The sequence below is a fragment of the Callospermophilus lateralis genome, chromosome 6, assembly GCF_048772815.1.
Source record: "Callospermophilus lateralis isolate mCalLat2 chromosome 6, mCalLat2.hap1, whole genome shotgun sequence".
In the NCBI taxonomy this organism is placed as follows: Eukaryota; Metazoa; Chordata; class Mammalia; order Rodentia; family Sciuridae; genus Callospermophilus; species Callospermophilus lateralis.
Genome location: NC_135310.1, coordinates 63,823,761 through 63,967,939, shown reverse-complemented (window position 1 = coordinate 63,967,939; position 144,179 = coordinate 63,823,761). Strand labels below are relative to the sequence as shown.

At 36.1% G+C, this 144,179-nt stretch overlaps 1 non-coding gene and 2 pseudogenes across 1 annotated transcript; 2 read left to right on the top strand and 1 right to left on the bottom strand.

Annotated features, from left to right (window-relative positions):
• Positions 1-47,612: 47,612 nt before the first annotated feature.
• LOC143401880 (histone deacetylase 1 pseudogene) lies at positions 47,613-122,219 on the bottom strand (annotated as a pseudogene).
• On the top strand, positions 63,174-63,281 carry LOC143402723 (U6 spliceosomal RNA). The gene has a single exon (XR_013091784.1). It is a non-coding gene; the product is annotated as a U6 spliceosomal RNA (small nuclear RNA).
• Positions 122,220-132,012: 9,793 nt separating the features above from the next.
• Positions 132,013-132,107, top strand: LOC143402740 (U6 spliceosomal RNA; annotated as a pseudogene).
• The last annotated feature ends 12,072 nt before the right edge of the window (positions 132,108-144,179 follow it).

Sequence of the window (144,179 nt, the reverse complement as noted above, 5' to 3'; positions counted from 1 at the left end):
CTTCCTTCCTTCCTTTCACTTTTTCACAATGGTTACCACCAGCTGCTGAAGGGCACTTTTCCCTCCTGTTGTCACTCATGTCTATCACCACATTTCTTGGTGTGGTTCCTGAATTTATCAATCACTCAAACAATTTCTATTAACCTAAGTTTCCCCAGAAGTATATAAAACATATAAGTATTGTTTTTATTGGATGTGATTACATGATTATGTTTCTAATCCTGCCCTGGATTGTAATGCATTTTGATTTGCTTGCATATACCAACCTGATTGCTGCAGTAGCTTTATGTCTTGCTATCATCTTTCTTCTTTCCTTTTTGGAATGTAGAATATTTTAGTTCTGGAAGATGCTAATGTGACCAAAAGTACATTAGGAGAAACACACACACACACACACACACTTCAATCTAAAGTGATGGCATCAAGAGGAATTCAGCATATCACGAAGGACCTCATGCACACAAGATGTGGAGCATATCCCTTGGTCAGAATTTCTAAATACTAAGTAGCAATGAATGGGAGAAATAAATCAAATGGAAAGGTAGCTGGAATAATAAACAGTGATGATGCTTTATACTCACATTCTGCAAAGTAAGATGTAAAAGTGATCCTAGCTTTTGTGAGCTATTACTAAGTAAAGAACTTTCTAGCTCTTCTAACGAGAGAGAGAGAGAGAGAGAGAGAGAGAGAGAGAGAGAGAGAGAGAGGAAAATAATGGAATAAAATAGCTTCCTTTCTGTGAGTCCCTCGTATTAGTTGTTAGTAAAACAAACTGCTATGTATCATCTGTTTAGTGACAGAAAAAAAAAAAAAATATATATATATATATATATATTGAGATCAAAGATAATCAAGGTACACCTGGTTATTATTTGTAAAGACTTAACAGTAAGTTTTTAATGATTAATTTATCTGCCACATAACGCTTTAATAGATCATGCAAAACATCAAGGGAGGAATGTGGTACTGCATTTCTAAAGCCTCCTTCTCGGTCCCTGAATGATAATAGGCATGGAAGCCCTCATTAGTCTTGTTAGAGGATGGTTCCTGGAGGAATCTCTATGTGTTACCTTTTAGAAGGAAGGTCAAGGAAGCTACCCCCTGGGACTTCCCTGCAGGATACAACTAACACAAGCATAAACTGTATGGAAATGGCTAAATTATCTTTACTGAGACCTTGGTCTTTCGCATCAATCAAGTCCTTCTGAACTAGTAAAACAGATAAGCACCCTGCTGGCAAAAGTGTTACTATCCTTACGATTGTCATGACTGGCACTACAAATTTAACAATAAACAGGCCATTATTTGTCTTACTTCTTTAAAAAACAAAATAAGTGTGCAGAAAGACATATAGTTGCAAGGACAATTCATTTTAATGGGGAGCAGGAGGAAAAAAAAAGAATTGCTAAGTGGATTCTGTGTTATTCTCTCAATCCCTTCTTAAAAGAACCTTTATCCAGGAATCCAGTTGTAACTGCTATTAGAGCACATGGGGAAGGTAATGTGAATCTGAGGAGCAAAAACAAAGCAAGCCCAGACCCCATGGCTGCCATGTGGGAGGGGGCGGGCAGATTTATCCACCATCACGTCTCAGCTTCCTGAGAGTGGAGCCCGTGTCAATGCCTCATCCTGACACCTAACTCATGGGGGAATTATAAGTCATCAATACCAATGACTGTAAAACACTTTGTAAATAAAAATGGCTTAGAAGTTCCAATTAACAACAGAAAGTAACCCTCTGGGATGTACCAGAGAGAAATAACTACAGCCATAAATAAGCAATGGTGAGTTTAGGTTCACTTCTTATTTCAATGCCATTAAAAAACGGACCTCCTTCCCATCTTCAGTCTGAAGATGTGGCTGTGATTTCTCTTCTCATCTCTACTACAAAATGTCATACTTACGAGTGGGAGGCTTGAGGAAACAGGTTCGAGCTTTCCCTGCTATTTTAATATGAGTCCTTATAGAGAGATTTATGTGTTCCAATCTCTCTTCATGTGAAATGACAACAACTAACATAGCCAATTGGATGACTGCCACAGAGGTGCAGTAAAGAGGATCTTAGCAACAGGCCCAAGAAGTAGCTGCAGGGTAAACTCTTACTGCATTTTCCCATTAGCCCCACTTTAGAACTTTTGAAAGCCCACACAGTGGATTATAAAGGTGACCCAGGAAGTGTCCACTGCACCTACAGCATGTTCCAGGCACTGCACCTGTCACTTCCAATATATGTTACTTGTACCTGTGAAGAAACAGAGGTTTGGGGAACAATTTGATCTGAGTAAAGTAAGATTAAATTAATAGCCATATTTTATTTAAATATGCTGGAATTTTTCTAAGTGCATCATAAGTATCCATTATGATTACTCAGAATAACATTATGAAGGTGGTACATTTATTATCCACATTTTAAGATGAAGAAATTCCATGAGTGAGTGGTTGAATAACTTGCTCAAGGTCACAGAGAGCTGAACCTTGAACCTTGGCAGCTAAAATCCAGACCCCAAGCTCTTCATGTTTCAACCTGGGAAAAGAGCCTGAGCTTCTGGCTCCACACTTGGTGTCTAGGGTCTCTGCTTGATTACAAAAAAATAAAAAAATAAATAAGATAAGACAGAGCAGTTCATCCTCCTCTGCTCACATGCCTGAACAATGACAGACAGGCAAACAGCTATGGGGTGATAGGAGTCACAGGAATGTGCAAAACAGTTGGGAAATGTAAATAAGGGAGCAGACAGGGCCTTGAAGAGCCTCTAAAACAGGATAATGAGTTGTGGTTTCCATTTCTTTATCTAATCAATGTGCCTGTTTTATCACAGTTATTCTTGTAACTTTTGTCATAAGCATGTGCAGCTTTCTACAGGGAATAATTTCAAACACAAATTAGCACCATTCCTTAGCTCCTGCTAAGACTATAGCAAGATTAGGGTCCCTGACAGTAAAATTTGGGTTGCCAGAGCTGATCAAAAATCGGGAGACTCTCCAGGGGATTCCGTTGTCTCTTGGAATGGGCCTTAACCTTTGGACATCTGAGGGCACCTTTACCTGGCTGATGAATTTGCCGTGGAGTCCAGGCACTCACTATGCTGCCCTGGAATGGGAGGTCAGTGCTCCCTCTACCTTGCAAGGTCCAAGCTCTAGGGCAAACATCAACTCCCATCTTGGAGAAAGCCCACTCCCAGGGAGAGCAATTTGGGGTAAGAAGGGGTGATGGGAAAGATGGATTTGCCAGTTTTTTTCCTGGTGACCAGAATAAAATGTGAAGTTGTTATCATCATTGTCATTTAGCATGATTTCAGAATTCAAACTTTCTGACTTCCCTGCCATTCACCAAGCCAAAAATCAGATTATCTCAAAGTAGATAGAAAAAGATATTTAAAAATGTTAGAAGAAGAAGAAAAAAAAAAACAATGATAGGATAGCCAAATTAATTTGGGAAATACTGAGCTAAATAATGTTAAATAGGCCACTTTACTGCTGGACTTTTCAGAGCCTTTATTATGTGTTGTAAATGTCCCACAAAATGACAGAATCAATGAAACATTTCCCAGCCTCATGTCTATCCATGAAATCCGTCTTTTGCCAAAGCATCACTTGGGGCTAGTGACCAGTGAAGCATATTAGGGCAGTGTTATTCTAAACAGTCATCCAGGAACACCTATCAACAGATGCACCAACTCCCTCAGGAGAATTAAAAAATGGGTTAACAAATATAAACTCTATTGTTTTCAACAACAAACCTCTCTAATTTCAAAAACTGATGTTAGTGATTATGTAACTGAACACAATGGATTAATACCTAGGTGAAAGTATAATGCCGGAAATAAGAGTGGAGAGAGGTTTATTATTTGCAGCAAGTAAAGAGTGATTTGTACTGATTTTCACTGGAGTGATTTGTACAACATTGTTCTGCTTGAACAAAGGAAGTGTGGACATTTTATTGGTGATCTACACATACTTATATAGGAAAGCCATGGTAGGGGCAGGCACATTTTTGAGCATGTTCAGGAAAAATAGCGGACACAAATGTTTCTAGGCAGAGAATTTAGTGTTACAGTGAAAAAAGTTTACTTTAGGTCACCTAAAAGAATGAATCAAAGTGTCTTGGTGACCTTGGCTGGTTCCTGGTAAATTTCTCAAAGAGTTTTAGCTGAAACAAAAGAAAGAATAAATTTGAAGGTATGTTGACAGTTTTTTAAAGAGGCAGCAGCTTTCTCTCCTGAAAGTGGAGAGTTTGTTCCAAATGTCCCTGCCTAGCTTAGTGACTGGCAATGACATTTTACATCAATAGCATAATGTCGGCCTGCCTCGCCAGAAGCACCAAAGAGTTTCACATGGATGAATAAATGTCTGTGAGATCACTTGCAACTAAATGGGACCCATCTCTAAACAATATAAAATGCACACCTGTCACTGCCATTCTTTTGAGTAACCACAGTTTATAAATTTACACACCATGAAAAGCTTAATTTATGTTCATATGGTGTGAAAATTGCAAGAAAAACTTCAAATTAATTACCTTTTTTCAAACAAAGCAATCGAAATTTATCACAGACAGGGAATTTGTTCACATACCCTAAAGCTTCTGGAAATACAATCGTGAAATATGAGTTAGGAAAAGTGACTCAAGCCCTAACACATCCTCAAGGTGTAGGGGCAAATTTTCTGGCTATGACTTCAGTCTGCCGTCCTGTGGCTTAGGGGCTAGTGACCAGTAGAGCACATTAGGGCAGTGTTATTGGGGCTAGTCATCCAGTCATCTCTTCCCAGCTTCAGGCAGACTTAACAATATGATCCTTATTTCTGGGTATACTAAGAAATTACCAGGATCTACATGATCTGCCAGCTTTCCAAATAGGAAGCTGAGCAGTTAGTTCATCTCTAGTTTGCTTTGCAACCCAGCAGGGGACACCAGTTTAACCACATCTTGGAATTCATTTGGAATGAATGGGAGTGAGGGGTGCTCCTGGAATGAAGTCTTCCTTTTCTTTTCTTTTTTTTTCCCTAGGAATTATCATTTTGTTTCACATAGAAATAAGCTGATTAGTATGTAGAAAAGCAACAGTCCCTTGATTTCCACAAATGTGTTTTGATTTTTTATTCTGGGCTTCAAGGTCTTCCTGCATATGTTTAACCACAGCCTATGGAACTACAGGTACATTTACTGGGTGGGAGGGGTGCTCCTCCTTGAAATCCTGCTTACATTTGCATGTGAAAAGGAAGAAATGCTTTTGAGTAATTAGTCATCTGAAATTCTGCACCATGAGGAAAAAATTTGCTTTTGAGATATTTATGGAGAGAAAAAAATCCATATGGACAGTGAATACACTATTGATGCTTTGTGGGGAAGGGTTGGGAATATAGCATGTTATGCTGAATTTCATCCAAACAATGGTAAAAGTAATGTTTCCACTTTCTTATAAATAATAGCTAAATAGAAAATGGGCATAAAGTTTTTTTCACAACTTAATTTTCTTACATTAATTTCTATGATCATAAAAAGCCCTTTCCTTTTGACCTGATATTTTCATGCCATATTGAAGAAACTTGTGATCAATATGTATTGATTTGATCACTAATTGCATTAATTTTGCTTTAGAAATTAGAAAGGCTCTAATGAGAATGTGTAGTCACTTCAAGATAGTACATTACGGGCAGGCTAATTTAGCTGGACTCTGTGCATCAGATTATTTCATTATGAGCCATCAATTACCATACAAACGAATGAGATAAATAGCCTTTTCTAAGTAGATTTACATTTTAGAATTCATCTATAAATTTCAAGAGCTTAAGTTAATTTATATCCTAACATCATATTTAATATACAAATAGTTCAATCATGAATGCATTAGCTACATAAACCCTCTGGTCTTTCTTATTATGCTTTGAACATTTGAAACAATCGTTTTTTTTATATTTGCTCAGACTGTATTTAAACTCTTTAAAACATTGAAAATAAAATTTTTTCTTAAAAATTTCCATACCATTGCTTAGCAACTGGTACAAATAAAAACAAGAGATGAGGAGGTTATGTTGTTCAAGATTTATAAAATCATAGGAATATGAAATAGTCAAACCAATTTTGAAATTGACTGCAGATGCTGATGTAACATCCCCAGAAAAAAAGGGGCCGGAGAGGCTTTTAAATTCTGTAAGTATATTTCCACTGTTTCTAAAAACCTATCTGTACAATTGAGGAAAGAAAAAGACTCCAGAAGGACATGTCTCTACTATAAGATTTTGCCTAATTTGTTCTTTGGTAACTTGGGGATAGAAAAAACTGTGATAAATGTGACCAGAAGACCAAAGTGAAGAAAATTTTAAGGACCCTTCTTCACAAGGGTTATCGTGAAGAAAATCGAGGTATTAAAATAAAATTCATGTAACATTTTGCAAATGAATATTTGAAAGCTCATTCTATTCTCAGAAAGTATATTGACACACATTAAAGAAAGAACTAACACACACTTCATATGACCTGTGAAGTTCTGGAGTGGTAGTGATAATGAAGATACTGTCTAGTATCTTGCTGTCTAGTGTTTCATGATAACATTATGAACACACAATCCTGGCACTAATTCCTGGAGTTATTTTTCTTATACACTTATGAGTTTTAAAACCTTTTAAAATGGTTAAATTTAGACCCCCATTCATTATCTTGTTCACTGATATAAGACCTGTGGCAAGATGATAAAAAAAAAATACATGGATTGTGAATGTATTACCCAATTTAGGATTAGAGCATACTTCACAAGTAAAGAATATTAGAGGGAATGGCACAGTTGACTGGCTGGCCAGAGAACAGCTAGCCCGTTGGCACCCAATATGCTGTCTTGAATCTGCACCTGCAAAGCAATGTGGACTCTCCAGTCCCAATACAGACCTTCTGAATCCAAATTTGACTTTAATATGATACCCAAGACTTTCATGTATGCATTAGAGTTTGAGAAGACTGGTCTAGTCTTTCATTATTCTTTTATAAACAGCACCTAAAACAAGAAATGTTTCAGAGTGTGATCCAAGGTGGTGAAAATTGACTATTGTATTCTTTTGAGGCTTAAGGCTATGGTGGTGAAAGTATGGTGCTAAATAGATCTCAGTAATGAACCAGATAGGTGAGAGGCATGGCTAACTGTGTTGACAACTGGGTGTTGGCTGAAGCAGCAACCTTGGGAATCCCTCACCATAGTTACAAAGAGCATGTTTCAGAGTGTGTTGGTGAATGAGTACAGTGTAGCACCACTCCAAGCATAATCATTCTGAATTCCCATTCCTCAGAGTCTTTAAGCTGTCCAATCGAAAAATAACTGTCAGTATCCATCCACCCTGACCCACTTTATCCACCAAAAATTCAAAATAAGGGAGAATTGTCATATCCTCAATTTACCTATTCACAGAACAAAGTACGAAAGTCAAATGTCAGATATTTGTCAATATTTCACCACATAGAAATTAAAACAGCAAAGAGAGGTAATAAGTGGAGGAATTTTTAGTGTGGCTATCTGCAGCTGAGTATGTATATAAGGCAAGTAAACAGTGGCTGCGTATAGACACAGCTGAGAGCACTTAATTAGTGACAATTACAACATTGTTCTAAGCTGCCTGCAACCTTGCTCTTTCCCTTTAGATAAACTCATTTAAGTAAATACAATGTCAAGAAAATGGACAAGCCCTTTGACTTGTTAGAGCACCATGAAAGCAGTGTATTCTTCTATCAATTAAATGTGCTTCTTTTAAGTGGAGTTATTAAGGGGAATTAGATTGAACATTTACCAAAAAAAAAAAAAAAAAATTCATACAGCATTTCACACATTATTTGTATTAGTTCTTTAATGCAGAATGTACCCCCACTAGTCTTTTCATTTAAAATTATACTAATTATCACACATCAATCTTGTAGTTATTGACATTTAGAAAATACCTAGAAATATGATTTGAGTAGTTTTCTAGCTTACTGATGTAGTGCTGATATATGGCTCAGTGATAGAGCATTTACTGCATTTGTGAGAGCAGTACTGGAAAAAAATAAATTGAACTCACTGATGTAAAGTATTTTTATAGGAATAAACAATTTGAAAACTATGCTAACTGCTTATGCTAAGTGAGAATGGTGTCCAGAAGATATTTTTTTCTGGAATACTGTGAATTCAGTGTATACTACCAAGACACATGCCAAACTAAGATCTGGCTCATGCAGATATGATTTCATCTAAAGATAATAAGAGGCTGCATGTGCCTTTACACACAAGACAGCATGTGTGCCTGGCCAGAGCAGAAGAGATATGTTGAAAAATAATATCAGCAGTTTGGCAAGTAAATGTGTGGGCAGAAAAGAGTATTCAAACAACCTGGAAACAGGGAAGCACTATTTTCACAAAAAACATTTTGCTAACTCATAAGCTTTATGAAGAAAGTTCAAATGTTAGCAAAAGGATAGCCAAAATGTGTGTGTGTGTGTGTGTGTGTGTGTGTGTGTGTGTGTGTAGAGCTGTATATAGATGTATGTACCTACACATGCATATCAGCTATTAGCATGATATTTAGATGTAAGAGAATGTTAAATATGTAATTGTAAAAGAAACCATGATAGAAAAGAGGCATATCAAAATCATCATAAGTAATTATCTTTAAAAAATATCTTTAAGTGGGCTGAGGATATAGCTCAGTTGATAGGGTGCTTGCCTCATATACACAAGGCCATGGGTTCAATTCCCAGCATCACAAATAAACCAAAAAAACTACCTTTAAAAACTATACTTTTTCCATTCTTCTACTTCTGACAGTCTAAATTAGTAAAAAGTCTATTCTCAAGTGACCTAGAGAGGCTGTAATAATCTTTTATAACTCTGCAATCCATGTTCCATGCTTTATAATAGCAAAAAAAAAAAAAAGTTAAAAATTTCCAATTCCACGATTTCCCAGCAACTTGCCCATAATTCTGTCATTTAAAGATAAAGATATCTCAGCAAAAGTGAGACACTAAGCAACTCAGCTAGACCCTGTCTCTAAATAAAAATACAAAATAGGACTGGGGATGTGACTCAGTGGTTGACTGCCCCTATGTTCAATCCCAGAACTCCTTCAATACAAAAGATAAAGATATATGTGTGTTTACTATTCTCATATTGGGATTGGATTCAGGATTTGGATTGGGATGGGAGGATCCATTTTTTCTCATCTAGTCACCTGGTCTTATCCAATTCTTTTATTCTTAGCTATTTTTTATTTTCTGGTATTGGAGATTTAACCGAGGGGTGCTTTGTTACTAGGCTATATCCTTTGCCTTTTTAATTTTATTTTATTTTTAATTGTGAGCCAGGATCTTACTAAGTTGCTTAAGACCTCGCTTAATTGCTGAGGCTAGTCTTGAATTTGTGATCCACTTGTCTCAGCCTCCTGGGTCCCTGAGTCACCGAGGTTACAGGCAGGTGCCATTCCTCCCAATCTCATCTGGTTCATCAGAGACAATGGTACACAAAGGACTAACTCACACTGGCCCCTCATTGAAGTATTTTAGCTAACTGCACTAATCACTCTCAATCAATCCACCAAAATTCATCAGTTCCTTATTTTGCTCTTAGCTAGACATTTAATCTTTAGTTATATAAAGATTTTTCAAAATAAAATGTCTGGTTATCTGTTAAAGCACTTTAGAAATCTGCCCTTGGATTTCTTCATTATTCTTAAAAAACATATGCACGTATTACATTCACTAAGGATGGTGTGTTGAATGACTGGGAGATTAGTGGAGCCAACTTTGAGTCTATGGGACTCTTCCCAAGTCAACTCTTCTTCATGCTGTCCCTCTGTCATGGTCCCACTGCTACCCTACTTTCTTCTCTTTTGTCCTCTGAGATACCTCTCACATGTATCTTTCTCTGTGCAATTTGTCTAGACTGGCCTCAGGCAGTGTTTGGTGTCCCCTGTTACAAACTAGTGCCTTTATACACCTAATTGATATCTCAGCATATTGGGTTCAGCCATTAAAGTTGATATGTCTTCACTTCTCTGTATTGGTATAACCTCTTGGCAGGACATTTTTTATTAAACCAATGAAGATGTTGTCTGAGGTCCTTCAAAGTCATACAGATATTTGAATCCTTTTAAATACCATTTTCGGATTGCTCATTGTGGTTGTGAAGAGTGTAGAAATGGACAGCATAACCATTTCCACACTCATCACAAGCTGCACATTTCTTCCAGCTGCACATGAGAGTTCGGTCTTATCTCTGTCCTAAGTCACATGTGGACATGGAGTGGATGAGGACCCTAAATCTTTGATATTCTGATCCCTTGATCTGTTTTGGAAAGGATGCTTAAAACCACATTTCAGGTTAACAGAATGAGACTCCATTTTCCTGGTATCACTGTTTTACATGACCAAATCATTTCATAAATCAGTGATTAAAGATGTAAGTGGTTTAGGGCATATTTCTTTTTTTAAATTTTATTTATTTATTTTTTTCCCTTTTTTTTATTGGTTGTTCAAAACATTACAAAGCTCTTGACATATCATATTTCATACATTAGATTCAAGTAGGTTATGAACACCCATTTTTACCCCAAATACAGATTGCAGAATCACATCGGTTACACATCCACATTTTTACATAATGCCATATTAGTAACTGTTGTATTCTGCTGCCTTTCCTATCCTCTACTATCCCGCCTCCCCTCCCCTCCCATCTTCTCTCTCTACCCCATCTACTGTAATTCATTTCTCTCCTTGTTTTTTTTTTCCGCATTCCCCTCACAACCTCTTATATGTAATTTTGTATAACAATGAGGGTCTCCTTCCATTTCCATGCATTTTCCCTTTTCTCTCCCTTTCCCTCCCACCTCTTGTCTCTGTTTAATGTTAATCTTTTCCTCCTGCTCTTCCTCCCTGCTCTGTTCTTAGTTGCTCTCATTATATCAAAGAAGACATTTGGCATTTGTTTTTTAGGGATTGGCTAGCTTCACTTATAGGGCATATTTCTTTGCTTAGCAATTTAGCAAACAATTTACTCTCCTTAAGCTATTTATTTATCTATCTATCTATCTATCTATCTATCTATCTATCTATCTATCTATCTATTTATTTATTTATTGTACTGGGAATTGAAGCCAGGGATGCTCTAAAACTAAGCTACATCCCAGCACCACTTCTTCTTCTTCTTCTTCCTCCTCCTCCTCCTCCTTCTCCTCCTCTTCTTTTTCTTCTTCTTTCTTTCTTTTTTTTTTTTTTTCTTTTTAGGTTTTATTTTTTAAGCCAGGATCTTGGTAAAAAGTTGCTTGGGCTTAGGGCCTCACTAAGTTGCCGAGGCTGGCCTCAAACTTGCAATTCTCCTGTCTCAGCCTCCTGAGTGACTGGGAAGCCATGTTTTTCTCACCTGTAAAATGAGGATAAATAACCGTGCCCTACTTCATTGAATTGTGTGTAATAAATGAGAAAATATCTATAAAACTTAGCACAGACTCTGACAAACAATATGTGCTTAATAAATGTTATTATATTATTATTTTTATTATCAAAAGAAATCCAAAGTTTATGACATATTTTGGGAAAAGTCTCAGATAAATACCTTTTCAATACCTTTTTCACTCAACAAACATTTATTCAAAGCTGAGTATGTAAGCCTTTAGTTATTTAACAAACCTGCTTTGAGCAAATACGTTATGCTAGATGACATAAAGAATAAGACATTGTTTCAGCCCTTAATGAGCTCATAATCAGAAAGGATAGTAGTAAGAGGAATACATAAAAACTGTCATACAAGGAAGAAAGAAAGAACACAGAACTATAATACCAACTTCTTCAGCCCTCTAGCCAGCAGGGTTCTCAAGAGACAAGGGCCAGGCATTTTCTTCTCTCATCGCACAGACACTTTTGATGCAACAATACTTCTTCTTTTGCCTTGCAGGACAGAGGGTGGCAACAGCAGCTCCCCAGCTCCCAGCCTTCTGGAAAGATGAGCAGAGCCACAAACATTGTGCTTATACTTCAACAGATATGTATCTCGTACTAATTAGATTTCTCAGAAAAATAAGATACATGTAAAATAGATCTGCTTATATCTGGGTGTTAGTCATCGAACTGGGAGAACAGAAAATGTTTGACCTACTTAAATAGTAAGTATATGAGTTAATTTGTTCTCCAACTATTTCCAAACTTCTTCTGTTTGAGTTGGCACAGGACCTCAGGTGACAAACGGGCACACATATGGACACGAAACAAATGTTCTGTTAGTGGTGATGACTCCCCCATGATCTCTCAGGGGAAAGAAGGTTGATGGGGTCAGTGTTTATTTTTATGTGACTAGATTTTAAAAATTCAATCAGAAGAATCATTTAGACTCAGGAGAGCAAGCCATAATAACTTTAAGCTGGAATTACACTGTTCTGCTGTCATATTAAGAAATGGACATTTTCTGAAATAAAGCCCTGCCACCAATTATAACCTTCAACTTACAATCAGCTTACAAAAAGAGGTGCTGCAAGTGAAGCTATGTTAACTATTCATTAACAGCATGATCTTGCTATTGGCGGAATTTGCTTATTTTTGACAAGCACCGAGGGTATTTCTCCAAGCTGCACATGAGAATTCTGATCTTGTCGTTGTCTTAAGTTACATGGAGACATGGAGCTGAGGAGGGCCCTGAATCTTTGGAACTCAGGCCCTTCACTTTTACAGTGAGGGTCTAGAATACCTGATGCCACCGCTCCATCATGGGTAGGACAGAGAATGATGCTTCCCTTTCAGGTTGTGTGATCTGTGCCCACTACTCACCTTCTTGCTGTGACTTAAACCATGTGAAAGCCCCTAGGGTCAAGTTAGAGCAGGGGAAACACTGTCCACTGTCAGTTTCACAGTCCTCACAACCAGCAGAGGGAGTGGAAGTGCACAGCAAGTTGACTTTAATGAAGTATAGAATCTTTTAAAATTCTACTCAACCAAAATAAAATCTGATGAGTGTATCTGGGTGAAGAAATGTGACATGCATGATATATTTAGTGGCTTTCTGTTAATATTTGGGCAAGATAAAAGCTATAAAAACCATGGTGACAATGGTTTATAACAATATATTTTGTGTTCTTGAAAATTGCTAAGAGATTTCAGGTGTTCACTTCACAAAAAATGCTAAGTATGTGAGGTCTGCAGATATTGGCTTGATTTAACCATTCACCCATATGGATATTTCAAAACAATACATTGTACATGATAAGCATATAGAATTTTCATTAATTAAAATTAAATAATTAAAAATTTAAAAACTGAAAAAAAAACTACAAAAGAAAAAAAGATAGAATCTATTCACGTTCAATATTCTACTATGTAAAGATAAAGGAGGAACTAAAAGACCCTATGATCTTGAACAGGGAGGGGAGGAGCTTGGGGTCCTGGCTAGGAGCAGAACTGAAGTCTCTCAGCTGGATCTCCACGGTATTTTTTCACTCATTCACAAGAAAGCAGATTTGGGAAAAGTCAAAGAGAATAATATTGCTTAAGCTTCTGAAGTTTTGTACAAGCTTCTAAATAGGGCAAAAGTGGAGTAACCAGTAATGGTCACTGCTACTCCCACATTGTCTCTTCCTTTCAGGTAAGGTGAACCTACCACCTGCTTCTTTCCCCGATCCTAGTGTGCTCCCCACTTCAGAGTGAAAGCTGGAGTCTTTAAAATGACCTGCAAGTCCCCAGGCCACTTGGCCTGCCTTCACCATTCTTACCTCCTTTTTCTACCACAGTTCCCCAGCCTGCTTGTCTTTGCTGAAATGCGTCAGGCATGATCACACCTCAACGCTTTTGAATTTGCTGTCCTCTCTGCCTTGAGCATTGCTTCCCCAGGTATCTGCATGGCTTACCCCTTCTGCTGCTGCTTTTCTCCCCAGTCTAAACTTTCTTTAATTGTAAACCATCCCCCTTCCACTTTCCCTCCTGCCTCATTTTTCTCCATCTAACATGCTACACAATACATATTACTACCTGTTTATTGACTTATGTAAATACAGGAATTTCTGTCATTGTGCTCACTGTTGTTGAATGAATAAACAAATCACTGAGTGAATGAAAAAAGTCAGAATGAGTTTTAAATTTAATTATATATGCAGCACTGGGAAAGAAAGAAAAGCAAGTTTCTGTCAATGATGGTAACAGTATGTACATATGAAGGTTCTTTTGGTCTTCCCTAAAAATAATTTTTCAATCAGTTGCTTCGAGATTGCTCTATTGCTATATCAAAGTTCTAATTATTTGGATCTGAGAGTGAGTGTGTTCATAATTTTATCATACTGCCACAAATACCAGTTCCTTGGTAAGATAATGCTTCAGACACCTCTTTCTACTGTAATGTCCAATTACCTCTCTTGGGGTCACACATTCCATTGCGGAAAGCTAACATTAGCTGATATATAATACTCATTCATAGTCTTTGCATGTTTGGTATGTGTGACCAAATGCCCTCTAATATGCTCCATACTAATATTATATGAATATTAGTGAATCATCTAGTATAAATTTCTATGGGGGCCTCTTAAGTAAATATGTATTTAGTTGGTTATGTTTTATGCATATTTAGAATTTGTTTGCATTATCTAACTTCACATGTATTATTTACCTGGTGGGAATATTTAGCTTTCTGCTGCTCTGTTTTTTTTCCCATGGATAAATTCACATATGTTTTATAATATGCGTAACATTTATCCACTTAACATCCTAATATCTGGTATATTTATCATTTTTATGAGGTACTTATCTACAGCAAGCCATTTACTTAATCACTTGCTTTTTGTTTGTTTGCTTTTGGCCTTTCCTCACTAAAGACAAGAATCTAAGGGGGGAGAACGGGGCGGGGGGCCGGGGGGAATGCATACAAGAGAGCTCAGAAACAAAGTGAACTCTAAAAAGAAAATTGTAGCAGACATTTTCTAAAGAAAAACTGTCAAAAATAAGCAAAACATATTTAGCTGTCAGGAAAATGTGAATCAAAACTACCTTGAGATTCTCTGTTACCCCATTCAAATGGCTATCATCAAGAAAACAAAAAAGAAAACAAAACAAAAACCCAAAACTCAGAAAACGCTGATGAGGGTTGGTGGCAGGGGGAGGCGGGAGGAATAGGAACACTTGCACAACATTGATTGGAATGTAAATTAGTACAGCCACTATGGAAATCATTGTGGAGGCCCCTCAGAAAACTAAAAATAGAACTACCCTTTGATCCTACTGTACCACTCCTCAGTATATACTAAAAAGAATGAAAATCAGCTTACTATAGAAATACCTGCATACCCATGTTTATTATAACATGACTCACAATAGCCAGACTATAGAACCAAGTCAATGGATGAATGGATAAAGAAAATGTGGCATATATACACAATGGCATTTTACTCAGTCATAAAGGAAAATTATTTATGGCATTTGCAGAAAAATGAATGAAATTAGAAATCATCATGTTAGGTGAAATACACCAGACTCAGAAAGACAAGTGTGCTTATTTTCTCCCGTATGTGGAATCTAGGATTAAAAAAAAAAAAATACAGCATAAAAGTAGAAGGGAGATGATTATTGAAGAGGAAAGGTACCAAGGGGAGGGAAGGGCAAAAGAGGAAAATAGGAGAGGTAGATGTGACCAAATTCTGTTCTATGAATACACAAATATGCTTCAATGGAACCCATCATTCTGTGTGATTATTATGCAATGATAAAAACATAAGCATAGCATAATTAATTTTTTGAAAGTTTCTTTGTTTCCTTCTTCATCTTATAAAAAGGTTTTTTTTTTGGATATTGGTTATATTAAAACCTTATTGCATAATCTGTATTATTTCATTCTCGATTTTAATTGAAGCAACTAGAATTGTTAAGCATTTTCTTTCCATTTTCACGTTTTGAAAACTCTGATCTTTTGTTTTAAAAAGTTTTATCTGGAGAACTAAAACTGGGAACAATTTAAAAGTCAACTGGGGTGGATGAATAATTTTGTTACATTTCCTGTTCAATCAGCAGCTCCTGGGAATGTAGAAATAATTGTATTTATTTGCCTTTCTTATGTGAGGCTAACATAGTTGACCTACCATACGCCATTACATCCAACTAGTTTGCTGGTTTGTTTGCAGACTATTTGATTATGTTCTTAATTTTTTTCATTAAAATCTTTATGAAGGCTAAGTGGCAATTTTATGTTGGAGAAATAAAGCAGTGAAAATCACTGTCATGTATCCATCTTCTAACAGAGTGCTTGGCAGGCCACTCTCTCTAGCACCATAGCTTCATGCGCCAAGACTTCCAACTAGAGTGGAAATCACTGAACAGGCACTTGGGGCAAGTATATGTGACTGCTGTTAAAACAGCAGAAGATTTTTATAACTGTTGAAGTCCAAAGAAAGTTATTCTTATCTTGCCTTATCTTAAAGACTTTGTCTTACAAGATATATATTTAGGGTTTTTAAACTTTTATTTTGAAATACCTATAGACTCATAAGAAGTTGTTAAAATAATATCAAGGATCTTGTTTCCCCTTCCCCAACTTCCTCCATGGAAAAATTCTGTATAACCATGGTTCTCTAATAGATTTCTTAATAGATTTTATTTTTAAGAACAATTTTAGGTTCACAGAAAAATTAAGAGGAAGGTATACAGATTTCCAATGTATGCTTTGCTCTTATGTATGCCTAGCTTCCCCTTTATCAACAGTCACCACCAGAATGATGTATTTGTTACAATTAATGAACCTACATGGACATGGTCATAATCATCTGAAGTCCACAGTTTACACTAAGGTTCATCCTTTGTGTTTCTCATTCTATGGGTCTGGATGATGTGTAATGATGGTGAACCCATCATAAGAATAGTTTCAATAACTTCACTGCTTTGCTCATTCATCCCTTTCCACTGCCTTGCTACCCTTGTCAACCCCTGATTTTTCACTGTCTCCATAATTTCTCCTTTTCCAGATGTTTTTTTTTAAAGCGAAGAGACTTTGATGGGTCTGTATTTTCTGAGGACAGATAAAGACAAAAATATCAAGCCCCACTGGTTCTTTGTGAGCCAGAAGCCAAGTACCACAATTCCTTGGGTGACTAAAATTTCAGCAGTAGTACTGTGTATTTCCATTTGCTTTACTTAAATGAAGTCAGCCTATAATTTGTCAGACCAGCAAAAGAGAAAAGCCGAAAGGTCTGAGTAGAAATGACTGCCTCCACCCCTGCTCCTGATATTTTTTTTTTCCTCTCCAAAAGCAGTATTTCTGGGAAGATGTCTGTGAGATTTTGATTTCTGGACTTTATCAACAGCATAAATTTGTTCATTTCTGGGCTCTCATCCTCACTGGCCTTTAGAATGGGCACCCCCAAAGCACCAAGAATGTCTGTCACATATGTGTCTATCATCTATTGTTTTGAATTTATGGCCAAGTGTTGTATAGCCCTTTCTCTCTTAAAATTGTTACTTTTTAAAATAAACATACTCCTTTTCTTTTTAATAGGATGGAGAAAGTTATTCTCTCTGAGAAGATGGAGTCTACCTTCTATGATGAACTGTTAGTGGAGAACATTAAACTGTTTTGAAAGTAACCTTGTCGTCCTCTTTTATTTATGTATGTATTTATTTTTCTTTGGGTCTGAGTCTAGGAACTTTTCTTTTTTCTTTTTTGGTGGTGTTGGATACCAGGGATTGAACTCAGAGGCACTCAACGACTGAGCCACATCCCCAGCCCTATTTTGTATTTTATTTAGAGATAGGGTCTCACTGAGTTGCTTAGCACCTCACTTTTGCTGAGGCTGACTTTGAACACGCGATCCTCCTGCCTCAGCCTCCTGAGCTGCTGGGATTATAAGCATGTAACACTGTGCCCAGCTAGGAACTTTTAATCTCCCTTTTTTGTAATAGTCTCTTGGTCTCATGTAATCCCCAGGCAGCTTACTCCTGGCTTAAGCATCAGACTTGGAAACAAAACTTGAGAGTGGAGGAATTAGAAGAAAATTATTTTCTCTCATCTACTTACTATGACTTCTAGGCATATTACGGATAGGACCCCAGGCTTCTAATCTCTACATGGTAAGTGTGGCCCTGTATTTGTTCTCGGAATTTCCAGTGGCACCTGCCCACCATGGCATCTGCTGGCCCAAGAAAATAGGTCATTGAGAAAGCAACAGGGAAGGGGCAGAAGAGGCTTCCCCAACCCTCCAAAATGTTATGCAGACTTGACAAGGAAAGAGAAAATCCTTCAGTATGTAGAATTTCAATCATTATCTGTGAGAATCTGCTTCAAAATAAAGTTCCACCCTATGAGAGTCACTTATCTCAGTTCAAAGGATAAAAATAATCTTTACTAAAAAAGTCAACTCCCTACACAATAGTTAGTACAAATGGTAATGGATGCATTAATTTGGTTGTGATAATCAATATACAATGTCAAATCATCATATTGTACTTATTGAATATATACAAACTCCTTTGTTATATTTTTAAATATTTCCTCAAGTACTTCTTTCAACTCTATCACATTTGAGTGATACCATTTACCCTTTCCTTCATTTTCTCTTTCTTTCCCATACGATTTCATGTTTAAGATGATTTTCCTCCCTTTCTATTCAGGCATTTCAATTTTAAAAGTCCTCCCATTCTCAGGTAGGGGAGCTGAAACTTTTTTGCTCATGAGGTACAAAATAGTAGGTGTTATGAACAACTTTCTGTTGTCATTTGCTTGGGAAATGCCAGCTCCATATCACTACTCTGTGAACCTGACAGCAATAGCAACTTAGAATGCTTCACATATTCATTCAGCACTTTACTGAGCACCTCCTGGGTGTCAGGCAGGAGCGGGGAGGCACTAAGGACACAGTGATGACAAAACAGTTTCACATGGTTGGGGGAAACTGCCAATCAGTCATTGAACAAACAGGCACAATACTCTCAAAAAGAAACTGGGATCATGAAGAAAATGAATCAGAATGATTCTAAAGAACATTTGGAACAGGAGAACTGAAGAGTCCTTTAGATACATGGAGACAAAAGGCCTATCTGAGGATGTAGGTCTGAGCTGAGTCCTTCATGACAAGGAAAAGCAGGGGCAAGATCGCCCTTGAGAGAGCGTGAGAAACTGGCTGCAGAGAACATTAAGAACCTGCCTCCTGCACAGCACCCACTTCCCCCAAGCAGAGACCCTGGAGTCTAGTCTCTGGTTGACAATTCCCGGAGCAGAAAAGTTTTAGTTTCTCTCTGTGACACTCTCCCAACTCTCCCTCACCCACATGGTGTGTGTGTGTGTGTGTGTGTGTGTGTGTGTGTGTAAATTAGGGGGACACTTCTGAGAGGTCAACACTTAAAGTAAACATAGATGAGAATAAGATAGAAGGACGTAACATAATTAAAGTGACCTTGTTTAGTTGACACTGTACTCCTACCTTAAATAGAGAGAAAAATGTTTCCATATACATTTATTATAAGCATTTATATAAATGCATTAAAAGCTGTAAGCTATCACAATTCTAATAACTAAGGCATGCTCTTGAGGACTATATTTGGATAACAGTGCAAATTCATGCATTAATAATTCAATAATTCCCCATTGTAAGCAACCATTCGGTTGATCTGCATAGGTGTATCTAGTAATTAAATGAAATAGTCCCATTTCCAGAAGCAAAACATAATTAATTGGTTAATTGCCTTCAAAATTTAGGCCTTATGGTTTATTTAAAAATCCCTAGAAAATGAATAGATACATGGTGAGGGTTCTAAAAGTTTCTTTTTCTTTCCTGAAAAATATTTCTATATCATTTTCCTTAGAATATTTAATTTAAAAAGACACTATTTTTTTCCCCTCTAAGCTTTGAATTAGGGGAAATAGAAAAATTATAAGATTTGGGGGAATTTCAACATTAGCCAAGAGGATTTTAAGGAGTGAACTAGGATAAGAGAGGAAGTGAGGGGTGAGTGAAGGGCTCAGGCCAAATGGGGCAGAAGAAAGAACCCAACAAGTTGTGACAAATCGAGGGAGAGCAGCTGCTGACCAGCCTCATGACCTTATTTATTACATGGGGAGGAAAGCCAGCCAATGATGCGAAAGGAGGAAAACCATATCCTCCCTCGGGGACAAGGTATAAAGATCAAGGGATCTGTGAACTCTTGCATGTCCCGCAATGCCGATGGTGATGATAATGGCCACAGCAGTCCCTAGAGTGTGACACCGAAGTGAAGGGGAGGAAACATATACCACCCGGAAACGGGCACTCTGTAGAGGTCGGAAAAATTTCATTTGATCTCCAGCTCTTTGGAAGGGAGACCCAAGCCTGCCCCAGACTGGAATTGTCTCCCATCACAATCCCTTGGATAGAGCAAAAATTAGGGAATGTCCATAGGATTTTCCTGAAAGTTCTTTGGATTAGGAAGTACTTAGGTGTCAACACTCCTGTGAAAACTCACTCTGTCCCTCTCTGAATTAAAATAAACAAGTAAAAAGCAGGGGAGTGAGCTGAGGCAGAGATCATTACCACCATGCAAAACTTATTCTGAGTAAAAGAAAATTTCCTTCATAACTCCACAAGATATCAGGGGAAAAGAATGTTTGATTTTCCACTTGCTCTTCTTGTTATCTTCTCCATCACTTTTTAATCATAAGTTAGTTATGAAATTGACCATATTTTATTGTGCTGTGGGTCCATTTGTCAGTTTGAATCAGTACTCTCTGGTATATGTCATCTCTCGGAGACCTAAAGATGTCAAGCAAGCCTTACACAGAAGATGAGGAAAGGCATGTGGAGAATTTGGGTTCCAGGACTCATGTTATTATTGTGTAGCTGAGGCACACACAGCACAAGATAGATCTGGGGATGGGGCTTCATTCTTTTAGGTTGTAAAGGAAAAAAAAAAAGTAATGGTGAAACTGGGTACAATTCTTCTCTTAGTTTGGAATCATATTACCTATAAAGCTGCTAAGTATGGGTGACAGGAAGCCACTCATGCACTGAATTGTAATGTGTAATGAGGATCCCACAAGTAGAGGCTCTGCAGACTGAAACCCTACTCACCTACTTTCGAAAGATGGTAAATGGCTGTCGAACAACTCTGGTGTCTGCAAGGTTTTTAGGACCTACAATACTACAGAAATGAAGAGTCTAAGAAAGGCCGTGACAGCCAGTATTAAATTGCTCCCAACAGCTGCCACTGACTCTCTCTGGGCAGAAGGTGTGAAAGCAAAGCTCACACGTTGGTTCCCTCAGCCAGCCTCCCTGAATGGCAGCAGTTGGCAGCAAGAGTCACTTTTACAAATGAAGTGACTCATACAGAATACAAATAGCCAGGAGAGGGAGGCCGTGACTCATCATCAGTATTTCTCAGTGCCCTTCTTTCCTTTCTCAGTGTAAACCATTTGGAAAAGTCTAGATGTTTTCTCAGTATGTACTAACTCACAAAAAAAGACACACAATTTATATTTCTCCTTGCATTATTCCATTGACTCTTATTTTTGGATGCTGGATTGCTGAAGCAATTGAACCTCGAAATAGAAAATGCCTTTTTTAAAAAAAAAAAAAAAAAAGCATAATTCTGTTTAAATACTAGTTCATTTCAATACTAGTCAAATGTTTCTGTGTTCCCTATGAGAACTTTGGTTAGAGAAGTCAGAAAACACTGATTTAATTTTAAGGTCACATGTTGGACATATGACCCTGAACAAGTCATTTTAGCCCATCTCTCTTTCTTTATTTGTAATATTAAAATAATCAGATCTTCTCTGATTACCTTAGAGGGGGCTTGTGGGTATCACATTGATAGTCTGTAGGAGATCACTTGTCATCAGTAAGATACTATTCACAGCAAGGGCTGGCAAAAGACAAGCAACAGAAAGAATTTGAAATTCAGAGTGAAAAAAAAAAAAGACCCCCCAAAATGGTGATAGGAGTAGAGGCAGGAGAGTATTAAAAAAAGGGACAGTTAAGTAAATTGGAAGGCAATGCAAAGGGTTTATGACAACTGATAGTCAAGCATAAGTGGCTTTATTTTCCTCTCATGTAAACCACTTGATTTCTCCCCAAAGCCTTCTGTAAAGTCTACTGCTTTCAAAGGGCCTTTCATTCATTCATGAATGTTGTGTGTGTGTGTGTGTGTGTTAGGTGTGTATGTTGTGCATGTGAGTCTGTGTGTATGTGTGTGAACGAGGAAAAAGAGTACATTGGATGAGACCAGTGTCAGTGAGATTGGAGGACATAAATTTAATGGAGGCAAAACATGAATGCCATAGGTGAACTGAGTGGCTGAGCCTAGCTGGAATCCAGCCAACACTTCAGCAGAAACCCTGGGGCCTGAGCCAGGCTTCTATTATACTCCTGGGGTTGAGAAGCCTCAGAAGCCCTCTGTTATTTGACAAAACTTCTCTTGCATTTAAAGCCTTGGTTATTAATGCTAATCTGTACAGAAATGTAGTGACTTGAAGACACATATTGTTACTCTTAAATCCTTTCCAGACCAAAACAAAACAAAACATTTCACCATTGTCATTTAGAAAGTTGTTTTTTATTTTTTCCTTTCGTTCAAAAGAGTTCTTTTTTTTTTTTTTGTCCTCTTTGTAATTGCTTCAATGTCTTCATGTTCCTTTTATTCCTCTTAAGATAGAAAATAAAGCTAGAGTTAAAATGTCAAACCAGGTCTAAAACTGAGTTCTTGAGGACTATTTCTCATTGCCTACATCTGTCTGTCTCTCATAAACAATAACAATGTTTATGAGAGCTTTGTATGTATTAAAATTGGGCTTATCTTCTCAATTCACGTGTAACTTTTAGTGCTTCTGATTATTAAATTTCTTCTAAGTTCAAATAATTATTTCTATAAAAATTAATTTTATAAAAATGAGTGTAAAACAATATGATTTTTGGTACCCTATCCATAGCAATGTTCCCCTACTACTTTCTCCATATCAACCACATAAGAAATTTCCGGGTAATTTGAGTCTCATTGCAACAAGCTCTCCAAAATCTTTCTAGAGACATGTAATGGGAAATATGGTTTGAAACAAGCATGCCATTGTCTGATGCTCAAAATCTATTTTGAAACCATAGATTTGGATATGAAGCAATTTGATTCCCTAACAGGTTTAAAGTCATAGTTAATTCCCTTAACACATCACATGCCTCAGAATTAAACAGTATGGAGACCTCATGATGATGTTATTGTTTAAATATGTATAATGGGACTTACAGATCTATAGAGGTGACCTTTAGGAGAGCCCCTTCCCTCTAGGCTGGCAGTGCTGTTGATTAGCTGCTTGAGCTTAGAAAAGCTGCCAATTAATGCCAAGGACCTGAGTGCCTAAAGAGGATTTGCAGCTGAAACTATCCTGATTCTGGCAGTGCCAGGCATGTGTCCTCTCAGAGCTTCTGCTGCCTGTGCTGTGTCCTCTAGAATTTTGGAAATGAACAGGGAAAGACTGGAGACGGGGGGAAAGGAGACTTGACTCAGATAATGACTATTACCTTCATTAATGTTTGGAAACTTTGCTAGCCCCTTTATTTAGGGATTCTTTCCATGACACCACTCCCCACTTGCCACCCCTTGACCCTGACATTTCTCTTTTGTGTTTGTTTACATACCCCTTTCCCCAATTCAAGTCATAAGACATTTAGAACAATACTATGGTTCTTCACTTCCAACAGACCTTCCACTTCATGCAATGAAACCTACTAGAACACCCTAACTCCAAAAGAAGTGATAATTTGGATTATTCAGAATGCCATCTTGATTTTTCCCATTTGCCTTTATTCTGGAATTGGATTCTTTCCTGAGCTGATGTTGGCTTGGAACCTTCTGCCTACCATGTAAGGTCATTTTCAAATCATGTTCTGTGATGTTGGAAATCAGTACACTTGTTTTCACAGGCAGGCTCCCAAATGTCCAAATCTTAATTTGGCTAAACTGTATCTGTTTAATAAATGCTTATTGATTTGTATTAAATTGAACTGAATGAGAAATGAGAGATCTGGTCTTTTACTTATTGTCACCATCTGTAAACTATTTCATCTATAACCAAAAGAAAGACAAAAAAGAGAAAACACATATTCGTTATTACTCTGCCCATTATTTGGGGGGTAAGACATTTATTAGTTCATTATTAACTTTATATTGCTCCCAAATTGAAAGACTTGAATCATAGTATATGAATACATTTAATTCTGCCAATAGAAATTAGTTAGGATAAAAGAAAACTCCATAACCCATAAACTCTGAAAACTTCTAATTATCAGTTCAAAGGATAATTTTGTGAAATTTAAAAGCATGAACAATATTAGTTTTGCTGCCCAGCTTTAATTCTTTTAGAGACATAAAAGAAAGAGGTCATACCCATAAAAATACTCTATTTATTTCTGAAACAATGAGAGAGAGGAGACTATATCATAAAAAAGTAGGGTACTGGATTCCGAGAGGAATGTAACTAGCACCCATGGGGTATGTGTGCTTGGAACAGGGTGGGGCAGTCTTCCTTTGAAAATATTCAGTGAAGTTTGCCAGAATATACCAGAGTAAGTATACAATTAGTAGGTAATATAACAATATGATGGCTTTTAAAAATTACAATAATTTCCATACTTTCAAGCCCTAGGAGAGAGATCACCATGTCTCCAGATGTTCTAGATCCTACCTTTCTGGCAAGTAGATTTTACCATGAGGGTCACCTGGCCTATTATCTCCTATCTCAGAGGCCCCATGAGTTTTTAGTGTGGCTTTCCTTGACACCACCTCTTCAGCAGCATCCGTTCTCTTTATGCTGTGACAGAACTCTTTGGCCCCTGTTGTTCTCCCATCTCTCCAGGAATGGTCCCAGAAACCCTGTTTCTCCATTGGGCACTATGCTTGGTGAGAACCAGGATCTTTCTGCACTCAGTGACAAAATTCTCTTGATCAAAAGAGAACATAGGCAGCCTTGAAGGATCTCAAAAGCTCCAACATTAAAGCCCTTTTACTTGAGTCATTCTTCCCATGGATTATATCAAACCATCTTTTTAGGAAATTTATACATTTTTCTGCAAGGGTTATATCAGAGGATCATTGCTTCATTCATTAATATATTATACAACATGGACTTAGACCCTACTATGTGTCAAGTCCTTGCTCACATCATTGGACAAGGCAGATGTGGCCCCTCTTCTAAAGTTTATTTTCTAGTAAGGGGAGCAAGGTAGGAAACAAATGAATACATTACTTGAAGCTGACTAGTGATATATGCAATGAAGGGAAGAAAACTACGTCTGATGGAGAGCAACCAGGGAGCAGACCTACAGGGTATCAACACATAGCTGGGGAAGCTCTCTTGAGTCCCACTTATGTGGAGGTGGGGAAAGGAGAAGTAACAGTGCACTTGCTCCTTGCCTTTGCACAACAGAATGTAGGTTAGTGTAACTGCAGAAAAATGGGAAATGAGGCAGAGAAGGGTGGTGGAAATTAGTTCAGAGCAGTTGGTCCAGATCAGACCTCACCGGGCCCAGGCTGGCCATGAAGAGTTTGGCTTTTCTCACACACTCTTGTGAAAGCAGGAAAAATATCCACTAAAATTAGTATGTTTATATCACAACACAATTTGAGAAGAGAGTTTGCCAATAGGCTAAACCCACAATGCATGGACTGAGCAATTAATTCCTTAGTAATTCTTAGAAAATGTATAAAGAAGAGTTCCAGGCACAGGTTAGCTGATGGTCGTATTCTTAAAAAATAAGGAAAAATAAAAATAAAATGACATCACTTTTACATACATTATTAGGGCAAAAGATAACAATTAATTGTTTTAGGTGTAAGTTTGTATGTATTAATCTGTGAAATAGTATAAGAAAGAATAATTCTATGAAATATGCCAAATGAAGTGAAGCTTTTCGTTTATTTAAATAATATCACTAAAAACACTATGCCAATATGTGATGGTAGGATGTATTCTAACCAGTAAAGCCCTAGGTTAAGCTATTTCCATGAAGGAGTAAGTCTGTGCTCTAAGAGAAAGGACATTTAAAAATAAAACATGTTATTGGGCAATTTTTTGTCCTATTAATTACTACTTCTGCCTATGTATGAATGCCTACATATAAATAATTCTCTCAACAATTTGGGATAATTGGGGAAAGGGATCTAAATTTTGAATTATTGTTTTCTCCATTACTTCATCACTATTAGGAAAGTCAACAAGTAATAATAAATATTCCCATGCACTCCAAGAACTTTCCTACAATATTAAACCAATGATGTTTAAAAGTAGCAATTTAATCCTTATGTTTCTGGTTAACTTATAATTAAATCAATTGTTGGGGTTATTTGATGTCCAAAATGTCTTACAAAATTTTTATAAGCTTCATTTCTTTGAAGCAAAAAGACCTTTTATTATCTAGAGCAAACCAAACTTAAAGGCCCATCTACTTTTGACAATAACAAAATAAGCAGACAACAACATGCAGCAATAAAAGCAAACATCATTCAACACCAGGATAAATGTGCTTCACTATTAAACACCCTCAAATTGTACAGCACACCACAAAAAGAGGCTGAATTATACACATGGGTAAGTCTCTAAGTTTTGACCTGGATCTGAATTTGCTGGTCAGTCGTCTTACCCACTGGGCAGGTAGGACATGGAGCAGAAACTTTAAAGGCACACAGTTACCATGACTCACCTAAGTCTAAACACCCAGAATTCCTACTTTCAGACTTGCTGTGATCACAGGCCACTAACAATAGGACTAAGACATTTAGTACAAAGAGATAAATTTGTATTTTCCCAGGTAGGTAGTAAAAATAGACTTCATTTTTCGTGTAAACTATGTGGAAGAAAGTAGGAAGTAGGGAGAATTTATTTCATGTATGCATAGGACTTAGTAGATGGGGACCTAACAAACCCTAAAATATAATAATATTCTTGTGATAAGTTTGTCAATGGGAAAAAAAGATTATAGCTTGGCCCAATTTGACTATTCCATATTGAAAGTATTTGCCATTCACTAGAGACCTAAAAATACTAGTTTTGAAAATTATTATAGAAAAAAATTCTTGTTGATTGCAGAAAATCAGAAGGTACAAATAAATTTAAAGAATAAATTCAGAGCACCTATATTTCTACCATTTTTAATTCATATTCATATATACACATAGACTTTTTCCCATATATATTTACAAATTAAAAATTTGTAATTTATATTAATAAATATATACAGGGTTAAATATATGTGTTAGACAATGGGATGTGATGCTATGACTCATATTCAAGAGGACTGCTGTTTAATGAGAAGACAGCTTACAAATCAATAATTGCCTCTGCACATCAAAATGAAGTCATGGGAATGATACATAGCACATTAAATGTTTTTTAATAATTTCATGAGTCCAAACTGATACTTTAGAAAGTTTCATTTTGTTTTGAGGTAGAAGAAAAGATTTTATTTAAGAAAGAGTCAAGTAATAAATGTAGCAAGAATCATAGAAACAGGAAATCATCATTATGCTAACACCATAACGGCAATTTTCCAGTTAGGCATCATCACTGGATGCTAGAATGATTGGATGAAAAGTTGTTAGGAGCATTAAATGGAGAAGCAGAGTTGAGAAACTATCTTACCAAATTATCAAATTTAACACCAAAAACAGTGGGAATAAAGCCAACACCGTGTGCCTTTGATGAAATACATGGAGGCATATGTAACAGAGTTGGCTTTCTGGAACCCCTCTGCCTCTGCAGGGCCTGGGGATGAAGTGGAGCCTCACAGAAGAGGCACTGGTGGTTGAGATTGGGGAGGGGACCTATCCAAGTGGAGCTGAAGCAAAAGTCTTATATTAAAACTCCTGGGTTCATGCAAACTTTCCCAGGAGTCCTGGTTCAGCCAGTGAAGACAAGAGCCAAAACACAGAGGTATTGTATTAGATCTTCTTACCCCTAAGCCTCATGGGGTAAAAGAGGTAGATGTCTGCACATGTAGTGGGTTGTGTTATTATATGAAACAAATCCTGAATTTAGGTAAACTGAGTTTTTATAAGAGGTAAAATCTATGCCTGTCCTTTTTCACAGAGGAAGACACTGATCTTTATCTCCCTAAAATATTAACTATACTTAACTATAATTTAGAATTAAGACATTTAGTGCCTATACTTGCAAGACATTCAGAAACTTGAAAGGCCCATAGAAAATTGTCACTTAATACTCTTTCCTCTAAGATAATACTAAGTAGCTATATATGGTATCTAATACTACGATATTTTTCAACATTGTTTTCAAATCATTTCTTAAACATGCCTCATCTTCCCCAAAAGATTATTAGCTTCATGGGAATCAATATCTTTTATTATTTCTATATTCTCTAGCATTGAATTCAGTGCTGTGTTCATAGTTGGTTCTTACAGAAAATTGCTCAGATAATGCTGATCACCCAAGAATATAAAAAAAACAAACATCAGGCTTGGCATTTTTCACCTGAAGTTTATTACCAAAAAAATTCAAGGACTCTGTCAATGATATGAACCAGACTTGTAAACACAGAAAAAAAAATTCGTCAAAATATGACACATTCAAATGCATCACACCTTAAATGCCTATGAGAAAACATGTGTTCTCTTAGTCAAATTAGCCAACAATATGTTTTTTTGTGTGTGTTCTGATCCACTTGTTTCTCTATAGTTCTCACTTAAGCCAGCAGTTGCTATTATTTGATTTCAAAATCATAAAATGACTTGTATCATTTTCATGTTGGGTGCTATATCACATCCCTGATCACCAAAATCTGATTACTAAGGACTCAACAATCCTGACCCTAATGCAAGTAAACATATAGAACATTTATATACTAGAATAAAAATTATAGACTGGAGATACAAGATTAAGATATTAACTAACCATTCATAAATACCTCACATTTAGGTCAAGATATTATTTTTTTTCAAATGGAAGCATATTTGAATAAAATCTATTGGACAAGAAGATTGGAATGAGTTTTTCTTAGATAACACAATTGTCATTCAATTATTTGTTATTTTCACAATAATGTATTGATCAATGACTATGTGCCAAAGGGGAGAGAGGGAGAGAAGAGAGAGAAGAGAAACGTTGTTTGTTCCAGAGTTTTTGTTCATTCTAAGTGAAAATAAAAATTTATATAAGGAAGCAATTGTGATATTTATGATAAGACCTAGAATAGAGGTATGAACAAAATTTTGTGATCTCAGTGAATGAAATAATTTTTTATACCCTGGGAGACTGACAACCTTTCTCTGAAATAGAGTGAGAAATTTGGATGTGAATGATGATGTACCAAAGCTATAATAAATGATAAGTACAGAATAGTATAGTCAAACAGTACAATGGAAAATATGTTAGAGAGGCCTGTAAAAATGAAGAACTGAAGGAAGTGGTCTTGTGAAGAAGTTTTATGAAGTGAGAAAAGACCTGTGCTATACTAGGAAGAAGAAAAAGTTCTGTCTGGGGGAATTCCACGTAAATGAGATTTCTGGGTTGACTTCTGTCACACAATGCCTATGGGACAATAAAATCAATTGAAAGTATGGAGATATTGATACACATTGTGTCCCAGCAATTTAGGAAACAATTTTCAACTTGCCACATGAAAATTCCAATAATCTTTTCAAATTGTGCCAAGACCCCGCAGGTTTTTTCACACTTGTATAAGTGGGTGGTGGGGTAAAATTGCCTGTGATGCAGCCAGCCAGTCCCTTTCCCTACATCATTATGGTACGGAAGGTGGGAGGTCAGCAATTAGTCTTTGGCATGGGCAAGAAGGGAATGCCTTGTAGAGAATTTTAAAAAAAAGATAATAATAAAGCTGGCCCAAAATAAAGCCGCTTTTTAAGCATTATTAGTACATAATTCTTAACAATATCAATCCCAAAACACTTTGAGTAATTATTGTGGTTGCTTGTTTACATTTTAATAATGTACATAAAAGTTCAAATGAGCACTTTCTATTGCTTACTCTTTAATAAACATTGTGTTTGATATGGAAGTTAACATAGAGTGTCCCCAGTTTTACAGACGTCAGATACACAATTGTGTTCAAAATCATTCATAACCAGAAGGAATCCATTGAGCTTGTGTAGGTTTTTCCTGTGACCCATAAGAAACCATAAATCTTCCATTTAAAGAGTATATATGAAATAAAAGCAATGAGTATGTGGAATTATCCTTTTTCTTCTTTTATTTTTATTGTAATGTTATAAATATGGTTAATTTGATGCAAAAAAATATTTGTAAACAGCTAACCTTAATCTTGAACAATGATCAGTGAGACAAGGAGCTTTAAAATTCTTCCTTGACTGACTCACAAAAAAATGTAAAATATGCCATTAACCACTATATAAAAAGAGGAATCAAATTTTAAAGAAAAAAATTCTTCATTGCCTGTGTTTGTTTTCTGGCCATTATTTATTTCACAGCTGTTACTGAAACGAGCTTTTTTACCTAGAGTAAAGGGAGTATGTAAGTGATCCCCTCTGGTATTGAAGATGCTGGGCGCATCATCACCTCCCCACAAACTTCTCTAGCAATGAGCTGATGCAGCTGCACACTAGGAAGGAGAAGCCGGAGATGCAAAGTTCAGTACTTCTCCAAACGTGGGTGTCTACAGACAACGTCTTGGTTTCCTACTACTCAGGTACCTAAAAGTGAGTGTGAATCGGGGGGGAATTCACAAGAATAAACAAGGTTTTAGTGGAAACTGAGTCTTAAAAATTTCAAAACCTTTAAAACTCCTTTCTTAAAATTCTCACATGTAAATATTTATAATTAAAAGAATTAAAAGAAGTTAAGATATTACTTTGAATATCTCTAGTTATTATGATAACTCAAGTTACATTTCATGATGATTTATAGGTGCATTTTATCACAGGAGAGAAATCAGAAATCTTTCGCATCAGTGAGAATGCTTGAGCCAGTCACTCATGTGAATTAACACATCACAGCAGAGAAGCAGACCCCCTAATGTAATAGATTGAAGACAAAAGGAGGAGAGACAAACTCCTGCACAGCCAGTTTCCTTTTATGCTCAGTGAAAGCAATCTAGGAAGAAGTTTAGAAGGCTGTGTGTTATACTTTTCCTTAGAACTTAAAACCTTCTTTTTAAAAATTGTAAAGATGTTTATTTTATCTTTTGTTGGTACATAATAGTGGGATTTCTTGTTACAAATTCATACGTGCATACAATTTAACAATATAATTTAATTCAAGTTCATTAATACTTTGATGGACAGGTTCTCATATTATCTATTTCTAGTCCTCTGAGCAGTCACTGAAGATTCTTAGTCAATCCAAAATCTACCTGAATGTTTAAAGTTTTTGAAATGTCCTCTCAAAATTCACTTTCAAATGGAAAACAAAAAAGAAGAAGAAGAAACAAGCAGAAATTGTGCACTCTTTAAGAGATTTTCTGTCATTGGTTACATTCATCACTGATTTAGCACCTTAATTTTGTTAATGGTTCCTAAGACTTAGGTGCCCATGTTCTACTTGAGGAACTATAATTAAATATTGGCCACCAAACTAATTTGATTTTTGCATGCAAGTACTATAACTTCTAGATCATATCTAATGCAAGAGTCTTATGTTGCTGCTACTCTATTACTGTAAATAGTAATACTAATAATTTGTGCCCCAAGTTTAAAGAGTTTTTAAAGTATTTTAGAGCCTGCAAATAATCTCCCCCCAAAAAAAGTTTTCTTAAAATTAAAACTGGAGTGATTTATTAGATAATCAAATACAGAGAGATACTTATTTAGTACCTATGCTGCCATTTCTGTTTCCAAACCAATGGCAGACATTACTAATCACTCTGCCACCAAAGCAAAATAATCTTTTTTCAATTATTGGTAGATGCCCAGGCAGTCACTTCCAATCTATTATATGTTGGCATTGCAAGATAAAATACATTTTCCATTCCTGGTATAGTACAACCCATAGTTTTACAGATAGAGATGTTCACAGAATGATTGCACATCAAATTAGTTGCAGAGTTAGGACAAGAACATGTCTGATGCCCTGACTCTCAGCCCAGTGCTCTTCTTACTGCCTCATATGTAGTTTACCATGACATCTAAATGACTAATCAGATTCTGGTTCCAAAATTTAAAAGCTCATGATGACTTTTAAATTTCATTATTCAGAAAACTAGTCTAATAAAGAGACTTTGGTCCAACATATTCACTACCTCATCTGGACACCATTCTTTACACAGCAAGTATAATTACTTCTCCCTGGGGGGCAGAGGGTGATTGCAGCAGTTGCCAAAATACATGCATGTCTAAAGACTGCTACCATGTTCACATCTTACAAAAATGCAAACAATCAATCTCAAAATATAACCAGTCCTTCAAATGGAAGGACTCTAGCTATATGTGATGGGTTGCTGATCAAAGTCAACTAAGACTAACAAACATGAAAAAGAAGAGCCAAAGAGAAAGACAGATGCGGATGAGTACTCCTTAGCATTTGAGACAACTTATAATTCTAACCATTCCACTAAAAACAGACAACGGACTGATTGCTATTGTTTTACTGATTAACTATTCTCTCTGCTTTTTCCCAAAAGGCACGCTGGCAAACTTTGCTTAGTAAATATTGACACCTGTAAACCAAGCTGGCTAATGCTGTTGGCTCTCCAGCAATCTTCCCATCTGTTGCCTGAGAATTTTAAGCAACGTATTTGGGGACTCTTGCTCTGTTTCCATTGTAAACTGTAAAAAATGCTACCCAGAAGCTAATCCGAAAGCCACATGGCCCTGGAGGGGCCTGTGGTAAGTAAAGGGAAATGTAGTCTAATATGTAAAATGCATATCCCACTGGCCTCCTCAGCCACCCCGTCTTTAGTTAACAGCATGCCGGGGTAATCTGCTTAGTTACCAAGTGGGGCTTTTTTCCCTCTTCCCCATGAGATCACCCAGACCAGGATCAAAGCCCAAACACACTCTCTGCCAGCGCTATTGTTCCCCAGAGTGGGATTAATGACTAATTATGTCAGGTCACTCATCCAGATGGCCTCTCAGATGTTCCTTTGTCATTGTCTGACCTTCCATATGCCCCTTTGACCTTGAGGTTTATTTCCATGGAAACATGAAGCCTCAGTTTCCTTGCTGAGATTGCCAAGAATTGGCCAAAAGGAGGGATACAGGATAATCTACCCACACTTTGTATTCTGCTTCCATCTCACGCCTTGTTAAATCCAATGAATAGATAAAAAATGCTATCTGGTCCCAGCTGAGTGATGACCATGGTCATGATTCTATGTTACATGCTATGTTTTTTAAATTAGCAGACAGCTTTGTACATGGAAACGTGCATTCAATTTGAAGAACATCAATCGCCATAATGTGATCTTTTTATCTCATTAATGTTAAGCAAGGGTAATAGAATGGAATTACAAAATATCACTGTGAAAGGAATACAATTCAGAGAATTATAGATATCCCCCATTAAAGCCCTAGAGATGTTTGGATAAGTCAACTTGTTCAGTTTCATAAATTAAAGATTCTTTACTCACTACCTTTTCTGGGGTTTAAATTCTAGCCTCAGATGTTGATCTTAATCTGAAGAAGGATTTTAAGGTGGTTAGAAAAATGGAGAAATTTCCACAAAACTACCAAATAAGTAAATAAAAATAGAACAGGAGACTGACTCATGAACTCAATTAAATAAAAAAGGTTGAATATGTATTTGCATGGGATGAAAAGCATTTCCCTTTGTAGTTTAAAGAGGACTAAAGAATAATTTAAATGTCTAAAACACAGAGGCTAATTCAGCTCTCCCTAGTTCATTCAAGAGTGAAATGTCCCTCTGCTCTATACATGGATTCATACAAGCCCAGAGGTCTCCTAGGGAGTGCAAGCAGAGTGAAGGGTTCTCATGCATGTCCCAGTTTCCCTGGTAGGGTGGCAGTTTATTAATCTCACCTCACCAATGGTTAGGAAGCTGAAGATTCCAGCTGAGTTATCAGTTTATTTAAGAAGAAAATTAGAGAGGTAGGTGAAAGAAAGGATTTTGTTTCTAGTATTATTCTTAAAGGACCATTTTTTTTCCCCTGCTGAATCCAGACAGGAAGGCTGAGTCAAGAGATAAATATCACATCATGGTTAATGGTAACCAATCCCTTCCACTCCCCACTCCCAGGACTCTCAGGGCCTTTGAAAAATTGAGATGGTACCTTGCTGGCTACCACATTTCTAGAGTCTTCCTTGCCCAGCATGATACCTGATGTAACCTAGATTTGCAAAACCTTGCCGAATGTTATCATCAGACTCTGTGTGGCAGAAAGCTTGATCTTTCTCTTCATCAGTTTTCTTCCAAAAAGGTGGTTAGGAATTGTTTATGCAATCCTGTATGTGCAAGTTTAGTCTCAACATAAATTCAACATGTTACAAAGAAATTCTTCCTTTTCACTAACAGAGAGACACTTTTGTTTAAAGAACAGCAACTACTTGTAGATTTCCACAAAGTCTAAGAAAGGATAGGAAGTTCCTAATTTGTAAGAATGCAGCCAGACTTCAGGAGGAATGTTCTGGTCCTTCTGTAATGGCTCCATTCAACACAAGACACTCATTACCTCTTCTGGGTATGACATCACCACTCACAGGCAAAGAATCTCTCCCTTCTCAGGAAAGCATTTCTCTGTGACAGGGAAAACCATTAGCTCATGCTATGAACATGGAATGGTGGCAGGTGACATGTCAAGAGTGGTACCTATAAATCTGCTATCTTCCAGATTACACAGGATGTAATTTAGTAGATTTAATTATTTTTATTATGTTAATTATAAAACATATTCCCTCCTCCACCTCAGGATTACATCTACTTAAATAAGTTTCCAAACTTCTAAGAAGAAATGTTTTATCATTCACAGAACTCATAGACGTAGAATTATCTTAATTAGCAATATAACCCAAAGGTTGGGTTATATTTTAACTCAGTAAAACATGACTTGAACACAATTTCAAATCTTCCATTATCTAAAGCTTGTCACAAATAGCATCTAACACTTGTCTAGGTCCCAGTTTCCTCATCAGCAAATCACACTAATTTACCTTGGGAGTCCTTGCAATAACTATGAGTTGAAATAATTCTCCCAGAAGGAAGAATTTAGAATTCTCACATACTGCAACAAAAATTCTCATGGTTGTCTACAAGATTCATGAGAGTCAGCTAGCATATTAGAATATTGCATCAGGGGAAAATTACTGTATCATGGAATATGGAACTGGAGATCACTGTCATCCAAGTACTGCTTGTTTGATTTTTATAGTCCTTGTAAATTGCCTTGTAAGTAGCTTTATAACAATGAAAAAAAATATTTGTAAAGTGTCTACAGTGTGCTAGGCACTAGGTTAATTCCTGGAGATGAAACGATGATGGCACCAAGGAGCTCTTAGCCCAGTAAAGAGACTGAGAAGTAACCTTCGGTGTGCCTTGAGGAACCAGGACAACTTCCTGAAGGAGGAGATTGTCTGAATTTAGCCCTAAATAGGAGCAGATCCAGAAAACAAGGGGAAAGCAAGGAAAAGTGATCAGATAGAGGAGAGGGTTTATACTAAATCCTTCAGGAAATCATAGGCCAAATTCAGAGATTTACAAGTTTAATATGATTGAGGTATAGGGTGTTGAGGGTGAGGCTAAGAATGGAGAGGTGAGCAGGAGCCCCATCAAAGACTTCACCCTTTGGGTTAGCAAATCTGTGGTATCAGGAAACCAAAACAGGGAATACCAGGATGGGTACCCCAGGCAGCCAACTGTCACCTGGTTGCAGTGCCTCAGACTCCTGACTGGAGTTCAGGGGGATGATTCCTGGTCAGAGGATGGATGACCTGGCCAAGCCAGGGTATCTGATCTAGCAGGGCTAAAATGCTAGACTCTAGACAGCAATGTGGGCATTGGAAATAAGAGGGTGGAAATCATCACATGGGGATTGGGTCTTAGGGGAAATGAAGAGGCCCAAAACTCTCCTGCTTCTCCCAGACAAGCACTGGAAGTAACTTGGAGCTGAGTTTCAGAGTGCTGAGCTAGCATGTCTTAAATCTCCCTTTCTAGGGGAAGAGATTGGATGATCTTGGAGAGGGTCTGATGAACCTTTAAGGGTCAGGCAATGGGACTTTGGCTATAGAAAGAGAAGAGAAGCAGGACTTCTGTGGATGTTTGCCCTGCCGCAGTGTGAGACAAATGAGACAGATGCAGACTGGAATCCGGAATCTGAAGTTGACTATGTGGCCTTGAGAAAACGACCTTATTAAATCTCTGAGCCTCTATTTCCTGGACTATAAAATGGAATAATAAAGTTCTCTCTGCTGGATTATCATGTGAATTAGAATTAATAGAAGCAAAGTGCCTGGCATCTGGAAGTCACTCTATGGTGGTAGTAAAAAATTAGTAGCTTTATTAGCTGAAACAGGAAGAACTAACAATTATCTTTACCCTTTGTCTGGATCTGTTTCATAGCATTTTCATTCTACTTTAAGCTAGTAATTAGCAAACATTATGATAATTCAGTTAATAATATATTTTATATTATACTTTATTATTTGCAGTATGTCCTAGAGTAAATATTACAGCTTTCCATGGTTTGCAGGTGCCCAGTTAACCACTTTGGCAATGAAATCTAAATTGATCATAGGGCTGTTTCTAAAAGTTGCTTAAGTTGTTGGTAGTTACATATTCACCTCGACTTCTTTAACACATCCTAATGGAGTATCAATTTTGTGCCAGGCTAATTCACCTATCACTAATCCTTATTGTTTTTTTAACCAGAGCAGTCAGGATTTGTTTGTTTTGTATACTTTCATTAATGATTTCAAAGGAAGATTAGTTTATGGATTTTGTCAGTACATATATGTTAGATAAAGCCTCAGATGCATCCCAGATTCTGGATGTTCAAAAGAACAGAGAGGAAGGATGAAAAAGTGTTTGCCCAGAGTTCTATCATGGTTCTTACCCCAGTGACATGAGAAACCAGGAAAGTGGATAACCCATGTCAACACATAGCCAATGATCCTCTCAGTCCACAGCTCATCGACTCTGTATCACAGCATTATCTTTGTTTTAAATTCTTCAAATTTGCTCTGGAAGCTCAGAACAGCCCAGAATAAGAGTTTAATGAACTGTTGTTCCAGTAAGTACAAGAGCAACAGGCTCTATCAGACACATTAAGAGATGTGTATTTCATTTCATTTTAAAATGAAGATGTGCTTCTTGGATGGAGAAGATATTGTCAAAATTTAATAAAATTGTATTAAAATATTCTCAATAATAGGATAAACTTGCACAGGTAAATACTGATTTTAAAATAAACTTACTAAATTAAAAATATTAGAATCCTGCATAATTTTATGTTTGATGTAAGTAAAACACTGAAGGAAATATAATCACAGAAGTGTCATTTATATTCTCCTCTTTTCCCATCTTCTACAGCAGGGTAACTTTGAACTCCCTTCAGATGCTCAGACTCTTATTTGAGACTTTATTTGACCTGCTGTCTAATCCAAATAAACAGATTAACTTGCATTTGTGAGGAGAGGAGATGGAGAAACAGTAGAGAGAATGCTTTAAAAGTCAGCTTTCAATATACAAATGGGATCATTCCTCTATCAAACATTCCCATTTATAGGTTTGCTAAACCCATGTGCAAAGCTCACCTAAAATTTCAGTATAATGAGTTTCTAACTGTTTTGTGTGTAGTCCACTTATTGATTCGTGATCTCTATCAAGTACAGATATCAACAAATACATCTTCTGTGTAACAAAGTCTGCCTTTTTGACATAAAAATCCACTAGCAACCTAATTCTACTTCTTTACTTTCGAATTTCTTATTTGTTCAAGACATTTGGTTTGATCAGTGAAAGATAAATGCTGTGTTTTCATGGTAACATTTTTGCCAAATATAAATATTCAATAGAAAAGAAATGTATGTATGAAGGGGGCAGTCAAGCCTCAAATGGAAAAGAATCTGATGAATTTAATACTTTAGACCCTAGAGATGAGTAACATGACTTGCATGTTTAAGATAAACAGCTGGAAAAGTTCCCCCACAGTTAGAGCTATAGAAAAAAAAATTTTGAATGTTAAAAAAAGTGAACCTTCTGAAGGAAAAGAATAACTGATTATTTGGCAAATAATGTCCAATTCATTCGGTATCACATCCTTTATACAATATATAAAATAAGCAAAACTTGCATTCAATTTTTTCAGGAATAAAAATATTAGAGCTAATTAGGTATTCATCATTAGGAAATCTAAATATTTTATAGGAAAGGCTGAAAAACTTCATTGAAATTTAAAATATGTTTATAAAATGATGGCTCTCCCCTGCCCCCCCACCTCCTTGTCCCTATTCTTAAGTCACATCTGCTTTCTTTACTGAAGAAATAAGCCTGTGGAACAGAAGAGCTTATACCGCTGAGGAGGGGAAGGGCACCCCTTTTTGTCTGATGCATCATCAGCCAACCTGTCAGCTACATTCCAAATGCAGAATCTTTATTTCGCATGATGATTCTAGCAGGCAGAAAGCACAGCTTGGCTGACTGATCCCAGGTGGAGTTTGAAGTGCTGACAGCAAGAGAACTAATGTTTAGATTTATAAACTGAGTGAAGTTGATGTGGAAATCATTGCAAATGAATAAATATAGAGTCTTGCATTATCATTTTTATCAACTCACTTTGCTCACTATAACCCTTTGTATGTAATTACTTGCAATGGATGTGAGTTGTACCTACAGCAGACATATGTACCTACAACTGCCACATATGTATGAAATATGTAGCCTCTTCAAGGAAAAGAAACACCAATTTATTCAGCATACAGATTACAAATACAAAAGGCAAGCTAGTGTTCTATGTGATAGGGAAGGAAGAGTCGTGGCTTGTATAATTCATATCCGTAAATGAGTCTAGGAGTATTCATACCCAGGAGTGAAGATAAAACTGGCATTTTATTGATGGCATTATACAAATGTTAAAATGTATATACTTTATATACTAAAAAAGGAAGATAAATAAAAACTAAGTCAAAGAAAAAATGGATTATTGGTACTCTATTTTTCATATTGACAGGAGAATTTTTTAGCTGAATTACTGAAATTATATTGACTTAATTATATTTGTGGATGTATTTGAGCAAAAATATGCCTTTACCAATATTAATTGGTTTTATCTACTGATGGCTATCAATCTTTTTATCAATCATATCTTTTGTTTCTAAGAGTTAATATGTATTTTATCTTACACAATTTCCTTATGAATAGTTCTGTATTATTTATGCTGGGTATAAGTCACATTTCACTAATAGCTCATTTAGTCTAAGAACAGAATCCAGTAGGGAGGAAAACACCACTCACAGATGTCATTGGACCTCTGCTATCTGCAATGTGCCCATTTTTATATGCTTTTCTTTGGCTATTGCTGGTTTGGAATGCCATAGCCAGAGTACATTACGGCAAATAGATTGTGGTAAAGGGCAGATGCTAGGCACACTTAACTTTGCTAAAAAGGCTGTTTTTAGCTTGTTTGGAAGCACATCCAAGGGCACAGTTTGCACTATTATCAAATAGATGCACAAATGAATGCATGTGTAAAAAAGCCATTCCTCCTTCTAATGCATGGAAGTATTAAGCATTAATATCAATACCATTCAAGACAGAAAATCTCATAACTCTGTTAGAATTATATGATGTTTTATACAGAGAACACTTTACATATTAATTACATATGCTTTTTCTTGGCAGAATAACAAAGAATCTCAATACTTTATGAAAGGTTAAAAGAAGTATATAGCTCTTTCTACTTAATATTGATTAAAACAAAATGCAAGTATATGCTGTTTCTTGGGATATCACTTTTACTTTTTAATGGAAATTATTATTCTATATTTTTAATATAATATGTTTCAAAAATATTTATACTTACTAAGAAATCATAATTACTAACAATGTGAATAACATTAATGTCAATAATAATAAAAATTTATTTAAAAGTAATATAATTAACAATCACTTAATCAATAATTGAAAATAATTCTATAGTTGCTCTTCTGTAAGTTAAATGTGTTTCCTGATTTTCAAACTATAAAATCCTATTGAATTTATGCTATAAAAAAGTGATATCTTGTATGGCAATATGTAAATCAATGGATGTGCAACTGATGTGATTCTGCAATCTGTATACGGGGTAAAAATGGGAGTTCATATCCCACTTGAATCAAAGTGTGAAATATGATATATCAAGAACTATGTAATGTTTTGAACAACCAACAATAAAAATTAATTTAAAAAAAGTGATATCTTAAAAGTTCTTTCCATTAAAAAAAAAAAACCACAAATAAATGGTTTCACAATACTCTGTCCAATTCAATCCAGTCTGGGGCTAGGCCAAAATTTAAAATGCCTTCAAAATTTAGAGTCATCCTTAGATTCTGTCTGATGCTATACAGATGTGAATATTTGCCATATATTGATTCTGAGCAAAAAATCAACAAAGTGGCTTAGATGCTTGGTGTTTAGTAGTCCAGATACTTTGAAGCTTAATTATTCTTTTATTTATAAATAATAACTAAAAATGGAAATAATCTTGGGAGATATATCATTAATTTTGTAATCAACATCAATCTCTTTGTGAATAACCATGAAAATTAAAAACAATGCCATCATGGATCTGTGGATTAGCAACAATGTTCACTGCATGTCACCTTAGAGCTGGAACACCGTCCCACAGCAGAGAGAGGCAGGAGGAAGGAGAGAAGCTCATGACTACAGAACAGTCATAAACCTCAGAGGGTTTATAATATGGTTAGTTGAATAAATAAGACAAGTTAGTAGTGGTGACCATGTCAGCAAGACTAGGCCGCAAATGCTCAGGATAAGAAAAAAGGATTTGTTTGTAGAAAGAGATGGATTCACTTTGCTTCCAACAGAAGATGGTGCTGGAAGCAAGCCGTAATGGAAGGAGGGACGTAAACAGAAAGCACTGAGTATTTCAAAATGGCAGAAATGGAACATGGAGAGTGGAAAAGAACATGAAAAAAAAGAGGAAGAAAACTGTTCAAAGTTAGACTTTGACTTCTAATATTATTTCCACTGTGAGACATATCAGCAATTTCCTCTCTTCTTATTGTATCAGCAGTGCCAACTCTAACTGGTCTTGCCTACTCTGCTTCTTTTCGACTAGTACCAGAGTAGAGCCTTAAAAATGCTACTTTTGACTTCCTTGTGTTTAATTATGGGACAATGAATTAATGTTCAAGATAGAAATCTGAAAATTTCCTTAACTCTTCCCTCATCTTTACCTTCTTCCCATACACAATTAATCATCAAGTTCTTCTGATCTGACTTCTAATAATGTTTCAGATATATCTAATCTTTTTCATCACCTCACCCACCATCCCAGTTCAAGTCCAATCTCACTATAATAGAACTCTTGCTATATCTACCAACTTTACATGCTTTTAACAAATTCTCCATATCTATATGATTTCAAATAGTAACATTATCATTCATCATTCTACCGCCCTTGGGAAAAAATTCAAAATTTTTAGTAGTCTCTGAAATCCTGCATGAACTAACCTCTGCCTTATCTTTTCAGGATTCCTTCTCAAAAAACCTTTCACTCCTTGGTCCTCCAGTTCTTTAGAGCTTTGGGTAATTCTCTCTAAGTATCATCTAAGTATGCTTTCTCTTGGGGAGACTTCCCTGGCCTCAACTCCTATGGCCTTGGTTGGGCCTCATGACTGTCCTTTAGTACACTGTACTTTCCTTTCTCATTAAACTCTTAATACATTTTGATTAAATGAGTGGAAAATCTAATTAAATTGCAATGCTTTAAAAACTTGCTAAAATACAGATTTCATTAAATATACATGTGTATTTCTAAACTATTTCTTTCCCCAGTAATTAATTATCTTCAACATCAGAACTGACACAGTTTTCAATATCTGGGATTAAATAATTCCTGAATAAACTAGAAATATTCAGTTGACAGTCTTTGAGATAGTTGGGGATTGACAGCAGAGAGTGAGAATTGCCTTCAACTGGACTGGAAGACAAACTGGAAATGAACAATCTGGGGCATTATGTGATGGGAGAAATATTAGAAAACTAGATTGGAAAGGGTATCATCTTTGAATAAGGGGGAGCAATATTGTTTACAAAAGCAAATTAAATGGGAATTTAAAATCAGGAATATTTATACTGGAAGTTATGCATGTGTAGTAAGAGAGGTCAGTTCCACTTATTTTTTACTTTTAAAGGAAGAAAAATAGATAACTAACACTAACACAGAATCCAGTGTTTTCTTCCCAGACTGCACCTTGGGAAAAGTTTTGCATACTGCACCAGGAGGCATGACAAGAATGTAAACAGCACCAAGTTCAGACAAGCAAAAGAAAAAAATATTGGTAACAACCCAAATGTTGTTTGGTGTTGAACACTGTGGTATGTTCACAAAATACTCAATACCAGTGAAAAACAAATAGACTGTAGCTATCCATGTCAATAAGGATAACTTTCAGAAAAACAATGAACTAAAAAAAAAACAAAAGTTACAGACAATATAGGAAAATAATAATATTTTAAATATTCAAAATAAAAGAATAATGACAGATTGCTTAGATTTAAGTATTATAACATCCAACTAGTCAAGGTTGTATAGAGAAACCGAATCAATAGGATATATAAAGATACATATGAGGATATTTATTAAGCAAATTTAAATATTCATATTGTAAATTTTATTTTGCTTATAATATATTCATATCATTATATGAACCAGCTCATGCAGTTGTGGAATCCAACAAATTACACAATCTACCATCTGCATGTTGGAGAACCAAGAAAGCAGGTGGTATGTTTCACTTGAGTCTAAAGGACTGAGGACAGGGAAGCCAGTGGTGTAAGTCCCAAATCCAAAGGCCTGAAAGCCAGGAGCAGTAATGTACAAGGGCAGAAGATGGATGTCTCATTTAAAGTACAAAGAGTGAGTTCACTGTTCCTCATTTTTGTTTTATTCATATCCTTAATGGATTGGATGATGCCCACCTACATCAGTAAGAGTGATCCTCTATATTCTTCTGTAAATACACTCATAGACACACCAAGAAATAATGTTGTACCAATTATATGGGCATCCCTTATCCCAATTAAGTTGATAAATAAAATTGACAGTCATAGGAACATATACAGAGTAGAAAAGCAAGATAATGTTTTTAAAATTAGGTGTTATCTCTTAGATGAATACATGGGACTGGGAGAAGCAAGAAAGGTGTCTCAATAATTTTTCCCTTGTTCAATCCCTTGAATTTGATGATCAGTTCTCTGACTCTATTTCATTATTATGCTTCATAATTTACATATACATTGCATGTATCCCTTTAAAGGTATCAAATATTTTACACTTTTAAAACAAGGATAACAAACACTATCTCCAGATAATAAAGATGAGATTCAAAGCCTCTACCATATAGCATATGAATAAGAAAAATAAATCTCAAAATATAAGAGAACAGGATGGTCAGTTAGGATAGTATGTAAAACTGCTGTATAAACTGCAGGTGCCGTATGCATTAAAGAAATGATATTTGTCATTATCATTCAAGAGTATGTATAAACTAGCCAAACCCTTGCTCTCTTACAAGGCCAAGGCAGAAAAAATGTAAATAGGATAAAAAGAATTTTAAAAAAATTAGAAAAACCAGAACAAATTGACAAAGACCTGTTGGAGTGACAGCTCTAACCCATGGGACAGACATTAACAGTTATTATGACAATCTGTGTAGATAGTCATTGGACAAGGGCTGGAATGATCACAACTCCTGCCAACTGTTGGACTTAGCCTTGAGTGAAATGAGGCTTAAGATAAGGCTAAGCATATAATCTCTCACTGAATATTTACTGAATGAAGTATTACATGTGCAAGTTTTGTTGTGGCCCATCCAGTGCAGTAGAGGAAGCTTCTAGTAAGGAGTCTACCTATGTGAATTTAAACCTTACTCTGGAAAGCTGACCCAGGAAGCAAGAATAGTTCAATGCCTTGTTCAGCTTTCCCATAAAACCTCACCCCCAGGCATCCAAAAGCATCCTGGGAATGAAAAAATATTCTCCTTCAGCTTGAGGTCCCAGAAGAAGAAGAAGAATACAACATACCCTTTGGAGGATGACTGCTGCCTCCCTCTCTTCAAAAAGTAGGAGATATATGAAAGTCACAGATACTTCTGTGACTGGTATTTTTTCAATTGTAGTAAAATATACATAACATAAAATTTATTATTTTAACCATCTTAAATGTACTATTCTGTGACATTAAGTACAGTTATGTTGGGGCATATATTTGTATATATGCCAAACATATATGCCCCATACAGTACCACTGTCTCTATAGAATTTTTTCATCCTCCCAAACTAAAAATCTATAGCCATTGAATAATAACTCCTCATTTCAGCCCCTGGTAACCACTCTTCTACTTCTTGTTTCCATGAATTTGCCTATTCTGGATACCTCGTGTAGAAAGAACCTTTTGTGACCTACCCATTGTCCTCAAGTTTCTCTATTTTGCTCAGCATAATATCCTCAAGGTTCATCTATGTTGTATTATGTTTTAGAATTCCCTCCCCTTTTAAGGTTTTCCTTTTAATATTCTATTGCATGCTTATACTACATTTCACTTATCCATCAATGGTATTGAGTTGCTTCTACCTTTGGCTATTAAAATGCTGCCACAAGTATGGGTGTATAATTATTTGTTGAGGTCCATTTTTATGGTTTGGATATGAGGTGTCTCCAAAAAGCTCATGTGTAAGACAATGCAAGAGTGTTCAGAGATGAAAAAGTTAGATTATGAGAACTGTGACCTACGTAGTGGATTAATCCACATGAATGGATTAACTGGGTAGTAACTGTAGGCAGGTAGAGTGAGGCTTGAGGAACTAAGTCACCAGGAGGTGTGCCTTTGGGATTAATATTTTGTCCTTGGCATCTCTCTGTGTGTATGTATGTTTCTGCCTCCTATCTGTCATGAGCTGAGCAGCTGTCCTCTGCCATGCCCTTCTACCATGATGTTCTGCCTTACCTCAGGGTCAGAGCAATGGAGTTGGCCTACCAGGGACTGAAACTCTGAAACTGTGAGCCAAAATAAAGTTTTCCTTCTCTAAGTTTTCTCTTATCAGGTATATTGGTCACAGAGACACAATGCTGACTAAAACATCCATATTTTCAGTTAATTTAAGACCATATTCAGAAGTGGAATGAATTCATACTATTTTTCCATAGTGGTTTTATCATTTTAAACTCGCATTAGCAGAGTGGTCAGGTAGGTATTCCAATCTCTACACCCTCTCTAACATTTGTTATTTTCTGTTTTTTTGGTTTTTTTCATATTAGCCATCCCAAAGGATCTGAAGATCCCTAAGAAATAATTCATAAAGTTTTTTTTTTAATCAGAACCATTTCACTTCTTGGATGCCATATTTCATGCAATTTTCAATTTACCACCTGTTCTTGCTTTCTCATCTTGCTTAATCATCAGTTCTTCACAAAAAAACACACGAACTACTATACTACAGCCAAGCAATAGCCCAAACTACTGGAGGTTTCAAAAATGAAACCACTTCTGTGTGGGGAAGATTGATCCTCTATGAGAGAAAGATGGCAAAAAGCATGGTTTGCAACCCCACTCAAGAGAAGGGCAGCACCAGGCTCCATAAGGTTTTAAATAAAACCAGAGGAAACTAAGATTCTCAAGTATAATTATCTTCAAACTGATGATAACCATCACAACTTAATCTTTACTATTAATGATCATTGAACATAGCAAGGAAGTGGGTAAAATAAATGTTTTAATCAGCTTTTTCACTGCTATGACTAAATGGATCCAACCAAAACAACTGTAAAAAAGGAAAAGTTTATTTGAGGGTTCATGTTTCAGAGGTCTTAGTCCATAGAAGTCCAGTTCCATTTCTTGGGGCTCAAGATGAGGCTAAACATCATGGTAGAGGGAAGCAATACACATCATAATCAGAAAGCAGAGAAAGAGTGTCTCCATTTGCCAGACACAAATATATGCCCCAAAGCCACACCCCCAGTTCCCACCTCCTCCAGCCACACCTTACCATTTCAGTTACCACTCAGTTAACCCCTGTTAGGGGATTAATTCACTGATTGGGGTTAAGACTCTTACACATAATCATTTCTCCTTTGAAGCTTCTTGCTTTGTCTCATACGTGAGCTTTTGGGGGATATCTTACTTCCATACCATAACAATGAGACAATCTGGAAATCAAAATTAAAAAGTAAACTATTGATTAGAAGATGTTTATACTTTAGATGATATTCAAGATGTAATAATTTTTTGTTAAATTTTTGGAACTGGGGATTGAACCCAGGGGCACTTTACCACTGAGATTCTTCCCCAACCCCTTTTATTTTTTAGTTGTAGACAATCTTACTTAATTGCAGAGGATCTCACTAGAGTGTTGAGACTAGTCTCAAACTTGCCATCCTCCTGTCTCAGCCTCCCAAATTGCTAAGATTTTAGGTTAATGCCACCACACCCAACAGGATGAAAGAAATTCTAATGATCCATCTTTGTCAAATTGCTTGAGATTTACTTTTTGTTTTTCCCCAAGTGAAGTAATTACAAATCCCCAAATAAATAATAAAACATGGACAAATTTCTCTTTTGCTTGTTATCTTTCAATCTACCTTCTCAGAGAAATTCTTCCTGCAAATCAGGATATTACAAAATTAGACACAATGAGTGACAAGCAGAATGCCTGCCCTCAAGTGGTTTCTATCTTAAATAATTAAATCATTATCATCTACAGCCACACTAATTGTTCTTCCTGGAGAAATATTTATGATGTTATCACTTAAAGTTTTAAAATAATAGCACCAGAGGAGGAGGAGAGTAGCATGCTGTCAGAAGCACTAATCAGAAACACTCCAATAAGGGATTTATGGCATTGTAGGCACCTGGCATGTGTTTATGAGATGCAACTGCTCTGTTTAAGCTTTTTGATGAATATAGAAATTAATTAGAAGGGATTTTACTGCTGGTTCAAAGTATGTTGCTCCTCATTGTGGACGTGTAATCATTGATGATTGAAAGAATTAATTTTGCAACATAGATTACTGTATCATTACACCATATGCCCCTGTAGTTTAGGCTGCATCAGATCCCAAAGAATTATCATTTATCTATGAGAACTCACCCTGTGGTAAAATGTGGGGGTGACAGTCTATCAACAATAAATGTAATGACTTCATAGTTCCATGTACTGCCAAATTTAAAGACAGTTAGGCTCTTTGTATATTTAACTGAACACTGCTAGCTTCTGACACATTATGCTTTGCTATGCACACAGCAAAACTTTTTTTTAAAAAAATGCATTTAAATATACAGAAGATATCTAAAAACACACATTTAAATACATTTAAATTTGCATTACACACAAAGCAATACCAAAAAGGAATGGAACTGAGAGGAAGGACTGTCACCTGTGATCATTGCATTCCATCAGCTTTACTTCAAAAGGATAAATGGTTCTTATAAAAATATCACAGGGCACTATTGGTGGCACTGAACTAGCTATGACAGTACCAAAATTGAAACTTACTAAATGCATGTCAGGAGGTAAATCTGCTGGCAGCCTCTAGTGCCTGAAAGCAGAGCGTGAGGTACTAGGTGTTTTAGCCTGAGACAAACCCAACCTTAGGTTCACCTTGAAGTCTCTGAACTGAGAGGCTCCATCAGATATTATATTTCTTGCCTGCTCTTCTGTGATGCTGATTGACAGCCTCTCGCCTCCCGCCCTCCAGTTCTGGGCAGCCAGGAAGGCTGTTTTGTCAGCTGTGGCCTGCCTGGGCCCAGTGAGGCCAAGCCTGTCAGCCCGCTCAGAGGCTCCACGCTGCGGGAGCCCGCCCTGCCTGGCCTCACTGCTGCTCTGGCTGACACGCTGCCTCTGGGCCCGGAGAGACCTTTCCAGTCTGCAAATAACACTGGAGAATTCAGACTAATCGGTTCAGCTTCCCTGAGGCAAAGGGAAAAAAAGGTTTCTTAAAAGGAAAAGGATTAAGAGGGAAAGTGAGCAAAGGCTTGCTTGGTCTCCACTTAGGGAATCTGAAAGAGCACAATCAATTGAATAAATGGTTCACGTAATCATGGGAAAAGCAGGGTAGGAGAAGAGCTCTGGTTTTGTGGGGTTTAACTTTTGTAAGGTCATTTATAGAAGGATCTAATAGTAAAACCATCTTGGAAGTTAGAAAGTGAAAAACATTTTTTGCATTCTACATTCTGTCTTGTAAGTTTTTCTTTATTCTTTTTCACAAAAGGCACAGGGCCTTTATTGCTAGTAGCTACAGTTCTTCAACCTGTGCATGCATGTGCACATGGACGCACATACACACAGCTGCATCTCATTGTTTATCCATTCTGCAGTTAAAGTAGTTAGATAATAGTTTACCTTAAAAATGGGAGCTGGGAAGATATATATGATTTTTAAAAATAAGCAACAGTAGATTTTATCATGGAAGAGCTCTATATATCCAATGTAGAATCTATTTACCAAAACTTTGAGAAATATTAGTGATTAGTCTGGAATTCTTTGTGTTTGCCTTGTTTGTTATTACCTGAATGTTCCTAAAAGTTCTCTGAGCTATTTTAGCTGCAGTTCCCAAGTTCTCTTCCTTGTGAACAAAATCTACATGGAAATTAGGTATCCCAGTGCAACTGCTTGTTAATTGTAATTTAATTTGAATGTCACTTAAGAAAGCATTTTCTTTGGCTGGGGAGAAACCTTCAAGGAAAAAAAATACTTTCAGGTCTTGATTTGTATAACTAACCCCTTGCACGTGGTGGGTCATTAGATCTCACTAGTTTGTAATGCAATCAGAGTCAGCATTCTGCTCTTAAGGGCTGCTCGGTAATTTGCTTGTTAATATATTAGCACACAGCATTGATCAAATGGCTAATCCAATCACACGCTTGTAATCGATCCCTTATTGATTACCCAGCCCGGTGATCACTTTTGTTGGGTTCAGTCAATAGCAAATGCCAAGTAGCCTTTCACACACCTAATTAGCTTATGAAATAAACCAAACATTTTGCTTGGCCCTGAAGGTAAAGATCAATGGGAAGCTTTGGGACTGAATTCAGATGATTTTTTCATCAACTTTTCTTCTTCTCTTCTGCAGCCACTCAAGTTCACATTAACACTCTCTCCTGGTTTGAAGACATCTGAAAAGCAGCTGCCATGTCTGAGACAGGGAAGCAGCTGTAAGCTATAAATCACAAGGGCGAGGGATTCTGGGTTGCACATTGGCATATGGTCTGTCGGGTCAGAAAAATAGAGACATAAAAGAGCCAAAGGTCAGAAGTATGTAGAGTTTAGAAGCCTGAACTTGTGCTATATTTCATGGAAGGAAACCTTGGCATTGGTTGTTCTTTCCAAATGCTCTTTAACTTTACCTTGTGAATATGGCACTTGATTAGATATCTACTCATCTGAATAAACGGACTCTAGCTTCTTGCTCTCCACCTTGCTACTGTTAATTTGACCATGTACTTATATGCCATGATGTAGAGGACCAGTCTCTACAGGGAAATAGGATTAAAGAAGAACTTTCCAGTTGCATCAAAAAAAAAAAAAATCTGATTCTTCCAAAGTCAGCCACAGTCTTAAACTTTAAAATGAAAGCAATATTGGAGATGTTTGGGTTGATATGTATATCCTGACTCCACTTTTATGGATCCAACCCTATCCCTCATCTTCATGACAGAGTGGGCATCATAATAGAGACATATATTCAGGAGCCTGAGTAATAACAGACCTGTTTATTGATTCAAGCAGGAAAGTGAGCAGGATGGCTTTGCTGGAAACTACTAACAGCTACACAGTTGATTTCCCAGAGCTATATATGATAATGACTCCCAGTGATGGGAAGTTCCAAGTTCAAAAACATAACACCAGGCTGGTGGAGTGTGACCAAGTATCTACTGGCAAAGAGAAGAGTAAAACTGGAGCATGATCCTAAAATCAATCCCAGGATGTTCTTGTCTGAATTGTCATTTCTATAGACAGAATTCACCAAATGTCTTTCAATTTAAAAAAGAAAAAACAAATTTTCAGCAGCCATATTTAGCTTATATACTTATGAAAAATTTTTTCCTGAGAATTTGGAACACTTGATGTATGGCCCCAAAGCAACCCATCCATTAATCAATCATGCAAAAGAATAAGCAAACCTAAGCACCTAGCAGGCCAGACTAAACATTCTTCTTTGTCAATGAATATGGACACAAATAACCTTGATTAAGAATTACCTAGATAATTTTACCAAACGTTCATCTTGTCTTGGAGATAATATCCATCATAAAAGTCAAAGTGATTATTTAAGTTTACCTGTTTTTTAAGAACTTATTTTAAAAGGTTCCTCCTTCACACACGTTTTGCTAGTTTGATTTAGGCTGCTTAGTTTTTTTGGTCGTTTCCATGTGAAACAACAAAAATGTTTTTCAAAATCAATGGTATGTATTATCATCTCCACATTTAAAAGTTTTTATGCTATTTATTTTCTTTTATAGACCCAATTTATTTGTTTGTAAATTAAGCTGAGATACAGAGAAAAGGTAAACTTACTTGAAGCCGCATGACTTAACAGAGTTGGGATAAACACAGATTTCTACTTCTGGGAGAGATCATAGGCTCAAGCCCACCCAAACCCCAACCCCCAGTGGATGGTGAAACGTGATCTGAAGCAAAATTAAACTGAGTGAGTTAGCTGGTGGGATTCCTGCTCTTCTTCTTCTGATCTCTTTTCCCCTTACAGTTTCTCATCTCCAGATCTTTACTATTCTCTGCAAAGAGCCAGGTGAACAGATAGTATTGCTTAAGTTCTCAGTCTTTACTTATGGAAACAAACAAACAACTCCTGTGTTAACACAAGAATGTTTGGAGGTGTAACTGGATTGTGAGAACTGTAGCTCCACACTAGTTTGAATGGACCAAGTAGGTGGTGACTGTAGACAGGTGGGATATGGCTGGAGGAGGTATGTCACTGAGGGAATGCCCTGGGAGGGTTTATCTTCCCTGTGGCCCCTTCCGCCTTCACTCTCTCTGTTCCTGGCTGCCAGGAAGGGAGCAGTCCTCCTCTACCATGATCTTGCCCCATTATATGCTGTCTCACCTGGGGCCCAGACAATGGACTCAGCCAAAACCGGACTTACCTCTGAACTGTAAGCCAAAATAAACTCTCCTCCTCTAACTTGTTCTTGTCTGGTATTTTGGTCACAGTGACAGCAAGGCTAACATAATTGGCTATAGCCTTTGGTTATTTAACTTTTCTTTGCTTTAGTTTTAGTGTCTGTAAAAGAGGGATACTTGTAGAATCTACCTCATAAGGTTTTTGTAAGAATGAAATGGGTCAATACTTGTAAAACACCTTCATGTGGAGCCTGGCACATGGTAAATACACAAGGGATGCTGGTTATCCTGGAAATATACTTTCCCTAAAAGTGGCCTCGTTTGATACTTCCTCAAACTACCTCAGGGATCCCTTAGTGTAGGTCTTCTTTATCCACTCCCATCAGCATGATTTCAAATTATCTTACTGTTTACTTCAGAAACTCCACCTTAAACAATAGGTCACAGAGGAAAGAAATCTAATGAATACTTTTGCAGGTAAGGAAAGATGACAGATGAAAATTCAATGTGTCATCCCTTTCAGGGTTCTTTATATTGAGAAAGAAGTTACTGAGAGGCAATAGGAAATTTAGCAGTGAAGATTTCAAAATTCTATACTTCAAATTTAGCAGTGATGGTTTCAAGTATTCTATATTCCGTCTCAAATGTGAACCATCATCAGGACTCAAATTTGACATCAATGGACTGAGGAGTTGGTGTGAGAGAGATGCTGAGTAAAATTGGTGGACTAGAGAGTGTCCTCTGTCTTAATGCTGCATCCTCATGAAAGATGGCCAACTCCTGGAGATACGGTTGGGAATGAAGAGAAAGTAAGAGAAAATAATGTATTTTCACTCCTCCAAAAATAGTCTTATGAAAAAAATTACTGTACTTTGGACCAAAGTGTGGCAACCAGATAGAAAAGACAGCCCGTCAACTTGCCACTCAGGCATTACTTGTCAAAGAACTCAGGGATGATTTTGTGCCTAAGTTCTTCTACACTAAACTCATAATGTACATAAGAAAACAGGGATGCCGTTAATAGGCTGCTGAGAACTTGCTGTGGGTTTGCACATGGTTTGAGTTGAGTGTGTTCCCCAAGGGTTCATGTGCTATTGCCACGGCTATGCCTTCTACCATGAAGTCTTCACCTTAGCTGAGCCAATGTCAGTGTCATTCTTTTGAACCTTTAAAGCTGTGAACCAAACAAGACTTTTTTTCTTTATAAGTATCCAAATTCAGGTATTTTATTATAGTCACAAAAATGAATTAATTTAGCCTTTTAAATTGCTGTGACTCAAGGAAATAAATTATATAATAGCTATCTGTAGAGATCTGTATAAGTATGACAGAACTCTACTTTGCAGAGTACAGCTGTACCAAACTTGAAAGAAGTTTCTGAAGGATTTCCCCTTCAGCTGGAAGCCTATGATTTGGTCATTTCAAGGTTTTGTTGTTCCAATTTTTCATCCTCTACCTTGATGAGTTCAAGCTATGAAAAGAAGAAGAAGAAGCAGCTTACTGTTTTTTACAACTATAACGTTTAATCATCTAGCACCAGCCCTAAGTAAATTTATAAGTGTTTTTCAACTTGTAAAATTATTACAGCCTTCCTAATACTAGAAAAATTGTTGATTCTTTGGCAAATTCCACATTATTTCTCTCATATATAGATAGCATTACTGTAGGACATAGGCTTCTGGAGAGTTCAAATGAAGATTTATGTGTAAAAAATTCAACCAGATTTAGTGAACCTATCAGAGCAAGCAGGATTGTAACAATCTGTTTTTCTGATCTGTGGAATCAAATACGTTTTGGATCCCTCAGCTTTTCTTCCAAACAGAAAATAAGTACACAGGATTTTTGCTGATTGAAATTAGATTAAAAAACTATTAACAACTGAAATTTTTGTATTAATTTCATTACAAATTTAGATAATCCTGTAAGTGCATTAAAAATATCATTAAGCTCATATTTTTAAAACATCAATTTACATTTGGAATTTCAATAGCAAATTATCTTTTATATAAATATTCCTTATAAAAATGACAATTTGTAAAGGTAAGGTAAATATACTCAACTAACTTAGAGATAATTATGGACCCAGACAAAGTAATAATTAGAAAAATGCACAAAATATACATAAACAAACTGGGCATGGAGCACACCTGTAATCCCAGAAACTCAGCAGGCTAAGGAAGGAGGATCATAAGTTCAAGGCCAACCTCAATAACTTGGTGAGACCCTGTCTCAAAATTTTAAAAGTACTAGGGATGTAGCTCAGTGGTAAAACACCCCTGGGTTCAGTCCCCAGTACAAAAGAAAGAAAATAAACATAGACAAAAGTTGTCAAATAACTCTAATCATTTAAAAGAATTAAAAATTCAAGTCTGTCTTTGCCATAATATAAGTGAAAATTAAATTATGAAATCTATATGTATATTAACAATAAAAAATGCTTTAATATCTAATTTGAGTTTTTAAGAAGGTAATCTGTTTTTATCTTATATTTTAGTGAGTTAGCTTTGGAGGTTAAAAGATACAAGAGGATTTTAATTTCTTAATTAAATGATGAAGAAATTAGCATTACAATGTTTTCAAAATTAAGTGTAAAACATATTTATACATTTTAGTGAAACCAAAGTTGTAAGCAATCTACCATTGTACATTTAATAAGATTAAAGTGAATATTTTTAAAGCAATAAAACTTGGCTTTTAAGTGGGCAAACATAAACTTGATGTTTATATGAACCAACTCTTTGATCAAACTGTAGACTTCTTCCACTCAATGAAATTTAAATACACTTCCTAAATGAGTTCATTGCAATGAATGAGTCATGGATTGTAACTTTGTTTTAATGCTCTATTTAAGTGTAATAGGTTAACAAGGAGCTAATCAGCAAATTCCAGGTTCCTGCTGTGAATATTCCAAATATACTTTCAATTTTCAAGAAAGAAATTTTAAAAGTTGTGAAAGCAGGCTGAAAACATCTATAGTATTTGCTTTTAGAAAGCACATATTTTAACCAAAAAGAAAGTTTCACACAACATCTGATTTAACCAGACTGAAAGTTCATAAAAGTGACACATGATCTGGTGGCACTCTCTGGGAAAGTGATTTGGCAGTGAGGTCAGAGTGTTTAGTGTGGAGGCCTTGGAAGGTGACCTTTGTACATTGACCTTCTATGATGGGGAGGATGGCCAGAGAGGGTCCTGATAGCTGACAAATAAGCCATTTCCTAGTTTTCTTTGCAATGCCCTGGTAGAGGAAGGAGGGGGTGTAAAGATGGAGGGAGAAACAAGCAGGCATCTAATGAGATACACACCCTCCCCTCTGTCATTAGTTGACTCTGTGGAGAGCCATTGAGGTATCAATGCAGATTATTAAGGTATTAAAGAGTGTGTGTGTGTGTGTATATGTGTGTTTCTAGAGATCAAACCCAAGGCCTCAAGCATGCTAAAGAAGCTCTACCACTGAGATACATTGCTAGCCCCGAGGATTGTTTAAAAATTCAAAAATAGGAATTTGAAATTCTGAATCTTCAGTCAGTGACCTTGCTTGACTTCTTTTTGTGTACATCCATTACAACTAAGTTGTTTCCTTCTCTATAAAATATTACGTTTGCTAAATTACATAAAACATTTTATGTGCACTAATCCACAGCTAGCCTGCTGCAGAAGTTTTTTTTTCCTGTACTACAAATGAAAGAAGCAAATGTCAAGAAAATAATTTATGTGGCAACTATCTAAAGGAAAGTCATTGCCAAAGTATGTGTTCAGGCCAGCAAATACTACGAGTTTAAGAAGTATGAATGATAACTAACACTCCACATTCAAGGGTGCCAGACATTGTGGTGAGACATTAGCATGAATTAACTCATTGACTCCTCCCCAAATCTCTTAGAGATAGTTATTATTTTACAGATGACGACACTGAGGTTTAAACAAGATAAGGAAATTGCCCCAGATCAAATGGCATCTAAGGAAACCAGAACATAAACTCAAACAAGAAGAGACCCAGAGACACAGACCATAAATTTGTAGAGCTCTCTCTAGGAACTTCATTGAGAAAATAATAAACCCAGGGCTTCTCTCCATCAACTCTTACATTACATTCTATATGCTATGTTTGCAAATCATTTTTTGAAAAACAATTGTAACAAGACTGAAGCAAAAGGACCTTCATGTTAAATCTGAATTAACCAATAATTGACCTGATCAGGAAAACCTCTTCCTCACACACTGCTGCTCAACAAGACTTTGCTACTTTTGAACCCAGTAGAACAGTCACAAATCACAGTAGAACTCAATAGAGTCAACACGAATTGGGAAGAATAATTTATGTAATTGGAATACTTTTAAGGTTATTAGTGAAAAGTTTAAACACATGGAATATAATTACCTTAGCTAAAATTCAGTTGCCACATAGCATGCCCCCACATAAAATAGGACAAACTGCTTGGTAAAGACTGTGCTGGTAACTAGGAGTGGAAGAAACACTGGCATCCTTCACAAGGGGCCAGGAAATCAGTTCCAAGCCAGTTTCACTTGCCTCGGTCCCTTATGATACTTCCTGTTACGTAGAAGGCATCATTTGTGAAATCAGATGCACCAATGCACAAATGAATTCAGGGCACAAAACAATTCGTCCTTTCTGAGACAAAAGATCAAAGATGGATATAAATGTGGGGGTTGGGAACTAGAGAAGGATTACACTGTTACAGTTTTTCATATTTTAAATAAAACGTCTACATCTCTAACCATAGCTATTTCCAGTGTGAAAGACAAGATGCTGGAAAGTTGATTCTCACTCAGTATAACAAGATGCAGCCACAATGAAAGCAGGGTGCTTGCAGGCAACAAGGTGGAACTTGTCTGGGAGAGGGGAGTTCAGTTCAAATATCCCTCTCCTAGCATTGCCTTGACTCCAGCAAGTCCCTCTTGGGACCATCAGCATGGTTTGGCTAACAGGACAAATTTCAAGCTTGCTTGCACCTAATAACTCTTAGTTTCAATTGCATTTTTATTTACAAAGTGACTTGTGTAAAAATGTTTAGAATAAAATTTCAGAGATTTTTTTTGGGGGGGGGTGAGGGGACAGCTAGAGGGGTGAGGGTTTAGCTACATATTGTCAGAGGAACATAAAGCCAAACACACAAGATAAAGCCCCATTCTGAGTAATTTCAGGAGAAAAGAAGCCCTTTTGGAAATGTGTGTTCCTCACAGAGCTGCTTGCAGTACTGTAGATTTGAATTTACAGTACACATTGAAACTAGGCAAACCTAAATTGGCATCACATTTTTTTTTGTTAGTAGTTGTATAAACTTGGAGGAGTCACTTAATTTATTTATTTATTCATTTCCCCACCTTACAGGGGGTGTAATAAAAGTGCTTACCTCATAAGAGATAATTCGGTGAGACAAATTACTGAAGGCACTTTTTGCAGGGCCTACAATGTACTAAGTGTTCAATAAATGCCAAGGTTGGTAAGCCTTTTATGAGATTTCCAATTTAGTTGAACATCATCAAGATTCCAAAAGTTCTTCCCATCCAGCTCCTATTTTTTTTTCTCTCCCACCTACTCCTACTCTCCTTTTTCTCACCATATTTGGAATTTGATAATACTAATTCCAAAAACACTTCACAAAGAGATGCACAAGTGATTCTGAGAGGCTAAAATGATTATACCATCAGGACTGGCACATTCCCTGAGAAAATTCAGACTAACAGATAAGAGATTTGTGGGAAACTAACAGTGGAATTTGAATTCTTAACAGATAAAGACATTCTAAATGCTCTCCTAAAACCTGTTCAAAGTGAATTGAAAAAAAAAAAAAAAAAAAGAGAGAGAGAGACATTAAAACAAACTTAAGAAAGTTAAGAGAATGAACACAATGTGCCCTTCTTCACAGAATATATTTTTCACTTGGGAATATTTAAAATTATCCCATGAAAATATTTTTAGGTATTACATTATATTGTTGCTTACTAATTTGCAAAATAAAAGGGAGATGGGATGGAAATAGAATTTTCTATTGAGTGAAAATGAATACAAATTAAAATGTTATGTTCTTAGGTGAGGAAATGTGCTTGACTTCAAAAAGAAGTGGGATTCACTCGCCTACCCACATTCAGTTAATGAAATGTAACATGCCTCTGACACACTGCTCTCCACCAATGCTTTATGCCAGAGTCTATGAAAAGCTGAGCATTAATAGCAGAAAAAAATCACCTTCTGTTTGACCAAATAAACACGACACAAACACTGAACTCTGTATGGGGTCATTAGGTTTTTCTTCATACTATTTCTAGAATTGAAAAATCACAAATCCCTCTCCAGCTTAGTTCTTTTATGCAACAAAAGCATTACATTACCCAGACCAGCCAAAATGTATTCTTCAGGATGCTGACATCTCCAGAATGTCAAACAGGTTCAGTAGACACCAGATACAGATTCTCTCTTTCATGTGGAAAGGTTAACTAAGAGAAGACTTCATGTGAGAAAATAGCCCCCATAATTCACTGTTATTTTAATTTAATCTGAATGTGATTCAATTTACATATAGACTGGAATGCAGTGTCAGGGGAAAATAAACTATTTTGAAGAAATTAACATTTTGGCGGGGGATAAAAATGACCATTTTAAAAAGTGATGAACATTGTAAAGCTATATGTGCATTTGAGAAAAGGCAGTGTAACTATGATATAAGATTAGCATTATTTTTAAAATGAATTATCCATAAAAACATTATAAGCATATTCTCTGATTTTAAAAACATTGGTTTTACTGCCTTCTGAAACTTTGAAAGAGTTATGGTCTTTAATATGCTATAGCTTTTAACCAGACAAGCATATTTTTCTGGAAGATATTTCTTCAGCAGAATATAAATTAACCACAGGCATGATAAAATGGCCAGAGCTGGCAGGAATGGGAGAGAGCTGGATGATATTAAGAAATTAAATGAAGAAAATATGGTGAACCTTTATCAATATTTAACCATAGAGTTATTTTTACTGTATTCTTAAAAGGAGAATATGAGTGATGAGTAATATTTTTATATCTGTTTCCTATTAATTTTAATTGTTTATGCTTAATCTGATAATTAATATAACACTATGCTTTTACTGTACCTCTTTTTAAAATGATTATAGTCACTTTGCTGAAAAGTTTAATCAAACCCCAATTCTCCAGTCCCATTGAGAGTCATATAATAACTGTATTTAATTTAAATTTTATCACAACTTATGCTGATTAACCTTAAAGCTTAAGTACAGAGAAGCACTATAATTAGAATTCAGAGCACATATCTATGGGAAAAACTGTTTGTTTGTTTTGTCTTTTGCTTTTTTTCCCCTAAACTCTGAAGTCAACTTCATTCACAGATTAATTTGTCATCCACTTTCACAAATAATACCTACAAAGTACCTTGCCAATGTTTCCCCTGGGATTTTTGCACCTGAAATCCCATCTGTAAAGCTGTATTTTTATATTTTTTCAGATGAGTTTATTGTCTATAAAAGTCCTATGGAATATGCTAAAAAGCAAAACTAAAACTGGGTTTAATAAGTTTATACAATCCAGGGTCAGTATAAAAATCAGTTATAATTCTCTATGTTAGCAATGAAGAGTTGGAAATTATAAAAAATTATAATAGTGACAGAAAATATTAACCACAAAGGATATAATTTTAAATATGTGCAAAATCTCCACCCTAAAAAAAACCTACAAGACATTTGCTGAAAGAAACTAGAGAACAACTAAATAAATGGAGAAATATACTGAGATTCATATTGGGAGCTCAAGATTGGCATAGAGATTCATTGCATTCCCAGTCAAAATCCTTATGAGTTTTTGCATAAAAAATGACAGACTGATTATGTAATTTATACTGAAATCCAAAGGAGGACCTAGAGTAACTTTTGGGTAGGCTAACAAGATTGGAGAACTGCCACTATCTAATTTCAAGAATTCCTACAGTAAGCAAAGTGATATAGTATTGGCATAAGGATAAGCATGAGAATCAATGGGACACTATAGAGGATCCAGAAATAAATCTAGACCAATATGGCAAATAGTTAATAAATAAAATGTTAAGGTAGATAGAGAAAAGATAACATTTCAACAATGGTGCTGGAATAATTTGGTATCTATATGCAAAAGTAAATATAAATCACTTCACAAATGAAAATATTTCAAAATGTACCAGCAAAATAATAAAACTTCTCAAAGGAAGAATAGAACAAAATGTTTGTGACTTTGAATTAGATAAAGATGTCTGAGGATGCAAAAAGATAAATCAAAAAAGAAATAAAGTAATAAATTGGGTTTCATAGATTCCAAACTTTTCTGCTTTTTAAAAGTCTTGTTAAGATAATAAAAAGGCAAGCCATAACCAGAAGATATTTTTAAATCATCTAGCTGATAAAGTATTTCTATTCAGAATCTATGAAATGTTTGTAATTTAACAAAAAGATAGCAAACAGTTAGATCTTTTACTGGTCAAAAGCTTTGAGCAGACACTTGACCAAAGAAGGAAGAGATGTAGATAACAAATATGTGAGAAGGTGTTCAACACCATTGGTCAGTAGAATGAGATATCACTATGCAATTAACAGAATGACTAAAGTTTAAAAGTAAGACAAGCACGTATAAACATGTAATAATGATCCCACTATTGTGTATGATTGTAATGTACCAATAAAAGTTAGTTTAAAACTTTTTAAAAAATAAATTAAAAAATAAGTCAGACAATGTCAAAAAATAAAAATAACATTTTAAAAAACAAAGATGCAGAGCAACTGGAACTCTTGTACACTGTTAGTGGGAATGGAAAATGGTCTGATCACTCTGGAAAATTTAGGCATTTCTTCAAAAGCTAAACCCACTATGTGGTCCAACCATTTTATTCTTAGGTTTTTATATAAGAGAAATTAAAACATACACAGATTATACTCAAATTCTCAAAACAGCTGCCATACACACACACACACACACACACACACACACACACACACACATACTTAAAACAATGCAAAACTAAAAACAAATCAATGTCTAACAGTGAGTAAATGTGATAAACAAATTGTGATATATCCATATAGTGGGCTAATATTAAAGAATCAAAAGGACTAGACATGCAAAAATTTGGATAAGTCCCATTAATATTATGACCAGTACAATAAATGAGACACAGAAGACGTAAGCTATATGATTTCGTTTATATGCAATTCTAGCAAAGGCAAAACCAAACTCTGGTGCCCTTTACAAAAAAGGAAAGCAAACACTATGCAACTCCTAGAAGAAAACATAGGGTCAACACTTGAGCTTTTAGTCACTGGCAATGACTTTCTCAATAGGACCCTGAAAGCTCAGGAAATAATGTCAAGAGTTAATGAATGGGAGGGCATCAAATTAAAAAGCTTCTGCACAGCAAAGGAAACAATTAGGAATGCAAAGACAGAACCTATGGAATGGGAGAAAACCTTTGCTAGCTCCTCTTCTTACAGAGGATTGATATATAGAAAATATAAAAAGTTCAAAAAAATTTACAACAAAAAAAATCACATTAACTCAATTATTAAATGGGAAAATGAATTAAACAGACATTTCTCAAAAATAGAAATACAAAAAATGGCCAATAAATGCATGAAAAAATGTTCAACATCATTGGCAACTAGAGAATTGCAAATTAAAACTATACTGAGATTTTATCTCACATCAGTCAGAACAGTACTCATCAAGAATACAAATAATAGTAAATGATGGAGAGGATGTGAAAAAAGGGATCACTTTTACACTACTGGTGGGACTGTAAATTAATACAACCACTATGGAAATCAATATAGAGTGGGTAGGGTTTGGCTCAGCAGCAGAGTGCTCACCTAGCACATGCAAGGCCCTGAGTTCAATCCTCAGCACCACATAACAATAAATAAACAAAATAAAGGTATTGTGTCCAACTACAACCTAAAAAATAAATATTAAAAAAGAAATTAGTATAGAGGTGCCTCAAAAGATTTTGCATGAAAGCACCCTATAAAATAGCTATACCATTTATTTATCCTGAAGAATTAAAGTCATCTTACTACAATGATACATGCATACTCATGTTTATAAAAGTAAATTCACAGTAGCCACGCTTTGGAACCAACTTGGTGCCCTTCAACAGATAAATAAATAAAGAAAATGTGGTAGACATACACAATGGAATGTTACTCAGCTATAAAGAAGAATGGAATTGTGGCATTTGCTGGTAAATGTATGGAACTGTAGAATATTATGCTAAGTGAAATAAATAAGTCAGTCCCCCAAAAATCAAAATTAGAATGTTCTCTCTGATATGTGAATGCTAACCCTATAACAAGGAGGGTAGGGAAGGGAAACATAGAAGTTCATCGGATTAGACAAAGGGGAATGAAAGGAAGAGAAGGGGGTATGAATAGAAAGACAGTAGAATAAAATCAGACATAATTTCTGTGCTCACATATTAATACATGACCAGTGTAACTCCACATCATGTTCAACCACAAGAATGGGATCAAAATTGTAACGGGTTGCACCCCATGTACATATAATATGTCAAAATAGAGCTTATTGTCACATATATCTAAAAATAATACATTAAAAAATGAAATTATATCATTTATAGGAAAATGGATGGAACTAGAGACCATCATGTAAGCCAAATAAGTCAAACTCAGAAGGTCTAGGGATGTATGTTTTCTCTCAAAAGCAGAAGTTAGGAAAAAGGAAAAGAAATGTGGAGATGGATCTCCTAAAAATCAAAGGGAGATTAGTAGCAGTAAGGAGTGGAAAGTTGGGTGGGGGAGTGCTGAGGCGTGATATTGGCCAAACTATATTGTTATATTGTGTGCATGTAAAAATATGTAATAATAAATCCATTATGTACAGCTACAAAGCACCAATTTAAAATGTGGCGGGGGGGGGGGGAAGCAAACACACAATTACAACAGTGTCAATATCTTTTTCTATGTTGAAGTTACTCATGAGGAACTAGAACAGGTGATCCCTGAAATTTCAGGATCACACACAAAAAAAATTCATTTCTTCTTTGCACAAATTCCAATGCAACTAAACAATAGTTTTCTTCTACCCTGCAACTCAGAAATACATCTCTTCATCTTGGATGTTGCCATTGCAAGATGTGGTTTCCAAGAGTTCTGCAACAGGAAAGCAACAAAGGAAGTAGGCCAGCTCTTGACTGCTGTGGCCCAGATATCATACGTCAATCACTTTCATTCATGTTCCATCAGTCACCCTAGTCACCTGGCCCTAACTGAACACCAAGGAAGGTTGGGAATGGAGGGGGAAAAATGCAATGGGTAAGCACTCAATATGCCACATACCTTTTACCGGTTTCAGATATGGCTAAAGGGTGAAGGAAGTTTGAAACCTGAGGCAAGAAATAAGTGCTCTATACTACTCAACAGGAAGGGAGGGAGGGTGGATAACAGTGCATTAAAGACAAACTATTTCAAAATTTTTCTTAGGTGGCCCCATATACATGATGGACCTCTTCTTGGATCAGATATAACCATCTTTTTGCTAAGTTTCCTCATCTGCAATATAGTAACAACTAATCATTCTACTAACATATTTGAGCAAAGATAATAATAGTACCACAGCAATAAGATTGTCCTAAACCTCACCATAGAATGATGTATGCAGTCTGAAAATTCTGTCATATCAAATTTGGTATCATTATTGTAAGATTAAGGAGTTGATCAGGATAAGCCTGCTGTTGAGGAGAGAACTGAATTACCATAGTCAAATTTGTGTTATCACAGGATGCTTTACCATAAAGATTCTCTGTATGTAAATGAAATTATTATTATCATTAATTTATGAGAAAAAAGCTACTCTATGAAGGAACATTTTCTAATGTTATATCTTTGGATATACATAGGACAAACTATGGGTTGTGTCATAATACAATTCTATCTTCAGGTAATTCAATCCAAGTAATTAACTCTCATTTTATCTTAGTGTTTCAATTCAAAAAGAAACATTGAGTGCTAGCTTCTGAAGCACATATGCTAAAATTGAAATAATACAGAGGAGGTTAGCCTGGCCCCTGTGCAAAAAATGACACACAAATTCATGAAGCTTTCCATATTTTTTTGTGGTATTGTGTGCATGTTTGAATATGTAACAATGAATTCCATCATTATGTATGACTATTGTGCACCAATTAAAAATATGGATAAAACAAAAAAGAAACATTTATTATGCACTTACTAAAGGCCAAGCACCTTGTTAAAATGTTCATTTGTTATCTCATTTAGGCTTAACAACTCTTTCAGTTATACATCTCTTTCTTGCTCTGAACTTTTTTAAAACTGACATAAGTAAGGCTCAAAGAAACTACTTGCCAGTGGCTGAGAAATAAGAGATAAGATTTAAAACAAGGTCTTTTTTGACATCTGCACTACTTCTGGTACACCTGTAACCTCAGCTGAATAACACAAAAGTTTTTTCCTTTAGTAAACTCTTTTGACTTTATTATTGTGCTCTCGATTTTTACTAAACATATCCATATCTGTTATTGGGGCAGGTATTCAGAGTAATGTAAATTCTTCATAAAAGTGATTAATTTATGCCCATTTTCCAGAGGAAGAAAGAAAGACTTGAAGAATTCAAACATATTTTTTTTCACTACCAAGATTTGAACCCCAATCTGTATGATTCAACTCCATTTCATGGTACCTAGAGATTTTCTATTTGTAGAAGAAGAGAAAGTCCGTGAATGTTCCAATTACCATTAAATATGTGATAGAATTATCTCTGGAATAAGTTAGATTTTATAATAACACAATTAACTAAAATGACTAGCAGTCTCATGCAGAAAACTCCATGACATTCAAACCCCACAAAATATGTTGGAATAAAATACAAATAAAACACTATAAACCAGGGGAAAATCATTCTTAATCAGTTATTAAAATATTCACATAATTATTATCACAAAAGTATATTAATAGATGAATATTAGCAGAATATTTTATTAGCATTCATCAAGTGTTCCTAAAACATGTAAGGTTGTAAGTGTTTTTACAAAAGAATATCAGCCAGAGATGAGGTCATTCACTACCAATTGACTTCTCTTCATGTCAGTCTGACCTGACCTCAGCTATAATTTCTGATGAAGGAGTCAGAATCACACCTAGTCATTTAGATACTTGGCAATCCTGCCCAGTCGCTAAGGAAAATCAAAGCAGTAGGACAGACATTGGGAGGAATGCCTCAGAGAAATTCAATGAAGGGGCTTATTAGAGGTGTCCAAAGAGGCAGTTCCAGAATTTCCATGCAGCAGGACTTAGGGGCAAATGGGATCCTGATCTGTTTTGTTGGAGTTTGCCTACACTTCACATTTGATTTGGAAAGGGTCAACTGTCCACATCAGAGGAAGAGTAAGATGGGGGATCAAGACTTGGGGAGATTATAAAAGGAGCGGGGTGAGTTTTCAAACAAGGGAATAATTCTCTTGAACCTGAGACCAGAGATTCCTGCCCCCACCAAGTTTTGTGAAACCCCAGAATGGTAGCAAATGAATCCATGCCCTCTGTGAACATCCATCGGAGCTATGGAAAACTTGTGCCTGAGAACCATAAGCAGCACAGCAGAAATTGAAGAACTAACCACAAAGAACAGACTGAATCAAGGATAACTCAGCAGATGCCATTGTGGCATCTGGATCCACAACAGATTCACATCCTCATCCTTCTCTCCCTCCTCATCTGGGTACTATCACACTACCTGGACCCTAAAAGCACTTTGGAAGAAAGAAGGATTTTGCCTGAATTGATAGAAAGGTTTTGCTATGCACATGAGGATCATCACAGACACTTTTAAAATATGAGTTTAAAAAAATAATTCCAGTTTTTATGCATATTTGAGGTTGCAGAATGATTTTTGCTTCTCTGCACCTGTGTTATCCTGACAGCCTGTCAGCTGATAACAAGTTGGTATGCCTGGGTTCTGCCCACTATAATTGCATTTCCATGAATAGGGTGGAAGGGCTCACCTATTCCTTTGCCATACCTTTAAGTCCAACTCATCATTTCATTCATCCCACAACAGGTGACTGGTTTGCATTATTGTTCTAAGAGCTCATCCTAAGTCTTACCTCCAGTCTCAGCCTCAACCACTTGCCCCTGTCCCGCCTTCACTCACCATCATCCCCATCTAATCTCAAACTATTGATCTCTGACCCTGCCCTCAGTCCCACCTTTGGCACTGTGGACTTGATGTTTACACACAGTCTCTCAGGGTGTGACCTTTGACTTTTTCTTGTGGAATAGACTTGTCTTGTATTCCCCATTCTCAGGGTCTTATTCTGCCCTGAGTCCAAAATTCCCTACTCCAAGTTCAGCTCCACTGAATGCAAGTTCTCATCCTGGCAGTTTATCAAATGCCTAGTCTGGCCAATTCTAGTCTCATTACAAATGGTGAATTTGGACAGACAAAATAAAGGGAAAAGTTCTTTGAAGAGTTTTTAAAGGCTTTCCATGAGTGGTTACCATTTCTCTAGTGAACATCCAATACCTAAAAACATCATGTGGCCTAATCCTTATTTCTGCCACCCCAAAATCCACAGTCATCTCATGTGTTCCTCCCCTGTTTACAATCAAGTCTCTATAGATCTCAAAAACTCTTAAAATCGTTTTAGATTTGGACATTTTATGAACAACAGCATTTGGTAGAATGGTCATGTTGTCAGATGGAGTTCAAATATCATCTCCACAACGTACATGTTACAGGCCACAATTGCTTCACCCAGAAGGTAGAGACCATGAGGTGTTTCTCACAAGGTTGCTCTGAGGATTTGCACGTGAACAACACCTAGCTCAGCACCTGTTATATAGTAGGCATTAATATTATTTTTTCCCTACTTCTGCCTTCCTTTACTTGGTCTTAATGGTTGAATTACTTGGGTTAGAAGGTCTTATTTTGGAGCACCCTATTTTGCAGGGAACAGAGCTGGATGGATTACTTTATTGGGCATAATATAGAGGCACCCACATCTCAATTCTTCATCACACACTTTTTATTAATCCAAATACTCTCTTATCTGTGATGTTACCTCCTGGATTACTAACTAGAATGTCATGGAATGAAAACTGCAAAGTTTGGATTCCAAATAGGCCCACCAGAGGCTCCAAATGTGGGATAATTACTTGGAATATAGACATTTCTTTAAAAACATCCCTATTTTTAACTCAGATTTAGGTGAGCTATTACATAATTAGAGCATGACTTCTCATTTCTCCTTCCAAAATGACTCTTCAGCCCACATCTAATAGGCTGCTGGGTCACTGTCACACCCAGAGAGTAAGAGAGAGTAGGATGCTAATGCTCTTTCAGGAGCAAGTTAACTCTGTACCTACTGAGCTTGTGAAAGGTGGTCTTTCATATTCATGAGTCAAAAAATGTGGTAAGTGGAGAAAAGTCGAGGCTGGCTCCTGAGCCAAATGAGATAAAGAGGCAGCCATACTGTTCCTGAAGATTCAAAGTGAGGTCTTCTTTCCAGTTTCTCCAGTTAGGGGTCAGGAGGTCAATCCCTCCTCCATCTCTTGGGGCTAGAGTGTTTGCCCTTAGCACACATGAAGAATCACCTTGAGGTGTTTATTAGCACATTCTTATCACCTTCTGCAGCTGCTTGCTACTTAAGAAGCAGAAACCCCCACAGATTAGGAGAAGCAAGACTATCATGGTGAAGGAATTTGAGATGGTTACCTGTGAAAATTAAAGTTACCTCCACACTTCTGTCAATTAAAGCAAGAGAAAACTCTGAAATAGTTCCTTGCTATTCTTGTTTTAAAAGTGTGTCCAACTTACATTTTCTTTTTGTTTGTTTGTTTAAAAATAAAATAATTTCCAACTTTTGAGAATAGAAAGAGTCTGGAATATAATGCCTGAATCTGGTCATGTAAGAAATATCTCAGTGAGATGTGCCTTTAATAACACACTAATTGTAACTAAGTGTGAAATATTGAAAAGTTCCCATAGCTGTGTCTCGAAAGGCTTGAAATAACCTAAATTACAGAGTGATAGAAGTCCCTATTGAGTGTGGAAAATTTATGGTGTTTATACAGGGAGAGACATTAGCCAACCACAATTCATGCTAAGGAGGATTTTGAACAAAGTCCAGATGGTGTTTCAGCAGTAAAATGCAGTTATCCTGGGACTATCTGGTGAACAACAAAATCATTGAAGTCAAGCTCATTGTCTTTTGTAGGAATCAAGTTCAACAGAAGCAGAACCAGAAGCAATGGAAAACAGTCATATAGTTTAATATTTTTACATTAGAAATGACACTGTTTATTCTATCATCTAATTTTTATTTAATGTACAAATCATATGTTTACTGCAATAAAGGAAAGGAAAAGGGGAAACGTCGCATTCCCATTATCCTAATATGGATAATTAAAAGCATACATAATTCAATACAACTGAAATCAAAGCATATCTTCAATTTACTTTCTGTTTTTTTTAAAATCTAACTAAATATTAAATAATCATTCAATAATGTCATTTTGGGAAGGCTTCATAATGTTCTGTCTAATTTACATACCATAATATATTATTTGAGTCCCCTCTAAGCCTTTCAGATAGGATGCTTACAGTTTTTTTCATTCTTATATATAAAAATACAAAGAATATATCAGGCAAACAGCTCTATCCCCTTATGATTTTTTTCCTTAGGCACCCTAATCTTTTGAAATGTGGCAATACAACTCCAATATGTCCTCCATGTGACAAATTATTTGTTTTATGTTTTGCCACATCTGTGCTAATATCTCCATCTTAAAATTTTCCATTTCATAAAGCCGTCTCCAAATTCTATTGAGCTCAGATGACTGCTCACAGTAAGTTCCATTTTACTTGGCTCCAATCAATTACAGGAATATAGATGATTTACAATCCAAATCATTTGAGCTCATACATTTCACATAGGGTAAAACAGAGTTGACAACCTCACTTGAAAATGTTAAAAGGGTAGTCCATGTTTTCATGTACTAGTAAGTGATTTCTCAGTTAAATCTGAATTAATTTGAATATATAATAGAGCCAAAATAGCCCACAAGTCTGGATTTTGTGGAATGCACAGCATGGGATCATTTCTATACTGAGATTAAGCATTTCATTAATTAGTAAAGTCTCAAATCTATTTTTCCTTTTTATTCATGATTCAGTAACACCATTTTACCACTTTTTTTCTAGAAACAGAGGTAGTAATATTTTTTCATAGAAAAACAAAGTTTTGTTTCAAAGCTGCTAATGGAATTTTGTATTATTTCTGAATTGTCTAAAAGTTCACTGCAACCGTGCATTGCTTTTCCCACTGCCCTTTTCCCCAATGGTTGCTTACCACAGGAGAAAGTAGAGAAAGTAGGCACACTGTTACCCAAGAGAGGCCAGTGGTGCCACTAGGAAGAGACCTGGACACCAGGAAATAGGCTTTGGGTTGCCCTCTTTTGTAGTAATTGACAAGCTGACATACTTCATATGAGTATCAAAGATAAATTCTACCAATAGAAGAAAGAATAGGCCCAAATCTTCATCATGTAGGCCTAGGACCTGACATCCTTGACAAGACTCCTAAAGTGCAAGAAGCAAAATCAAGAATCAATAAATGGGATGGATTCAAATTAAAAGGCTTCTTCTCAGCAAAGGAAACAATTAATAACATGAGGAAATAGCCTACAGATTGGGAGAAAATCTTTACGACATGCACCTCTGATAAAGCATTAATCTCCAGGATAGATAAGAACTAAAAGAACTTAACACCAAAAAAAAAAAAAAAAAAAAAAACCCAAAAAATCCTATCAATAAATGAACTAAGGAACTAAACAGACATTTCACAGAATAAGAAATACAATTGATCAATAAATATATGAAAAAGTATTCAACATATCTAGCAATTAGAGAAATGCAAATCAAAACTAAGACAAGAATATAAGCAAGCAACAATCAATGATGGCAAGGATGTGGTGAAAAAGGTACACTCATACATTGCTGGTAGGACTGAAAATTGCTGCAACCACTCTGGAAAGCAGTATGGAGATTCCTCAGAAAATTAGGAATGGAGCCACCTTTTGACCCAACTATCCCCATTCTTTGGTCTATTCAGCATACTATAGTGACACAGCCACATCAATGTTTACAGCAGCTCAATTCACAATAGTTAGACTATGAAACCAACCTAGGTGTCTCTCAATAGATGAATGGGTAGAGAAAGTGTGGTATATATACTCAATGGAATATTACTCAGCTTTAAAGAAGAGTAAAATTATGTCATTTGCCAGTAAATGGTTGGAGTTGGAGACTATCATGCTAAGTGAAATAAGTCAATCCCAAAAAACCAAAGGCTGAATGTTTTTCTCTAATATGCGATGCTAATTCACAATAAGTTGGGGGGGGCACTAGGAAAGAATAGCATTACGGTAGATAAGGTGAGGGAAGTGATAGGAGGGGAGGGAGTAGATAGAAGGGATGTGGGCGTAGAAAGAATGAAAAAAGACATTTTTACTGTAGTATATACGTGACTACATGGCCAATATGATTCTGTAACATGTACACTGAGAAAATGAGAAATTATATCCCATCTATGTATGATATATCGAAGTAAAAAAAATCAATCCTTGGAAATAAAATTCACTAGAAAGAAAGAAAGAAAACAACAAATAAAATTTCATACATCTCATGACTGGGTGTGAATATCAATTTACTGATGCAGCTGATGTTAGACTAATCTTTATGCTTTTATTTATTTACTATTTTTAAATATCTTTCTCTCTCTCTCTCTCTCTCGCTCTCGCTCTCGCTCTCGCTCTCTAGCTCTCTCTCTGGTACTGGGGATTGAAGCAGGGCCTCATACATGCTAGCAAGCACTCTACTACTGAGCTACATCCCCAGTCCTATACTTTTATTTTCTATGATGTTGTTAAACATAGAAGAATCAGGGAAGAAATTTGTCTGAAAGACTAACAACTTTTGGAAAGAAATATCATTCCACATTAAGTGTATAATTCTGCCAGATTCAGCAACAAAGTAAAAGGTAAACAATTTACTTCACTTTAGAGCAAGTTGTCACATACAATGAGGGCCTTCCCAAGAACCCATGGTTTAGGAAAGAATAAAAAACAAGATGGCACTCTGAAGAAGGAGGTGCTGGTCCTACAAGGTACTGAAGACTTTCAACCTAATGCTGAGTAAAATGTCTCATCCTTATCTGATGTTTCATGGTTTAAAAAGGAAGGACCACTGTAAACTCTTCCCAATTCTATTTAAGTGCTCCACTTGGTGGAGTTCCTGGGAAGTTTGGATTTGCTACTACAACTATAGTAGCAAGCTGTAGCCAGGTGCATTCACTCAGACTCTTGAGCAACAATGATTGGCTACCCGCTAAGCTAGAATTGGCAAAGATGCAGAGATAAACAAGGCTCAAGCCTACTCTCAGGAACTCACAATCATCCAGGGCAGAAGTGATTCTTTTTTTTTAAACAACAATCTACTATAGAAAATTGACTGTTATAATAGAATACATAAAAAGAAGAAGAAAATTGGAAAGAACCCTTCACTTGAATCCACGATTTAAGTGAGGGTTATTTGGAAATATTTCCAGTATCACACCTAAAATGTACACTAATCAAGTATTCATTTATTTCTTTACTGCTTACCCATTGTGCCTAGGCTTGAGCAGTGTTCCTCTCTGCCAGAACAAGGGAGGAATTTCAGAGGTTCCACTTTGGACAGGTTAATTTTAAGAAAACTGAGACATCCAAGTAGCTTCTGCCAAAGAGATGTTAGTTGTACATAAGCTTAGGGGTCCTCAGCGTAGAGACAGTACCTAAAGCCATGGGAGTGAAGGGGCCTCCAAGGGAGAGAGCTTAAAGAACAGAATCTGGGATTGAGCCTAAAGAGCATCAACATGGAAGGGGTTAATTAGAGGAAAAAGAGAGTGTGAAAAAGCAGAGAAAGAACAGTCAGAGAAGACTGAAAAACTAGGAGGAGGAAAGCCAGGAAGAGGGAGGTTATGGAGAAGAGAGGAAAGGGAGAAAAAAAAATTGCAGAGATGAGAGACATATGAGGGAGCATCACCAGGACTGGGGACTCTAATAGAGCAGGGCTGGAGAAAAGAATACATTTAAGAAAATGCGGGTGATATTTGGAGTAATGAGAAGAGGCATTAGATTATGACAGAATGTATTCAATGTTCAAAATACTGTATTTTGTCATGAAGGCACTAGGAATCCAAGAGATGATTTTAGGCAAGGAGGTAACATACAATATGTTTTAGAAAAAAAAAAAAAATCTCTCCAGAGGGATTGAAGATGAGGGTTTGAGGAGCGAGGAAAGGAGTTCAGTTTTCAGAATTTATTCAGTAACTTTTCAGGAAGACCCAAATTAATAAAACAAGGGATGGGGTAGAGAGAAAGAAATAGATTGGAGAGTTATTTAGGAGGCAAAAAGGTTAGAATTTGGAGATGGGAAGGGAAGAATAAAATGATTTTAAGGTTTAACCTTTCAGGGTTTCCAAGATTCCTGTTGCCATTTACCAAAAAAAAAAAAAAAAAAAAACAAGAAACACAGGTTTGAGAGAGGAAGATGATATGTTCTGCACGTGATGAGTTTGAGTTGTGGGTGGCATATCTACCTGAAACATAAACCTGAAGCCAACGTGGGTGGTAAAAGGCATAAACCTACTTGAGAATCCAGGACTCACAGGTACTAGTTGAAAGTCACAGAAGATAAGAAGGGAAAAGACACAGAAAACAGCATTAGGGAATCCTGCATTTGAAGGGTGGGCTAAGGAAAGACTGGTCAGTAAAGTTGGAGAAAAATCAAGAAAGGAGTGACACATAAGTTAAAGGAAAGAAAGAAATGGTCAATAATATCAAATGGTATCATATATTTAAAGACATGTCAAGAAGGAAATTGTATGAATCTATCATCCATCTCTCTATCTCAATAATTAGGCTAAATGGATAGGTATTATTAAAATTTAAGTACAGATGTGTGAATGCACACACACACACACACACACACACACACACACACATACACACACACACACACAGACTTGTTGTTGCATGAAGACTTGGATGGTAGAATCCTTGCCTAGAATGCATGATGAGGCTCTAGGTTTGGTTCCTATAGTACACACACACACACACACACACACAATGTCATCAGAATTAAATGACAGATTACAAAACATAAACTTGGGAGGTGAGTACGGAAAATTTCAATCATGGACAAGGAGAGTCAAGATACTTCTATAGTCTCAACTCCTTATACTTTTGTCATTCAATCTGCATGAGTATCGTAGGTTTTCAGTATATGGTATTATATTATACTACGTAGGTTATCAAGGAAAACTAAACTTTCATGCCAGATATATGTGCTAAATAAATCACACACAGAGAAGGGAGAAGCTATGTAATAAATATTCACTGTGGCCTGCTAACCACCTTTTCTATAAAACAAAATTATGACTAGTAACAATTATGTAATAATTAGTAGTAACTATTTTTAGTTGCTCTTTAATTTTAAAACAATTTTTAAAGAATAAATTTAAAAATTCAGTAAAATATTTAAGGTAGGAACTAAAATTTTCACTAACCAAATAAAATTATCACCACTCATAAATCATATTCAGTTCTACACTTATAAGTTTTAAACACAAAGAAAAGCCTGAAGGAGTCATTTAGTATGACAGAATTAAAAGAACTTGAGCTCTGTTTCTTCTTCTATCCTGAATAAATTTGAATCTTCCATTTAAATGTGGGAATATGAAGAAATGCTCTTGAGATGAGCTTAGAAAATTCATAACAATTTTGAACTCATTTTTGAAAGGAATATATATAATAGCTGTGTGCTTATGTCTTGGGGGTAACTATAAAAGAGAAGTCCTTGGCATTAACTTTCACATAGAATGCAATGTTTATTAAAAGATAAGTAATTAAAATGTCCCAATTCAAAGACTACATATATAGCTAAAACTCAACAGGGATCACAGCAGTTGTTCAGAAAGTAGATCAACCAAAGCAGTGTTTTGAGGAAGAAGAGCTTATCATCGCCTTTGTTTAGAATTGCTGGAACATGGTGAAAACAAAAAGCATACCAACTTTTAGTCATTTCTGTTATTGCTTCTAAATTCTACACCAAAACTACACATCCTTCCTACCTGTACCCAGAGAGACATTCCCACCTACTGTGCCCTTGGTAAGCCTCTCTGGGGAGGAGCTGGGCTCCATAGTTCCATCAGGCTCTCTGATCCCCACCATCGTGCGTCACCTGCCCAGCACCACTGGCCCTACTGAGAATCAGGTGTGACGTGGCTTTGGAGAATAAAACATCAAAAATAGTACTCACAGAAATAATAGGGTTCCTTCTTGAATTTTTGCCTGATGTGAGCTGAAATATTGAATTGTAAAAGAGAATGTAAAGGTTAGAACTGTAAAAGGGCTATCTGTATGGGGATTATGTTTTCAAAAATTAGCATGTTCCCCAGTGGAAAAAAGTATAAGGAGTCAAAGACAGAAACCTAGGTTGGAGGCTTGGTGGAGGATAAGAGAACCACGAGCAGTTCTTTAACCTTAGTCTCAGATACAGAAAGCAGCTGTGTTTATGAAAGTCAAGGAAGGTGAGCTCTAGAAAGAGAATTGACTATACTGGTTCTTGTTACAAAAATCCCCAGGAACATGGGAAGGAGAGACAGCTTGTCAAGATTACTGGTGATGTTTAAGAGACCCATTTTGAAAGAATAATGGAGCAAGAGATTTACTACACAATCAGTGAGAAAATTAAATGGTACTGAAGAAGAAGGCAGAGCGTTTGTATCACTCATCAGAACTTGACAAGAAAGGAAAGAATAATTTGGAAAGTGGATAAATGCACAACTGTCCCCAAAGTTTTTGTTGTTGTTGTTTATAGTGGTGGTTGGTTTTTATTTTATTTTTCAAGATCAGAAAATGTGCATATACTAGAAAGAAGACAAAGGAAATTCACTGGTGGTAACTGAGCTCGGCACTGCACCAGGACAGTGGCCAGTGGGTGAGCAAATCAAGATGGGAAGGAGCAAAGCTGAAACCCCTGACTGTGACCTATAGACAAGGAGGCTGCAGGAAAAACCTGGTGACCGTAAAGTTAGAGGAATCAAATAACTGAAGACCTAGTATAGGTAGAGAAAAGCTTTAACAGCTATGGAAGAGGGAAAGGGGGTCATTGAAGTATTAATTTCAAGATTATGGAGTTGGAGCAAATATTAGCTGATAAAAGGATAATTTGAGAGTCCAAGCCCCAAGAGACACCTGCATGTGAAGGCTTTGATGAGGAACATGAATTATCAAGTACTCTAGAGAGAGCCTGATACATCAGAATAATAGACATAACTCAAGGAATATGTGGTGAAATGCTTTTCAGATACCTATTAGACTATGGGATTTGAATCTGGGTATCCTTGTACCTTAAATGAGGGATATGTAGGGTTCAAGGTATATTTCACTGAGATTCAAATGACAAGGTCCTTATCATGTCTAGTATAATTACTTAAGTGCTAGAGATAAGATTTACATATTTTTCAGGATGAAATGACATCCAAGGCTGACCAGAATTTATGAAGCCTAGTAGGAAGGCCTTTGCCACAGTTAACTTTAACAAGAAGTTATTCCTTTTTTTTCTTATTATAAAAATAAGATACTGGTAATGAGTAAATTTTGGAAAACTATAGAAACACATTAAGAAGAAAACAAACTGGGTGCTGTGGAGCACACCTATAATCCCAGTGACTAAGGAGGGTTAGGCAGTAGTAGGATCGCAAGTTCAGCCAAACTCAGTAACTTCATGAGAACCTGTGCCCTCCTCCCCACCACACCCAAGAAAAAAAAACTAAACTAAAAAGAACTGCAGATGTGGCTCAATGGAAAAGCATCCATGGATTCAATCCCTAGCACCAAAAAGAAAAAAAATTTTCCTTAATTCCATTGCCCAGAAGCAAATATCACACATATTTTGGTATGTGTGATGAATGTATTTTAACGAGATGACAGTTTTGGGAAATGGTGGCAGTTTGCTTGACAGACATTAGAACCTCCCTTAAATACAAATATTTGAAAGGAGACACAAAATTTCTGGCTCTTGTTATCGATGTCAATTTCTAAATTCTAATTTAACTATTTTGCATGCATATTCAATGTTGACAACTAAAATTGAAAAGTGTGGTATCATCTGATATTGCTTTTGATTCCTAGGCATTAAGACTTTAAATGTGATTGAATGTTTTAATTATTGGAAGATAGATTCACTTTTTAAAAAGAAAAGAATTTAAATTCGTGGAATAGATGGTGTGAGACTGGAAAAAATTAATGTAGATTTTCAAGGGTCCAACTTCATGCCATTTTTCAGGTGCTTTCCATGAGAAGGAAGGACATCATTTAAAAAAAATATGTAGATGAGAACACAATGAAATCAAAAAGACCCTGAAAAGAAACTAAAATAGGAAATAAAACCGGAGATTCTGACCTCAATAAGGACCTGGGACTATTAACCAATATTTCAAGACATAATTCTTTATTTTTAGTAAATAATGTATAAAGTGTAATTTTGCAATTAAGTAAACCCTTAACTTGAATATTCTTCCCATTTTAAGTTAGCAAGTGTAAATATATCACATAAAGCCATTGGGTGATCAGTGGCATTATTTGAATAATTCAGAAAGGGAACATTAGATAGAAAAGTTTGCACCTAATAAATAGAGACAAAAAAGAAGATTTAGTCTGAGCAGTTTCCCAAAAGATTAACAAATATATCTTATCAGAAGTTACCCTCAATATTTTATTTTATCTACTATTTTATTTTAATTTTAATATATTATCATGTGTCAAAAAAATAACATCAGACTTTTCCATTTGCTATTTTGATGAAGTCCTAAAACCTGAGTACATGGGAAATTTTCTCTAAATAAAACCTTTTAACTCAAATTGGAAGAAGTGGACTGACCTTCATTTTATTTCACGATAACAGTGCTGGGTGGTAAAATTTATAGCTAAAGAAATTGGCTGGTTCTTTCAGGCAGTATCTCACCATCACTGGAATAAAGCTAACCTCTGATGTTCTGTCAGAGCTGCCTGACTTCAGCTGTTTATTTCACAGGTAATTAGTAGATATCTTTTATATTCTACTAAAGGGTCATTCCAAGAAGAAATAGAAAACATCGGACAAAGAAAATATGAGTTGATCTTGTCAGCAGCAAGGATTTCTCTGCAGGAGATCTTGCTGTGGCTTTCATTATCACAACAACCAATAGGTGTTGCTATAGAAACTATACTGTTAACAAGCTAACTGAACAAGGCAGAGGCAGATAAATGATGAAACTGAAAAAAAAAAAAAAAGAAGAAGAAGAAGAGGAAAAGAAAAGGCTGTAAGGTTCGGTTCTCGTAAATGAGTCTCTTGCTTTAAAATCTTACCTTATCTCTCCTGGTTTTCCCATTAATACTGCATGGATAATGTCTGACCAGTAATGAGAACAATATAATAAATTCACACAGCCCTCTCTGGCAAGGTCTCAGGGAGCTTTATAATTGAAAATGAAATTAGAGGCAACAATAAACCAATACCTTAAAAATTAGAAACTTTAAGTCCAAAGTGATCCAGACAAGTAATGAGGTGTCTCCTGGCCCTCAAGGATGGAAATACTGCACACTCATTATCTAGGTATGTCAAATGTATTTGAGAAATCCAGGCAGTGCAGTCAGAAATAAAATATATATCATCACAGCCCAATTAATAATTAGCTATCAAAGAAGAAAATAATTCAAAAATGTTTTAAGGCATATACTAGATTAAAATGTTACAAAAATCTTAACAAAACCTCAACCTTAGGCAGTGGGAAGGCGTACAAATTTAAGCTTTTTCCTATTAACATTCAGGTTAGACAAAGGTAGGGAATTATATCAAAAATATATATGAAGCACACTTACAATTCAAGTCCTCGGAGATCATCAGCTATAAATCTTTTCACATTTCTTTTCTATAATTGCCTCCTTTTCGAGACTAGAGCATACCCTGCAAAATTTGCCACTTACCAAAGGATTTCTGTGCATCTAGACAAGAAGAAATGCAACCATTTCTGTTTTAACATTGTTCTTGAAAAGGAAAAAGAAAACAGTTACACAGCCTCCATTCACCAACACACCTTCTTCAACAGTCTGTGAATATAAATGAGGTTGTATTAATGCTCAGTGCTTAAAATGCAATGTCTCTTCATATGATTGATTTTTATGTCCCCTTCATATGTCTCCCAATTATTTCTAGAGGTCCCTGAAGAGGTGATCACATGTGATAACCAAAGGTCCCCTCTACCCACAGCCAGAGGGCTGCCTCTGCCCTCTTATATTCTATTTTTCTGGGTGACCCACTCTCCTGCTCACAAGCCATCATAGATCCTTCCTATCATCCAATTAATAGGTCACTTCACAGTACCCCAAAGTCCTGAAGTGTTGGGAAGAATGCCTTCCACCTCGACTCCATGCCTACTTTCATCTATTCAATATTATTCAAATATAATGATTTATTCAAGTAATTATTTTAGTATCTATACCATAAAATGGCCCTACTTGTTGCCAGAGTTGCACAACGACAGTACCTGTTTTGTTTAAAAAAGTAATCCATTACCACAAGTAGTAACAACATTATTCTGGCACAAAACAGTCTCAATCCTGCATAAATAATAAAATCAGTCCAGGAAACAGTGTTTATAGCTTGTTTCACTGTAGTCATTGCTTTAAGTTTGCAAAGCTGTATGGCTCATTTGATGAGTTGGTCCCCAACTAAGAGATAGTCCATCCCAAGACTTCATTCCACTTTCAGGCAGAGAGAAAAACTGAAGCTTTTCAGTAACATTTCTGGTCTATTTCCACTCTTGTCATCAAGGTTTCAAAACTCTCAGGGCTTAGTTTTAGTCCAGACTCAAACTCAGGAAGTCCCTTATGTGCATCATTTCTGCAAGAAGAGTCTAGGTGCTGTAGAACCTCGGCAGAGAGCACTTGGGAAGAGCTCCAAGGAAAGAGGAAGCCAGGGGCAGGGCCAGACACTTCCTGAGAATGGATTCTTTTTTTTCCTGAGTGCATCAACTCTGACAACGGGGACCTATGATGAATGATTGCCCCAAGAATGTTGGGGTTTCAGGGCAGTCTGTTAGCAGTTTTATTTGCAAAAGAACAGAGAAGGTGAGATCTCACGCAGGCTTGCAAAAACATGCATACTGGGAGTGAATCAGTTTTAATTGAAAAACAAGCCGCTATCTTTACTTTCTTTTTCTTTCTTTTTTTGGAGGAACTAGGCATCAAACACAGAACCTTACGCATGCTAAGTAAGCAAGCACTCTGCCATTGATTTACACCCTTAGATCCCTACTCTTCTTCAACATGAAAATAGATAAGTAAATTATAAGATGGTTATACAAAGGAATACTATGGGGAGTTGAAATGATAGAGTTGGAACTACACAAAACAAGACAAAAATATATAAAAAAAAAAAACCATTGAATGCTCAAAGTAAATTTCAAAAGGATGCAATTTCTTCCAAATATGCCAAATGATAATATTATTTATCATGTAAACAAATGTGCCATGTAAAAATATAAACACAGGAAAGATAAAGGCCAATTTCAATGTGATGTTTAATTCTGGGAAGGGAAAGAGAAATGAGATAGGGTCAAAGCAGATTTCAATATTAGTAAGAACACATCCACAATTACTATATCAGAAAAAAATATGACAGCACATTCACCTAGTTTAAATCTCGAAGCTATGCATGTGTGTCTGCTGTATCATTTTTCTAGAATTTGTATTTTTAACAACTTTATAATTTATTTAAAATCACAAATCTATTTTTAAAGACTTGTCAAGCTTATGAAGAGTAATAATTTCTGGCTATCCTAACATTTTTAAAAAGTATTTTTTCTTCCCCTCATACACTGCCCTTGTCAGAGAGTGTTTCTGAATGGTTTTGTACATTGCACAAGGGGAAATGAAGGCAGAATCTATCCTGAAGTCTCAGAGCCAGTGACAGCTCTGATGGGACCCTACTTGTTAAAGGAAGAGGCTCTGTGCCTTCAAAGGTGCCACTGAGCACATGAGTTTTCACCCATTCTAAGAAACACCCTTTTCTAATTCATGCAAAGGCTCTGTATGGATTAAGATTAAGGCTCAGTGACCTTAATCTTCCCATAACTCCATCCTTCTCCCCTTTGACCCTTTGTTATCTTACTTTCCTTCCCACTTCCCTTTGATTCTCCAGCATAGAATCCCAAGATCTGGTGACTGGCTCTTCCATTGGAGACAGAAACTAGGGATAAGGGAAAGGAAAACCTGAAGTCTCAAATGTAATACATTGTACCCCATCTTGACTTAAAAAAAGGAACTATAATTTTGAAGACTATTTTTTAATGTGGCAAAAATTATATAACAAAGTTTACCTTCTTAACCATTTTTGAGTGTACAGTTCAACTGTGCCAACTGTATGTGAATTGTTATGCAATAGATCTCTAGAACTTTTTCATCTTGAAAACTGACTCTAGCTGGGCACACTGGTGCATGCCTGTAATCCCAGCAACTTGGGAGGCTGAGGCAGGAAGATCCAAGTTCAAAGCCAGCCTCAGCAAAAGCGAGTCACTAAGCAACTCAGTGAGACCCTGTCTCTAAATAAAGTACAAAATAGGTCTGGGGATGCGGCTCAGTGGTCGAGGGCTCCTGAGTTCATTCCCTGGCACACAATCCCAATCTCCACAAAACAACAACAACAGAAAAACTGTCTCTTTACCCTTTAAGCAATGCTTCCCCTTCTCCCTCCCCCAATCCCTGGGAATCAACTTTCTACTTTTTATTTCTAAGTGTTTGACTGCTTTAGATTCTGCACATAAGTGGAATCATGGAGCATCTGTCTTTTTGTGACTGGTTTATTTCACTTAGTAAAATGTCCTCAAGGCTCATCCATGTGGTATCCTATGGCTTTTTTAGAGTTGAGTAATATTTCATTGTATGAATTTACTACACTTTGAAATATTATTTCATCTGTTGATGGACATTTAGGTTGTCTTTTGTTGGCTATTGTGAATAATGTTGTAAAGAATATGGGAATGCAAGTATCTCTTTGAGATCCTGTTTGCAGTTCTTTTGGACATATATGCAGAAGTAGGACACTAATTTGATTTTCCATAGCAGCTGCATCATTTTATAATCCCACCTGAAGCCTACATTTTAGGACTGTATGGTAGGGTAGGTAGTTTTAAAAGAAATGGAACTCTCAGGAATGACTGATAAGCACACTGTCACCTGCAGCCTGGCCTGGCAGAGGGAAAGGCAGGAGGAGGAATAACAAACTGGAGAACCGTGAGAGCCGCTGAACTCAGGTACAGTCGCCAATTTAGAAAAAAGAAAGGAATGGCCTCCCTAGGCTGAGAAAAGCAAGCCTCCATAATCCCTGGGCCAGAATATAGCAGTTCCTTTATTTTGCCCACTTTGAATAACAAGCCCTTCACAGGCCCTACTCCAGAGCCCAGATCTACTACTGGTCTTTATTTGTAAGTCGACTCTGGGAACCATGTCTGCGTGGCAATCCTGCCCCTCAGGGAGCACAGTGGCACAGATTCCAGGGACACTCTTTTCAGCCTTCCTCCTCTTGGCCCCTTGAATGCCAATCGGCTCAGAAAGAATGTGACTTATGGTAGAAACACAAGAATAGATCATTTTCCTTCAAATATTCTGATATTTAAATGGCAAGAAAAAATTTGGCACAAAATTTTTAATACTAATGAATTAGTGTTAAGAAAAACCAGCTGATATCTGCACTGAGTTCCTCTGTACTACCAAGAAAGAAGACAATAGTTACTGACTGTATTAATCAGGTTTCTGGTCAAAATCCATAAATCCAAACCTAAGACAAGGGGAGGGAGGGAGGAAGAAAGGAAGGAAGGAAGGAAGGAAGGAAGGAAGGAAGGAAGGAAGGAAGGAAAGAAGGAAGGAAGGGAGTGAGTGAGTCAGGAAGGAAGAAAAAAAAGTCAGCTGACGTGCCAAGAGAGGAGCATCCATGGTAGCACTGAAGATAAGAACTCTGCAGCTCTTCCTCTTTAATGCCACCTGTCAGCTCTGCTCTCCCTTCTGAACATCTACTTTCTACACATGGTGGGAGACATGCCTACAGTAGCTGTCAGGCTTATTTACTTGAAGTTCCCTTGAAGAAAAGGAAAATACCTTCTTCTATCACTTGTAGTTTGAAAACCCTCAGGAAAGAACTTTGGCCTAAATGAACCCCTCCCACTCGATGGGGGTAAGATGCCACGTTGATCTTCTTGAGTTGATTCATCCCCTGCAACAAATCATAGTGGTAAAAGAACATAAGTAACTTAAGAAAGAATACCCCCAAAAAAACACTAGAATAGAGAGAAGAAAGGGTGAATCCTAAAGATTGGGAATCCAGATATGCTCATTACAAAGTCTCTGTGAGACATGTAGCCAGCCCACTTGTGTCCACTCTACCTAAACCATTTCCTTTGTGGGAGAGCCAAAGCCTTGTCCTAGGAGGAATGTGTGAGGAAATTGCAGGAATAATTGGCTTGTTTGACAGTGCATTTGTTTGTGAGCATTAGGGAGAAAGGAATATTTATTTAGAACATAGTTTTAGACCTATTATTTTTTTTTAAAGAGAGAGGTGAGAGAGAGAGAGAGAGAGAGAGAGAGAGAGAGAGAGAGAGAGAGAGAGAGAGAATTTTTAATATTTATTTTTTAGTTCTCAGCGGACACAACATCTTTGTTTGTATGTGGTGCTGAGGATTGAACCCGCATGCCAGGTGAGCGCGCTACCGCTTGAGCCACATCCCCAGCCCTAGACCTATTATTTTTAAGGCCAAATTAATTCAGATTTAAAAAAGAAATGAGTGAATTCTCCTCCACACAAAGTGTAGAGGGAAGGCTGATTTCTATGGAACTATAACTTTCTTTACATTAAGCCTTTTCTTCTTCCCAGTGGTGTATCCCCTAGTCCTTTCCTCTGGTGCTGTAAACACTGCAATCCATGTCTCAAGTGGATTATTCTAAGTAGATAATTGGACCAGATTCTATAAAAGCATATTTCAGGTTTTCTTATCAATCAGACTCTTTGAAAAAAGATCAAAAACATTTAGAAAAAAAAATCTTGGAGTCGTGATGCCCTTAAGTTCATAGGTACCCCAATAATCCCACCAATGTACAAAAGATGGCATAAGCTTGCCGCTCAGAGTCCTTGAGCAAACGTCAAGTTTTATGGAAGTATTAATGTCAAATAAATGCAAGTGTGCGTTAATTTTCTTTTGGTTGGTCCTTCTTAAATTATTTCTGCTAAAGAACATAGTAAAACATGCTAAAATAACATGGACTAAAATGCAGAACAGCAGAGTTCTGGTTCTGGTTTGGGCAACAACTATATATACCTTTTTTGACTGTTCTGTTCATTTATAGAAAATTTGGAAAAGAAATGTTGAGTCCCTTTAAACTTTTTATTTAATAATTTTATATTGTAGGGATCCAAAGAATATAATTAGAACCTTCATTGAGTCAGGATTCTCATTCCCAAGAGAACTTCTATATCAGTATTATATTTCACTCTTTGTTAAGACTTTGTAGAACTCACATTAAAACTATGATGCTCCAGGGAACAGATATTGCAGTAAAACTTGGATAGAAAAACAAAGCAGGAGCAAGAGGTCTGAAATATTCAACTGCAAACAAACAAATTTATCCTATGATTCAAAGAACAAATACATCAGAAACATTTTCTTAATCAGAGAAATGAACATTATAATTTAGATATGTTCTCACATAATGGCACGAGGAAATGTACAAGAATGTTCACTGCATAATTACTTATAATATTTTTTGCAGACAGCATAAATATCTGTCAATTCAGGAATGAATAAATTCCATTGAAATACAAATATCAATAATGTGAACACAACGGAACATCACAGAGCAGTTCCAATGAACTAGAGACATGTGCACCAACCAACATAAATAAAATCTTAAAAACCTAATGATGAGTAATAAATGTGAATTTCATAAAGATATGAATATAATAACATTTCAGTAATCTTTATTTTTAAAAACACAGAACAATACTATATATTATTTATGATAAACATACATACGTAAAGAGGCTGTTAGCCATATCTGGACAGGTTTTTCTTTTTCTTTTTCTTTGTTCTTTTTCTGCAATGGCCAAGGTCAGATAGAACCTGCACATGTAACCAAATGCTTGGGCAGTCATATTTTTTCTGCTGGTCCTACTCACACCTGCTTTTAACGTAGACCTTCACATGAATTCCTCAGCTCAGAAACACATTTTTCCCCTATGCATTTTATTAGACTTTTTAAAATCTGATAACAATATAGATTTTAGTCATTTAAGTACAGCTTCTCAGAGTAACTTCACAAATGTTTATTAAAGTTTAAACATTCTCCAAGATCACTTTAATAGTCATTCCATTCACCCAAGCTTTGGGGAATGACTGTTGAAAATCGGGGCCTGGAGATAGGTAGAGGAAAAGTCTTCCTCCCTAATGTTTCCATCCACGTGAAGGAACTCTATTTCTTTCCATTTGTCTGTTCTCTTCATTCTTCCTTATGGAAAGACAAGAGTAAAGTGACCTGGAAAGTCAGGATCATGGCCTTGCTCATCTATCCTTTTAGATGGCCTAAATTTTATGGAACATTTGTGTATAGTTTAATTATGATTGAATTTTCTCTATGTTGGTTGTCTCCTCACTCCTGCCCCCATCATCCTCTAACATCAACAGTTTTCCCATTTTTCTTTTTGAAAACCAAAAACACAGTATATGCCGCAGTCTGTCTGGGCACAAAATAACCGAGCCACCACAAAAGCCTTGTAGATTCAAACAGCAACTCTTTATTCCCGAACTCTCACGGACCCTCTACATGCATGTTCTGGGAAAATACACTCCCTCCACCGGGCTCTGAGTACCAATTCTCTCAGAACCCCGGGAGAACTCAACAGGAACTCCAGGAGCGGGTGCCTGAGGCAGCAGGATATGCCCTAATCCCAGCAGGATCCGCCCTAAACCTGGAGCCGCCCTATTCCAGCAGGATCCACCCAAAACCTGGAGCCACCCTAATCCCTGAGCAGGGTCACCTTTCAAACCAAAATGCCATGTGTCATTCCTACTTGGCTATGGCTCTCAGCAAGTACAGAAACCATCATTGGTTTGCATCCATGGAAGTAGATAACACAATGAAATAAAATAGTTATGGAATTGATTTATTCATTCATTCAACAAATATCTATGTGGCAGGAACTTTTCTTACACTAGGAATAAACTGATAAAAAGTTCTTCTCATTGTAGAGCTTATATCCTAGTGGCATGAAATGAATGACAATCAGCGAACAATTAAATAGATTAATATGATATGATATGTATGATATAATATAATATTGCTCTGGAGAGATGTAGCAGGGTAAGGGGAATTGGGAGAAATATGAATATTAGGGGAGAGGTTTATAAATTTGAAAGGGCAATCCAGATTTACTATGAAGTCAATGCAGTGGAAATTTCAGGGTCCTTTATTTTTAGACACCCCTCCAGTACACTTTTTATAAAATTTGCAGTTGTATGGTGTTTTAATGAAACTGAGCACATGGCTGTCTTTTTTTCTCCTCTATCTCTCCAACACACATTGCCTTATGAGAATGGCATTGAGTTAGAATATGACAAAGAGACAGTTATGTTAGAAATATATTTGCTTTGGGTTTAGCAAGATGAAGCTATGTAGTTTACCATTGTTTCTGCTTATAGTACTGTTAGGAAGATTTCACAGACCAGTCCAATGCTTTTATGATGATGACTTTATCCAATCCTAATCTAGATTTCAACATAATGATTTCTCACTTAATATGCTTCATTTTTCATTAGGAAGCCACCCTTAAATTAAAGGCATTGTAACTTAAAGGCATCCTCAGTCACACATCAACATCTGACAGCTGTCCTATCAGGTTCCAACCCACCTTCCCAGTCTTATAGTGGCACTGTTTGTATACTGCATTCTCCCAAATCTGGGCTTCTTGCCTTTCCAGGATCATATATTTTCCCATGATCTTCTCTCAGCCTGAAATATCTTGCCTTTATTAATTTATTGATGTTTGAGCACACATAAAAACTAAGGTCAACATAATATATAACTAGGTAATATGTCACTACAATAAGAATGTCAATGAAAAATAGGCTAATCAAAGGATATTTAAGATTAGTCAATGCATAATAAAATTTGAGGTTTGGTGATATAGCTCAGGGTAAACCATTGCTCTAACATGCACTAGGCCCTGGGTTCAATCTCCAAGACTGCAAAAAAATTATAATATTTGCTAAAATCTAATGACTTATGTCAAAAACTTGATAGAAATTTTCCCAGACTTGACAGCAATTCTAAAAATTTACATATTACCAATTACAAGTTCTTTAGAGGTTGAAAGGAAATTTTGTAAACTATGAATGATATCAAACATTTTTATAATCCATGGTAGAGGAAAGATTGAAACATATTTCTATTCTCTTCATAGAATATATACAATTGTTGTCACATGTAGAGGGGGACAAAGAACATACAGTCAAAACTTTGGGGAAGTAAAGCATTATAGAGGTGTGTCTTGTCAAATTATTAATTGATAAAATATTTTGTTATTGTTCTGTATTTGTGATATTTACAGTAGTTTTAAGCCTTTTTGTTATAACTTCTCATAAAAGTTTGATATTTTCATATGTACATATCTAATTGAGAAAGAAAACCTGCAGAAACTACATAAACACATGGAGATTGAGCAGTACACTTTTGAATGATGAATGGGTGATAAAAGAAATCAGAGAATAAATATAAAAGTTCTTTGAATCAAATGAGAATACTGATACAACATACCAGAACCTCTAGGACACTATGAAGGCAGTTCTAAGAGGGAAATTTATAGCTGTGAGAATCTACATAAGAAAATCAGAAAGATCCCAAATAAACAACCTAATGATGTGTCTCAAGTCCTTGAAAAAGAAGAGCAAACTGATTCCAAAACCAGTAGAAGGAAGGAAATAATTGAGATCAGAGCAGAAGTGTATGAAATTAAAAAAAAAAAAAGAATTACAAAGGATCAATGAAATAGAGTTGACTCTTTGAAATGATAAACAGATTGATAAGTCCCTAGCCAAAGTGACAAAAGAGAGAGAGGAAGAAAGGGAGAGAGAAAGAGAGAGAGAGAGAGAGAGAGAGAGAGAGAGAGAGAGAGAGAGAGAAGGAGAGAGAGGAGACCCAAATTAATAAAATTTAGGGATTAAAAAGGAGAAATCACCACAGACATCACAGAAATTCAGAGGGTAATAGGGACAATTTTGAAAACTTATAACTCCAATAAACTGGACAACCTAGAAGAAATGTATATATTTCTAGACACATATAACCTGCCAATCTAAATCCAAAGGACCTTGCAAACCTAAACAGACCAATAACTAGCAATGAGATAGAAGTAGTAATAAAAATATTTCCAAAAAGAAAAGTCCAGGACCAGAATTCTACCAGATTCCACCAGGCCATTAAAAAGGAAATAATGTCAATGCTCCTCAAATTATTCAATGAAATATAAAGGGATAGAAAACTTCCAAATTCAATCTATGAAGTCAGATGAGGACATATCAAGGAAAGAAAATTATAGACCAATATTCCTGATAAACTTAGTTGTAAAAGTCCTTAATAAAATATTAGCAAATCATATTTACCAACATATTAAGAACATATCATGAGCAAGTTAGTTTTATCCTAAGGATGCAAGGATGTTTTAACACATGTAAATCAATAGATGCAATTTGCCACATAATTATAATTAAGGACAAAAAACAGTCATCTGTTTTTTGCCTTCAGCAAAATTCAGCACACATTCATAATAAAAACACTTTAAAAAAAACTAGGAATAGATGAAATATATATCAACATCATAGTGACTATACATGATAATTCCAAAGCCAACATTATATAGTAAATGAGGAAAACTGAAAGCATTTCCTTTAAAATGTCCACTTTCCTCATTCCTATTCAAGATAGTACTAGAATTCTAGCCAGAGCAATTAGGCAAGAGAAGGAAATATAAGGGATAAAAATAGGAAATGAAGAAGTCAAATTATCACTGTTTGCAGACCCTTAAAAGATCCAAAAACCTCTACCAGAAGATTGCTAGAGCTAATACATTCAGCAAAGTAACAAGTTACTAGAGCAACATACAAAAATAAATAGCTTTCCTATATACCAAAAATGAATCTGCTGAGAACATAATCAGGAAAACAACCCATTCACAATAGTCTCAAAAAAAGAAAGAAAGAAAGAAAGAAAGAACGAACCTATGAATAAATCCAACCAAAGAGGTAAAGGACCTCTGTAATGAAAACTATAGAACATTGAAGAAAGAAATTGAAGACACAAGAAGATGGAAAGCTCTCCCATGCTCATGGATAGGCAAAATAAATATCATTAAAATGCTTGTACTACCCAAAGCAATTTACAGACTCAATGCAATTCGCAACTACATGCCAATGACATTCTTCACAGAACTAGAAAAAACAGCCCTATAATTCATTTGGAAGAATAAAAAGTCAGACAAGGCAAAACAATTTTAAGTCAAAAAAGCAATGCTCGAGGCAATACGATACTTGGCTTCAAATTATGACACAGAGATATAGTAACAAAAACTGCATGGTATTGGCATAAAAAATACAGATATACTGATGGTACAGAAAATAAGATGCAAAGACAAACTCACACATCTATAATTATTTTATACTTGACAGAGTTGCCAAAAACATATATTAGAGAAAAATAGTCCTTTTAACAAATGATGCAGGGAATAATAATTATCCATATGTAGAATAAAACTAGATCTTTTTTTTATTACCCTGCACAAAAGTCAACTCAAAATGAATCAAAGACCTAGGAATTTGACCAGAAACTATGTAACTCCAAGAAGAAAACATGAAATCAACACTCTAATATATGGTCATAGGCAATAACTTTCTCAATAGAACCCCTAAAACTCGGGAAATAATCCCATGAAAAAGCTTCACATCACATGAAAAAGCTTCTTCACAGCATGAGAAGCGATTAAGAATGTGAAGAGATAACCTACAGAATGAATGAAAATCTTTGCTAGCTACTCATATGACAGAGGATTAAGATCCATAATATATAAAGAACTCAGAAAACTTAACATCAAAAGAAAAAACTCAATTAATACAGAGGCAAATGTACTAAACAGACACTTCTCAAAAGAAGAAATACAAATGGCCAACAAAGTATGAAAAAATGTTCAATGTTGTTAGCAATTAAGGAAATTCAAATTAAAACTACACTGAATTTGCCTTATTTCATTTAACATGATATTCTCCATTTCCATCTATTTAACAGAAAATGCCATAATTTCATTCTTTTTTTATGGCTGAGTAGAATATCATTGCATGTGCATGCATGCAATAATTATCTATTGTGGTTTGTGCTGCTAGAAACATTAAAGTGGCTATATGGCTGATTACTGTGTCACATGGTGTTTCCATCTCTAGCTTTTTAGGAATCTCCATACTGCTTTCCAGAGTGGTTGTACTAATCTACAGTCCCACCAACAGTGTACAAGTGTACCTTTTCCCCCACAATTTTGCTAGAATTTATTATTGTTTGTATTCTTTTTTCATTCTTTTTTAAAAATTATTTACTTATTTATTCTAATTAGGTATATATGACAACAGAATACATTTTGATTCATTGTACACAATTGCAGCACAACTTTTCACTTCTCTGGTTGTACACAATGTAGTTGCATCTGTGTCAATCACACATGTGCCTAGAGAAATGATGTCCATCTCATTCCACCATCTTTCCTGCCCCCATGCACCCTCCCATCCCTGCCCTCCCCTTTGCCCAGTCATAGTTCTTCCATTTTTCCCATGCCCCCCGCCCCCATGGATCAACATCCACTTATCAGAGAAAACATTTGGCCTTTGGTTTTCTGGAATTGGCTTACTTTGCTTAGCATGATATTTTCCAACTCCATCCATTTACCTGCAAATGCCATGATTTTATTCTCTTCCTCTCTCTCTCTCTCTCTCTCTCTCTCTCTCTCTATATATATATATATATATATATATATATATATATATATATATATATATACTCACACACACACACACTCACACACGGTTGTAGTTGGACACAATACTTTTATTGTACGTGCTAGGTGAGCTCTCAATCGCTGAGCCACAACCCAAGTCCCAGATTTTATTTTCTTTTAACACTGAGTAATACTGAGTAATATTCCATTGTGTATATATACCACAGTTTATTTATCCATTCATCTATTGAAGGGTATCTAAGTTGGTTCCACAGTTTGGCTATTGTGAATTGCGCTGCTATAAACATTGATGTGGCTAATTTTAAGTCCTTTGGGTATAGACCAAGGAGTGGGATAGCTGGGTAAAATGGTGGTTCCATTCCAAGTTTTCTAAGGAATCTCTATGCTGCTTCCACAATGGTTGCACCAATTTGCAGTCCCACCAACAATATATGAGTGTGCCTTTTCCCCCACACCCTCACCAACACTTATTGTTGTTTGTATTTTTGATCATTGCTATTCTGACTGGAGTGAGATGAAATCTTAGTGTAGTTTTGATTTTCATTTCCCTGATTGCCAGAAATGTTGAACATTTTTTTTCATATATTTGTTGGTAATTCCTGTTTCTTCTTTTGAGAAATTTCTGTTTAGTTCTTTTTGTACATTTATTAATTGGGTTATTTCTTTTAGGAAGAGGGGAGAAAGGGTAGGGGGGGAAGGGGAGCAAAATTTAATTCTATACATTATGAGTTTGTTGGGATGAACCCAAATACTATGTATAACTGTAAAAAACTTTTAAAAAGTTTTTAAAAACTACACAGAGATTACATTTCATCTCACTGCAGTTAGAATGGCAGTCATCAAGAATATAAACAATAAGGAGCAGTGGCGCACACCTAAGGATCCCAGTAGCTCAGGAGGCTGAGGCAGGAAGATCACAAGTAGAAAACAAGCCTCAGCAACTTAGCAAAGCCCTAAGCAACTTAGCAAGGGCCAGTCTAAAAATTTAAAACAAAAATTAAGAAGGTTTTGGATATGGCTAAGTGGTTAAGCACTCTTGGGTTTAATCCCTGGTACTACTACTACTACTACTACTACTAATAATAATAATAATCAATAATAATTGCTAGAGAGAATGTGGAACAAAAGGAACATGTTTACATTGTTGGTAGGATTGTAAATTAGTACAACCACTATGGAAATCAGTATGGAGACTCCTTGGTGTTTATTCTGAAAAATTCAAGTCATCAGACTATAGCAATACATGCATACCAATGTTGATAGCAGCATAATTCACAATAGCCAAACTATCGAGTCAGCCTAGGTATGATTCAAATAAATGAATGAAGTGAATGAATGGATGAAGAAAACGTGGTATGTACACAATGCAGTTTTATTCAGCTAGAACGAAGAATGAAATTATGTCATTTGCAGGAAAAATGAATGGAATCTGAGATTATGTTAATTGAAATAAACCAAACTCAGAAAGTCACGGGTTGTATGTTTTCTCTCATATGAAGAAGCTAAGGAGGAAGAAGGAAAAGAAAGGTGTGTTCTAAGAAATAAAGAATCTCTTGAAAATGGAAGGGAGAGCAGTAGAGCACAGGAAAGGCACAGGGAAGGGAACAGGGAGGGAAAGGGAAATATTGGGGAACAATATTGCCCAAATTATATTGTTACATGGTGTGCATGTACAAATATGTAACAACAAATTCCACCATTATGCACAACTATAATAAAAATATGGAAAAAATAAAAAAGCTTATATGCATACTTACTTAAAAAAAACACAAAATGAAGTACAAACTTGGAATTCCAAGTCAATTACTACTGCAAATGAAAAACATTCTCTTCCATTTACTTGTTTAGAATAGTCTAGATAGAATCCATGCCAGTCTTTGCTTTGAACATTTTTTTGAATATTTAAAAATTGTGGACAGTGAAGGAAAATGCTGTCCATAGAGTTAGCTAAATTTTTAAAAAGTCAATAGTCAAGAAATGCAAACATCAGAAATCTTTTTCAAAGAACATAAAAGCAGTTATCAGTAATAGTACCTTAGACAGCAGCACTGTCCAAAAAAGAAAAGGTCTGAATTTTATTCACTTAGTTGCTCTTTGTAATTTAGTTATGAACACTTTAAAATTTTATCTACACATAGAAGTCCTTTTTATTCATATGTAGAGCTAACAATAAATATATTTTTATTCAGCAACCTTATATAGAGAACACACAGACAGAAAACAAGCCCTGTGAGCGTGAGCATTTCTAGCTGAGATCAAGTGAAGATTAAGAGAGCATCTCTCTCTCTCTCTCTCTCTCTCTCTCTGTCTTTCATATACACACAAACATACACACCAAAAAAAAAAAAAAAAAAAAAAGACAGCAAGACAATAACCACAATCGGATTGTTTTAATCCACTAGTGATTAGTAACAACATTGAAGGGAGCCAGTAGCAGTTAGTAGCACATCTGATACATTCTAGAGTACCTCAGACCCATACACCTGCATAGCAGAAAATGTCTCCCTGGCTTAAGGTGAGGAAATATCACTTCTGGTCCATGCAAAGGGACTGACCAATGACATGCCTTTGGTACTCTCGCTGCTGAGGAGGAGTACCTTCTGCAGGAGCGATTCCCAGGCTGCTGTGTCTCTCACATATGGTGTTCTGAAATGGTTAAGGAAAATGAGAAGCACTGTGAAAGTACATTTTTGGCTCAGCATAAACCATTCATTGATTTGTGGGCCGCAAGTCCTCCAGGGGGTGTTACGAATCCATATGATAGCTAGATTTTTACATTTGGATCTCTTCTTTAGCTGATGGATGTGTAAAATTTCATGTCAGCCTGGCTACCCCCTATTGGCTGCACATCTGAGGAGGTTCAAGTGTATGAGTTATTTCTTCCAAAGTCAATTGTAATTTACACTCGCTAAATTGCCTCCAGATCCACCTTTTAAAGATAGTAGACTCAAAATTGCATTCATTTTGGCCCACACTGCCCATTTGTGTTTAAACCACAGCCCTATTTTGGAGAGCCGCCATCGCTAATGGAAAGACATTATGTGGCTGAAGATCCACATTTTCCACAGGAGAGCAGAATGCTGGCAAGTTAAATGGCCAATGTACAAGCAGTTTTCAGCCCAGTGAAAACTCAACTTTAATAGTGAGCAGGCAGGCTGGGGGAGGTACAGTTCTTCTGTCCATCTTGCGCCAGAAAATCAAAAGCACCATAGTTTCACACTATGAAAAACTTGCCTTTGGTCTGACATAGTCTTGAAATGGAGTATTTTATTTCTTTCCTTCTGCCCTTTCCCATTTTTTAGTGTATGCTTCACCATGCAAAAGCACTCAGAAATTTATTTTACTGACCAGGTTAATTCATCTTATGGACTAGCTTTTAAAATCAGCATCATTAATGATTCTTCTTATCTGTCCAGTTGCAACTAAAAAGTAGCCAAGCAATCTACCTTTCTCCCTCAGAAGCTCAAATTCCAAACTACCACTGTATGGAACATTTATAATTCTCAATTTCTGTCATTAATTGCTTTAGTGTGGTTTTAGTGGGATCTTAAGTAGAAGTTTAAAGGGGTTGTTAGAAAGGACTGTTTGTTTCAAGACTAAAAAATATTAAAATTATGAAAACAGCCATGGATTAATAAGTCATCAGTCCAAAACAACCGCATTAAGCTCCAATGTAAGCCACAGTATGAACTCGAGGAGATTAATTCATTCCATGGCATTGACCTCAAGGCGCACATACCACTAAAATGTGATGAGTCTGTAAAAGGATTGTTTTTCAAAAGTTCAGGTTCTGTCAATGGGTTTTTAAGTAGGCATTCTCATTTTAAAACCAGGCTTTGCTGACTGAGCTCCAAATGCACATTTGGGATGAGAGCAGAGTAAATGAGGGAAACAATGAGCTTCATCAAACCAAACACCTGACAACTCTCTCTACCAGCCTTCCCTCTAGTCTCCCAACAGAGTCTCTATTATGAGGCCTCTTTAACCCAATTAGGTGCCGTCAGTTTTCCACTCCAATCTCCCTATAACCTCCTCTCCTCCCCAACCAATTTTTAAAATCAAACTAAAATGCTCCCTATGTGTTCATCAGTCAGAGCTCATTGTAAAAATGCATGTCGCCTGTTTACAACATCAAATGAGTACAGCTGTCTTTCAAGTTAGGGTTTGCTTTCTAAATGTAATGTTGCAATTTAGACAGCTCCATTTCTGACTGATATCACTGGCATTGCAAGTGAATGCTTTGGGTCTGTGAGACCTACTTGCTACAAAAGACCCAAGTTCAAATTTTTTGGCAATGCTACAGGATCAAATCTTTGTTCCCAACACAAAGGTGACAGGGTCTACCATTCAACCATGATGACATTTGTTCCTGGGAGGTCCAATAATCTTTAACAAAAAGAAATAGAAACATCTGGAATCTCATGGTCAGCTTGTTTGTTATGTTCAACAGCAGGGGAGCCTAAAGACCACATCCAACCCTAATGTAAAAAGAGCCAACAGTCAATAATTAGTTTTCAGTATAAGACTGAAAAGGGAGAGATGTTCTATGTTATATCTAAAGCATTATATGAGAAAAGGAAAGATCATAGCAAAAGCCATCATATTGTGTTAGTGAAATTTAGAGATCAAAACTCTGTTTTCAGTTTGGAAATATAATAGAATACTATTTCTTTCTAACACTTCATAATTAAGTTTAACTTTAATTAGTATTCAGTGTCCCAAAGATACAGTTCACTCAAGATATCAATACCCAGGCACACATCTGTCCATCCTAAAGTCACATGGGATCCCATTTTGAAGGATCCATTGAATGATATAATGTACAGAAGCACTATGAACTATTTAAAGTGGGTTACAAATAGATTTTATTTTTATATCTTATTTCTATCATTAAGAAAACTGATGATATAGGACTGGGAATGTAGTTCAGTGGCAGAGCACTTGCTTAGCATGTGTGAAGCCCTGGGTTCAATCTCCAGTGCTGCAAAAGAGAAAAGGAAAAAAGAAAGCTGATAACACTACATATTAGAAAGTTAATTCTTATTCTCCATGAATAAGGTTTTACAAGGCAAAAATGATTGATTGTATTACCATACTACCCAGTTCATTTTAAAAGCTAAAATGAATGGAGAAGCTGTCATGCAGTTCATTGATTTTTTTTTTCCTCTCAACATAGACAGAATGTTGGCATGGTCAAATGGATAAGCAGAAATGAGAAAATTTTGGAGACTGAGGTGAAGTTCTGGGGTTGTTTTACTTTTCAGCCAGATGAGGTGGAAATTATCAAATTTTCTCAATTTGTCCTTAGTTATTATTCAAAGTTTACCTCACTTGGCATGCATACATGAGGTTTAAACTCTTCTAAAATCTTAATAACAGCTTACCAAGTGGGATTCTAGCCTGAAAGAGGATAATGGCTATAGTGCATAAGAATGTAAAGTATGAGATCTGGAAGAGCCAAGATAAACACAGAAATCAGTACACCCAGAGCAAGCCAGAGAAACTGCAAGTAGGTTGGGAAAGGGCAATGTAAAAAGAAAGAAAAATAAAAATATACAAAAAAAGTTTTGTTCTGGTCTTGCTTCACTTGATCTCAAAATATACTATAAACTTACAGTAATTAGAATAGTGTGGTACTGGCACAGGAAAGACAAATATATCAGAGGAGCCCTATTAGAAGTACAGAAAAAGACCCGTGAATAGATGTGAAATTATAAGTATAAAAGTGACATTTTAAAAAGTGAGAATGATGTGGATTTATTTAAATTATTTAAGTTAAAACTATGATTAGATAGGCAAAGTAAATATTAAACAAAAATAAATTGCCAAGCAAAAATTAATCTACGAATGTTCTAAAAGATAAAACCTGAGGTTTTTTTTATACAGTTTGGTGTAGAAAAGATTCAACTCTAAGAAATAATAAAGTAAAAGATTGACAGATTTAATAATGCAAATACGTTAAGCCCCAGTACAGTTAAATGTACTAAAAACATGTTAAAAGATAAATGACAGACTGAAATAACCAGAAAGGGGCTGCTAACAAGTATTAAAGTCTCAATTCAAAGAAAATAATCCATTAGAAAAAGTAGGAAATTGCTTGCATCAATAATTTATAGAATAAATATACTGTTAATCATCTATAGAGGCACTTAATTTTACTACCAATTAGGGAAGGTAAGTAAAGAGCTATTTTTCCTATAAAATTGACAGAGTGACACACTTAGTGCTTGTGAGGATATGGAGAAATGCAGGGTTGGTAAACTTGGAGTCAGTGGAGATAGGTGTAGTGTTTTGGAGGAAATATTGTCATACTACTTTTTAAATTTTAAATATACATATCTTTGAAGAATTCTTACCTATGTGTGGAAATACTAGCATTAAGGCCTGCATTCTTATATACAAGACGTTCATTGCATAATTGAAAAAAATGAAATAGAATAAAATACCCATCTACAAACAATAGCACATAGAATAAAAAGAAAAGAAAAACCAATGCACTGACTTTAAAAGATGAGCGCACTCTCAAGAACAAAAAACACGCAGAAGAAGGCATATCAAACCATTGCCAGCAATTATCTCCAGGGATATGAGCAGGAGCAAGAGGCAGATGTTCCCTTCTTAGTTTAGACACTTCTGTTTTGTTTGAGTTTGTTACTATAAGCATATGTTACTTTGATCATAATAAATACCAATCAAAAATTTTAAAAACTTCTCATGTTAAGACACTACTTTTAGTAGATTTATTTCCACAGACATTCATTTAATCAACAAGTTTTATTGAAGCACTGGGGGGTGCACAGGGGAACAAAATAAACATAAATCCCTGCTCTTTTCGAATTCACATTCTAGTTTATTCCAGTTATATAATATTTCTGTTTCCCTAAAAATATTCTGATAAGCATGATTCAGAGATTCTGAAGTCCTCCTTACTTTTATGTGGGCTCTGGCGTGTGCGCATGCGCCGTCCCACACATTTATCCATTTATTTATTATTTGTTGTATTACACTGCAATATAAAGAGCAAGATAGAAAACATCTTGCCTTTAATTTCTAGTGTCTTAGGCAGTGCTGGTCTCAGCTCTTGTCTTTAGTTTCTAACACCTTAGGTGGCACTGAGTCTCTGAACCTGTTTCCCAGCAGTAGGAATGGGAACTTATCCTGACTGCACTGCAGGCTTGGTGTAAGTATGAATAAGGTAAAGTGGAAAAAATTCTGCAAAAGTTGTAATAAGACCCATGGTAGTCTATTCATTAGCTTGATTATTAACCATAACATAACCATAAATATGCTCTGGATAATGGACTGTTTGGGACTTACAGAGGCAGCCAATAGCCAATCTTATTTTCTTTCTGATTTTTAAACTTGCCTTTTAATTTCTTTTTATTTAATCATTGTTTTTCATTTATTAGGGTTTTTCATGACCACAAATTGAAGTACATTATATGCAATTGTGTAATCTAAAGAGTTTTTTTTTTTAATTTAAGTGTATGCAGCAGAATTTTGAAAACTGTGATTGCTAGAGGCACTTTTTACTTTAAAATGAAAGGTTTGATGCACATGGGGTAATCAACTCATTTCATTTTAAAACAAAATCCCATGTCAGAGGAAGCCCATCAGTTCTGGAAGACCAGAATGGTTAGTTACACTAGATGCAGAAATTATTAAGAGATTTCAAAAAGAGATATAACTAAGGTGGTGGAGTTTTGGAAAGCAATAACAGTAATTTCTCTCGAAAGTTCAGAGAAAATTCAATCTATTGGAAAAACGTTTGTGAATGACACAGATAACAGAATAAAAACCATCTCCATTCCTTGTATTATGTCTCAGAACAAGAATTTTTCAAATTCTGATAGAATCATATCAAAATTTACAGGAGCTAGTTTGTAAGGGCTGGATAAATGTGCAAAATTTTTAACAACACAATTAATACTTAAATTAATAGGTTTTACCATATTTGACTTTTTAAATCCATGATTTATAGTAGTAGTAACAATAAAAATTAAGGTGGGGTAGAGATGAATGAGGATAAGGAGAATGCCAGCTAACAAATTAGCTAATAACAAGCTAGTAAATTACAATGCATAGTTATAAACAACATCTTGTGACATCTGGAAAACTTTAAAAGGGACTTGCTATGAGAGAATATTATTATATTAATGTTAAATTCCTTAGATATAAATGCAGCTGTGCATTGCATGTTCAGTCAAAAAAGAACTATGTATATGACAGTGGCCCCATGAGGTTACATTGCCTAGTGACATCATAGCTGTCATAGTCTGTGCAAGTACACTTTATGATATTACTTTAATGATGAAATTGCATAACAATGCATTTCTCAGAACATATCCTCATTGTTAAGTGACATGCCTTGTAATGGTGTTGTAGTTCTACAAAACAGTGTGCTTGTTCTTAGGAAATACATGCTAAACACTGGAGTGATGTTATGATGTCTGCAGCTTCCAGCTGGTGTCTCTCTCTTTCTGTCCTTGTCTCACATACCCTCCATCGTATACACACTTTATATATTAAATGAGTAGATATGGCAAAAAAAACATTGTATTCATTTAGGTGAAGGGTTACTCAGGTGTTTACTGTTCTTTCAAAATTTCTACAGGTTTGGGATTTTTTAAAATTAATTAATTAATTAAATTAGGTATATATGGCAGCAGAATGCATTTTGCTTCATTGTACTCAACTGTAGAACAACTTTATATTTCTATGGTTGTACCTGATGTAGTGTAACACCATATGTGCACTCATACATGTACCTAGGGTAATAATGTCCATATCATTCCACCATCTTTCCTGCCCCCATGCACCCTTCCTACCTTCTCTCCCCTTTGCCCAATCAAAGTTCCTTCATTTTTTAATTGCCACATAGATTTTATTATTTTTTAAAAATTTTTAAATACATGACAGTAGAATGAATTACAGTTCTTATTACACATATAGAGTACAATTTTTCATATCTTTGTATATAGAGTATGTTCACGCCAATTCATGCCTTTATACAGGTATTTTGGTGTGTTTTATTTGCATTACAATTCTTATTACACATATAAACCACAATTTTTCATATCTCTTTATATATAAAGTATGTTGACACCCAATTCGAGTCTTCATACATGTACTTTGGATAATGATGTCCATCACATTCCACTGTCCTTGCTAATCCTCTGCCTCCTCCCTTCCCCTCCCGCCCCTCTTCCCTATCTAGAATTCATCTGTTCCTCTCATGGTCTCCCTCCCTACCCCACTATGAGTCAGCCTCCTTATATCAGAGAAAACATTTGGCATTTGTTTTTGGGGGGATTGGCTAACTTTGCTTAGAATTGTGTTCTCCAATGCCATCCATTTACCTGAAAATGCCAAGATTTTATTCTCTCTTATTGCTGAGTAAAATTCCATTGTGTATATATTTAAAAAATGACAGCAGAATGCATTACAATTCTTATTACACATATACCACAATTTTTCATATCTCTGTATATACAATATGTTGACACCCAATTCATGTCTTCTTCATACATGTACTTTGGATAATGATGTCCATCACATTCCACTGTCCTTGCTAATCCCCTGCCCCCTCCCATTCCCTCCCATCCCTCTGCCCTATCTAGAATTCATCTATTTCTCCCATGCTCCCCCTCCCTACCCCATTATGAGTCAACCTCCTTATATCAGAGAAAACATTCAGCATTTGGTTTTCTGGGATTGGCTAACTTTACTTAGCATTATCTTCTCCAACGCCATCCATTTACCTGCAAATGCCATGATTTTATTCTCTTTTATTGCTGAGTAAAATGCCATTGTGTATATATGCCACATTTTTTTTTTATCCATTCATCCACCGAAAGGCAAAATTCCTTCATTTTTCCCATGTTTCATCCCCCAACCCTCGTTATGGATCAGCATCCACTTATTAGAGAGAACATTCAGCCTTTAGTGTTTTGGGATTGGCTTACTTCGCTTAGCATGATATTCTCCAACTCCATACATTTACCTGCAAATGCCATAATTTTATTCTCTTTTAATCATGAGTAACATTCCATTGTATATATATATATATATATATATATATATATATATATATATATATATATATCACAGTTTCTTTATCCATTCATCTATTAAAGGTCATCTAGTTTGAAGGGTTACTCAGGTGTTCACTGTACTGTTCTTTTCTGTTTGGGATTTTTCAAAATATAAAACTGAGAAAAGAAAATGAGTGATTTAGAGCTTATGATTAAATTTTGTACTTTTAAATAAATGATTTTTATTTTAAAGTGAAAATGCTCACATAATAATCTAAATAAGTAAAGAATATGTGGTAGTTATACATTATGGAGTTTTACTCATCCATAAAAAAGAATGAAATTATGTCATTTGCAGGAAAATGGATAGAACTGGAGATTAACTTGAGATTTAGTGAATTAAGACAGTCTAAAAAACTCAAAGGTCATATGTTTCTCTCAGACATAGAAGCTAGATAGAAAATAAAGAAAAGTTATCTCATGAAAATAGAAGGGAGACCCTGAGGGTAAAGGAAAGGTATCAGGAGGAGGGAGCAGGAAGGGGAGGTACTGAGGAGCAAAGCTGATCTATGTTATGTGCACGTACCAATGTGGCTGAAATCTGAAAATCACTGAAATCCATTATTCTCTATGATCAATATGCACCAATAAGGAAATTTTTTAAAATAATCTAAGTGTATCTTGAAGGCAGAAGTTCAAAGAGCCTAGATCTGCAAGAATAACAGTTTGGAACAGATGGAGTCTATAGGATGAACAGATAGCTCAGTAGGATACAGTTGAGATGGAGTGGTAAGACTGGAGCTCAGGAGCAATGGGTTGCAAAGTAGCAATGGGACTTTGTGCAAAATGCTGACTCTATCACTTTTTATAGATCCTCAAATTGGCTGTCTGTAACTGACAGTGTCATTTACTTAAGAATATATCATAAAATGGATAAAACAAAGAATTGGGGAAAAATCAAGAGCAATATATTTAAGAACAAAGAAGAGTTAACAATAAGATTACAATTTTTCCTAAACAGGAATTTTCTTGGAAGAACAAATGTCATACAGACATGATTGGCTAATATAGCAATTCATGCTGCTGGTAAATATCATAATAAATATGGCATGGCAGTAGATCTGACTCAGTGCATAGGTTTAGGGAAACAGAACAAGCACACCCAGTGAGAAACCTCATTGACATTCACTCCACATATCCAATACAGATTCTTAAAGGTGAACTTTACTTAAAAGCTTACAAAATGTCTATAAGTCAAAGTTTATTCAAAGGAATTCCATAACATTTCCTATATTAAGTAAATAATGCCACTAGATATATCATGCTCCTGCCTTATATCAGTGCAATATTTCATATTACAGCTTTAGTTTAAAGGAAAATAAAGCACAGACCCTGGCATTTATAGGGTGCCAGATTTTATACCAGGCATCTCATTGTTACTGTATTTAATCTTCACAAATGTGAGTGGTGAATATTATTTACTTCATTTTTAGTCAAGAAATAGAAAGTGAGGTAAGACTTGATAGTCATCAAAACTAATTACACCAGAGATGACTATACTAAGAAATACAGTATGAAAGAAAGAAGGGAAGAAAGAAAGAAACAGATGTTTCTATATTATAGATGTTAACTATATTATATGCAAAAAAAATAAAATAAAATTCTATGTGGTTCACTAGAACTAAAATTTCCTCCTACAGAGGTTGCAGGCTTCCGCCCTGAGGCTTTGCCAAGCAGGCCAGCATCCCAGCTGTCGAGAGCGGGGGAGGCACAGCAAAGGCCAAGGGGCAACATGGGAAGCAGTGATCAGAATCAAGTTTCTCTGAATTGCATGTTGTGGCTCTCCTTGAGACTCTCCCATCTATTAGCTGGGGGACCCAGAGAATGCCAGGTGACCTCACTGAATCTGTTTCCTCATTCCTAGGCCTTGAGCCCTTAAGGATCCTTCTGTTCTAAATGCTTTCAGCACCTTTTAGGCTTGGTCACATCTATCCATTAATGAGCCATGAATAGTTCGTTTTTACTTTCATAATTTTTATAATAATTAGACATTGTAAGTATAAGTAGGTAAAGTAAAAAAAAAAACTAAACAAAACAAACAAACAAACAGAAAAAAAAAAAACTTTACCAATTATTTTTTCTGGAGGGGAATTTGAAACTCCAATCCCAAGAGAAAGAGAGAGGGTTAGCACTATCCAGCTGTCAGTGAGCCACAAGTGGGAAGCAGTGATTTGGGAAGAGCTACATTAAGCTTTTGAAATCAAGGCCCGAGCCTCCACTCAAATATCCACTCTACACATTCACACCCTCCTTCTCCAAAGGCCTTTCACAATACTAGGAAAGGAACAAGGAAAGTACAAACTCTTTAGGGCAAAGAATACTAAAGACGAATCATCTGCATGCATATGTGGGAATTGAAAGCAGAACAGGGGACATCCTTGAAATGTGAGCTGATCTGCAGAGGGAACCCCAGGAGGCTAGGGATTGGAGGTGGGGTGAAGAAATGCCAGTTGAACACCTCTACGTATACAAAATAGTTGGGGCCTGGGTGCCCTTTCACACCCCACACAGCTTCAGCTATATGGCAATGAACTGAGAAATAGAAATACATGGGATCCAGGAAATAGGGGTTTGGACTCCAAGGCACATTGCAGAAATGTTCCAGTAGGAAAGCTGTAGAGTAGATTTGAGGCTATCAATCCCATTAGAGGAGGAAAAAAAATGGTCCATAAGAAAGGTTTCCAGAGAAAAGAGGGAAATCCCCTAATGGGCTCTGCAAAGTGCCTGAGACCCTGCTCTGCATGGCCAAGGGGAAGGACTGGGCAGTATAATTGATCTGTTCTTTTCCATTCTCACTGGATAGCTTGTTTGAAGGGGAGAGGAAATGGAAGAGATCTAGACTGGATGAAGGGAGTGGGGTGTCAGGGAGACAAGAATATTAAGTTACTGTGTTAATCAACTGATTAAAATTATAGAGAAAGTAAAAGGAAGAAGAAGAAAAAAAAACTTTACCTGACTTTTGAGCCTTAGAGGAAAAAGAAAAAATCACATCTAGTTGTACATCAGATCTAAAGGCACATATTGTATGAATTATTCCATTTATATGAAATGTTCTGAATAGCCAAATCTGTAGGGTTAGACTGAGGATTAGTGTTTGTCCAGGGCTGGAGTGGGCAGAAGGGAAGTATGGCAAGTGACCATTAATGAGTTCTAAGTTTCTTTTTGGGGTGATTAAAATGTTCTAAAATTAGAGTAGGGTCATGGGGCAAAACTCTGTAAATATGCTAAAAAATATTAAATGATACATTTTAACCAGGGGAACTCTGTATTTATCAACCTGGATCTCTAAAAAAATAATAATAAGGATGGAGAAAGAGGAAATTTTATAAGTAAAATAAATGGAGGATACACAAATATTCATAGCAACATTATTTGTAATTGCCAAAAGATGAAAACAGCACAAATGTACATCAGCTGAAGAATGGATATCTATGTATATCCATGTGGTGGAATATTACTTAGCAATAAAAAGGAATACAGTACTGATGCATGCTATAACCTGGATAAACTTTGAAAATATTGTGCTAAGTCAAAGTAGCCAAAGTTCTCTATTGGTCCAGGACTCTCAGCATATAGAAATTACAGTGCTGATTCCTAAACTGACTCATCCTAATGGGGGATTAACTGTGAAATAGGACTATTTCCTACATTTTTCTATATTCTAGATTTGAGGATGATGTATTCTCTTTGGGGTTATAAATAGAAGGGCTGCTGTGGTACAAGGGACACAATCATACAGGTTCCCCAAGGAAGAGATTAAATTTTATCCTTGTCATCAGGCATCTTCAGGATAATGTGGCTGGTGGCAGATGGACCATACTTGGTCCTGCTGTTTTGTTTAGGGTCGGGAAGTTGAGGCTTAGGAATCCTGAATGGTTTACCCAAGGTCACAAAGTGAAGCAGAGGCAGAACTCAGTGGAACAACTCTCAAGACTTAATGTGTCCAAGCACAACTATTTTCCCTGAGCCCCTAAGTTTGGGCACCATAAAATGTACATGTGTTCCCAGACTAAAAATCAGCTGATGCTCAGCATATTTTGCTCACTGCCTGCATGTCTTTTATATGTAGTGAAATATTTTTCTGTATCCTCTCTTTCAATATCTGAAACAAAATATCTATATAAAATTGAACCAGTCCTAAATCTTTTTATGTATCTGGTCCATAACTTCCCTTAATTACTTTTCAACCACCATGTCACATAAAACCAGATTTAGGTAAATTAGACAATTGTGTAGTGAATTCCACACTCCCGAAAAGTTATTAGGTAATCATCTTTAAGCAATGCTTTGGTTTAGAAAGGCACAACAGATCAATTCCCTTGGTTCCAAGTACCTGCCTAATATATTACTGTATTGATATCTCACAAAGGGCTGGACAAACTATGATTTATCATACTCTTTTAAAATTGCTATATACATTTTTGTCTATAAAATGTTATTTATTCTGAATCATGAAGGAATATCAGCTATATAGATATAGATATGTCAGCAATATAGATATGGATATGCCCCCTTTTTAGATATAGATATGGACACAGGTGCAAATATACACATCACAGCTTTCACCATACAATCCCCACTTAACAGAGGATGAACCAAGGCAGAGGAAGGTGATGCATGAGCACAGGCTGACTCCACCTGAGACACCTCTGATTACTTTCCTCTGTTCCCTCCACACTGCCAACATTTGCATGCTGTTTATTTTGGGCAGCTTTGAGGGTGATGCAGAAAAAATGCTCCACCGACTAAGTGTTTTGAAATGTTCTGTATCAGCAACACATGTACATCTATACTCTTAAGAGCAACAACTCAATTTCAGATCATAACTCTGTGAGCATCTGCAGCCATAACTACTCTTTTTTTCCTGTGTTGACAGGTGGTTGATTAAAGAGGAGGAATGTACTTTTAAGTTTGCTATCATGATTTTACATACATATATATGTATATATATCACTATATATATATATATATATATATATATATATATATATATATATATATATATATATATATATATATATATATATATATCACCCTCTCCAATCCTTCAGCACCTCGTGATTCTTCCTGGTCCTTTTCCTTCTGAGCAGTTCAATTAGCTGGAAATCTCACTCTGATGGACTGAAGCAGCTTGAGTGAACGCCCGAGCGCTCAGCCAATTAGGCTCATTTGAAGTTGCAGAATTGCCTTCTTTGGTGTTAAAACCCCATGTCAAACACCGGGTCTAAGATCATTTGTGCTCCAAAATGAGATTGACAGAGCAGCTGCAACAGGGGGCATGCCTGCTGGACGACTTAATTGTGGAGCCTGAAGGGCCATCATGAACCGGCGTGCGGAGGCTGCCTCACCACTGCTGCATTACAAATGCTCTTTATTAACAGCGATCTGTAATCAATGGGCTCAGGCTTTTTGCCAGAGCCCCCAAATCAGACAGGCGGGCCCCGTGCGTCAGGGTAGGCGGAGCCACAGACTCAGCTATCGAGCTGGGTAGAGAAAGCTGTGTTGTCCCTGCCTGACTCTTGGGTGCTATGCTAAATCAGAAAGGGCCCCTGGTAATCATTCCAGGGGCGCCCTTTTCTCAATGCTGGTTGAATATTCATTAGTCTGGGTGAGCGCAGCTCACTGTACATACAATTACATGTTATTGACGTGAATGAAATGAATTGCCTTAGTTTCAACAAAGGAAAATATTTTAAATCGGTTCAGCATTATACGTAAGGATAAATTTTTATCAGAAATACACAGGCTTAGGAATATATGCCCATATGTGGCTACTTGGTTAAAGGCATGCAATTCAGTAGGTGTTAGGAGATAGCAGGAATTAGGAGAGCTTTGGTTAAATAGACAATAATTAGGCTAATTTCAGAAATTTAAAAATCTATTTATTTAGAAATAATCTGTAGATTTCAATACAGATTTCCTTTCCTTTAAAAAGAAATCATTACATGACATTCTTTAGGATATAGTATGATGGTGAAAACCTCTAGACTGGGCTTCAGAGACATATGAGCTAGATCAAATTCCATTGCCAGCGATCTGTAGCCTTGGGCAAATCACTTAACCCCTGTGGCCTGCCCAGCCTTATCCATAATATGTGAGGGACAGACAAGTTATAACAGTCCATGAAGTTCATTTTCTATCTACTTTCTCTTAAGTGTGTTTAGTGTTATTTCTTTCACTCTGTACTGTGAGAAAGCCATTTATTCCACAGTAAAGAACAGGAATTTCTTAAGAAAGGAAGAGTACAAATGGGTCAATCAAAACACTTTGCCTCAGCTCCCTTGCCCCTTTCTCAAAGAAATACCATTTGTAGATATTTTTTCCACCAAGTCTTGTTATAAGCATTATGGAAGATAGAACTTTGCCAAGAGCTCAAAGTCTAACAGAGGGTAACAGATCAATAGATAAATAATTTATCAGTCCTTGTCCGAGGTTGCTTTTCAGTTCACTAACAAATCCAACTGTATCCTATCCAGGGCAAATGCAAAAGTTCTGTAAATTACACAAATGGAGGGAACTGCCATATTCATAGACCAGCAGGTAAATAACTATTTCTTACCAAATCCCTTAGTCTAAACAGAACAAAATTTAACGTTGCAACCTAGTGAGCCGTGGAGCTGTCCCAGTGTAAAGTTTGAGAGAGGAATAATAAAATAATAATATTTACAATCACAGTGCTTAAATGTCCCAAGTACTTACATGTGAATTAAATCTGAAAGCTTTAAAAACTCAATCCTTACAATAACCGTTTGTCAATATTCTTTTTTAACATACTTTTTTAAAAAATATTTTCTTTTCAGTTGTAGATGGACGCAATATCTATCTCTCTCTCTCTCTCTCTCTCTCTCTCTCTCTCTTTGATGCTGAGGATCAAACCAAGAGCCTCACATGTGCAAGGCAGGCACTCTACCACTGAGCTACAGACCCAGCCCATCAATATTATTCTTTATCCTCATTTCACAGTTGAAGAAACTGAGGCACAGAAACGAATCTGCCCAAGAACTGCTTTGAGTCTTAGACCTAGTAAGTAGGAGAGGCAGGATTCAAATGCAGGTAGTCTGATGCCAGAGTCTCAACATATACAGTTTACTGCACTTAATTTTCATGTTTCAGATTTCCTATCTCAAATGGCTGGGATATCCAGGGGCTTACAACTTGTTCTGTTATGATTTTCATTGCTGGCCAATTTAATATTCAGTAGCATTTCAAACTAGTTGCATACTAAATCCTGACTGTTATATACAATTGTGTACTAGGATCTGACCTTTCTCCCTTCTGCCAATCTCCTTCACTCTCTCCCCACCCCTCCAACCCATTCCTTTGCAGGACTCCCAAGGTCAGTAAATGGCACTTAGAATCTACTGGCACCAGAACTCAAAACTTAATCAAGATGTTTCCCTCCCATCATTTCTCCAAGCAGGAGGGAGAATGAAACATTGAAATCTAGCATGAGGCTGTCCTGCTTAAAATTCAATGTTCTCTCCTACAGGATTGAATCTTAGGTCCTTGCAAAGCATTCAGGATTTTGCATGTTTTGGTCCCAGCCTCAACCACAGTTTCATCTCACATCAAACTGTGGCTCTGGCCACAGTGACTTTCATTCCCAGAACGCCACCCTTGTTCCTAGCTCTGCCTCCCTATCTAGTCTGCCATTCATTTCTTCTCCTGTCCACTGACCAATGCTCCTGGGTCTTTCAGGTCTCTGCTCATCATCAGCCTTTCCAGGCTCTGCAGAGCAAGTCTCCCTTCTTCCCCAGGCCAATCAGTTGTTCTGCTGCCATTTGTACATGCTCCTGATGTAGAAGCTATGATATTATAAGGCAATTTATCTTTCTTTACTAACGTAATATGTGCTGTGTTTTTGTCCTCAACATAATTCAGTCCCTTTTAAGTGCTCTTACTTAACACTCAAGAATTGGCATTACTCTGCCTTAAAGAATGACTTTATAACACCTGCCAGCAAGTGGATGGACTTGTAGATTATTGTGGTAAGTGAAGTAAGCTAGTCCCAAAAAAACCAAAGGTCAAATGTTTTCTTTGATATGTGGAAGCCAACTCAAAAGGGGAGGGAGTGTGGGGGGAAGAATGAAATGTAGTAGATTGGACAATAGAGAAGGCAAGGAAGAGAGGAGGGATAAGCAAAGGAAAGACAGTGGAATGAATATGACATAATTTTCCATGTACATATATAAAAACAACAAAGTGAATCCCACCACCATGCACATCTGTGGGAATGGGACTGTAACTCGAATAAGATATTTTCCATGCTTGTATAATTATATCACAATGGATTCTGCTGACATGTGTAACTAAAAATAAACAATAAACAAAAAAATTTAAAAAGAATTGGCATTTCCAGTACTTTAAATTGTGATTAACATCTTCATTTCCAATGTGTATTAGGGCTATAAATAATACAGATGGCAATGCTCTGTCAACTATAGAAGCACTGTAATGAAATAATATATTATTACTGCTCCCTACATTAATTATTTTGCAGCTTTTCCACACAATACTTGGATAAGACACTTATGGTTTTATTCCCAAATATTCAGGATAAAAAATTGGAGTCCTACAGAAAACCAGTTGTGTGGAATATTTTTCTACTCAAACTAAATTTTCTGCAGGAAATTTATATTTAGCATAGTTTCTAAAAACAGGCAATGTAAACTAGAACATTTTGATTTAACAGTATATTTCAGTTCATTGATTCCTTAGAAGTTCCCAAAATTGATATTGATTTTTCTCGTCCCACAAGGCATCTATATTAAGTGCTAAAATGTGAAGATTTGCTAAGGAATGAAGGTAACTATACTTCTTTGGAAATACTTGCAGGGTGTGATCACCAAAATGAACAAATTTGTTTTGCGATATATATATGCAACAATTTTTAAGTGTCATATTCTGATTTCACTCACTGGTGTCAACAGCTGTGTCCTCTATAATCTTGCATAAGCAGGAACATTTTGATTAGATAGATAGCTGTCATCTTTCTAGAACTTTCTAGAACTTTGGTCTTTCCAAAGACACATCTTGGTTGATCAGATAGCTATTTTTCAAGCTCTAATATCTATCATTTAAAATAGTTGAATGATTGCTGTCCTTAAATAATGTCACAGTAATAAAAGAATTAGCATCGACACTTGACACTGTTCATGCTAATATTTTACGCTCTGCATTTTTCCACAGTATGAAATCAAGTTGCACATCCTGAGAGAAATGAATATGCCATATTGCCATGCACAGTAGATCAAACTAATGTAGTAAAAATCCTAAATGGAAACCTTCTAAGGAATTTTAAATATACAAGCTACATCTGCAAGATATTTAACTATTGTGCTTTCACTAAAAATTAATGAGATTTAAATGCAGCTTGAAAGATAGAACAACCAAAGTTTAAAGTGCATGCTAAATTTGTATCCTGCGTTAGTCCCTTGGGACTTTACACAGCCTGCTCTGGACAAAATATTTTAAGTTCAGAACAATGGTGGGTGGGAATGGAGATTCTAACTTCACTCTTCTATTTGTTCATGATAACAACACATTTCTATATGCCTTTTAATCAATGTATTAATATCTTGGCTTATTTGTAGAGCACACATAAAAAGGGAAATTAGCACAACTACAATATGCTACTCTATTCTCACATGGATGATTCACACATGGAATTTGTCAGATTTAAGAGCGCACTGGCAAGATAACTGTAATTGGCAAACTAATGATTACTTCAGTCCAACACATGACCACTCAGGTCAAGAAATACTGCTGCTGTGGTTTTATTCCATATGGCCACCAAAAGAACACTTTGATACATTCCCTCAGACTCCTGGAAATTAAAAGAACAATTTCTAAATGTGCACACTAACCTATATTTGTATTTATTTTTAGAAATGAGTGTCAAATGTTAATTATTCCCCTTGCTGCACAGCATAGCATATTCTTTATTCTCAGAAACAACGACTCAAAACTGAAGTCATTGTTTTTTGTTTTTTGTTTTTTTGAGAATTCCTATAATTGCAACCAAACACTGAAGAACACATGGGCTCATCAACAAAGCTACAAAAATATTCAGTTGCACTATTATTTCTTTGCCAGCTTGTGTTTAATAATTTAATTCAATTCCAGTAGCACAGCACATAACAACACCTATTTTTTGAACCAGTAAACTGCGTGTCTGTGATATGAAAGTCATAATGGAATATGAGTTTGCATGCTGAGGTGTCATTTCCATAAAACAGCATTTTCACTAGGGGCACACGATGAGAAATCGGTCTTCAGATCTGATATTGAACAGTCATCAGCTATTAATTCATTATAATGCTATTTTTCTATCTAGGCAATTTATGATTTGTCAGAAATACAGAGAAGTGGTTTATATTGTCTTAAAGACTGTTAAACAGGAGCACTAGAATTTAAAAGCTACTAAAATACCAAATAAAGACCATTTTCCAGCAAAGCACCCTTTGAAATGTTCACAGGCACAAGTCTTTTCATGTTGAGGTTTTTAAGATAAGACAATGAAACCAAAGTGAAAATGAAGTGCATATATATTTTTTTTAATTTGTGTTTGGGCCCATATCTATTTAATATGAAAATACTTACTATGTAAAGTGAAAAAGTCCATTTTTTCATTTATTTATTAAATTTATTTATTAATTTATTATCTGGATCCTGCATATAATAAACTTATAGTAAACCATGTAATAATAACTTAACTAAAAAAATCCTTTCAAATCTCCCTTGAGAAATAGGCAAGAATGTTTGTTTTTAACAACCATATGTAATTCCAGCATCTGAATGAAATCCTTACATAATGATGACTTCAGTTCTACCAACCAGAAAGACCCCTGCCCTGTGCCCTGCCACATCTGCCCCATGCCTGCTGTTTTCACAGTCTTTAACTCACTGTTTTTTTCATTGTTAATATTTCCAGAATTTTGAAGGCTGGTCTCCATTGCTGTCCCTATCTCTCAACCTTACCAAGGCAACATGGCAAATGTATCCATACTAGAGAGGCAGTTGGGAAAGAACGGTGGAGGTTAAGATTAGATGTGACTTCTCTCCCAGAAGGTTCAAATGTATGCCGTGACATTTGCTGCTAAGCAGTAGTATCTTTTAAAGCCACTAGTGGCTGCTCATTGTTTGTTTGTTTTAATTATTCACATACACTTCACATCTGAATATATCACCACTTATTTGCCAGAACAATATAATGAATCAAGGCTTTTAAAAATGTTAAGTTTGTGCAGGGGAGAACTACCGTTTGTTGAGATGGTAATTGTTTCAACTTTGATGTCCCTGGCTCTGCACATCTGTTTCAGCTCTCCTACCAGACACACTCACAAATTTATCATCTCTGCATATGTTCCTGGGTTAGGACTGCCTTAGTGGCAGAGTAAAATAGTAAATTCCACTGCTGTAATACGTTTGTTGAGCAGAAAAATAACTGGCTTTATAGCTAGGCTTTGTTATGACTCTTTCTCAAAATATGCTGTACTGGTTATTTGAGAAAATATTCTTGGATTTGTCCATACGATGCAGTATGCATTACTGACCAGTTCATAGTTACAGAACAATGAGGTGCAGCAATATTTTGTGATCTGATCTTGTGACCCACAACAGCCTAGGTACTTCCTTAATCACATAGTCAATTGTGTTATTGCCAAGAAGATTTTTGATTACTTTTTACATGAAAGACTTGGTCCTTTTTACTATAGCATATTGCTTCCCTTAAATAATAGATTCAAATCTGAACTGTATTAATTACTAGTTTTCTGTAGCTTATGGAGCATGCAATCTTCTCATTTGTAAAATCGACACAATACCAATCCCTCAAAACTTTGTTGAGAAATAAGGGAACACCTATTGTAATAGTATTTGGTATGTTTTATAAAATACATTAATGTTGACATGCATGACCCAGGGCTCATCTGGTATTTATTGTGCATCGTACAATTTGAAAAGTAATAATCTAATCACAGTAGAGACGAATTCATGCCACAATAAACCATGTGAAAAAATGTTTTTGTGTATTTTAGAAAACAAGAAGGCTTTCACCATATCTTATATACTCAAACTAACTCTTAAATCTCAAACACTGGACATTGCCATCTCTGGGCCAGATGCTGTAGGTGAGGATGATAGTGACACTAAGATGTTATTAAATGTTCCATGTAAATCCCATTAAAGCAAATTATATCAGACGAGCTGTCTGTTGAATAAATTACAACCACACTGGGCTCTTAAAATATTTAGATCTTTGAGATTTTAATTTAAAAAAAAAACTGGGTGTCTGTCCTATAGAGTATAAATTTGTATGCTGAAGGTTTGTTTCATAAAGTAGCATTTTTCACAAGGATCAATGAAAAATAAGAATCTTTGTTGCTGATAATAATAAAAATGAAAGGGAAGTATAAGATAAAAATTGCCAATTCCCAATTCTAGTGCCCAGAGTTTACCACTAGTATCATGCTTATTTTTCTGGATACTTGCTACATTTTTAAGGCTTTTAAATATGTACTTATAAGGCATTTTTATCATTTTACAAAAATTGAGTAGTTTTTGTTCTTACATTTCATTCACCATATTGTAGATAACTTTTTATATTGGCATCTGCTGATCTACATTGTTTATATAACTGGATCATAGTGTATCCAATCTGCTGACAGACATGTGTATTGTTTTGATATTTTGCTATTACAGAATACTGTTGTATCCATGCAGAAACATCTTACAGGGCAACATTCTGTGTGATGGATTTCTAAAAACTAAAATTGCATATCAAAGACTATATGTATTTTTGTTGTTACAGGTACTGTCAAATTTACAATGTAAAATATTTATACCAATTTGTATCCCTTGAAGCAATGTATGACCACCTGTTTGTCCAAATACTAGCTAGTAGTTAGTCTTATCAAATTTTAAACTTTATTTATTAGATATATGAAATAAAAATTGTGTTATTATCATTCAAATTTGCATAATACCTATTGAGATTAAATATCTTTTCCATTGTTTGCAGCTGATTTATTCTTATTCAATAAACTGCCACTCAACTTTTCCCTTATCTGAGTGACTTAATTTTTTAATTGATTACTAGTAGCTCTTAGTTTATTATTTCTGTTGATTCTCTCAGATATATAATAGATAATAGACAGATGATAGATGCATAAAAAGCAGCATAGATACATAGATAGGTTTATGACAGATACAGAAAAATAGATATTTTTTCATGGTTGTTGCTTCAAGGTATATTTATTAGAGACTTCCCAATGCAGAAATTTTTGATTATTAAGTAATCAAAGCATCCAGTCTTTTATGATCTCTAGGTGTCATTTGTCACTGATATAAAAATTTTATACTCAGCATTTTCTTTTATTATTTATTTATTTGTTTTTGTTTATTTATTTTAATTAGGTATATATGACAGCAGATACATTTTGATTCATTGTACACAATTGCAACACAACTTTTCATTTCTCTGATTGCACACAATGTAGCATCGAACCATGTGTGCAGTCATACATGTACTTAGGGAAATGATATCTATCTCGTTCCACCATCTTTCCTGACCCCATACCCCCTCTGCTCCCCACCTTCCCCTTTCTGATAGCCTCAGGAGATATTTTTTTACCCTTCTGTTCTTTAATTTATTTGCTAAGTATTTCACTAAATACATAAATACATAATCTCATCAAGTCAGCACAGTATGGAATTTATTTTTTGTAAATAAAATATTTGTTTGTAAATAATTCACTAGCTCCATATCACATGATGTATTAAATGAGATAATGTAGTTGAAAGTGCCTTATAAATGGCAAAGAAGAGGCTTTTTCTGCTACTAAGAATACTAGTAAAATATGCTGTATAACTGCGAATGTTGACATTTGAGGTTCTGCTGTGAAGAGAGATTTTCAGAGTGATTTGGGATGTTTTTATAATGTGTGCTATGCTACTACCACAGAGAGCCACTTTCAGTGCATAAATAATATTTAATCCTATTGTATGTAAATATGACTTTAATCTTCCATGTTCTCATAATCACATCTCAGCAAAAACCATGCTGAACCTGATTCTTTGCAATTTATATTTTCAAAGTGTGACCATGCTTTAGATAACTTTAGAAGAAAGCCAGTTTTCATTTATTGATTTAAATCAAAGTCAAAGAGTTTTATTAAGAAGTCCTTTGGTGCCAACTTAATGGAAAACTCTCCCACTAAGACTGATTTTTACAGTCAATTTACTTTGTTTTTGCTTTAATATTGTAACCTGAAATACTCAAAACAGAATTGGAGAATGAAAATTGGCAGTATTTACTGTTCTTTTCATTGAAAAACCATCATACGTATCTCCCAGGCATGAACACATAATAGATTATTCAGGGAGGCCAGGGACACCACCCAATCCCTCTCTTCAAAGGTACTTTCTGTCTAGTAGGACAAACATACCTGCACAGATTCTACAAGGAGGGGGGGGGAGTATTTTATGTGCAGGATGCATGAAAAGTAGCCAATGGAGGTTCCAACCTGTAACTGTGTGGAGATTTTTTTTATCAGTTTATTTTTATCGCTATGACCAATAGACCTGACATAATAGAACAACACAAAGGAGGAAAATTTTAATTGGCGCTCATGGTTTCTAAAGTCTTAGCCCATAGATGGTCGACCCCATTGCTCTGGCTCAAACGAGGCAAAATACCATGTGAAGGGTGTGGAGGAAGAAAGCAGCTCAGGACATAGCAATCAGGAAGCAGAGAGAGCTACTCACCAGGGACAAAATATAAACCCTGAAGTCACAACCCTAGTAACCTCCAGCCACACCCTACCTGCCTAAGGTTACCACCCAGCTAATCCTTATCAGTGAACTCATCCACTGATTAGGTTACACATGCCATAATCTAATCATTTCACCTCTGAACAGTCTTGCATTGTCTCATACATGAACTTTTAGGGACACCTCATATGTAAATCATAATTTTTGAAAAATTTCTTATCAGTGCCTGGGGCCCAAATGGGCAGCTTCCCAGCAAACTATGAACCACATTGTGGTTTGTTTCACATACACAACGTTTTGTTTTGTTTTTATAATTTTGATTTAGTAGTCAATGATCCAAAATTCAGAGATGCTGCACTAAAATAAATTAAAATTTCAGTCATATCCAGGTAAAAATTGGAATATCTGGCAACATTGAGTTGCCATAACAGCTTAATAACAAATCAGCTGTTGCTAGGTGTTGGGATTCCCTCTTAAATGAAGCACATACCCTCCATAGTTTGTCCATTTCCTGTTATTTTGCCTTCTCCTTTCATTTCTGTCACCTGCTAGCTCCCTATAGGGATTTATGAGTGCAACTCTTAGGGTACAAGTGAGGTTTATACTGGAAGTTATGACCTGGAACAAAGAAAAAAATTACCTATGCTGTGGTGTGGTATATATATTCAAATATACAAATTAAATAGAACAGAATATTGAAATTATCTTGATAGATGTCTCTGTTATTGCTTAGCAGAACTCAAAATATAAATTTCTGGGGGGAAAAGCAACCACATAGAGGCATATGAAACAGCACATCCGGAATGAGGCACCTTCTCACCAAAGGAAGCACCTTTATCAAGTAGAACATTTTATGAGACTAGGATGTGAGGAAGGATTTTGCCGGAGTCTTAGACTACAGCCTGTAATCCCAGTTCCTGTGCAGAGGGAAAAAAGTGAACAGTGACACAGTCACACCAGGACCTCAGTCTGTTTCATGGGGCTCTGAGGCTGGCATGGCTTTTTAGCATTTTACTGTCCTGAGACAAAGGCACTTGGTCTTTACAACCCCTCATTTCTCCAGTCACCAAATAGACTCTCTCTAGGTATGACCTCAGTTAAAGGATTATCTTCCTAATGGCAATTCCTGGAGAGTAACTTAATGGAAAGTTGTGAGCGACCAACATTCCTCTCAGAAGGGGGATCTTCAGGACACACTGTAGCACCAACTCTGGACATCTTTTGGGGAGACCTTCCCAGGTCACTTTAACTAAACTTTAGTAATCGTCACTCTTTGATATTTTATGTTTCCTCACTCTTCCATTTTTCCTCCTTATCTATTATCACTACCTAACATGCTGTGTACTTTTCTTATTTATCTTATTTATGGCATCTCTTCTACTAGGACATCAAGTCCTTGAGGAAATGAATTTTGCCTGTTTTATTCTTTGATATACAACCGGTGACTGCCTTGCAAAGCGCAGAAAGAATGAATGAATGCCTCCTCTGACCTTGATCGTGGAACCTACAGAATTTGGTTTGGAGAATCTCTATCACAGTTTTTTTTTTTTTTTAAACTGGGCATGTTGCTTCCATCTGAGAAAGAATTCTCAGTTGGGTTAATCCTGGAAACTTCTAGCAATTGAGAACTCTTCCTTCATGTTAAAGTCAGGGGCTCTGGAGAGAATCTCCTTACTCTGAAGGAAAGCTATGTCCATGAAGAATAAATACATCATAGGTCCTCTCAGTTTAAAGGCAGATCATATTTAATGGCCAAATAACTAGAAACGAGAAGGTTCATAAACCACAGAGACAGAAGTGATTATAAGTGGCTTCATTATTTCAACATGCTGAATGTGTCCTTAGTAATTTATTCTCCTAACAAAAGCAATAACATCAAAAGGGGGAAGGCACATGAAATCCAAATAATACATTTGAAGTCACCATATCTTATATATAGAAAGAAATACCTTCTTGGAAATCAGATCGGATCTTTCAGTAATGCAGACGCAAGAAATCTGAGGAGGTGGAGTGCACTGGCAGGTGTCTTCACAGCTGTACAGCTAAAATCTGTGTCACATGTTGCCTGCAAGTGTTAGATAGGATTACATCTTGGGTCAATTCTTAGTGATGCTTCAACTTTATTTTCCAGATTTGTGACAGTCTGTACAGAAGCACATATATTCTCATGTTTTTATCCATGTTGTACCACCCAAATTTTTAAACAATTTATTTACTTTTTTAGTTCTTTCTTCATCTCCTCCCCTTCCCAAGACCCATGCTGTTCAGATGTGAATAGCCTGATTGGCATGAAAGAATGGAAACCACTTGAGGAATTTTCTGTCTACCATCTCAGATAAATAAACACCATTTCTCCTTTGTTGGATGTCATAATTGTTTTAAATGTATAAACATCTTGGGATCCATATCTGTATCCAATGTTGAGAGCTATCAGCATTCATAATAAACCTCTTCTTTAACAAACACATTTTCTTCATTAAACAAAACGGATTGTTTTATTTTAGCAGGCCTAATAAATGCAGGACTTAATATCATCTTTTATAATATGCTGAATCATATCTAATATTTTAGGCATTGAGGAATTTGGAATACAAAGAAAGAAAAATAGATTTTGAGCCCTCTTACCCACTTCATAAGCACAAGAAATTAAGAGTATTGATTTTGTTTTCCTTATCATATTCTAATAGCGTTGTTGCTCTATTTTTTGAATATATTTTATTTGTAGATGTATATATAACTTCATTTTATTTATTTATTTTTCTGTGGTGCTGAGTATCAAACCCAGTGCCTCATGGGTGCGAGGCAAGTGCTCTACCACTGAGCCCAACCTTAGCCCCATTGTTGCTATATTTTGAGACTATAACCAATAAATTATTTGATTTAATTAGTGGTTGACCTTTATTTTCTTTCCCTCTTTCTTTTATCATCAAAAGTAACTGAATTTTTTTAAGTACAAAGAGATTAAAGAAGTCAACTATTAATCCATAAATGACCCTTCATAGTTGAATGAAGACATTTGAATCTTTCAAAAGAATGATTAGAAGAGCTAAAGGAAGTTATTGATAAGGCCCATGCAAAAGAAGAGACGAGAGCAAGCATTTTGTGAATAATGAGGTGCGCTGAGCCAGACACACAGGTAGTGACTAAATTTATTTTAGTTAAGTAACTGGTGACCTTCCGTACTGTTCCTCTATAAATTCAACATTCAATTAGCACAGGTTATTTCTTGAAACTTTATTATCTAGTAGATCCAGTGACTGACTGAGTTTTACTGATTCTTCAAATGTTCAGTCCTGAGAGATGCAATTGTACAGATTCTAAGGTCATATAGGTTTGAGAAATGCTTCATGCCAAGCAAGGTGATATTCTACCTAATACCACAATGATGATCCACAACTCATAATTCATTCTTTTTAGGGGAGGTGATTCAATATTTTGTTTGAAAACTCTCAAAAGAAAAGCACAAGAAAAAAAAAACGAAAAAGAAGAAACTCACTGGTAAATATCCAATAAAGTATACAAGGTATGAAATTTGATGCTCTCTACTCACTCAATAACATGCACAGGCACATATTCATGCATACACACTGCAGCGACTACCTCATCCTGGCTCTCTGGCAATTCTTGTCAGTTTGGACTCTTGAGTCTTCAAAACATATCTTTATTAAGTAACTTCCCCTCTCTGCAGAGCCACTTTATCCTTAGAACACCATAACTAGAAAAAAAACAACCCATGATATATTCTTTTCCTGGTAAGATCATTAGCATATTATTTACAAATTACAAGAATCAGCTACATGTTGAATCAGTCAATGAAACTGATATGCAGTAAGACCAAAGATCCTTCTTCATTGCTGTTGGTGAGATGTCTGGCATTTGATCACATGGGGGGAGAAGATGCTCCCTTCCATTAGGGACCTCTGTGTATCCTTTGTAGCTTCTCACCCTCACATTTAAGGTATTCATCCCAAGAAAGAGGATGCCAGGAGGTGGGAGGAGAGTTCATTTCTAGATTATTTTTAATGCCCATGAAGTTCCTCTCCTCTGGAATGGCTCTCCTCCCATTAAGCTCCAGAATTATAGGTGTGTAGAAGTCTTTGGACCATTCAAACAGGAGCAGGAGCAGAAACAGGAAGCACTTGCCCCAGATCTCCAGGATCACTGATATATAGAAGTAATAATAAAAATTAATGTATATACTTTTACCTTAGGGGAAAAAAAAGTATGACATTCAATCTACCTGCTTTTAAAATTAAGAAGAACAAGTGAACTGAAGATTTATTCAACAAGTAAAACAAATATTTTTTTAAAAGGATTCTCAGGCAGCTTTTCCATCCAGTTTGGGTCAAAGAATGAGAGGAGTGGGAATGATGGAGAAGAAAAAAGTCAGAGGGGGAAGATGCTGCCTAAGGAGAAAGGTGGGGTGCAGATCAAGCAAGAAAGACCAAGGGAAAGGGAGAGTCAGAAAAAGCAAAACAGTTGCTAGAGGAGAGAGAAAGAGAAAGTTTCAATAGGTTGTGAAGTATAAATCATAGCTGTAGTTCACCAGGACTGTAGATTTCAGGACTTTATGATCATGCATTTAGTAACTTATTCACTGAACATCAGACTCTCTTCCGGTGTGAGGAATGTGCTAGGGAACTAAACAAAGCACCTGTCTTAGAGAGGATAAACAAGAAAATATAAGCTATACGTAATTTGTTTAAAAAAATGTTAAATTACAGAAAATACTACCTTACATTGTGTGGTCAGGAAAATCTCTGTGGAGGTGAAATTTAAACTGTGATCTATTAATTTGTCCAAACCCATTAAACATAACAGCATCAAGAGTGAACTCTGATGTAAACTATGCATTTGGAGTAATAACAGTGTGTCCACGTAGGTTCATCAGTTGTAACAAAGGTAGCACCCTGGTGGGAGATGTTGATAATGAAGAGAGGATGCATGTGAGGGAAGAGGGAGGGAATATATGGGAAATCTCTGTACCTTCCTCTTAATTTTACTATGAACCTAAAACTGCTCTAATTTTTTTTTTTAATTTTAGAGCAATTTTCAAAAACTGCTCTAATTTTTTTTAATCAATAATAAAACCAGAATGGTAGGCAGAATCTAGTTTGAAATCATGCAAGAGTCAGGGCACAGAGTCTGTTAGAAGACTATCACAGTAGCCCAGACTGGAGTCCAAAGTGGCTTGAGCTAGAGTAGCAGTAGACAGCATGACACACCTTGAAAGAGTCAATTCTCTTGGTAATGGACTCAATATGAAGGATAAGAGAAAGAGAGTAATAAAAGATGTTTAATGGGATTTGGGGTTGAAGACTAGGTGGCTGATTAGACCACTTACTGAGCTGTAGAAACATAGAAGAGTACAGGTTTTGTTTTAGGGTTTGTTTGCATGTAGTATTGGGGTAGAAAATCAGGTTTCTTGAACATGTTGAGTCTGCAATGTCTATTAGACATCTAGTGAAGATGTTGAGGATTTAGACATAAACTCTTAAGTTGTTATTTAAATTCTTAATCATTAGTGTTGCCATCTCTACATATTTCTGCTATCCAGATACTTTAAACTCAGGGAGAAAAAAGAGGAAAACTTGTGGAAAAGAGTCTCTGCACAATCAAATCAATAATCAAAACCATCCTAGCCACCAGTCCAGATTAAATCAAATATAGAGTCAAACCAATCACTGAGTCATGAGGTCCTTTTCCCAGCAGAAAGGAAACACATTCTCTATCTGGAAAGTTGAAATAGGGAGATCCTAGCCATACCCCTAATATCTTATCCATAAATACAAATCCCACCAGGAAAAGAGGTTAGTTTGGATAAATTAAGTCAGTGGGAATACTCTTTTTGTGGATAAACATGTTCTGTATACCCACTAGGATTTGAACACTAATTACAAGTTACAAAACCTACCGATTTCAAGTGTATTTATGATTGTACTTATGCTAATATATAAAAATGATACACTCTTCTGGTTAACTATTATATAAATATAAAACATTAGAATTTTGGAAGCAAATCTCAAAACACATTTTTTTTGTGAAAGTGTTACCCAAGTATCATTCATTGAACATTCCATGTCAGTAGTATCTGATCTCCAAAAAGGTCAATTATATGTGTGATTCACAGACACAGTCTGAGCCGAGTGCTCAATATCTAACTTAAGGTAGAATATTCTCTTACTACTTATATCATCTTAGATATCAAAACTAAAGACAGTAACAAACATTAATATGGTGGTAGCAGGTAAGACAGGTCTGTTTCATTTCTGTGGTAGAAACACTCTTCCATGAGATTGTATTTGAAATATGACGGGGCAGGGATGGTGGTGGTGGTGTTAACTATTTTATTACAAAGAATCTCACAGAAATGAAAACAGTTTCTTCAAAAGGAAATTAGACTACCAACCTCCACTGCAAATTGGGGGAAACCAGAGGGTGATGTGAGTTTTGGGCTCACATGAGGCTAGTGGGAAGGTATGAGAACAGAAGCAATCTAAAAGCTGCCGCTGTTACCTTAATGGCCTGAAAAGAACTGGGGGTCCCTGAACAGTCAACCACCCCTTCTAGAACACATAGTAAGTGCACCTTTCCAAAGCTGTGAAGCAGGTCATTGGCATTCCCAGATTTTGCTTCTTGGCTGCATCCCTCCCACCCAAACCTAGATGTTCAAAACTAAGACTTAGGGAGGGATGGGGGAAGGCAGCTTCTGGAAGAGCTCCCCAGGATGGCTCCCTGGGGTCAGGAACCTGGTTCCCAGCTAGGTCCTGGTACATTTATATTAAATATATTTTTATGTAAATACACAGAGAAATAGAAAATACAAATCTGAGGGGTTGAAGGAGAAAGATAGGGAACTTTGCAAGAAGCCTGGGCTGGAGAGGTCTGCTGGGGCCAACTGGACCTCCTCTTTAACCCCTTTGGCTTCTGGCTTCTCCTTGACTTTTTCCTGTTCTGTGATTTCCTTCTTCTATTCTGAGTCTTTGTCATTTTCATCCAATTCTTTGACCTGGTGTTTTTGAAGTTGGAAGAGTTCTTATGGCCGCCCTCTCCATCTTCATCCTAGCTGGACAACTCTGCCTCAGAGGCCATTCATTTCCAGAGGAACAGATTGAGAGGCACTTGTCAGGGTCTTCATCCTTCTCATCGCCAGTCTCCTCTGGGATGGTATTCTCAGGAATCACCTGCATTTGGATCCCAGTGCATGGGGCAGCATTCTTAGCTTCTCCAAAAGCAGCTCTTTGGTCTTTTCTGGGAACTCTTTAGTGTTCTGGTTAGTGTGTATTGGAAGGATTGATGTAAGGCTTGAAATCTGGCTCTAAGTATTCAAGGTAGTCATTGTATGAAAGCTCATTAGGGATCTCTGTGTCCAGCCCTGGGCAACGTTCTGAATGGTGTAATCTAGCATCAGCATAGGTAGGTTGAAGCTCTTGACAAATGTCCCACATAATGTTCATATCGAAGCAACCTAACTGATCCCCAGACAACAAGTCTTAGCTACATTGTAAGAAGACCACAGTAGACTGAGCCACTTGAAAATGGCGTCAGAGAACTCATCATCAAGCCCATCTTCAAGTGGGTAGTTAACAGCATAATACTTTGCCAAACGTCCCAGAGGTCCCCAGTTCTTGGAAAATACTCTCTGTATTATGAGAGGACACAGTCATGATCCAGTCAGTGGTATAGAAGGCTTCTTCCATGCCATAACTGTGGTGAATATCAATGTCAATACACAGAATACTCTGATGATATTTAAGCAGTTCCACAATGACCAAAACAACATCATTGACATAACAGAAACCAGATGCCCTGGACTTCTTTGCGTGGAACAGGCCCCTAAACCAATTCACAAACGTCCATCTGCTGCTTATTAAGTTTAGCAGCACTTGCCTCAAAGCCCAAGTAGACAACTGACTGAACTCAAACAGGCCATCAATACTACACAGTCCTCACCAGTATTAAATCTCTGCATCTGCTTGCTTACTCAGACATGTTACCGGTGCAGAAAGAGCAAAAAAAAATTCAATGTAGTACTCATTCATCTCCCCAGCATTGACTTTGTAAGGGTACATCGTAATAGTAACAGACATTTCTCTTTGTGCCCTGGGTCTGCACCATCTTGTTTGTTTATCCTGTCTTGGCCATCAGTTGGTATACCTTTCCTCTTGAAATAATCTTTCAATGCTTAAAAAGTATCCAAAATTTCCTTCCTCTCCACACTTCCATTTCATTGATAAAGTTTCACAATTAGAACAAATATAATATCTGGCAACCTCATTGCATTATTTTAAAAATCCATATTTAGAAAAGAAACAGGCAATTTTGGGTCACTTACAGCATATTTTCAAAAATAATTACCTTAAATACAAGAAAAGCAAGGTTAATTATAAACATAGAATGTAAAAATAATGAATTCAAAAAATTTATTTCATTGTATCTTAATCTGTTTTCTGTTGCTATAACTTCATACCTAAGAACTTGCTCATTTATGAAAGAAAGGTCTATTTTGCACATGGTTCTGAAAGCTGGAAGTTCAAGAGTCCATGGTCATACCAGGCAAGGATTTCATGTGCATGAAAACATGGCAGAAATGTGGAAGCACATCAGGTATGTGCAGAAGAGGCAAAATACAAGAGCAGTTTTGATTTATAAAACCCTCTCTCTTGGTAATTAAGCCTCTCCCTCAAGAAATGCATTAATCTCTCTCCAAGGTCCCAACTCCCAACACTACCACAATGGCAATCAAATTTCAACATGACTCTCAGAGAGAACAAATCATATACAAATAATAACACACTGCCTTTAAATAAGCATTACATTTGCATGATTTTCTTACATTAAAGAAGTGTGTGTGTGTGTGTGTGTGTGTGTGTGTGTGTGTGTGATCTTTCAGAAACATTTTCACATAAGGAAATAATTTTTTAAAAAATGGTATTTCCAGAATTCTGGGTGAAAGAAATGCAATATTTCAGATTGGAACTCAGTCTTCAAATATACCTATATGTATTCTGACAAACGTTCCATATGTACATTGTATGTATGTACATGCTTTGAATACCCATAAATGTAAAACTTGAGTCAAGGAGATACTGGGAGCTAAGGTGGTGGTGGGGGGGGCTGCGGGGAGGAGTGGGCCCCTGCACAGTTGACCCTTCATATCTGTGAGTTCCATGGATTCAAACAACTGGAGATCAATATTTTAAAAGTAAGTTTGTACTGAACATGTATGATTTCTTATCATTATTCCCTAAATAATAGTTTAAAAACTACAGACATTTACCGCATTATTAGAAATTATGTGTAATATATAGATGATTTAAAGTGTATGGGAGAATGGCCTGGGAGTATAGCCCAATGGTAGAGCATTTGCCTGGCAAGCATGAGATGCTGAGTTTGATCCTCAGCACCACCAAAACAAATTTTTTAAATAGTTCAAGTGTACGGAAAGATATTTATAGGTTATATGTAAACATTACATCATTTTACAGAAGAGACTTGGGCATCTGAACACTTGGGTGTCCTCAGGAGATCCTGGGGACAATGGTCTATGAATACTTCATGTGTTTCTCTTCTATAATGTTTTTGCTTTTCTTTTTATATCATGCTATATCAGTTACACTTATGGTATAGGACTAACCTATAGAAACATTTTATATATAACAACAAATCCAAGCATTTAACTCTTGGCTTCTCCAAGAAATGAACTATATTAATTTATTTCCCCAATGTTTTAGTCAGCTTTTTAGCTGCTGTGACCAAAAGACCTGATGGGAACAATTTTAAAGAGGAAAGGTTTATCTTGCAGCTCATGGTTTCAGAGGTCTTAGCCCATAGATGGCTGACTCCATTTTGGGGGGCCCAAGGTGAGACAGGTAATCATGGTAGAAGAGTGTGGCAGATGAAATCAGCTAGTACATGACATCAGGAAGCAGAGAGAGAGAGAAATTTGCCCAATGAGGACAAAATATATATTCCCACCTCCTCCATCTACATCATACCTTGCCTTCAGTTATCATCCAGTTAATCACATCAGGGGATTAATTCACTGATTGGGTTAAGGCTCTGATAAACCAATCATTTTACCTCTAAACCTCTAGCATTGTCTCATACATGAGCTTTTGGGGGACATCTCATATCTAAATCATAACACCTAATAACAAAATAAAATAAGTACCTGTCTAGATATAATTAACTACTGCTCTAAGCTCCTTGAAAGGAAAGTTTACAGATGGTTTCCAGTTTCTTTTCAAGTGTTTATGACACCAACTGCTTATATTTGACAAATAATGCCTAAAACGTTTCTTTGTTTTATCGGGCATAAAATAAAGTCAAAAGTTATATTTCCCATTTTTATATTTATTCAACACTAGATGATAAATCAAAATATAATTCAAATGTATGATCTTTAGCTGAAGCAAAATGATCATATGTAATATAAGACTAAAATGACAGAATTTGTCTTATTTTTCCTCACCTTTATTTGTTTAATCATTTATTTGGTAACTTACAGATATATTTATTGAGTTACAAATATATTAAGTAACTTAAAAATATATTTCCATCAAGAAGAAATCAAATTGTACCAAAGTATATGGAGTAAAAATCAATTTTGGATAGCACATGCTATCATTTTCTCTGCCTATACCCCATTCCTATAGATGGTAGCAAATTTAAAAGACATCAAAACAGAGTATGACTGATTTATGATTGAATGAAAGAACTGATAGCAACATTTGGAAACTAAAAGAGGAATGATGTGTAAGTTTTGTTCTAACATCAAATGTGTTGTTTTTCTACAACAAAAACTAACTCTAGGAAACCATCTGATTGTCTAACAAATCAATTCGGTTCTGACACTAATTATTGGAAGTTAGCACAGGCCCCACAGGTGAAGTGCTCATTCCCATATGACTGTCCTTACTTCTGATATTAGCCACAAATGGAGTACCCAAGCTAGTCATGTCTGCCCAGCCAAATGCATGTTTGAGTATTCCCACAACAATTTCCTTGCACTTTAATGTGTTCATCCACCAAGATACTCACCAAATCTTGTTCAGAAGTTTTTATGACACAATCTCTACTTCTCCTCCCTTTCCTGGAGTTCAGGAGGTGGGGCTAGAAGTTCCATCCCTCTAAACATGTGTTCAATGTTTCTGGTGACCAGTTCCAATCCTAAAATTATTTGTCAGGCCCCACCCTGAGTCAACTCATTAACATATACTCAGATGTGGTGGAAAGAGGCTCATTACAAAAAAAAAAAAAAAAGGTACTCCTATCAGAAAATCCCAAGGTCTCTAGTGGAGCTCTGTGCCAAGAACTAAAGGCAAAAAATATATTCTTTTAAAAAAATTTAATTTTTTTTTATTTATATATGACAGCAGAATGCATTACAATTCTTATTACACATATAGAGCACAATTTTTCATATCGCTAGTTGTATAGAAAGCATATTCACATCAATTCGTGTCTTTATACATGTACTTTGGATAATAATGTCCATCACATTCCACCATCAATTCTAACCTCACACCCCCTCCCGCCTCTCTGCCCTATCTAGAGTTTCTCTATTCCTCCTATACCCCACCCCCCACCCCACTATGAATCCTTATATCAGAGAAAACATTTGGCATTTGTTTTTTTGGGAATGGCTAACTTCACTTAGCATTATCTTCTTCTCTAACTCTTCTCTATCTCTTCTCTAACTCCATCCATTTACCTTCAAATGCCATGATTCTATTCTCTTTTATTGCTGAATCATATTCCATTGTGTATATTTTATCTATTCCTCTACTGAAGGGCATCTAGGTTGGCTCCACGGTTGAGCTATTGTGAATTGTGCTGTAAACATTGATATTGTTGTGTCCCTGTAGTATGCTATTTTTAAGTCCTTTTGGTATAGAAGGAGTAGAGGGATAGCTGAGTCAAATGGTGGTTCCATTCTCAATTTCCCAAGGAATCTCCATACTGCTTTCCATATTGGCTGCACCAATTTGCAACCAATATGCAACAAAATAAAAATAAACTCCTATCTCTCACCATACACAAAACTCAACTCAAAATGATTCAAGGACCTAGGAATAAAACCAGAGACCCTGTGTTTAATAGAAGAAAAAGTAGACCCTAATCTCCATCATGTGGGATTAGGCCCCATCTTCCTTAATAAGACTCCTTTGGTGCAAGAATAAAATCAAGAATAAATAAATTGGGATGGACTCAAACTAAAAAAGTTTCTTCTCAGCAAAAGAAACAATCTGTGAGGTGAATAGAGAGCCTACATCTTGGGAACAAATCTTTACCCCTTACACTTCAAAAAAAATTATTTTTATTACAGTAGTACCCAAGATTTTTTTCCAAACTTCCAGAAAGAAACAATTAGTAAGTTTTAAATTGTACTGCACTCCAACTAGCAAGAAGAAATGTCATGACAAGTGGTTCTGTCTCACCTAGGACATGTATCATCTTTGTGTTCAGTGTATTCACTCTGTGTATACTACCTGTCCATTAGTCACTTAATAGCCTTCTCTGTTATCAGATTGACTGTTGGATTTCTCAATGCTTATGAATACCTTAGCACTATGTTACCATGCCCACATCATTCACCTCCCTACATCTCATCATGTAGGAATTGTATCATTTCCCATCATCCCAAGAAGAATGAGTATAGTATAACGATATATTTTGAGAAAAAGAGGCCATATTCACATAACTTTTATTTCTGCATGTTGTTATAATTGTTTTATTTTATTATTAATTAATGTTGTTCATTTTTTACTGCACCTAATTTATTCATCACAGATATGGATGAATAGGAGAAAACAGTGTTTTAAGTATAAAGGAATATCTAGTTTCAGGGGGTCTTATACCCCTGTGGTTATGGGGTATATATAGTAAATATAGTAAAGGCTAATATTTAACAAAAAAAATTCTCATATAAATTGTTAAGGAAGTGTAAAGACACCCAAGGAATGAGGTAGAACAAGCATACAATTCACAAAGGAGGAAAAACAAATAATAAAAAATTTCAAATATACAGTTATTGGAGAAAGCATAACTACACAACCCTAATTTGTGCTCTGTTTAATCTTGTAATGAGCCCACTCTGGTGAGAATGATGACTGATAACTGGAGTTGTGGTTAATGTTAGAAGAACAAAGAAAAGGAGAAAAGGAAAAAATTAAAAATCCACATTGCTGAGCATAAAGGTAAGGCAATTCCACAGTAAGAGAATAACTAAACAATACTGAATGTTTTAAAACAATTTGTGTGTATGGTACTGCATAGTACTGGGGATTGAAGCCAGGGTTGCTCTATCACTAAACCACATCCTCAACCTTTTTTATTTTTTATTTTGAGACAAGGTCTTACTAAGTCATCCAGGCTGACCTCAAACTTGCTATCTTCCTGCCTGAGCCTCCCAAGTAGCTGGGATTACAGGAATGAGCCATTGCACCCAGTGTAGAACACTTTAGAGCTTGAGAAATGATGTACATTCACAAAGAGTTTTTAGTAATTTGAGAAATACTTATGATCTTAGGCAAAGAGAAAAGCAGACCATAAAAAGAATGTATATTATTCTTTCACTACTATGGAAAAAAAATGCATAGAGGACCCACTGCAGGGGAAGCCGCAGTGTTCAGAATAATTGCCCCTAAGAGAGCTTCACTCGCTCTCAATATCTCTCTCTCTCTCTCTCTCTCTCTCTCTCTCTCTCTCTCTCTCTCTCAACAGTATTTTATTCTTTTCAAATACTCCTTAAAGAGAACATATTAAGTTAATAAGCCAGGAATGTTTAAAATTGGAGAATAAAGAAAATATGTCCAATGAATATTTCACTCAGCTCACTAAAAACTCAACTGAAAGCTACACGTCTCAGCATTCCTTCACGTAGGCTGCAGAGATTTTTCATTATCCTGCAATAGTGGAACATGGGTTTAATGTTTCTGATGCATGCCTTTTTATTTTGCTGTCCTGTTGATACATTTTACTGAAGTCACATTTACAGAGGCCCTTGAACAAGACATCGAAGCAGACTTCACACTACTGTCTGCTGTTCTACTCTCATCCATCCTATTCTCACCCCTTCTCAATTTAATATGCTGAAATATGAGAAAATTCAAGTGCCAGCTTTGCTCAGATGATGGAAGATCTTGACAGCAACTCCATCCCCTTGTAAAAACTCTCAGTCAGCATGGAACCTACTTAGTATAATAAACACCACAGCATGAACTATTTTTGCAGGTGAGTTGTCCTTGTGGGCAGCCCACCCATAAATTAGGAGGACAGGCTAGAGAAGAAGAGTGGCTTCAACAAGAAGAGGGGGAAATGAAGGTTAGCCTCTAACCCCCCACTGATGGAGGGTCAGAGGCCTGTTGAGACTGACAATTCATTATAATTTATTAGTGAGAGCATTTTTCCTCAAACCAGCAGGAGCCTTAGAACCTGACACATTACTTTTAAAAATTCAGTAGAAACTGAAAAGATTTTCAAAGTACATGAAATATATGGAGGACCAGAAAGGGAGGTAAGTTTTATGGCCTGTCAACAAAATTTAGATTTTCTTGCAAGCAAAAGGACTTTCCAAATGTTATTGGAATCACAGTGGATGAATAGTGACATTATAAACTACTAGAAGTTCTCCTTTAACTTATGGCTGGTATTCAGAGTTTCTAGCATTATTTATAAAATAGTCAACAAAGATTAATAGTTTGCATCATTATTAATGCAGATGGGTCCTAATCCTGTTTCAATTCTCAATGTGAACTAATATTACCTGTTTGATTTTAATATTTCAGCTAGGCATCAAGTCTTCAAAAATATCATTTTAAAAAGTATATCCCACTTAATACCAAATCTGGATGGCATTCTGCAGAAAATAACAAAATTGAAAAGATTCTCTGGTCAAATAAGTTTGGAAAAGTGCTGATATCCCTTAGATTCTCAATATCCACTGTCATTTTAAAGGCTTTGAAAATCTGGAAGTAAAGAAAAAAATTTAACTTTTTAAATCGCAACTTTTGAATGTTTTTATACAAGGAGTCTTTTAACATTATGCCCAGAGACATTCAAAACAATCTGCCTTGGAGTAATTTGCCTGCCTATCAGAATTACAATAAAGAAAAATAATTCTAAACCATGAAAATGGTCCAAACATCAGGTGCTGATATGTATACAACCAGAGATATGAAAAATTGTGCTCTATATGTGTAATAAGAATTGTAATGCATTCTGCTGTCATATATAAATTTAAGAAAAAGAAAACTGGTGCACTATTATGTGTTTGCATTTATTTCCTTTCCAAAGATTCTGCAGTCTTAGTGCCTTCAAAAATGATGAGGACCTCAAGGGGAGGGTGGAGGAGGATTGCTTCACCCACAGCCCTCCCTTCCTGCAACACCAGTCTCTTCTTTCCTTCCATAGTGTCTTGTGATGTAAGAGGGTATTCTAGCCTAACCCAGCAGATGCCATGATACACATCATGTTTCCTTGCATAGGGAGTACCTGGTATATAAGCAGTGAGGTCAGCTACCGAATCCTTGTTGTATTTCTAGAGTTCCTACAAAACGTACATTCCAATAAAAACATAATAACATTTAATATCAGGAAAGAAAATTTCTTACATTTATTTTAGTTATACTGGCTGATTTCAACCTGATTCATACTACATTATATTGAGCTTATCTCAGAGCCAACCTAGGCTTCCTTGGTCTTTCTGAATTAAAATGGAAATGTAGTTACAGTGACATAGGACAGAAGCAGGAATTATATGAGAATGAGCATTATCATTAATATAAGAAAATCAATTTGTGAATCAAGTCCACTTTCAATGTATTTTAATAAAATATTTTAACATGTGGGTATAGTACACTAAGATTTTATAGTATTAATAATCATGTAACTGTATAAAGGAAATAAAGAAAAACAAAAGTGTTGAACTGTACCATTACTATTCTAATTATAAAAGCTGGCTAGAAAGTTACGTAGTTTTCTATAGTTTGCTGCATGTCATCCTCAGTTTAGCACATAATCACAATGCCTAAAATGTTCACCTCCTTGAAGTCCTTAATAGATACAGGGACTTCCTCTTTATTAAAATGTACATGCTAAACCACGTGTAAAAAAAAGTAAGGAAGGGGTTGGGGATGTGGCTCAAGTGGTAGCGCATGCGTGCAGCCCGGGTTCGATTCTCAGCACCACGTACAAACAAAGATGTTGTGTCCGCCGATAACTAAAAAATAAAATATTAAAATTCTTTCTCTCTCTCTCTCCCTCTCTCTCTCTCTCTTTAAAAAAAAGTAAGGAAGAAATATTATTAGAACTTGTTCTAAAATGCAATACATTTTCTCTGATGACAAAGGAAGAACACTATACTTCTGAATCAGCAAACCATTTGACAAGGTCACTCAGTGAGGAAGACAGGCTGAAGGGCCCAAAGAAGACTGTCAGGTGTTTCCATTTTACACAAAGGAGCAGCAATTTGCATGGTCACTCCTACTCTACTGTCCATCCACAACTGACTGAGTGGTCACAAGTGTGACCAGACTGGGAAAGGGGAACCTCAAACAGGACAAATGTTAACCATGGATGAACAGAGAAAAGTGATGAAGACTCTGTCATCGGAGTAATTACTGATAAAAGGGGAGGATAGATCTGAGAAGGTAAAAATAAAAGGAGAAAACAAAGTAAGAGAACTGGCAAAGCACAGGTCTGGCTTGAACCTACCCAAGCTCAAACCCTGACCTAGCTTTGTACCAGTTGTATGGACATGTGCAAGTCACCTAACATTTGATCAACCAAGGCGTTGAAAGGAAGTATCTAATAGGATTACAGTAGAGGCCCTTCATATAAACAGATGAGAGCCTGGTGCATGATTAATATTAATAATAATTCCTCATTTTTAAGAGAACACATTCTTTCTTTATTCAGACTCTGCTATTTGCCTACAAAGGATAAAACAAGGACCAACAAAGGAGGTTACAGCTGGGTGTAGTCTCTCACACCTGTAATTCCAATGACTTGAAAGACTGTGGCAAGAGGATAACAAATTTGAGGCCAGTTTCAGCAACTTACTGATACCCTGTCTCAAAATGGAAAAATAAAAAGGCTAGGATATATCTCAGTTACAAAGCATCTCTTGGTTCTGTCTCCAATATTACACACACACACACACACACACACACACACACACACACAAAGAGACAAAGGTAAATTCAGAAGAAGGCAGAAATCAGTAAACTTCATAAGCAAATTTGTGAATGAAAAGGAAGATGAGTCTTCTCTGTTTCCAGCCTTAATTTGTATTGTCTACTCTATGGAATGCAATGTTTTCTCAAGCAATGTGATGGGATTCAGCAGAGGGGGGACACTGATGCTAACAGTAGTAAAGAGGAGTACTCCAGTAAGTAGTGGTAGACTCATTCTGTGATCTACTGTAAGATTTTGACTAATCAACATTTGAACATACTTATGTCCCAAAATATTCCTAATAGCACATACAGATTCCTCATAAAGGAGAGAAAACACAAAGGATGTATTATTGGTGTGAAGTTTTGATCTAACTGTGCTAACAATTGCAAGGCAGGTATTCACATCAGGACTCAAACGAGATAGAAATGTGTTTCTTTCCAACCCATCAGTCCAAGAATAAGCATCCAGAGCTGGTTTTCTTGCTCCTTCTCACCTATTGCACTGACATCCACAACATACCTTCCATTTCGCTGCTTAATTTGGTCCAAGCTTCTGTACAACTTTGAAATAAGAGTTTCAAGACTTCAAGCTCTTGTGCTCACTTCAGCAGAAGATATATTAAAATTGGAATGATACAGATTATCATGGCCCCTGAGCAAAGATGACTTGCAAACTCATGAAGTATTTCACATTTTTAATAAATTCTGGTGTTCTATGGCATAGAAAATGACTGTAGATAATAATATACTATATATTTCAAAAAGCTGGAAGAAAGTCTTTTAATGTTTTTTTTCCCACAAAGAAATGATAAATGCCTAAGGAGATACATATGCATAGCCTGTTGGAACAGTATACAACATACACATGTGTAAAACATTGTGTTGGACCTCACAGATACACAATTTTTATAAGTGAATTTTTTAAAAAGAGAGTGCAAGTTCTATTAATAATGTAAAGATGTTAGTGATTCTTCAGAGATAGGATCTTAAAAGGCCATTATACTGTGTCCTTTCTGTTTTTGAGGATTCAGAGGTAGAAGCAGGATGACTAAAATCATCCTGAAAAGGAAAAAAATCAATTTCAAAAGAGGATGAACGATTAGTCCATGAAACAGTGTTTTGGGTCAGGGTTGGAACCTGAGACTCAGAATCCCTCTGTAGTCAGGGGAATCCTCTCAAAGCCCCAAAGCTGCTAGAACTCTCTCATCAGCATCATTGTGGCAACACCTACCACCCAAGATCTGAGTTTGGAGAAGCATCAGCCTTCACCAAAAGACTCTAATGAATAAAACCATCTCTAGGCAGCTGTAACCAGCTGCACACTCGACATAAAATAAGACATGTGGCAGCTGGGAAGACTGAGTAGTCAAAATAATGCATTTGGCTTTCCTTGCAAGAGGTACCTCTCCATCAAGAGGGATTATGCAATAGGGGCCCATATCATGCCCAGAGCCAAGGCAAAGCCTAATATGGAAGTGCTATTGGTCTATAAAGTATAGTATAGGTTTCCCAGGTTCTTCTCAGAACACCCAGGGTGTCATATAAATGAGATTCTGCAGTAATCTGTATTGACTGTCCTTGAAATCTCAGCTCGAAGTGTTACACACATTCTGGCAAAGGGCGCAAAGGGAAGCAGGTGTGTTCTCAGTTCAAAAGCAGGCCAGTGGCCTGGATGGTTATTACTCAGGATTAAGCTTAAGTATGCTACCTCTTTTTATTCTGACACGCTTAAATATTTACTATCCTATATTGTTTCGACCAGACTATATTGGTCATGTCCAGCCCATATTAATCAATCCCCAGATAAATAACAAAGGCATGCTTTCAAGTTGGTTTAATATCTAGTGTAGCTTAAATCCATTTCTGAGAACTAAATCATTAATTTCACGAGACTGTGCTGGATATACACAGGGGCAGGTTTCTGATGCAATGCATGTTTGTCATAATTTTACAGATATGAAATGGCAGACTGTCACCAGTGTATGAACAGAATGATTTCATTTCAACTTAGTCCAAGTTTTACTAGCATTAGTCAATATGATTTGTATCTTTTCTTATTCCCTGAAAAAAGACAGAAAAAAAATCAAGCATTTAACTGTTCCTTATAGAAAATTTATATTAGAAAAATTAAAGTCATTTTTCATTGAGACTAGGCAGCCTTAAAAATTTGCCCTAATATCTTTTAGGGGAAGGAGATTGAGAATTTCTTAATTACTATACAGTTCAAGAGAAGAAATACATAAAATTTCAGATAATTTTTGAGCACATTTCTTACAAGGAAGGGTTTATTTACATATATAATGAGATCCCTAGACACTGGCTTTGCTAAAATAAACAAATTCACTAACAGCAACCTAAAAGCAAAATCTCTTCTACAGTTGGAACAGAGCTGCTGCTCACCTCTCAGAATCCCTTGCTACCCCTGCTGACAACTAACATTCCCAAGTGGTGCTTCTCAATCTTGCCTCTAGTCAGTACTTTGTTCCCCATGGCCCCAAAACATTTTCTTCCAGATTAAAAGAAAAACATGAGGGTAGCTAATAAAGGAGACTGAAAATACAATATTGAAAATATAGTTTAAAATGCAAAATCAGCATGTGATGTTTAAAATATTTGAAATATTGTGTCAGTGTCTTCTAAGAAGTCACACAGTTGCATTTTGGAACTGAGTTTGCAATTTCTACTCTAGGATGAAGCTGGTGACCCTGATTTGTATGGCTGTCATATTTAGGCAGATCTATCATAATGTATCCTAAGGAATACAAGGCCATTGGCAGCCCCAGGGCACCTGTTACAGAAGCATAGAAACAAGGTGTGATGCAGGTAAGTGTAGAGAACTTACTCTCTTTGGATCATTAAAAGTTAAATGTGAAAGTAAACCTTTTTTCAAACTTTTAGGGAGAAAATATGTTTTCATCCTGGAAGATACAATAAAAGACTGCTGAAGTCCCCAAATGTGCAAGCCATGAAGAAAAGTTTTGATAAATTTGTCCAAGTAAAAATTAACAACTTTTCATCAAAAGGTGACATACATGGAGTGCAAAATGGAAAACAAGGTACAAGCCAGAGAAAGCTTTGCAACACATACAAGCAAGCAAAAGAGAGAAAGATATATTCCAAAAATGTTTTTTTAAACCACACAATTCAGTAAAAAATGGAAAACCCAATACGAAATGAGAGCACACATTATGAACAGGCCTTTCACAAGTGAGAAAATCTAAATGACCAATAAAAATATAAAATATCTTAACAATGAAAGCTTCATAAGTAATTAAAGTCACAATAAGAGACTCTTTTTCCAGAGCTGGGGACTGATTTCAGGGCCTCATTCATGTGAGACAAGTGCTGTACCACGAAGCCACAATTCCCAGCCCTAGGATATCATTTTGCTCCTACAAGTTTGAAAAAATTGTAAAAGAATGAATTTTCTGGAGCAAAAGTGACTTTCATTCACTGCTGGTGGGAGATAAAACAAGTGAGACCACTTTGAGAACAATTTGGCATTATCTCAGAAAGTCAAACTTTAAATTGCTGCCTAAAGTCACACCATCAAAATTCACACCAAGCAAGAAGACTTGCGGTGTGAACCAATATTTGTAATTGAGAAGATCCTTACATGTGTTTTAATTTATTAATCAGAAACATCTGCTTTTGTGAAGCTTATCAGTACATACTCATGAATGCATACAGTCGGCAGGCAACCCTGGATGTACGTGTGGATTGCAGCCTTTTTTCAATAGTTCAGCAGGGAATTCTACCATCAGGTTAAGAATTACCTTCTTGGGCTGGAGATTTGGCTCAAGTGGTAGCGCACTCGCCTGGCATGCGTGCGGCCCGGGTTCGATCCTCAGCACCACATACAAACAAAGATGTTGTGTCCACCAAGAACTAGAAAATAAATATTAAAAAAAATTAAAAAAAAAAAAAAAGAATTACCTTCTTGACAAGAGCTCGTGTTGGGCTGTGGGGTTTTTTCCCTACACTCTGAAGGGAAAGAGAGGAAGAGGAGGGAGCACTCACTCACTCATTAAAGGAACATAATTTGACCAGATAAACTAACACTCCATGAGCAATTAGTCAAATGAGAACAGATGGCAGAAAATAATATTTAGGTAAACACTCTCAAACACAAAACATTCTTTTAAATGTTCCATCTCTAGTTGAAGTGTTAAATACCCACCTGATTTCCCACATTGTGTGAAAATTCCAATAACCAAACACATCTTCATTTGAGCTAAAATAATTTCCTTGGTCAAGAAGACCACATTCATTTAGTATTTATTTATTCTATAATGTGCCAGTATATGTTACATTTTGAGCATTTAAATTTTTTTTTCATTAAAATTACAGTTTGTTCCCCCAAGCTTTGGGGGGTATAGATGGATAATTCAGATGGATAGATAATAAAGAATGCAATTACATATCTATAAATGCACAGTGTGCCAACAAAGGAAGAAATAGTGATGAAGCTGTTCCTCAAGAACACTCAGGCTCACTTGGGTCATCTGGTTTACACTGAGCTCTAAAGGAACTGGTGATTCAGGGAGATGTCCATAAAAAATGACCTTTCTTCCTTATGTCTTGTTACCTCTTAAATAAACATAACATGATATCATCACAGTGTTTGCTGTAGAATTCCAATATGGCAATTTTCTCTGAAAGCAAAGCATTAAGAATGTGATGCTACTTAGGTCTTTTCCAATCATAATAAAATTTAATATTTTCCTAATAAAAAATTAAAGACCAATGATTTTATTGACCAAAACTGAAATTTCCTTTGCCAACAGATACAGTTCTCTTTCTGATCTCTCAAAACTTCTCAGCTACCTTCAAGTCCTTCAGCTTCCTTTTATGGAAGCACTACTGTGCTTACAGTGACAAGGAAGCAGAGAGAAGGGAAGTGGCCACAGGGAAGATGGATCTTTCCAGGGCACATTCCCCAGTGACCCACCTCCTCCAGCCATGCTCCACCTGCCTACAGTTAACAACCAGTTAGTCCATTCAAACTAGGATGGACAGGTTTAGTTACAGAGCTTATAATCTAATCATTCCCCCATCTGAATATTCCTGCATTAACACAGGAGCTTTAGGGACACACTTCACATCAAGCCATAACATGTGCATTATTTGAACTTAATAATAGACAACTTGAATTTTCCCTTGAGAAGATTTTGAAGCTAGAATTTACCATGATGACTGTTTACCTATGAAAAGGGCTTGTACCATCTTTCACACAGTAAATCTTCAATACAAGTTACTAATTTATGGTTTCTATTTTTAAATATTAATACTGTGTCTTTTTACAATGGCATAGAAATACAAAGTCAGACAAACTGGTCAAACACAAATGTACAAGAAGAAGAATGAGTTATGTGTGGAGCAATTGATTTTACTCTTATTTCTTACACATTCTCTTAAAAACACTACTAGAAAGTGTCTCAATGTATTTTCAGCATTTCCCACATTTGATACACACCAAAGAATCTGGGGTGCAGTGGGTTACTCTTTCAATTACCCACTGATTTTTAATAGGCTACCCAAAGGTATATAGTGAGCCATTAAATGGAGAAATAACAAATGAAAAGAGTAAAAACAGAGATTTCAAAATATTTGGGAGAAGGAGATAATAGAAATGGAATATATTTTTTAAAATATGAAGAGAAGTATGGGGTATGTCAGCCTCTCAGCCCATCAATAATTTTCTTCCATGTCTTGGGCTCAGTGGATAAGCTGTTTTTATTTCCTCTCTCCATTTTTCTTTCTTTTTTTGGTCAGCACCTTGACCCCATGCCCTGGGTCATAATTAGATACCTCTACTTTTCTCAAAACTGACCTTAGACATCATCAGTAATGAGCAAACTTGCCTGCCTCCAGAATAGCTCCTGTGTGGGGAATTGACTCCTGCTGGTGCTGCACATGTGGTTGCTCTGGCTCTTTCAGCCTTAAGTCTTCCTCCACTGCAGTGAGCAGGTGGCTATCAGCTGGCTCTCCCTTTCGGCTGGTGATGCTTTCTGCCTGCAGCATGCTTTTAACCGCAACATTTCTAAAGTTGAAGTTCTCGTTGCATATAGGACCTGTGTATGATGGTCCCATAGAGAAAAGTGCTTCTGTTAACCATCTACTAATTATGGAGTCTTGGCAGTATGTGTAGATCTTTCAAAAAGTAGATCTCTTTGGAGCAAGAGTAGATTTCTCTGGGCCTAGAAATACTGCAATATCAATGACAAAAAGTGTCTAAAATCAAAACACAAACCTGTGATGGTTGGTGGCTGGAATTTCTTTTTTTTTTAATTAAAAATTTTTATTTTGATAATATGTTGAAATGATAATATTGTGATATATCGGGTTAAATAAAATATATCGTTACAACCAATTTTACCATTACTTTTTCCCTTTTTAGTGCAGCTACTAAAACATTTTATTTTATTTTATTTTATTTTTATTTTTTTATTGGTTGTTCAAAACATTACAAAGCTCTTGACATATCATATTTCATACATTAGATTCAAGTGGGTTATGAACTCCCATTTTTACCCCAATTACAGATTGCAGAATCACATCGGTTACACATCCACATTTTTACATGATACCATATTAATGACTGTTGTATTCTGCTACCTTTCCTATCCTCTACTATCCCCCCTCCCCTCCCCTCCCATCTTCTCTCTCTACCCCATCTACTACAATTCATTTCTCTCCTTGTTTTTTCCCCATTCCCCTCACAACCACTTATATGTAATTTTGTGTAACAATGAGGGTCTCCTTCCATTTCCATGAAATTTCCCTTTTCTCTCCCTTTCCCTCCCACCTCATGTCTCTGTTTAATGTTAGTCTTTTCCTCCTGCTCTTCCTCCCTGCTCTGTTCTTAGTTGCTCTCTTTATATCAAAGAAGACATTTGGCATTTGTTTTTTAGGGTTTGGCTAGCTTCACTTAGCATAATCTGCTCTAATGCCATCCATTTCCCTGCAAATTCCATGATTTTGACATTTTTTAGTGTTGCGTAATACTCCATTGTGTATAAATGCCACATTTTTTTTATCCATTCATCTATTGAAGGGCATCTGGGTTGGTTCCACAGTCTAGCTATTGTGAATTGTGCTGCTATGAACATCGACGTGGCAGTAACCCTGTAGTACGCTCTTTTAAGGTCTTCAGGGAATAGACCGAGAAGGGCAATAGCTGGGCCAAATGGTGGTTCCATTCCCAGCTTTCCCAGGAATCTCCATACAGCTTTCCAAATTGGCCTCACCAATTTGCAGTCCCACCAGCAATGTATAAGAGTACCATTTTCCCCACATCCTCGCCAGCACTTGTTGCTGTTTGACTTCAAAATGTCTGCCAATCTTACTGGAGTGAGATGGTATTTTAGGGTGGTTTTGATTTGCATTTCTCTGACTGCTAGAGATGGTGAGCTTTTTTTCATGTACTTGTTGATTGACTGTATGTCCTCCTCTGAGAAGTGTCTGTTCAGGTCTTTGGCCCATTTGTTGATTGGGTTATTTGTTTTCTTATTGTTTAATTTTTTTAGTTCTTTGTATACTCTGGATATTAGGGATCTATCTGAAGTGTGAGGAGTAAAAATTTGTTCCCAGGATGTAGGCTCTCTATTTACCTCTCTTATTGTTTCTCTTGCTGAGAAAAAAACTTTTTAGTTTGAGTAAGTCCCATTTGTTGATTCTAGTTATTAACTCTTGTGCTATGGGTGTCCTATTAAGGAATTTGGAGTCTGACCTAACAATATGTAGATCGGAGCCAATTTTTTTCTTCTATCAGGCGCAGAGTCTCTGATTTGATATCAAGCTCTTTGATCCATTTTGAGTTAACTTTTGTGCATGGTGAGAGAAAGGGATTCAGTTTCATTTTGTTGCATATGGATTTCCAGTTTTCCCAGCACCATTTGTTGTAGATGCTATCCTTTCTCCATTGCATGCTTTTAGCCCCTTTATCAAATATAAGATAGTTGTAATTTTGCGGATTGGTCTCTGTGTCCTCTCTTCTGTACCATTGGTCCACCCGCCTGTTTTGGTACCAGTACCATGCTGTTTTTGTTACTATTGCTCTGTAGTATAGTTTGAAATCTGGTATTGCTATACCGCCTGACTCACACTTCCTTCTTAGAATTGCTTTTGCTATTCTGGGTCTTTTGTTTTTCCATATGAGTTTCATAATTGCTTTATCTATTTCTACAAGAAATGCCCTTGGGATTTTGATTGGCATTGCATTGAACCTATAGAGAACTTTGGATAATATTGCCATTTTCATGATGTTAGTTCTTCCTATCCATGAACAGGGTATATTTTTCCATCTTCTAAGGTCTTCTTCTATTTCTCTCTTTAGGGTTCTGTAGTTTTCATTATATAAATCTTTCACCTCTTTTGTTAGGTTGATTCCCAAGTATTTTATTTTTTTTTTTTTTTGAGGATATTGTGAATGGCGTGGTTGTCCTCATTTCCATTTCAGAAGATTTGTCACTGATATACAGGAATGCCTTTGATTTATGTGTGTTGATTTTATATCCTGCCACTTTGCTAAATTCATTTATTAACTCTAGTAGTTTCTTTTTAGACCCTTTTGGGTCTGTTAGATATAATATCATATCATCTGCAAATAGTGATAATTTAAGTTCTTCTTTTCCTATTTTTATGCCTTTAATTTCTTTCATCTGTCTAATTGCTCTGGCCAGTGTTTTGAGAACTATATTGAATAGAAGTGGTGATAGAGGGCATCCCTGTCTTGTTCCAGATTTTAGAGGGAATGCCTTCAGTTTTTCTCCATTCAGAATAATGCTAGCCTGAGGCTTAGCATATATAGCTTTTATGATGTTAAGGTAAGATCTTGTTATCCCTAGTTTTTCTAGTATTTTGAACATAAAGGGATGTTGTACTTTGTCGAATGCTTTTTCTGCATCTATCAAGATGATCATGTGGTTCTTATCTTTAAGTCTATTGATGTGGTTAATAACTTTTTTTTTTAAAGAGAGAGTGAGAGAGGGAGGGAGAGAGAGAGAGAAGTTTAATATTTTTTTAATATATTTATTTTTATTTTAGTTATCGGCGGACACAACATCTTTGTTTGTATGTGGTGCTGAGGATCGAACCCAGGCCGCACGCATGCCAGGCGAGCACGCTACCGCTTGAGCCACATCCCCAGCCCCAGTTAATAACATTTATTGATTTCCGTATATTCAACCAGCCTTGCATCCCAGGGATGAATCCTACTTGATCATGGTGCACTATTTTTTTGATATGCTTTTGTATTGTATTCGCCAGGATTTTATTAAGGATTTTTGCATCTATGTTCATTAGAGATATTGGTCTGTAGTTTTCTTTCTTTGAAGTGTCTTTGTCTGGTTTCGGGATCAGGGTGATGTTGGCCTCATAGAATGAATTTGGAAGATCTCCTTCTTTTTCTATTTCTTGAAATAACTTGAAAAGTATTGGTATTAATTATTCTTTGAAGGTTTTGTAAAACTCCGCTGTATATCCATCCAGCCCAGGGCTTTTCTTGGTTGGTAGTCTTTTGATGGCTTCTTCTTTTTCCTCCTTTGTTATTGGTCTGTTTAAATTGTGTGTATCTTCCTGACTCAATCTGGGCAAATCATATGACTTAAGAAATTTATCGATAATTTCACTATCTTCTATTTTATTGGAATATAGGGTTTCAAAATAATTTCTAATTATCTTCTGTATTTCTGTAGTGTCCGTTGTGATATTGCCTTTTTCATCCCATATGTTGGTAATTTGAGTTCTCTCTCTTCTTCTCTTCATTAACATGGCTAAGGGTCTGTCGATCTTATTTATTTTTTCGAAGAACCAACTTTTAGTTTTATCAATTTTTTCAATAGTTTTTTTTTGTTTCAATTTTGTTGATTTCCACTCTGATTTTAATTATTTCTTGCCTTCTACTACATTTGCTGTTGTTTTGCTCTTCCTTTTCTAGGGTTTTGAGATGAAGTGTGAGTTCATTTATTTGTTGGTTTTTTTCTTTTTTTGAGGAATGAACTCCAGGAAATGAATTTCCCTCTTAAAACTGCTTTCATTGTGTCCCATAGATTCCGATATGTTGTGTCTGTATTTTCATTTATCTCTAAGAATTTTTTGATTTCCTCCTTTATGTCTTCTGTAACCCATTGATCATTCAGTAACATATTGTTCATTTTCCAGGTGATGCAGGATTTTTTCTTTCTTCTTTTATCATTGATTTCCAGTTTCATTCCATTATGATCAGATAAGATGCATGGTATTATCTCCACACCTTTATATTTACTAAGAGTTGCCCTGTGGCATAATATATGATTTATCTTTGAGAAGGATCCATGTGCTGCTGAGAAAAATGTGTATCCACTTGATGATGGTTGATATATTCTATATATGTCGGTTAAGTCTAGGTTATTAATTGTGTTATTGAGTTCTATAGTTTCTTTATTCAGCTTTTGTCTGGTGGATCTGTCCAATGGAGAGAGTGGTGTGTTGAAGTCACCGATAATTATTGTGTTGTGGTCTATTTGACTCTTGAACTTGAGGAGAGTTTGTTTTATGTATGTTGCAGCACCATTGTTTGGTGCATACATATTGATAATTGTTATGTCTTGTTGGTGGATGGTTCCTTGTAACAGTATATAGTGGCCTTATTTATCCCTTTTGATTAACTTAGGTTTGAAGTTGATTTTATTTGATATGAGTATAGCCACTCCTGCTTGCTTCCAAGGACCATGTGAGTGGTATGATTTTTCCCAGCCTTTCACTTTCAACCTGTGTATGTCTTTTCCTATCATATGAGTCTCCTGAAGGCAGCATATTGTTGGATCTGTTTTTTTAATCCAGGTTACTAGCCTATGTCTCTTGATTGGTGAATTTAAGCCATTAACATTTAAGGTTACTATTGAAATATGGTTTGTACTTCCAGTCACGTTTATTTATTTATTTATTTTAGTTTGGCTCGTTTTTCCTTTTTGGTTATATTTTTTGTTCTTCCTTTTACTGAGTTACCTCCCAATGTTAGTTTTGGGTGCTGTTTTTCAATTCCTCTTCTTGTAGTGTTTTGCTCAGAATGCCTTGCAGAACTGGTTTTCTGGCTGCGAATTCTTTTAACTTTTGTTTATCGTGAAATATTTTAATTTCATTGTCAAATCTGAAGCTTAATTTTGCTGGATACAGTATTCTTGGTTGGAATCCATTATTTTTCAGGGTTTGAAATACGTTGTTCCAGGATCTTCTTGCTTTCAACGTCTGTGATGAAAAATTAGCCATTAACCTAATTGGTTTACCCCGAATGTAATCTGCCTTCATTCTCTCGTAGCTTTTAATATTCTCTCCTTGTTCTGTATGTTGGATATCTTCATAATTATGTGTCTTGGAGTTGGTCTATTTCAGTTTTGTATGTTTGGGGTCCTGTAGGCTTCCAGGATTTGGCAATCCACTTCATCTTTCATATCTGGGAAGTTTTCTAGGATTATTTCATTCAATAGGTTGTTCATTCCTTTGGTTTGTACCTCTATGCCTTCTTGTATCCTGATGACTCTCAAGTTTGGTTTTTTTATAACATCCCATATATCTTGGATACATTGCTGGTGATTTTTTAGCATCCTTTCTGTGTTGACTATATTCTTTTCAAGTTGATACACTTTGTCTTCATTATCTGATGTTCTGACTTCTATTTGATCTACTCTATTTGTAATATTCTCTTTTGAGTTTTTAATTTGGTTTATGGTTTCCTGAATTTCTAGGATTACTGTTTGATTTTTTTTTAAATCTCTATCTCCTGGTATAGCTCGTTCTTTGCCATTTGAATTTGCCTATTTAATTCATTTTCAAATTATACTTTCATTGTTTGGACTTGCTGTCTAAAGTCTTCTCTAAGATTCCGTTCCATCTGAGTTAGGTATGCCTTGAGTTCTTTCTCTGACCATTTTTCTGAAGCCTCTAGGTTCTCCTGTGAATTTAAGTTGTCCTGCATTGTTTGTAATCCTTTTTTCCCTTGTTTTTTCATGGTGCTCACGTTGCTTTCCAACTCTGTTTGATTGTTGTGTTTATGTTTTCTTCTTTAAATTTGTTTTGGTTTTTATAGTTCCAATATCTCTCCTTTGTGTTGGGAGACAATATTTAGAGATGTTGGATTTCATTATGATTTAAGGTAAATTCATTAGTTTCATTAGAGGCCTACAGAATTTGATGGCATGTATAGAATTGAGGTTTGAACTTAGGATTTTATGTTGAGGTCGGGCGCTTTGATGGTATGGAGGTTAGTATATGTTTGCTTCTTTGGGAGGGTTGCTCAAATGCAGGCGGATATTAGCAAGAGAATAGGCAGGAGTACTTGGGGGTAGTTAAGGGCTTAGGTGGACTATGGACTGATTCGTAGTATTCATCTATTTGCATTTAGTAAATTGTATGTAATCTGGGTGGTCATGCTTAAGAGGAAAGATGGGGAAAATGTAAGGAAGCAAACCAAGAAAGAGAGAGGGAGAGAGGAAAGAGAGAGAAAAGAATAGAAAAGAAAAGGAAAGGATAATAAAAAAATAATAAAATGCAGTAAAGTAGAAATTACATTTAAAAAAATAATAGTATAACTGTAGAAAAGAAAAATTTTAAAATTAAAAAAAATTAAAAATTAAAAGAAAAAAGGGACACGGTTAGGCTTCTATTTTCTTCGCTTCCAGTAGGTGGTGCTGTGCCTTCCGGGCCAAGATTTTGCCCTCCAGCTGTAGGAAACAGTCCGTGTGAGGCCGCTCCCTCCTCCCCCCACTGGTGTCTCTCAAAACCTGTTAGC